This window comes from Dromiciops gliroides, chromosome 1 (assembly GCF_019393635.1).
Source record: "Dromiciops gliroides isolate mDroGli1 chromosome 1, mDroGli1.pri, whole genome shotgun sequence".
NCBI classification, from domain to species: Eukaryota; Metazoa; Chordata; class Mammalia; order Microbiotheria; family Microbiotheriidae; genus Dromiciops; species Dromiciops gliroides.
Genome location: NC_057861.1, coordinates 543,881,216 through 544,025,394, shown reverse-complemented (window position 1 = coordinate 544,025,394; position 144,179 = coordinate 543,881,216). Strand labels below are relative to the sequence as shown.

The window sequence follows — 144,179 nt, the reverse complement described above, 5'->3', positions numbered from 1 at the left end:
AGCCTTGGTAAAATAATACCTTAGTCCAAAATTTGGTTCTTTATCATTTTTTAAAATCTTTCATTTCATTTTTCAATTAACAAGCATTTATTCTCCTTTCCCCAGTTTAAAATAAAAAAACCAAAACTCTTGGGGCAGCTAGATGGCGCAGTGGATAGAGCACCGGCCCTGGAGTCAGGAGTACCTGAGTTCAAATGTGGCCTCAGACACTTAACACTTACTAGCTGTGTGACCCTGGGCAAGTCACTTAACCTCAATTGCCTCACTAAAAAACAACAACAAAAAATCCCTCTTACAAATCAAACCAAATTCCCACATTGTCTGTGTCCAAATATGTGTTTCTCATTCTATATCTGGAATCTATTACCTCTCTAACAGGAGGTGGAAGCCCTCTGGAATCATGGTTGATCATTGCATTTGTCAGAGTCCTTAATTATATCAAAATTATTTTTATAGTGTTGTCATTTTATTAATTGTTCTCCTTGCTTTGTTCACTGACTGTACTAGTTCATACATGTCGTCCCAAGTTTCTCTGAAACCATCCTTTTATTATTTCTTGCAGCACAGTAGAATTCCATTATATTCATATGCCATAATTTGTTCTAAACATCCCCCAATTGATGGACATCCCTTTAGTTTCCAGTTCTTTGCCACTACAAAAAAGAACTTCTATAAATATTTTTGTATTTATGTGTCCTTTTCCTCTTTTTTTTGGTCAGTCACTTTTTATTCTTGATTTTGCCTTTGTCCTGATAATAATAGGGAAAAGGTTAGGGTATCCATAAGAAGGAAGAAAAGGTGACAGTGCTCAAAGGAATGTGGATTAAAAAGGCCAGGAGGGCTCACTGAGCAGACTGTGGGAGGACAAAAAAAGAACCTGCTAGGAGAGCTGAAAAGGGCTGATTTGGGTGACTTGGAAAATATCCCTATTCTTTAGGGTGTTAATGAAATAGTTTTGGATTGATATCCCTCAATATTAGTAGAATAAATGAAATTATCTTTTAATGGAGAAACATGGCTCAGAAGCCATAAGACCAATAATAGGGAATTAGATTTTGTTGAAGTGCCAAGTATCAGGGTAGAGTTTTAACAGCCTACCATGTATATATATTTTTTAATTTCTTCTTTTAGCTTTGCATTCATTTTGATCTTTGCTATAACAAGTTTGTGGTATATACACAGGGCAGCTAATTTAGAAATAATCCCCATATCAGTAACAGGTTATTTTTTGCCTGTTAAAAACTTGTTCGAGTCATTTCAGTTGTGTCCAACTCTCTGTGACACCCCCCCCCATTTCCTTGTCCAGCTTATTTTACAAATGAGGAAACTGAGGCAGAGTTAAGTGACTTGCCCAGGGTCACACATCTAGTAAGTATCTGAGGCCAAATTTGAACTCAGGAAGATGAGAAAATGTCTAGAGGCAAGAGATGGAATGGCTTGTTTCTAGAACAACCAGGAGTCTATTATCACTGAATCAAAGACCATATATGTCAAGGGAGTTAGGTGGAAGAAGACTGAAAAAAGGTAGAAAAGGGACAATACAATTCTATGAAGAAAGTATTGTCTTGTTAGCTGGGATAGTTGCAGTTTGTTTTGAAGCTCTTTATTGCTGCAGGTCAGCAATAGTACTATGAATGGCTGTCTTCTTAGAGTGCCAATTATCCTCAGATGAAATGTTAAATTCCACACCTGTCAATTAATAGGAATACTTGAAACCTTCCCTTCAGCAGCCTCTTAACCCTCTTCTCAAGGAATAATGTGCACAATTCACTTCGTTTCATGTTTTCAAGAAAACGTAGGGTTTTCTTAGCTCCAGATTAACAGCAGGCCAGTTTCCTATGGCACTGACGTTGTGTCATCTATGATATTTCATAATGGCAGAAGTATTAATGTGAACATTTTCTGCCTCCATAAGGCAGGGCTTTTTTGGTCATTACTTCACAGTCAGAACACATACCCAGAGCTTGCTGGTTGATATTCCTATGGAATATGTGCTTAAAGACTAGGCAGCTCTTCAGAACTCTGTTCAGAAGCTTTATAACACTTGGAGAAGCAATTGGAAGTAGATGCAATCTATGTATTATACTCTCTTTTATAAGAATAGTTTAGCTTCTCCCACTCCCTTCAAACCTCCACTAAGAGATACCTGGATATGATAACTTATTCTGTTTCCAGAAATTTCCCATTACATGTGTCTTAGATGTAGTGTGTATCCACATGTTCCAAATCACTGAAAAGAATCAATTATAGCAAGCATTTCCTTTTTTTTTTTAATTTTTTTTTAATGTATGAGGTATTTTATTTTTTCCATTACATGTAAAGATAGTTCTCAACTTTTGTTTATACATGCTTTACAATTTCAGATTTTTTCTCCCTCCCACCCCTCCCTCCCCCCTCCCCTAGACAGCAGGTAATCTGATATAGGTTATATCTATATATCTCTATACATATACATATATATATATATATATACACACACATACACATATATATACACATAATAACATTAATCCTATTTCTGCATTAATCCTGTTACAAGAGAAAGAATCAGAGCAGTGATGCAAAACCTCAAAATAGAAAGAAAAAAAAAACCAACAGCACCCAAAACAAAAGAAATAATATGGTTCAATCAGCATCTATACTCCACAGTTCTTTCTTTCTTTTTTTTTTCTTGGATTTGGAGATCCTCTTCTATCATGAGTTCCCTGGAACTCTTCTGTACCATTGCATTGGTGAGAAGAATATAGTCCATCACAGTAGGTCAACACTCAATGTTGATGATACTGTGTACAATGTTCTTCTGGTTCTGCTCATCTCACTCATCATCAGCTCACGTAAGACCCTCCAGGTTTCTCTGAACTCTTCCTGCTCATCATTTCTTTTTTTTTTTTTATGAGATATTTTATTTTTTCCGTTACATGTAAAGATAGTTCTCAACTTTTGTTTATACATGCTTTACAATTTCAGATTTTTCTCCCTCCCTCCCCCCCCTCCCCCCTCCCCTAGACAGCAGGTAATCTGATATAGGTTATATCTATATATCTCTATACATATACATATAGATATATATATACACACACATATATATACACATAATAACATTAATCCTATTTCTGCATTAATCCTGTTACAAGAGAAAGAATCAGAGCAGTGATGCAAAACCTCAAAATAGAAAAAAAAAACCAACAGCACCCAAAACAAAAGAAATAATATGGTTCAATAAGCATCTATACTCCACAGTTTTTTCTTTCTTTTTTTTTCTTGGATTTGGAGATCCTCTTCTATCATGAGTTCCCTGGAACTCTTCTGTACCATTGCATTGGTGAGAAGAATATAGTCCATCACAGTAGGTCAACACTCAATGTTGATGATACTGTGTACAATGTTCTTCTGGTTCTGCTCATCTCACTCATCATCAGCTCACTCAAGACCCTCCAGGTTTCTCTGAACTCTTCCTGCTCATCATTTCTTACAGCACAATAGTATTCCATTGTATTCATATACCACAACTTGTCCAGCCATTCCTCAATTGATGGGCACCCCCTCAACTTCCAATTCCTTGCTACCACGTAAAGAGCAGCTATAAATATTTTTGTCCATGTGGGTCCCTTTCCCCCTTCCATGATTTCTTTGGGCAAAAGACCTAAAAGTGGGATTGCTGGGTCAGAGGGTAAAGCATTTCCTTTTATAGTTAATTATTTGTGCTTTTCAATAATAAAAATTGTGCCCCCTCCCCCCCAAATAGAGTAGTGACAATGACAGAGAACAGAAAGGGCCATGCTCAAGAGATGTTGCAAAGGTGAAATTGACAGGCTTTGGCAATAATTTGGCTCTGGGGAGGGTGAGAGATAGTCAAGAATCCAGGATGACTCCTAGGTTGAAAGCCTGAGAGGCTTCAAGGATCGTATTGTTCTCTATAGTAGGAGGGAGGAGGATAATGAGTTCTGTTTTGGACATGTTGATCTACTGGACATCCAGTTCTAGATGTTTGAAAGGCATTTGAATGTGCCAGATTGGAGTCAGCGAGTTTGGGAAAGAATAGACAAATTTGAGAATTTGGAGATGGTCATTAAAACCATGGAGCTTATGAGATCACTACATGGAGTAGTATTACGAAGGAGAAGAGAAGAGGGCCCAGGACAGACCCTTGAGGGATAACTGCAGTTACAAGGTATGATTTGGATGAGGATTCAGCAAAGGAGAGAGAAGTAGTCAACACAAGAACCAGAAGAGACTGATGTCCTGAAAACCTAGAGAGAAGAGCATATCAAGAAAGAGGAGAGTGATCAATAGTGTCAGAGGCTTGCGGAGAGGTCAAGAAGAATTAAAATTGAGAAATGGCCATTAGATTTGGCAAGTTAGGAATCATTAATAAGTTAGGAGAGAGGCGTTTCTTTGGAACAATAATGTCAGAAGCTAGATTGTAAGGAGTTAAGAAAAGAGTGAGAGGAAAGGAAGTTGGAGGCACCTTTTTGTAGATCCTTTTTTGAGGAGTTTATCTACAAAGATCAAAAAAGATATAGGACAATAGTTATCAGATATATAAGGATCAAGTGGTTGTTTGTTGGTTTTTTTTCAAAATAGGGAAGATCTGGGCATGTTTGTAGATAGTAGGAAAAGAACCAGTAAAAAGGGAGAGATAGGGGGTGGCTGGGTGGCGCAGTGGATAAAGCACTGCCCCTGGATTCAGGAGTACCTGAGTTCAAATCCAGCCTCAGACACTTGACACTTACCAGTTGTGTGACCCTGGGGAAGTCACTTAATCCCCATTGCCCTGCAATAAATGAATAAAAAGGGGGAGAGATAAATGAAAGTGGAAATGACAGAGGGGGCAATTTCTTGGTAGAGATGAGATGGAATTGAAGAGGGGTTAGCCTTAAGACCATCCATTGTAGAATGGTGCTTATCTTTATTAGGAGAGGTAGTTTTTCTTGATAAACTCTATACAGATGAAATCAGAAGTCTAATAAAAAAACCACATCAAAGTTCAAATGAATTAATTATAAACCATGGTTATCCTCTTTCCTCATTATCCTTCCTCTCTAGGCATTAAATATTTGCCACCTCTCACCATTATGAGAGACTTAGAAGTTCATGAAAGAAATTAGGCAGCTTAGGCTATCATTGATACAAACTTTAATTTGTAGGTTACTGTTTTGGATTTAGCCCAAGTGTTGGTAGTAGCTCATTAGAGTTTATATTTATTGGTTTTTCCTGTCCTTAATGAAGGATAGAATCTGGCCCTTTGAAGTCATTATAGGAAGAGGAAATTCTACCAGTGTAATTTGGTACCTTCCCTACAGTGAATTGCCAAAGGTTACATAGCCAGTATATGTCAGAGGCCGAACTTGAATCAAGGTCTTTCTGCCTTCAAGGCCAGTTCTCTATCTCCTACACCATGCTACAATCTTGTCAAACGAATCTCAATGGCTTACACCCTATTGGTCAGGCAGCTTGTAATTTAGCACATGAATGGACACGGAAGCTGTTAATGACTCTTTTGCCTCTAAATATGATTCTCCTTATTTTTGATTAAGGCATTTTAACAAGGCTTTGGCAAGGAAAAACACCATCTATTCATTAGAAGAGAGCAAAGGAGAGATTGAAAAATAATGTTGAGTGCATTTGAGGTGTAAAATTCCAATAAGAGCAAAGTTCTTTTTTTTTTTTTTTAAGGAGAAGAGGGAGCTCAAGACTAATAAGCTGTTTTTTTTGGTAAAGTTTGAAGTGAGGTTGTCTGTAAAGGATGGGAAGGTTCTAGGAGATTTGAGAAGAGAAGAGGTTCTGGACAGATGCTGTGGGAAGTGTTAAGAAGAGTGAATGAATTGCTAGCATTGCAAGCCAAGTTGAATTTAGATAATATAGTTAGTGAACCCAGCCAGCACAGTTCTGTGTTAGATCATGCATGTCTTTAAAAAAAAAAAATGTCCACCAAAGGTCTTAGTTTGTAATTAAAAAAAAAATACAAAAGGAAATAGTTATTATGCCTGAGAAACAACATTTTTAGTTAAATTGAATGTCACTATTTTAGTTCATGTACAGTTGCCTTTTAGAGAAACAAACAAATATTGATGGAGGAGCTATCCTCAGAGAAATCCATGAACTTGCTAATAATCTAGGTGAGCATCCTATAGGAAAAATCCATAGCCAAAACACTTGCTTTCACAGTGCAGTCTCTTCTAAAGTGATTATTGTTAAATTTAGCTTAATATATACATCAGAACAAGAAAGGAGAATTATCCATTCTTCACTTATGAAAGACAACTGGGAAGATTCCCATATCACTTTTAATGTATTGGTCATCTGGTAGCATTGCAAGTTTTCCAAACCACATAAGAACAGAAAGCACTAATGCCTCTTTCTTTGTTAGTCAGATAGTTTAAGTAGCATCAGATTTTCTGAGAAGGCTGAACTCCCATTGACTAACAAGCTGCACTCAGTGACAAATGATACGTTCCTGGGTCTTTTCAAGCCCACCTCTTTTGGTTCATACATTGAATGCTTTTATTATTTTTCATAGATTCTCATTTTAACACCCTTAGTACTTTTTTTGCCCAACTCATAGCAGGTAGCATTTTCACTTCACATCCATCCACCCTGGAAATCTTGGAACATGCTATCATCTGCCCTGCTGCTGCCCTCCCCTCCCCATCTGGAACAGCATCATTTTCCGGACCAGAGACCATGACTCCTTCCCTGGGTGAGTTAATCCACTCATCTTTGGAACTCCACTCTGAGTCTGAGCTTGTTTGGCCAGTGAATGCTAACCCACCCAAACAACTGTATCCAGCTGACCCCAGACCATGTTTCACATCCATCTACTCTGGACATGTTGGGATACCTTGCCCTCTGTCCTACTGTCACTTGTATAACCTTATCCTTTCCCCTTCCCCTCTTGCTTGGAGAGCAGTAATCAAGTCAATACTATCATTGCTTTTGGAAAAAGAATGAAAATTACCCTATGGTTCCATTCACCCTTCCTGTGACTTCCCAAACAGAATCTCTCTTCCCTGGCCATCACTACCCTGTATGTGTTCTCTCCCTCTTTTAGAATGTAAGCTCCTTAAGGGCAGAAACTGTCACACTTTTGTATATGTATCCTAGAACCTAGCCCAGTTTGTGGCATACAGTAGATGCTTAATAAATGCTTTTCCATTTATTCACTTGTTCATTCATTCATTTACTTATATCAGACAAGAATTATGAATTTGAATATTCATTTCACTTAAAGTGTTTTTGCAGACCTTAAGTATGCAATAGGCCACTTTTTGTATCCCTGCGTTTGATCATGTAGAAGGAAAACTTAGATTCCACTTATTGAACACATTCTGTTTATTCCTAAGACTATTCACATATCTTTTTTTCTGCTTTGCTTTTTAAAAAAAATAATCATTTTTATTTAAAGTTTTGACTTCCAAATTCTATCTCTCTTTCCCTTCCTGCCCTTCCTCTCCCTGAGGCAGCAAGCATTCACATATAGGTTATACATGTACAGTTATTTAAAACCTTACCATATTAGTCATTTTGTGTAAGAAAACTAAAAAAAAATGAAAGAAAGAAAATGAAAAATAGCATGCTTCAGTCCATGTCCAATCAATATCAGTTCTTTCTCTGACGGTGTATAGTATTCTTCATCATGAGTTCTCTGGGATTCTCTTGGATCATTGTATTGCTGAGAACAGAGAAGTCATTTACAGTTCTTCATCAAACAATATTGCTGTCTCTGTGCACAAGGTTCTCTTGGTTCTGCTCACTTCACTATACATCAGTTCATATATGTCTTTCCAGGCCTTTCTGAAATAATTCTGCTTGTCATTTCTTATAGCACAATAATATTCCATCACAATCATATACCACTTCTTGTTTAGCCATTTACCAGTTGATGGGCATTCCTTTGATTTCCAATTCTTAGCCATCACAAAAAGAACTTCTATAAATATTTTTGTACAAATAGATCTTTTCCCCTTTTTTGGGATGTCTTTGGGATATAAACTTAGCAGTGGTATTGCTGGATCAAAGGGTATGAACAGTTTTTTATATCTCTTTGGACATGGTTCCAAATTGCTCTCCAGAATGGTTGGATCAGTTCACAACTCCACCAATAGTGGATTAGCATCCCAGTTTTCCCATATCTCTTCCAGCATCCAATACTTTCCTTTTTTGTTGTATTTGCCACTCTGATAGGTTTGAGGTGGTATCTCAGAGTTGTTTTAATTTGCAATTCTCTGATCAATAGTGATTTAGAGCATTTTTTCACATGACTATGATTTCTTTGTTGGAAAACTGTCTGTAAAAGAAAAAGAAAACTCTGTTAGTATCCTTTGACCATTTATCAACTGGAGATGACTTGTATTTTTGTAAATTTGATTCTGTTTTTATATATTTCAGAAATGAGGCTCTTTGCTTTTTAAGAGAATAATTAGAAGCCTTTTATTATTTAATTTAATTTAATTTAAAATCTTCAAGCTTGTCAAAAGCATTTGTCTTAAGTGAGAAGTAAATCCATTCCCTTTTGTAAAGAAAATTTTGCTTATTTCAAGCATTTTACAGAAGTCAGTCTTCTGTTACTAGTGATTAAACTATAAAGGGCAAAGAAGAAACAAACATTCGAAGGGTAGAAAATAGCCCTATGACTTGATGCTTTCAAAAGAAGCTTCTAAAAATCTTTAAATTTTATTCTGCCATATCTGAGAAGCAGTGAATGAGAAATAAATTCTTACGGAGCAGGATAATCCTTTGCTCAATGACCAGTATCTATACATCTGACCATCCAGAAAAATCCCTTCATTTTCTGTTAGTTTGTTAACATTTTTCTTTAAGTTTTCAGTCTTAGAAAAACGATGGATTGTTTGTTAGTCTTCTGGAATGCTGAGTTTCAAATTTGGTAGCTTTGATAATTTAGTTTTTCTGTTTGTTTCAAAGCAGATTCCTATTTTCCAACAGTAGAAGAAAGGTTTTTTATCTTATTTGCCATTTCATGCCATCCTAACTTTGAATAGTTGACAGGATTTGTTTTAGACTTTGTTTTATTATAACATGGAATTTGGAAAATAATTCTTCCTTACTGTGGGTGAGTGATTGAAAAGGGTTTGGTTGTGGTAGGGGAATTTTATATTATTAAAAAAGATTGATGCTACTGGATACTAATATTGTTCTTATAACATTGAATTTATTAAAATATTTACTTTTTCTTTGTCATTAGGGTTGACTTGGGCACACCAATTTGATGCTAATGGTTTCACATATTCTTTTCTATTTCTGTTTGTGTTAACTCCTTTTTAAAACCTCTTTCCCTAAAAAGATCAGAAGAATTTATTGGTGCTCCTTGTGCTTTCTCTCAGCTATATAAAATACAAGCAGTTTGACTTGCCCTTTCAGCTGTATAAAATACAAGCAGTGAGACTTCTGAGTACATAGGGTTACTGATGAATATTTTTTGCACCCTTTACTTCTGAATTGGTTATTACCCTGATTTTAAGATTGAATTGTTTTCTTGGAGCTACAGTGAGAGAGAACACAGAAATGGGAATTGAAATTCTTAAATTATACATTTATTTCAATGATAATAATGGCTAATATTAACATAGTGTTTTTAGGCTTGCAAACCGTTCCCTATATCATATGTATGTGTGTGTGTGTGTGTGTGTGTGTGTGTATATAACATATCCATAATTTCACAATAACCCTGGGAGATAGGTGCTGTTAATAGTCCCATTTTACAAATCAGAAAACTGGGGCAGATGGAGGTTAACTGACTTATTCAGGGTCTCACAGCTAGAAAGTGTCTGAAACAGGATTTAAATTCAGAATTTCTTTATTCTAAGTCCAGTGCTCTCACTCTTATATATCACCTAGCTTCCTCTAAGACAAAAGAAAAAAATTACAAAGACAAACCTAAAATTTTTATACTTGGATGTAAAATATTGGGATTTTTTTAAAAATAGAGAAATAGCATGAATATAAAATATTTTTGAGAGGGCAAATTTGTCCTCTTACATATGGTATCTAGTGTAATATGTGATTTGAATGATATTATTAGATTGTATTACCATTGTACATATCTTGATTCTGTAGGATTTCACCAAAATTATTGTTGCTGTTTTTCAGTGACATCCAGTTCTTTGGGACCCCATTTGGGGTTTTCTTGGCAAAGATGCTGGAGTGATTTGCCATTTCCTTCCCCAACTCATGTTCCAGATGAGGAAACTGAGGCAAGCAGGGTTAAGTGATTTGCCCAGGGTAACACAGCTACTAAATGTCTGAAGTCAGATTTAAACTCAGGAAAATGAGTCTTCCGGACTCCAAGCCCTATACTCTGCCACCACCTAGTTGCACCAGAATTACTTTGCTCTAACGTCTAAAGTTTTTGTTACCTCAGTTGTTTTGAAGCTTTCATTATTGTCATAAAGCAGTTCTTTCTCTTACCTTTGATGTATGAGCCATGTGTGGAATTTATTGTCATTGGATAATTTGCAAGTATGTTGTATTTTTAACTGATAGCAAGAGGATTTTTCTGAGGATAATACAAACTTAAATGGGTTGAGAAATTGATCTAGATGGTGAATGTGGTCTAGGTACAGAATAAAGGACTTATTTGCTGTCTTTTTTGGTTTAAATACAGTTATGCCATGTGAGGATCATTTGAAGGAACAGGAGATATTTAGCCTGGAAAAAAAGAAAATTTAACAGTATCAAGTAATTGTTATTTGAAGGGCTCTGACACAGAAGAAGGAGTAGATTTATTCTACTTGGCCCCAGAGGACAGAATTAGGGGTTATGGGTGGAAGTTAGAAAGATTCGGTTTGGGCTTGATCCTAGGAAGAACTTTCTAACAGAGCTCTAAACAAGTGGAATGGTAATGGTTTATCCCTTACTAGAGATCTTCATGGAGGGACAGAATGATCACTTGTTGGGTATGATGTAGGAGGGTATTCTTAATGTTTGACTTGTAGATTGCCTTCTTACTCATCTCTTAAATTTTGTGATTGTGTAAAATGGTTGTGGAGTTGTTTGTAGTGGTTCTATCCAAATAGAACCAAGAAAACTGATGAAGTCTTAGCAGGTTTTGTTTTTGTTTTGGGGGGGTTTTTTACCATGAACATTGAGGAACACCTCAAAGGTAAAGTTATAGAAAAATAAATGGAAGAATAGAGAACTCACTTGGAATGACTTCAGTTTTCTCAGTAAAGCAAGAAGCAAGGTCCTCAGATTAAGGGTGAGAGGAGTGGAGAAGGGAGGGAAGGGAATTTATGACAGAAAATAAGATGGTTTGGAAAAGCTGCTTTGAGAAGTTAGCTGAAAGTTTGGCTCTGATCTGCGATAATACAGCAGAGCTTTTGTTATCCTGAGCAGTTATTTATATATTGTGATTTGGCTGGGGATTGCTTTCTAAGTTAATGATAGTTTCATGTTTTCTAAAAAATATGCAAATCAGAGACCCTCAGGATTGGAAGGTGCCTTAGAAGCAGTCTAACCCACACTCAACTAAGAATCCTCAGTACAACATCCCCAGCAAGTAGTCATCCAGAGTTTGCTTGAAGAACTCTAGTGAGAGATAACCCACTACCTCCCAAAGCATTCCATACTATCAGTCAGTTAGTATATATTTTATATATACATAATATATATACATATGTATTTTTCAATTTAATTTTGTTTTCATGTCCACATTCTCTCCCTCCCACCCCCATTTCCCCATTGAGAAAACAAGAGAAACAAAATCCATTACAAATATGTATTAGTCAAGCAAAACAACTTCTCCAAATTGGCCAAAGCATATATTTATTAAGTGCCTTGCACTGGAAATGCAAAGACAAAAACAAAGCAGTCCTTGGCAGAAAGAATTTATATTCTATCTGGAGAAATCCCATGTCTTTATAAAGGTGAATACAAAATATTCACATACACAATAAGAACAAAGTAATAAGCGGGCAGGGTGGTGGGGATGGTGGAATAAGACACTAACAGTCTTAAGAGGGCAGGAAAGGCCTTATGCAGGAAATGGTGCAATGTGGTACAGTGCATAGAGTTCAGGGCTTGGGGTAGGGAAGTCTTGAGTTCAAATGGGACCTCAGACACTTACTAGCTATGTAATATTAATGTCTGTTTGCCTCAATTTCCTCTACTATAAAAATGAGGATAATAATAACATCTACCTTCCAGAACTGATGGGAGGATCAAATGAGATCATATTTGAAAAGCACTTAGCACAGTTTCTGGCACATAGTAGGTGCTACATAAATGCAAGTTATCATGGTTCTTATTTTTATGGTGTTGGAGTTGAGTTTTAAAGGGAGATTCCAAAGGGCAGAAGTGAAGAGGGAGTTCACTCTAGGCATGTGAGACAGACGGCCTGTGTAAAGGTACAGATGTAGGAGGTGAGATGGAATGCTATGTATACTATAGTTAAAAGCAAGGGTGCCAGTTTGGCTGGAAGGGAGAGTGTGTATAGAGGAGCAGTGTGTAATAACCTGGAGAGGTCAGAAATGGTTTTAAATGCCAAACTGAAGAGTTTGTATCTTATCCAAGAGGAAGTAGAGAGTCACTGGAGCTTTTTGAACAAGAGTATGACAAGGTTAGACCTGCACTTTAGGGATATGGATTTGTGGAGGATGGATTAGAAAGGGGAGAGACTTGAGGCAGAGGGGCTATTTGGACTATTACAACAGTCCCAGAAAGAAGTGATGAAGGGTCTATGAGAGAAGAACACTGATACAAGATTAGAATCATTTATCCCAGAAATGCACCATGATACAAAACTACCATTTCTCCTCAATTTCCTTCTCTTCCCAATCAGAATTCCCAGTCAGCTGATGTCAGATAGGCATTAAGAGAATAAGATGAGCATGGAATTGAGTAAAAGGGATTGGGGCTGAATTGTATTTGTAGTGCTTTCAATTTAAAGTACTCTAAATTGCTTGGTACTGCAAGAGACCTTCTCCTGGTTATACTACATGTCTGTGCTGAATGGAACATCCCAGAGGAATCATGAGCAATGGAAAAGACTCTTCTTGGTAGGCTTAAGTAGGCTACAGCACATTACTGACAATAATATATAAAAGAAATGGCATAAAAGGCATGAATGATGTATATAACAGGTTAAGGAGGTATACAAGTCATTTATTAAGGGTAAAAGCTTGTGAGGGTGAGTGTTGATTTGATATGCCCCTGTGATATTCAGGGAACCAAAGGGAGACCCCCACAGTGACTGAATTCTCTATGGGAAATATATGGAAAGACACACTTAAAGATGAAAAAACAGTGTGGGGGATTTCACCAGCCATTCCATTCAATGAATATCTGCCCTGTAGTGAGTGGGAAATGTTAATCTTCTCTTCCCTCAGTGGGTCCCAATTTCTGCATACCCCTTATAGTGTGAGCATCTGTTTTCATTGAATGTGAATGTAGAATATCTACCTCATGATCCCCACAGATGGTCTATTAAGTCTGCTTAATCTAGTAGAGTTAACATGGGAAATAGTCTTAATTGGTCTTTCTAGTATTTCTATTCAGCTTTTTCCTGCTGTGTTCCCTTTGACTTTGTTATGCCCCTCTCATGGTGAAACAGGAAAAAGGAATAGTTATGTGATGGTATAATTGTCCTCTTATGAAAAGTTTTTTCCTTAACCATCCATTTTCCTACATGCTAAATCTTTCCCTGTTTTTGTTTTCTATTTGACTAGAAGTCCTGGTTCCTGCCTCTTTGCTGATCAATAGCTTAGTTGGGTATAGTGAAAAATTAACTTTACATTTAATTATTTCCATAGAAACCATCTCATATCCCTTACTTTTCAAAGAGACACTTCCCTGCTACTCCTTAAGGATATTAATTCAAAGATTGTTTTTATTCAACATTATTTTTTGCTTTGTTTGCTTAACTTTAGAACCATCAGGAAACTTCACTATAAGTCGATGGTAAAAAACTAATTATTTGATTGAAGTAATTTTCACTAAACTTTTTATCCTTTTTGGGGATAGCATATTTCAGGGAGTTTACAAAAAGGATAGATAGGCTCTTGGGACCTAAAATTCAAAAGGGGAAGTGAAGCCAAGAGAAATGGAAGGTCTAAAGAATGACATTCAACTGATACGTCTTATATAGAAGATATAGGAAGAAAGATATAGAAATAATGTAAAGAACATCTGGTCATCTGTTTAGAGCCAAAAGGGACCTTTGAAGATATGTAGTCCAACCCCTTTGTTCTACATACAAGCAAACTGAAGCTCAAAGAAATTAAATGACTTGCCCAAGGTCACACAGGTAGCTAGTAGGAGAACTCAAGTCATCTGATTCCATTGCTTATGTGCTGCCTCTACTTGTCAATCAATTTGTGGTGCTTTGTTTTGTTTTGTTTTTTAAGACAGAAGCAAAGGCAGATAATGGAGAATAACTACAAGAGTGGCAAAGAACACTCAGATACTTAAAAGTGCTAAATTTCAATGAATGGGGTCTTAAAATGAATGCTAAAGATATTAAAAAAGAAGTTATTAAGCTTTTTTTAGAGGCAAGAGGAACAAAACCAACTGCTGCATGGGGTGGATAAGATGGTAATAATGAACAGCAGAAAGGAGGCAACTTTATTTTGCCTTTCTTCTCTATCAATGATAATAACCTTTAGCCTGGGAAGAATGTCAGGAATAATTAATGGAAAATTGAGACCAAGAATAAGTGAGGAGATAGTAAAAGAGCATTTGGTGCCGTAATGAGTTCAACTCACCAGGCCCAAATGAATTTTATCCCAGGGTACTGAAAAAATTAACATATGTGACTGCTGAGCCACTCTCAGTAACTTTTGAAAAAGTGAATAAGATGCCATAGGACTAAAATAAAGGAAACATTGCCTTGAGTTTCAAAAGAAGGAATAGGAGAATCTCCAAACTGCAGACATGAGCTTGACTTCAATTCATTACAGAATTCTGTGTCTGTTGGGGGAGCAGGGCAGTGAGGGTTAAGTGACTTGCCCAGGGTCACACAGCTAGTCTGCAGGCCAGTGTCAAAGCACCAGTTCATGAGGGACTGCCCCTCTGGACAAAATTTCCTCTTTCTCTTTTTTTCCTATATTGTTATTTACATAGTTTGTTAGCATAGGGTGTGTTTCATCAAGGAACACCCTGTTCCTAGAAACAAAGCGGGGGTGGAATGTGTCAAGATAATGGAATGTGATAGATGAGATTTAGCAGATACTCAGGGGCCCACATGGAGACTGGTTTAAACTGATTGAATTGGATAAGGTGACTGACTGCTGACTGGATTATTGGTTTACTTCCAGTTTACTGGATTGTAAGCACATCTGGCTGGTACTTAAGGGTACTTAGGAAGGTGATTGTTCTCAGAAGCTAAGAACTTTGAACTTTATATCAAGACCACCTTCGGGTCCAGTGAACCAATGAATTTGAATGACACTAGTCAATCAGCTTGAAGAACCTCCCATTTCCGGGAGGGGAACAGGAAGGAGGGAGCGGATGATGGCGAGAGAGCTCCGTCTCTTTTTGGTGTGAGATCATCGTGGTGGCAAAGGACTTCAGAAGTGGGAGCTTAGGAAGTTTAGGATTGCCAAGTTATAGGAAATCTGTTCTCAATCTTTCTCTTTCTTTTACTATCTTTCAATAAACCCTTAAAAAACCTAAACTCGTTTATCAGTGATTTTAGTCAGTTTCCCCCCAAAACTGGGGGGACAGATTAGAACCCACATTTATAATTTTAAATTATACACTAGTAAGTGTCAAGTGTCTGAGGCTGTATTTGAACTCAGGTCCTCCTGAATCCAGGGCCAGTGCTTTATCCACTGCACCACCTAGCTGCCCCTGGAATATATTATAAAAGGAATAGTTTGTGAGTAATTAGAAAGGGAAGTAGCTATCATTAATAATAATAATAATAATAATAATAATAATAATAGCTAACATTAATACAGCACTTCCTATGCGCCAGACACTGCACTAAACACATTGCAATTACGTTGTCAAGTAATATGATACAGCAACCCCAGGAGGTAGCTGTTCTTACTATCCCTATTTTACAGATAAAGAAACTGAGGCAAACAGGTTAAATGACTTGTTCAAAGTCACACTACTAGTAAAGTATCTGCAGCTGAATTTCTACTCAGGTTTTCCTAATTCCAAGTTTGGGGTTGTATCCATTGCACCATCTCATGGCTTAAGAGATAGCATGGTGTCAAAAACATGTCATACCAGACTAACCTCGTTTTTCTTTTTGACTAATTTCTTAGCCTATTAGATCAAGGAAAATGCTGTCTGTAGACAGAGTATACCTCAAAGTATTTGACAAAGTCTTTCAGTATTCTTCTCTGAAGAATTCATCTTCTGAAGAAGTTTCGGAAGGTAGCTTTGGAACTAATGGAGTGACTGGACCCAAAGAAAAGTCATAAATAGCTTGATGTCAAGGAAAGTTTCTAATGTAGTATCCTAGAAAGCTATCAATCACTGGCCTTGTGCTATTTAATATTTTTTATCACTCACTTAGATGAAGAAATAAGTGATACGTTTATCAACATTTTTGATAACAGAAGTTGAGCAGGCTAGTTCATAAGAACATAAATGTAAAGCTGGAAGGGACCTTGGAGGTTAACATAATGGATGACAGATTCATGATCCAGAAATTCTTCACAACTCGAATGATGGGCCTCATCTACTAAGATGAAATTGAATGTGGTTAAACTTAAAGTTCTATACTTTAGTTTCTTAAAAGTCACCTTTTCAAGTATGTGATGGGGGATTTGTGAATAATATCCAGAAATTTTAATGAATTGCAAGCTCAATATGAATGAGCAGTTTGGCACTAAACCCAACTCAATAGACATTTACTGAACAGCTAACATGAAGACTCCTTGAAAAATAACAGAATAAAGGTTTCTAGCCAAACTTGACTTTCTTTCCTACCACAACCAAAACAATAAGAAATGAGCCAGATGAAATAAAAGAACAATAATGAGAAAAGGAGAAAGAAAAAAAAATCCCTGTAAGGTAATCAATCACCACAGAAAAACAGAAACAGCAAAGGGCTGCACAATCTTCCACCTGCCTTCATTCTCCAATCCACGCACCATACTTCCTTCAGGTTTTGTGCTTTGGGGTTCCAACAGCTACTGTCAGAGTTTTAAACTAACTACAAGAAAACCAGAAAAGAAACAGCTGCCCATCAATTGGGAGATCATTGGACAAAAATGGGGGGGGGGCGGGGCGTACACACATATAGGAATATTACTTGATTAAAGAAAAATGAATATAAGAAATTTCAGACAAACATGCTAAGACTTATATGAATTGATACAAAGCAAAGTAAACAGAGCCAGGAGATCAGTTTGTGCAATGTCTATAACATTTTAAACAAGAATGCCAAAAGTCAATAAATCTTTGATTCAGTTTTGAACCTAAAGAACTAATGATCAAGCATATCTTTTTCCTCTCAGAAGGTATGAGGATCTATATATGAAAAATATATATACTGTTAGACAGGCCCTCTTGGTAATGATGAAATGTTATTGGGATGTTTGTTTTGTTTTAAGGGTGGCTTTAATGGGGTAAGAAGGGATAAAGACTGTTATAAAATCAAAGACAACAATAAAACTTGAAACCAGAGGCCATTGCCAACCACTCATGAATCTGTCATACTTTTTGTCTTGCCCTAACCTGAGGCCACCCAGTGAGCACTTTTGGCAATGATTTAAAGATTTAAGTTTGTTTGTTTTTAAACTGGAACTAATAGTATGTAAAGTAAAAAAAACAACCACAGTTTTTGTGATTCTTTTTTAATCCAGACCCAGCACATTTCCCAGTTGATGGGCACCCTTTTCTAATTTTCCTGCAGTTAGAGTGTTAGGAAATGAGCAAAAAACAAACAAACAAAAACCTAATACAATGAAGAAAAACTTCACTGGGAGTCATAGAATCCCAGGACAGAATTCTAGAAGATAATTCTACAGTAGCTATAGCTAAAAAGAATTCCAGGGGGAAAAAGATGGAATGGCTATAAAGACTGTGTGAGTTTTAAAATTGGATACTAGAGCATTGACCTCCCCTTTAACCTTTCCCTTATTTATCTCCCAGACTAGTAAGTTAAAGAAGCCTCTGGTCTCTAGTTAGAGCTTTTATTGTTTGGAAATTACAAGGTGATGTTGATTAGAAAGATAGGAAAGTAGAAATACAAACAGTCTTAAATCTAAGCTTAGTCTGTATTCCATATAGAACTCACCAAAAACCCAAGGCCACCTCTGAAGCTGAGAGCCGCGTCAAGCATGTGCTGTTATGGAGAACCAGGCCGAGTAGAACCTCAGTCAGAGTCTGTGTGTGCAGAGAGCGGAACAAAAACCTCACTTCTGTTCTCTTCTTGCCTTTTAAGCTCACACCCCAGAAGTGGAGTGCCTAACAGACGGAGGTGGAGTGCACAGCCGTGTGTCATGGTCTCCTCCCCAAAGGGTAGTCCTTTAAAAACTGGCGTACTTTTTACCACAACTGTTTGGAAGTCAAAGAACTAAAGAAGAGATAAGGAGTGGAATATACCTTATAACATTAATTTGGGAACCATAACTTATCAGTAGACACTTTGGGGGAAAAAAGAATGGCAGAAGCAGCACTAAAAAATGCAATGATTCTATCAGAAATATTAGGAAAAAATTAAGTGAGAAAAATTGGAACACCATGCAAGATATTTTAATATCAAAACCAACCCTGGAAAATAGGCTATAGAGAAAGAATCTAAGAATCATCAGTCTCCCTCCCAGAAGAGGAATGAAGAAATCTAAATACTGTATTAAGAAACTAAAAGAAAATTGTTTTGAAATATTGGAACAACATGAAAGTACAAATTGAAAGGATCTATAAATCACCTGAGAGAAACTTCCATATTTAACATAGCCAGAAATGTGATTTCCAAAACATAGAACTTCTAGGAAAAATGTTACCACTGGCTAGGATCAGACAGCCTGCCATAGTGGATACAAAGTTGACCTCAGTGGTAGGAAGACTTGGATTCAACTCCTGTCCCCAACACAAACTTTGTGATCCTGGGCAAGTCATTTAACCCCTCAGTGTTCTCATTAGCTCTCTAAGGCTTTAAGTTGAAGAAAAGGTACCAACCTGCATTGGTAGAAGGAGTTTCCTCACCAGGGAATTCTATATATACACACAAATGAATTCTCATTTCCAGTCCCTAGTTTCTCCTATCCCAGGAAGCAACAAATCACAAACTGAGTCTACCAACCCAGCCAGAATCACTCAGAACTGCACAACAAAGAGGAAGGGAGGCGGGGGGGAAGAGTTGAAAATTATATTGGAATGCAAAGGAAAATTACTTGCACCAGTAAAAATAACATCCTATGGAGATGGGAATGGGGATGCTGGGGTGGGAATGGACTTATGGACTTCTTAATCAAAAGATTTACTTCCCACTATTGCTGTTGAGAAAACTAGAGTTATGCAGAATCTTCCAAGGGCTAACCCAGTAGATAGAATACAGTTCTACTATAATGCAGTGTCTGCATTCCTAAAAATAACTGCACAGTACCAAATCCCTCAATAAAAACAAACCACAGAGCTTATGGGAAATGGTGTTAGGAGTACACCACTCAAAAACTTTGTTGTTGACACACACAAAAATATAGGAACCTAATAACAATGGAAATGCCACTGTCCATATGTTAAATGTTTAACATATATAAATACTACAATAAATAGCGGCAACATTCCTTGCCTTGGGCTGTTGCTTGGCCTGCACTCTAGTTCCCACAGGGAATTTACTTTTTGTTGAAATTGTGCCTTAATATATCAGTTGTGTTAGAACAAATTTGTGTTTTCAAAATTTTCAAAACAAGCATTATAGTGGAACTGATTATACTTAAAAGATAAGCAGGTTTGAATAACTTGAAAGGGATTAAAGTTGTAATCAAGTACTTAACATCCTAAAAGGAAAAGAATACTATTATTCTGTCAAGAGTTCCACTCTCTCTCTCTCTCTCTAAGGGTTACAGAGGGAATAAAGAATGATAAGCCTTGGGAAAAGAAGTTCAAAAACCAAAAAAAGTAGTGAGGAAAAAAATACCTTGAGAATGGAAACAGAAAGAGGAATTTATTGCTTCTTGTCATTGAGATGGCACAGGAGAAAATTATTCAAACATTGAAGCAGTGGTGGGGAGTGGGGTGTTAATGAATCTTACTTACCTGGATATAGCCAGAGAAGGTTTTAAAATGTATATTTTAGGATGAGAAATACAGTGAAGTAAGCAGTGGACAAAACTGGCACAGGGAGGGACTTTTGAGGGGAGGACATACCCCCCAAACAAAAACTCTAGCTACAGAAGTCTGATTATGAAAGCAAAATTAAAAAGGGATAGACCCTATGATTTGGGTCTGAGTGACTAAATTAGAAGCAGATTATTCTGAGTGTTATAAATAATAAGTGGTAGTTACATTCTCCCCTTTTTTTTCCCCCCTAAAGATAGGTGTGGGAGATGGAAAAAAAAAATGTTACTCTAGTATGAGATGAAAGGAAAATCAAAAAGAGTAATAATTGTAAATGGGATAGAAAATGGAGAACAATGGCAGAATGGATTAAAAAGCAAAACACCAATTTGTAATATGTATGTATATTCAAAATAAAAGAAGTCATACGGAATTAAAGTGTAAAAGTAGAGTAGAATGTATTATGCCTCAGAAAAATCCAAAGAAGCAAGATTAGCAATCAGTATATCAGACAAGGATGAAGATAGAATTAGGGAAACTACATCATATTTAAAGACATCAAGGGGCAGCTAGGTGGCCCAGTGGATAGAGTACTGGCTCTCGAGTCAGGAGGACCTGAGTTCGAATCCAGCCTCAGATCCATGACACTACCTGTATGACCCTGGGCAAGTCACTTACCCCCGATTGCCTCAAAAAAAAGGCATCAAAGATAAGTAAATACTATCAATATTAAATACACATATATATCTATATATTCACTGAATGGCATAGCATTTAAATACTTATAGAACTAATTAATTATAGGAAGACTTGATTTTTTAAATTATGGGGTACTTCATGTTTTTCAGGCTTGCTCATATCTAACAAAATGATAAATAGCTGCACACATGATTTTTAGAAAAATTATATGTGATGGACTTTTGGTGACATATTACATACCTGTTTTTCAGCATTTTATGTCCATTTGTTTATACATACATATAAATAAATGCTCAGTTATCCTACATAGACTATCATATAATAAAAATTGTAATCAATAAAGGAAATATGAAAAAGGATTCAGATGTAACTGAAGGTTCAGAAGTATAATTCTATATGATGACCAGGTCAGAACAGATAATAAAAAGGAATGTAAAGAAAATAATAATATCTGTGGACCTATGGAATGTAACTAATCAGTGCTGTGGGGGAAGTTTCTCTAAGTGCTTGTATCAAAAAGAAAGCAATGAATTAAGCATATGAACTTTAAAATTTCAAATTATTTCCAAGAAAAGCAAAAAGGTAGAAAATCATAAAAGAAGGGGAAAACAAAAACAATTGACAACAAAATGAAGAGCTACTTTTTAAAATATCAATAAAATAAACTACTAGCTAACTTGATCTTTTAGAAATTATTAAAGTCAAAATGAGAAGGGGAAATTTATAACATGAAGAATTATCAGAAGTCGTCATAATCTATTATATACCAACAGAACTTAATGTAAATGAAATAGGAGAACATTTACAAAGAGATCAAATTCCAACATTAACTAGATAAAAAATAGATCATGTCAACTAATCTCAAAAAGAGAAATTGAGCAAGCCATAAGTAAATTCCCAAAGGAAAAAATTATTTTCCAGGTTTATAAGTGAATTATCAAGCATTTAAAGAATTAAATTCTATCCAATTAATAATAGCTAAAACTTATATAGTGCTTTAAGATTTGCAGAGTGCTTGATATTATCTCATTCTGTCTTCACAATAACCCCATAGGTGCTATTATTAGCTATAGTTTACAGGTGAGGAAACTGAGGCTCAGAAAGGATAAATGATTTACCCTAGATCACACAGGTAGTATTTTGAGATAGTATTAGAACAAAAGGTCTTCCTGACTACCAATCTATAGTTGTCTACTATGCCAAACTAACTCCCATATTACATATTTGCTACATAAATGAATCACAAAAATGCAGAAGGAAGGCACTGGCACATAGGAGGAACCTCACAAATGCTTGTTAACTGTACCACTCTACTATGAGACAAAACTGGGGGATCTGGATCTGTAATTTCATTGGTGTGAGGCACTCCTTGTGAGAAAATTCCCCCATCTAAGGCAATAGTTTCATGACTTACAATCTTAGAATAGAAGTTCTAGCCTCTGTGTGTGTATGAATGAGAGAGATGGACTCCTTTGGCAATCTGGTGAAGGCCATAGACCCCTTCTAGAATAGTATTTTTGAAATCATAAATACAAAGGAAATGTAATTATCAAACTTTTTCCCATGTAGTTTCACAGACCTCCAGAAATCCATGGATTTCTAGGGTCTGTGGACCCTAGTTAAGAACCCCTGCCTTATAGAGTTACCTGGGGTACTGACAAAATAAAAGAACTTTTCCATTCCACTGCTACTTGTATCAGTCAGAAATCTGAATACTGTTTTTTGTGCTTCTAAGTCCAGCTTTCCATCTAAATGTGACCCACTGCCTAATGAACAAATGGCCCTGATACTCAAACTAAGGAGAAAACAGAAAGCTGTAGACCAATATCACTAATGGGTATAGATGCAAAAACCATGTTAGCAAAGAAGCTACTGACATATATTAAAAAATTATTCATTACAACCAGTTTGGATTTATATCTAGAATCCTTGGATAGTTAACATTAGAAAGCATAAATAGAGTAATACTAATTGTGAAAAATTTAAATTGCATTTCCATAAATAAAAACAAAAGACCTTCAGCAAGATATAGCACTAATAATTAGAACCCTAAAAAGAATAGAAAGAAAATTGCCTTTCCTGAAAAATGATCAAAGAATATGTTAAAAACCAATTATTTTGTAATGGAGAACTAATAGAACCTTTCCCGTGAGATCAGAGGGTAAAAGATGCCTATGGAGGCCCAGTTACTACTCTGACTTAATGTAGCTTACAAATGCTAATGATAGCAGTAAGACAGAAAAAAGAAATTGAGAGAACAAGCATAGGCAAAAAAGAAGACAAAATTATCTCTTTGTAGACAATATAATGCTTTTGCTTAGAGAAACTCAGTCCATAAAAAAAAGAATACTAGTAAACTTGAACAGTAAACAATTGAGACTTCAGTAGAGTAGTAGGTTACAATTAAATCCACAGAAAGCGCCCTTTCTTTATACTGCTAAGAAACCAGGAGGAAGAGGCAAAGAATAATTCCTTTTAAAGTAACTACAAAAATAGCTGGAAGTTTAATTGACTAATATACACCCAGGGACTTACATAAATAACAAAATATTCTTTTCAGAATAAAGGAAGACTTAAGAGCTGTTGCTCATGGCTGGGCACACCAATATGGATGATAGAAATAATATACTATATCATTTTATTTACAGATTTGATGTTACATCAGTCAGACCATTAAGAGGTTACTTTGTAATATTAAACAAAATAGCAACATTAAATTTGAAGGAATGGAAGTCCAAAAATGCCATGGGAAATGATGAAAAATTTTAAGGATGGATATTACAAAAAAGAATCACCAAACTAGGTACTAATTAAAACATCAAAAAAGTAGGTCAATAAAACAGAACAGACAAGCAAGTATGTTCTGATCAGACCACTTGTAGTAATGTGTTCAAGTCTGAAGACCAAATTTTAGGGAAGGGACATTGACAATCTAGAGAGCAGATTTTAAGAGGACAACAAGCTGGTGAAAGGGGCTGAGAGACCATGTCTTATAAGAGTCAAAGAAAGTGATGACGTTAGTTTGGAGAAGAAAAGACTTAAGAGACTACTGTGATAAGTGTCTTCAGGTATGTGAAGGCCTATCTTATAGAAGAGGGATTAATTTGTTATTTTGGTCCAAAAGTGCAAAAACTAAGAGCAATAAGTGGGTATTGTAGAAAGATTTGTTGTATGTAAGGTAAATAGAGCATTTATTAGAGCACCTTAACTATGTGTAAAGTACTATGCTAAGAGCTGGGGCTACAAATGCAAGAAAAGATGACAATCTCTGACTTCAGGGAGCCTGTGTTATAATGCTGGAAGACAATACCTAAAGGATCTAGGGACAGGGAAAATAGCATGGGGTGAAAATGTCCAGAAAATAATATGTACTATACCAGTCAAAATAAAATGAAAAGCTCACTATCAGAGCTTGGAATCCAAGGGTGGAAAATTAGAATGGACAGAGGGGGAGGCAGGGATATCAGACTGATGCTGTAGTAGAAGCAGCATGATGTAGAGTTGGGTAGGAAGTAAGAAACAATTCCCTAACAATTATTATTTTCTAAAAGTAGAAGGGGCTTGCCTTAGGACAAAGAGCATTTCTTCACTAAAGGTCTACAAGCAAGGCTGCATGGCTTTTTTTGTTATAGATGTGAAGGACATCTTATTTTGGTATGTTTTGAATTCAAGTATTTCCTTCCAAAATTGAGATTATCTGATTCTTATCTGTGTCCTCTACTGATGCAGGTTATAGCCATGTTTTGTTATAAGCAGTTCTTGTCCATGATCTTCCATAGAATCCATAGATCTTCTACAGAGCATCTAACCAAAACCTTGGAAAACTTAGTTTAGTTGTTTTTTGGTTTTTGTGAGGGTTTTTAAAAAACATTTTGGGGGGGGGTACCAGTGGAGAACTTGAGCTTGTACATATCCCTTGCTTTCAGTATATGACTGGCCTACCTCCCTTTTTCTGTCATTCATTTCCTCAGTGATGCCTTTTTTTATATCAGTCAACAAGAACTTATTGAGCATTTTATTGTACCACTATGCTAAGCATTGAGGATACCAAAAAAGTAGAAACAATCCCTGCCCTCAAGAGCTCATATTGTAATGGGTTGAGAAGTATGCAAATAACTGGTATACATACAACGTGTAGCTGAAGGTAATGTTACAGTACAGGGTACTGGCATCCAGTTGATGGGATGCCTCCTGCAGAAGAGGTGGGATAAGAGGGAATAGGAAGCAGATCATTGTATCTAGATTGTAGAGCACCTGGAGGAGAGTAAAATAGAAGAATAGAAAGGAAGAGGCCAAGGTTGTGAATGGCTTTAAATGCCAAATAATTTTACATCGGATCCTGAGGTAATAGGGAACTATTGAATTTTATTGAATAGGTAGTAACATGGTTAGCCTTGTACTTTAAGAAAACCATTTAGGCAACTAACTGGAGGGTTGATAGGAACGAAAGAGAATAGAAGGCAGTTGCAATAGTCCAGGTGATGAAACTTAAACTAGGTTAGGTGAAATGAATGAAGAGAAGGGGGATAAATGTACCAGAGATGTTATGAAGATAGAAATGACAGGACTTAGCAATAGATTAGATGCATAGGCTGAAAGGGAGTGGAGGGAGGGATTATGGAAGACACCAAGGTTGTAACCCTGGGTAATCAGAAGGAGGGTGGTGCCCTTGACAATGAGAAGATTGGAAGAGGGAAGAGTGTGGGGGCAAAGATAATAAGTCGTTTTGTTGGGTGAGTAACTTACTAAGATAACTCCTTAAGGGAAAATCACTTTGATAGCAGTGTAGTATGGACTGAAATGGCAAGAAACTTGAGCAGGAGATCAAGGAGGAGATTGTTAAAATAATTCAGGTGAGAATAATGGTCTGGACTAAGGTGCTATGGGTAGAGAAAAAAGATCTGATGCAAGAGATGAATTAGAAATAAGATTTGTCAATTGATTGGTTGTGGCAAGGTGAGGGAGAACAGTCAAAGATGATACTAAGATTATGAATCCAGAAAAATGATGGTACGTTCAACAGAAATAGGAAAGTTAGAAGACAGGGAAGCTTTGGGGGAAAGATAATGAATTTAATTTTGGACATGTTGAGTTTGATATGTCTCTAGAACATGCAGTTTGAAATTTCTAATAGGAAGTTGGTAATGAAAAATTGAAGTTCAGTGGAGAGAATGGGGTTGTATGTATAGATCTATATAAGTGATAATAATTAAACTCCTGGGAATTGATAAGGTTACCAACAGAACATGTAAGGGGAAGAGAAGAAACCTCAGGAGGTGGTCTTAAAGAATACCCATAATTAGAGGGCATAATACAGATGATAAGATCACAAAGGAAACAGAAAATGAGCTATCAGACAGGCAGGAAAAACAAGAGATGAGGATATATACAGGGGAATAAATTGTCAGGTGAAAGGTCAAGAAGTGAGGACTATAGTGTCTGATTCCAAAATGCAGCAGTTTGTCACTCTTGATGAAAATGGATCATTATAGACATCTTTTAAGATTTGTTGCATTACGTGTTGACCTCCTGTTTTGTTTATAAATGCCCTTTAGATAATGTGACCCAATTGGATCTCACACCAAGTTTTTTGTAGAATTGTTTTTGTTTAGAGGGGCAGAGGCAAGACAGAGGAAAAACTCCGGAATATCCTGGAGCTCTCCCCAAAACCCTTCCCAAAAACTTTAATGCCTTAAAACAAATTCTGGAGCAGTAGAACCCACAAAAAGGATGGGGTGAAGAAAATTTTCAGCTCAAGACAACTTAGAAGGTTGACAAGAAAGGTCTGTTACGCCAGGGTGAAAGTGGAACATAGTCCAGTGCAGGCCAAACCTCAACAAACCAGCAATAGAGCTTGGGGGTGACTGAATCAGTGGCAACAGTGGCAGTTTCAGATCTCTATGGCAACAGATGGCAAGGGAGTCAGACAACTGATCAAGAGAGTATGGGGGCCCCTTTTCTGGCACCAGGGTTAAAACTCTGTTGCTTTGCCCATACTTGGATCCGGGTTGCAGTCCTAGATCTCAGTCCCAGGGTGAGAGTAATACTAGCACACTAGAGCTTGCAGCCACAGGGAAGCTGGGACCCTGATCACAATTTCAGGGTGGAAAAGAATGCTTGTGGTCACAGACCAGAATACAAGCCAAAACAACAACAACAACCAGGAAAGTAGAGTACAAGCCAGGAGAGTAGTAGACATACCTCTCCTAGATCATACCATCCTGGAAGAACCAAAAACATATAGGCCCCCAGAATCACCTCCAAAAATAGCTGCACAAAAAACCTGAAGCTTGGGTCAGTGCCTCTTCGACTGCATAAGCAGACCCCTACTTTAGCAGAGTTAAAAGTCAAGAACTAGGGGCAGCTAGGTGGAACAGTGGATAAAGCACCAGCCCTAGATTCAGAAGGACCTAAGTTCAAATTTGGCCTCAGACATTTGACACTCACTAGTTGTGTGACCCTGGGCAAGTCACTTAACCCTCATTGCCCTGCCCAAAAAAAGTCAAGAAATAGGCTAGAAAAATGAGCAAACAGCAGAAAAAGATCCTGACCATAGAAAGTTACTGTGAAGACAGGGAAGATCAAAACACAAACTCAAAATACATCAAAGTCAAAACTGCTACATCCAAAACCTCAAAGAAAAATATGGATTGGTCTCAGGCCATGGAAGAGCTCAAAAAGAATTTTAAAAATTAAGTAAGAGAGGTAGAGGAAAAATTGGGAAGAGAAATGAAAGTGATGTAAGAAAAAATGAAAAAAGTTAATAGCTTGGTAAAGGAGACACAAAAAAATACTGAAGAAAATAAGACCTTAAAAAACGGAATAGACCAAATGATAAAAGAGGCACACAAATCCGATGAAGAGAAGAATGCTTTGAAAAGCAGAATTGGCCATATGGGAAAAGATATAAAAAAATTCATTGAAGAGAACAACTCCTTAAAAAGTAGAATTGGCCAAATAGAAGAGGTACAAAAGATCACTGAAGGAAATAATTCCTTAAAAATTAGAATTGGGCAAGTGGAAACTAATGACTTCGTGAGGCATCAAGAAGCAATAAAATAAAATCAAAAGAATGAAAAAATAGAAGAAAATGTAAAATATTTCATTGGAAAAAACAAATGACCTGGAAAATAGATTGAGGAGAGATAATTTAAGAATTATTGGACTACCTGAAAGTTATGATAAAAAAAAAGAGGCTAGACATCATCTTTCAAGAAATTATCAAGGAAAACTGCCCTGATATCCTAGAATCAGAGGATAAAATAGAAACTGAAAGAATCGCAACTCAGTACCTGAAAGAGATCCCAAAATAAAAACTCCCAAGAATATTGTAGCCAAATTTTAGAGCTCCCAATTCAAGGAAAAAATACTGCAAGCAGCCAAAAAGAAACACTCAAATATTGTAGGACTTCAGTCAGGATAACACAAGATTGGCAGTTTTCTACATTAAAGAACTGGAAGGATTGAATATGATATCTGGAGGGCAAAAGAGCTAGGATTACAACCAAGACAATCACCCAATAAAACTTGGTGTAATCCTTCAGCGTGAAAATGGATATTCACTATGGGAGGGGGGGGAGGGACTTTCAAGCATTCCTTCTGACTGCCCCCTCCCCCGTCTGTCCTCCCTTCTTTCTCCCCCCCCCCCCCCGGGGCAGTGAGGGTTAAGTGACTTGCCCAAGGTCATACAGCTAGGTAAGTGTCAAGTGTCCTGAGATCAGATTTGAACTTGGGTCCTCCTGAATCCAGGGCTGGTGCTTTATCCACTGCACCACCTAGCTGCCCCTCAAGCATTCCTGATGGAAAGACCAGAGGCAAATAGAAAATTTTACTTTCAATACAAAACTCAAGTGAAGCATAAAAAGGTAAATAGGAGAAAAAATCATAAAGGATTCAATAAGGTTAAACCATTTACATTCCTACATGGGAAAGAGTATACATAGACAGAGGGCATATCTTTGAGCAAGGGAACGTTCTTTAGAGAGAGATCTCTGAATCATAGAACCTTGGCAGCCAACCAACTCCTCTCATTTGAAAGGCCCTCTCTGTTTATTTAGGTGTGTGTATGGGATGTAGACAAGGGATTATGATGACAGGAATAGAATGGAAAAGATGAATACACTGATAGTTTAGAAACTTCATTTATAGACATTAGATTTTAGAAAATTCACCAGCATTGCTAGTACAGGGAAACTAACTAGGTATGTTTTATCTTTTACAACCTTAAGTGACTTGCCCAGGGTCACACAGCTAGTAAGTGTCAAGTGTCTGAGGCCGGATTTGAACTCAGGTCCTCCTGACTCCAGGGCCAGTGCTCTATCCACTGCGCCACCTAGCTGCCCCCCCTTATGTGCCTTTCTTTAAAGATAAATATTTTTTTCTTTCTGAATCTCCATTATTCTGTTGCTCACTTTTGGTATGGCCTGACATGGCTACTAATTATTTTAAGTATGGAATATATATATGTTTCATGTATGACAGTTTAAGCTGTCTCAAGACCTCTGCATAGTCTGTATCATAATGCTTCTCTAATGAAGAGGCAATAGGTAGGAATCCATGCCTAGAATCACTACTTGGTTTTTTTTTTTTCTTTTGCATATTGTTTCATACAGGTGAGATTCCAAGAGAAGGAAGAAAGGGGTGGTGCTCTAGGGTTTGGTTTCCAATACTACATACAGCTCTTTTCTTTGGCAGGGTTGGTTACCTAGGAAACAACTGCAGGATACAGACAGATTGGGTTTAAGGGGATTTGGAATTGTAGGCCACTTCAAGTGGCTCATAAAGCTTGTTGGATGTAACATTAATGAATGACTAAGTTTGTGTTTAATTAGTATGCTGCAGGGAACCATGCAGAATAAGGGATGTTCTACAGGAGAGCCCATTTAATGCAGGATGATTTTAAATTTAGCTTGTTTCAATTCACTTTGGTTCACTAAGAATTTAAGTGCTTCCCATGGGTCCATTGCTGTGGTAAATTATTAGAGGTTGGGGTTTACAAAAGAAGTAGAAGATGGATGATTCATTCCATTCAGGTGTTTACAATCTAGTTAAGGTGTTAAAAAAGCCTCATAAGCATGGAATAACTAGAGAAGATTATATAAAACAAAACAGAGTGTATCCAGTACAAGATTGTGTGACGCAGGCTATATGCAGCAAATTCAGAGAAAGAGAAAGTCATGGTTAATTGTTCTGAGTAAGATGGAGTTAAGTCTGCAGACAGATAAAAATTCCTTGAGCTAACAGTATGAGAAAAATGACAGGATACTCAAATATTCCATTCAATTCAGCAAGTTTTATTGAATACCTACTGTTTATAATATGCATTAAAAAAACCTGGTGTGTTTCATGTACTTTATGGAACAATTATATGACTGTAATTATTAGGTCCCAAGGAGGTAATAGCGTGTAGTAATAAAAAGCACACTGTAATACAAGTTTAACACTTCCCAGCTCTGCACTCACATCTTTGGCCTTTAATTTCCTAACCTGTAAAATGAGGGACTTGGATTTAGTTATCTCTAAGATCTCATCCAGCTCTATGATTCCAAGTTACAAATTGAGTTACTCCAGGACAACACCCATGAAATAAATAATAATGTTCACAAACATCTGCTTTCACCAGACATACAGTGTGTCTTAATAGGTTCTTTTTTATTGAAATTGGTAGATTTTTACTAAATATGTCATTCTGATTTGTGGAACAGTACATAATAACAATGAGTAAATACTCAGAGATTCATTTTTACTAGATACTTTACATTTCTTATTACTAATTAACATTATAGGTCCCTTTCCTTCAAAATGCTGGTGTTGAATGTTTTATCTTGACCATTGGTAACCAGTTTCAGTACACACAGAGGCACTGTTGTTCCATTAAAGACAAACACTTGTTAAGATTATATCACTTAGGGGCAGCTAGGTGGCACAGTGAATAAAGCACCAGCCCTGGATTCAGGATGACCTGAGTTCAAATGCTGCCTCAGACACTTGACATTTACTAGCTGTGTGACCCTGGGCAAGTCACTTAACCCTCATTGCCCCCCCCAAAAAAAAAACCTCTGTAATTGAGAAATATTCTATCACTTAGTTTGCCTATAATTTTTATTAATAGCTTTTTTTCTAAGTGTATAAGTAGTGCTTTATACTAGTTTGAGTTCTAGCCAGAAAAGATAGTTGAAGTAAATCAGTCTTCAGAGGCTTTAACTCTACACACAGAAGGATGAATTTAGTAGACTAGAGCAATAAATATGCATTGGGGAAAAGGAACAATGTTATGTAATACTATATACATTCAGAAATGTTTTAGAAATGTTATAGAGTGTATATTTGAATTCTGACGTATAGAATGAGTTACTTTATGGAAAAATCTTCAAAATGAAATCTAGGAAAGTTTTCTATCTGTAGGCAACTACAAGTGAACCTTTTTTTCCTGTCAGGTTAAATTCTCCAGACTAAGCATGTATCGTTCCTTCAAGCAGTATTCCTCACATGGATTCAAGGCCCTCATGATCCTCATTGCCCCTCTTGTGGACACTCCCTAGCTTATCAATTCTTTAAACTATGGCACCCATAACTGAATACAGTAGTCTAGATGATGTCTGACAAGGGCAGAATACAGCAAAACTAGCACCTCTGTGTTCTGGAAGCTATGTCTCTCTTCATACAACACAAGCTTCTTTTTTTTGGTTGTCATATCACATTTTGTGGCCAGATTAAGCTTGGAACCCACTAAAATTTCCACATTTATTCAAAATCAGCTACTTGCTATGCCTTCTCCATCTTTGTGAATTTTCTTTTAATCCATGCGAGACTTTGCATTTATCCTTATTGAATTTTAGTCCAAAGCTCTAGCCTAGCCTCTTTTTTTTGTTGTTGTTTTTGTTTTTTTGTTGTTTTGCAGGGCAATGGGTGGATAAGTGACTTGCCCAGGGTCACACAGCTAGTAAGTGTCAAGTGTCTGAGGCCGGATTTGAACTCAGGTCCTCCTGAATCCAGGCCTGGTGCTTTATCCACTGCGCCACCTAGCTGCCCCTCTAGCCTCTTTTTTTAAAAAATAAATATTTTGGGGGCGGCTAGGTGGCGCAGTGGATAAAGCACCAGCCCTGGATTCAGGAGTTCCTGAGTTCAAATCCGGCCTCAGACACTTGACACTTACTGGCTGTGTGACCGTGGGCAAGTCACTTAACCCCCATTGCCCCGCAAAAAAAAAAAAATAAATAAATAAATAAATAAATATTTTTATTTAAAGTTTTGAGATGCAGATTCTATCCCTCCTTTTCTCTCCCCCTACCCCCATCTCCTGGGGCAGTAAGCTATCTTTTGATCCTGTCATCCAGCTAACTTCCAGCTTTGTGTCATCTATAAATTGATAAGAATACATCTTTGCCTTTATCTAAGTTTTGATAAAAAAATGTTAAACAGACAGGGCCAAGCACAGATCCCTGGGGTACTCCACTGGAAACCTGCCACATTAACATTGAATCATTAACAACTGCTCTTTGGGTCCTGACATCCAGCCAGTCCTGAATCCATCCCATTGTATTATTCTCCATATCTCTCCATCTTCTTCACAAGAATTAGATGAGAGACTGAACAAAAGCTTTGCTGACATCTTGATTATCTACTAGCACAGTAATTATAATTTTCTACTAGTACAGTAATCTTGTCCAAAAAAAGAAATGAGATTAGTTTAACATGACCTATTCTTTTTCTTTCTTTCTTTCTTTTTTTTTTTTTGTTTTTTTGTTTTTGTGGGGCCGTGAGGGTTAAGTGACTTGCCCAGGGTCACACAGCTAGTAAGTGTCAAGGGTCTGAGGCTGGATTTGAACTCAGGTCCTTCTGAATCCAGGGCCATTGCTTTATCCACTGCGCCACCTAGCTGCCCCAACATGACCTATTCTTGAAGAAGCCATGCTGACCCTTGGTAATCACTTCTCTATCTAGATGTTCCCTGACCATCTCTTTAAAAATCCATTACATAATTTTCCCAGGAATCAACCTCACTAGCCTGTAGCTTTCAGACCGTTCACTTTTCTTTTCTGATAATCAAGACACTCTTGTGGTACCTCTTCTGTTTTCTACAACTTTGTAAATATCACTGATATTAGCTCAGCAGTCACATCTTCCAGTTCTCTCAAGGGTCAAGAATATAGTTCATCTGGGCCTCACAACTTAAATTCATCAAGGGGAGCTAGGTGTTTTCTTATTATCTTCTTACTTTGGTATCAACTTCTGTTAGTCATTTCTGTTCCATAATTTCCTTTTTTTGTTTGTTTGGGGTTTTTTTCCCCCTGGGGAAATGAGGGTTAAGTGACTTGCCCGGGGTCACACAGCTAGTAAGTGTCAAGTGTCTGAGACCACATATGAACTCAGGTCCTCCTGAATCCAGGGCTGGTGGTTTATCCACTGCATCACCTAGCTGACCCCACTGTTCCATAATTTCCAATGTAAAAGTCATTCCTTGCAGAGAATACAGAAACAAAATAAATACTGAACAATTCTGCCTTCTTCTCTGTCTTATCAGTTATCATTGTTTACATCTACCTCAAAGTTCTTGTTCCTTCTTTGATCCTCCTTTTTCTCCTTTTTCTCCCAATATCACTTTTTCTTAAAAGCCCTTTTTTTTGCCCTCACTTTCTCTTACCATCCTTATTTAACATATTTAATACTATTTTTAAAAGACCAGGCCACACTCTTTCCATTCATTCGTTCTGTTACCTGGCCTCGCTTCTTTTTAAAATTTGAATTGGTTGGTGTCTCTTTAGACAAATCCCATTTTTCCTCCCCAGTGAAATTGTTTCTCTTTGTATCTTTAGAATGTCATTCTTGAGCATCTCTCATCCCTCTTCATAGAATGTTACCTGTTTTTCCTCTGAACCCTTTAAAGTTGATTTTCTCAGAATCCCAAATGAATGTCAGATTATGCCAAGATTTTCCTGCCTTCTCTATTGCAAATTCTAGAATGGAGCGATCACTTCCCCAGAATTCTCATCATTTCCACTCCACAAGCCAGTTCTTCCTTGTTAATAAGAAATAGACCCAAAATAGATTTTCTCTTTGTTGATTCCTCTACCTTCTGAAGGACAAAATTATTACTAAGGTAAATCAAGAAGCTATTAGCAACTGTGCTTTTGGCACAGAGAAAGTTCCAGAACATTTATGAATAATTGAAGACCCCTGTCACTCCTGTATCACACCTCTAAGCCAGGCTTGTGATCCGTTTCCCAAATTCCTCTCCTATTTCAAAATGCTTTCTGCCCAGGTGGTAGATAATATATTCCAATAACAAAATCACTTCTGTTTCACCTTCAAGTACTCTGTCATCCTTAGCCTCCCTGGCTCCTGAATTTCTTTACATAAATATACTTTTTTTTTTTTTTGTGGGGAGGTGGGGGCAATAAGTGACTTGCCCAGAGTCACACAGCTAGTAAGTGTCAAGTGTCTGAGGCCAGATCTGAACTCAGGTCCTCCTGAATCCAGGGCCAGTGCTTTATCCACTGCACCACCTAGCTGCCCCAATATACTGTATCTCCCACTCCCCTTTTACCTAGCCTATTTCTTTATTTTACTTTTTTTTTTAGTGAGGCAATTGGGGTTAAGTGACTTGCCCAGGGTCACACAGCTAGTAAGAGTTAAGTGTCTGAGGTCAGATTTGAACTCAGGTACTCACTGACTCCAGGGCCGGTGCTTCTATCCACTGCAACCACCTACCTGCCCCCTCCTAGCCTATTTCTTTTGAATAAGATATACCCATCCAGAACCATGGCCTAGTCATGGGTTTCATCGCACCAAGGCTCAGTGAAAACTGTTAGGTCAAATTTGCCTCCTTGTGTTAGAACCTCTAGTTCCTGTTATTTTTACCTAAACTCTGAGCATTCGTGTATAAACTTTTGAGGCCATGGACTTTGCTGCCAACTTTTCTTAGATTGTTTTTTTTCCTCCTGAGAATTTCTGATGTTTCAGTTGTATTCTTTCTTCTTTGTGGCTGCTTTCTATAGTATCTAACTTGGGAGTTATACATAAGCAGTCTTTTATAGCATAAAGCCCTTTTGACTAAGTAATCAAAAGGGCTATAATCAGAATTCATCAGACTAGACTTTAGTGTTATGTTTTGGGGTTGGGTTAAGGGGGACAATTATGCTTTTTTTTAAGATTATACTTTGTAAGGATCCTTTCTCAGGCCTTTTTTCACAGCCTTTCATAGAACAATCTGCTTTCATATATGGAACAGTAACTACAGAGCTTAACTTGTTGTTTGAGGCCTTCCTTTACTCAATGGTCAGGAGTAGTTTCCTGTTCTGAGCTCTTGGGTACTGCTGTGAATTCCTTCTTTATTTTCAAAAAGTACAAGAAAATGGTTCATCATAAGTTAACAGTTTTGTAGGAGGCCCTGCCCTTCATGGCAAGAAAATGTTTGGGGGGCAGTGGCAGGGGAATAATTTAAGAACAGCTTCATTGGTGTGGGTTTTTTTTAATTCACTGTTACCTTTTTTTCCTCTGATTTTCCAGTTTGTTTCAAACAGTTATCACAAGACTTTAAAGTTTGGTATTAAAGGTCCAAGAAAATTTAACTTAGTATTTCAATTTGCCATGTACAAGCCATGGCTAGAGGTAGGCATAATGTTACTGTTGTTATGGGGGAAATGGGGTAAGGGGTAGGGGTTTGGGATCCTTAGGAATTAATTAGAATTACACCCTCTTGCACACAAAAGCAATTAGAATAAGATAGTAGTTTATTTCGGGGCTGAGGAAGGGAAGGGAAACCATGAAAGAAGTCCTTGGACTTCTCATGGGGAGAAAGGCATGGCACAGAGAGAGTGGCTCTGAGATACCAATCTCCTAGAGCAGGAGACTGGCAGGTACTTTTATGGAGGACTGATGGGGTTGACCATCTGACTGGAAAGTTCCTTTAGTGAGGGAGGACCATCCCCCACTGGTGGTGGCTGCAGATCTCTCAAGCCATCTCAGGACACAAAGGAAGCAGCCACACCTAATTTTATCGCCCCAGGGTTGAGGGAGACTAGAATTAAGGGTTAGGGTCTCGGACCTAGCTCAGTCTGACCTGGTTATCTCTCTAGGTGTGTCTGTCCTCTGGTTTAGTTTCTCAAGGAGAAGGTTCTTTGATGTGCCCCCAGAGAACTTCTGGGGTGCCCTGGGCCCATAACACTGTGGAAGTCTGCTTACATTTTGTCCCTCTAGTGTGTACCTTAGTCCTAGCTCAAAAAAAAAAAATCCTACATTTACCTTATCTTCTGTGCAAAGATCTTCATTTAGACCCATGAGTGGGATTATTTTAGTGCTGTAACAGAGGATAAAAACACAGCTTGTCTGAATTTAATTTCCCTCTACCTTCTCTGATAACTGTAATTAAAGAGCTAGGGTCATATGTAGTTAGCACTTTAAAAACAACTCCAAGATTCTGGCACCATTTGAGAGTATAACCTACTTCTTACTTCATTTACTCTCAATTTCATTCTTGTTTCTAAAAATACTTCACTAGCACAACCAAGGTGCTAAAACACCCAGACTACTGTCACAACCTCCTCCTTCACAGCCAACCCATCACATATCAGGAGCACTGAATACACACATTTTGTTCTTAAAGAAGTCACTTGTTAGTGGCAGGTGTCTCTATCCTATTGAGTAAAAATATAAATAGGACAAACAAAAATCGTGGTCTTAAGTCAGGGGTTCTTTTCTAGAAAGAAAACTTTCTGGTGAAAATATAACCAAGGGCAAAAAGTACAGGAATCTATTGTTTTGAGATATGTCCTCAGGCATTTCTTTTCTTCTAGTTAACTTTTGTTGCAGCTGTTCTTTGTATAGGAGTAAAGCTTTCTCCCACAGTACTTATTGGTGAATGAAGGGTTTGTTGTTGTTGTCTTTAATGAATGCAGAACCTCTAGCCTGAGTCTGAGATTCTGTGAGTGAATTCTCTCTCAAATTCTTAAACTGTACTCATCTTTTCTTCAAACCTGATCTTTGTAGTTTCTCTTTTTATCAATGGCATTGCCACTCTCCCAGTCACTTGAAGCTCAAAGTGAGTCATCTTTGACTCATCTTCCCCATTCCTTAACCAATTCCTTTTGGTTCTGCTTCCATGAACTCTAGTATAGAGAATCTCTTTTTTCATTCCCACTGCTACCAGTCTAGCCAAGGCTCTCATTAAATCTCACCTTAACTATTGAAATATTCTTCTAATCAAACTTTTTAATAGTATTTTTTCCAATTACATGTAAAGATAGTTTTCAACATTCATTTTTGTAAGATTTTGAGTTCCAAAATGTTTTCCCTCACTCTCTTCTTTCCCCCCTCCAAGGCCAGCAAGCAGTCTGATAAAGATTATACATTCCACTCATATTAAACATATTTCCACATTAGTCATGTTGTAAGAAAAAAAAAAAACAGAACAAAAGGCAAAAACCACAAGAAAGAAGAAACAACAAAAAACAACAAAAGTGAAAATAGTATGCTTCAATGTTTATTCAGACTCCATAGTTCTTTTTCTGGACATGGACAACATTTTCCATCATGAGTCTTGGCATTATCTTGGATCATTGTATTGCTGAGAAGAGCTAAGTTTATCACAATTTCAGTCTTTTTTTCTAACTCATTCTTCTCCACTCCTCCTTCACACTTTTGCTGTATTAACCTTCAGTAATGCATAGATCTAATCACAATTTATCAGAAATCCTTGATGATTCTTTAATAATATAGTCCAAACATTATTCTTGTAATCAAGACCCTCTACTCTTTTGGCTGTAGCCTGCCTTGCCTTACCTCTTTATGTTTTCTTTCCTATGCATTCCGTGATCTAGCCCAGGGCTTCTTAAACTTTTTACACTCGCGACCCCTTTTCATCAGAGAAATTTTTACATGGTCCTCGGTATATAGGCATATAAATAGGTATTCAAATCAAACATTTACTGCCAAATGTTTTGCAACCCCCACATTCAGTTATGAATCCCCATATGGGATTGCAACCCACAGTTTAAGAAGCTTTGGTCTAGCCAAATTGAACTACTTACATTCCATGAACAATTCCAAAGTTTTCCCTCTTTTGTGGGTATAGAATGGAATTTTTTGTCTATCTGCACTTAAAAACCCAATTCAAATGCTACCTCCTCCATGAAACTCTTCCTTGATGCTGTTTACTGCTGAGAGCACCTTGTGCCTCTCATATACTTATATTTTGTTTTGTATTGTAGTGATGGCCTTAGTTTATTCATATCCTCTTTACCTACTAGAGTTTAAAAACTATTTTATATTAAAATTCTCTTATTTTTTATCACCTTCAGCATCTTACATATTGTAGACACTTAATAAATCTTTGTTGAATCCATAGCGTTGGTGTGTGAAGCTATTTTAATGCTAAAAAGGAAACAACCACTAATTGATATATTTTCTCCATATATCTTTGGTTGCTTGTGCTATAGTGATTTTCTGACAAGTCATGCTAGTAACTGTTTCAAATTGTGTATATAGTATTTTTATTATTGTTATGGGGGACTGTACCCCATGACATTATGTTCTAAAATTGCTGAACTTACTGAGTGGGAAACAGTCTTTTCTAGTGTATTTTCAAGGGCTTAGTGGGGAAGTTTATGTAGTGTCTTAGTCTATTTAACTTTGACAAGGTAATTTTTCAATGCTTAGTCCTTTGTAGAACTTGCACTATATGATGATTAGGAAAGTTCAAAGATATTCGATTTTGTCCATAGAGTTTTCCTAGAAAATGTTATTTCCAGTGACCCAAAAAGGCAGTACACAGTGGGGTTTTTAAGAACACAATGGTTCCTGCTGCCTCTGTGTGTGTGTGTGTGTGTTTGTGTATCTTTAATATTGTATGTGTTAAACAGACTTCTCCTGTAGCTTTCCAGGGCCTCGATGGAATTAAATGCTCTAGATTGACCTCATTCCCAGTGTTTCTCAAATTTAGAGTTTACTACGTGGAGCAGAGTTGCTTTAACCCAGTGACTTAACAGTTCAGTTTGTTTTAGAGGGGGGAGGAGGAAGAAAGAATCTCAACATTCACATAAACATTTTCCCACATTTCGCATTTCTCTAGGAGCACTCACTGTGGGCCTTGTACGGCAGTGTCAAACGATCCATGGACGTGACAGGACATGTATCCCTCCCCGGCTTCCCCCTGAATGGGTTACCACGTTATTTTTCATCATCATGGGAATCATTTCATTGACTGTCACATGTGGCTTGCTGGTGGCTTCCCATTGGCGAAGAGAAGCTACAAAATATGCTCGTTGGATAGCATTCACTGGAAGTAAGTAATCTATGTTTGCCAAACTTGTCAGGAAAGCAGACGTGTTTTTAATGAAGAAAAACAGAGGAGGGACAGCTAGATGGCGCAGTGGGTAAAGCACCAGCCCTTAATTCAGGAGGACCTGAGTTCAAACCTGGCCTCAGACACTTGATACTTACTAGCTGTGTGACCCTGGGCAAGTCACTTAACCCTCATTGCCCCATGCAAAAAAGAAGAAAAAAAGAAAAACAGAGGAACGTAGTCAGTTCTTCCTGAACATCAGTGAACATCATAGTACTTAAATGTATTTGGCATAGGCATTAAGTGCCCGATTGTACATGCCAGACGCTATTGTTGTGGCATAGTTGGTCCAGTTTTTTGACTCAGAGTGGCCATTGGTCCTACAGGTAATTGTGTCTTCACATCAAGAATAAATCAAAGAAAAAGTTTCAGAAATACAAAATTACATTTTTGTTTGTTTTGCTAACATTGGTTTTGCATGTCTGCTATGAGCTATTGCACATGGAAAAATCTCTGAGTTTGATTTTGTAATAAATGTGAATCAACTGTTCTACACATTGTTCTTAAACATTGTTCAAGAATGTAATGAATGTATGTGCTGCATGTCCTCTTGTGACTTAGAAAATTGAGCCTAATTATAAAATAAATCATAGGAAGGCTTAACTCAGAGCTAAACCAAAAGAGATCAAAATGCAGAAACAAAGTCAATTCTGTAATTCTGCTACTTCTTACTTTTTAGGGAAATATGAAAGCAGTACAAAATGTATAATGACTTGTAGGAATAACTAATAATAATGCTAGAGGTAATTTCTACTTCATGGATGTGCTATGGGGAACTTCTGTTTCACTGACCTAACCCAAATCTCAAGCAAATAAAAGTCACTTAATATTATAAAATGGGAATAGAGACACTCTAGCCAATGGGCTGGGTTTGCTGTCAGTTTCATATTATCTGGCCTGTCATAAAGAAATCAACATGCAAAAAACCCAAAAAGTAGAGTCGCTTTTCCATAAATAGCTATCGGTCCCTCTTTGTGGGGATCTGAATGTCTTTTAGTATTAGTCTGCACCCTTTTCCTGTCATTTTTTTACTTTTCTTTTTCCCCGCTATGAACAGAGAAAAAAGTTGTCCATTCCTATCATAAACTGTTTAAAAAACAAACCGATAGCTTCTTTCACTTTCAGTATGGGAATAGCTAGATTACTTAGATCTAAGCCTTGAGGTAGTTTAAAGAAAGAAAAAAAAATGCCTGAATTAGGGAATTTTGAAGAGAGGTTTAAAAGGGGACTTGAACCTTTATGAATTGCTGCAAAAAGCAATCACATTTGCTATTTGAAGTTCATTCTTTATGAACAAAAATGGAAGTGTAGATGGAAGAATTTGTCCCTAGATTTTGTTGAAATATTGCCACACGATCTGGCCTCTGCATGTATATGTCAGTAATTGATATAAATAGAGTAAACAATTAAACTAATGCATAAGAATTTAGTTCAGGTGATCAAAACTACGAACAATGATTAACTTGACTTCTTTCTTGTACTTTCCTTACAGTAGAGAAGGTTTGAAGTTTGGTAGAGTAAGCCTCAAGCTTAATGTTCTAGCCAGCTGAGATCATCTACTGTAGGGTGGCAGTAATAGGAAGGAATGGGTTCCCTCTGGTGTTTCTATCCCAACTTTGAAGATTACCTTGATCTTCTTATAGATTACTTAGGCACCAATATTTCTTAAACATTAGTCATATTGGTTCATGGATCAAACAGGTCATTGTTTGAAGGATTCCTCTGTGGAGAAACTTGGAAGAGACTTCATGATGAAACCACTCTGCACATAGAAGGGAAAGCAAAGGGATGTCTTTGATCATATTTATTGAAAGACTTTATAAATAAAAATAACAGCTCATACTTACATAATGCCTTACCATTTTCTTTTTTTTCCTTTTTTTTTTTTGCAGGTCAGCGAGGGCCAAGTGACTTTCCCAGGGTCACACAGCTAGTTAAGTGTCAAGTATCTGAGTGTCTGAGGCTGGACTTGAACTCAGGTCCTCCTGAATCCAAGGCCAGTGCTTTATCCACTGCGCCACCTAGCTGCCCCCATGCCTTACCATTTTCAAAGCAATTTCCTCTTAGTAGGGAGTAATGGTATTGTCATGCACATTTTTAAATAGAGGAAGACTGTTAGATTTTTGGGAGTTAAAGTGATTCCAAGTCTCCAAGCTAATAAGTTATAGAACCACAAAGTTGGGACTTGAACAAAGGTCTTGGCTCTGAGACCAGTGTTCTTTCCATTATGCCATGCTGCTGGTCCTGTCTAACTTCTCCCTCTTCATCAACCAGCACATCTAAGTTGATTGTTTCTTTTTTTGTTGTTCTGATTCTTCAGAAAGTAATAGATTTATTATCATCACAATATTATTTTTAAATCTCAAGAAATTTAAATGGTTCCTTGTAATTAGTAAAAATACATACATACATGCATACATACATACATACAAAATTTATCTTAAGCCCAAGCAAGAATTGTAGTGATTATATAAGTCTTTGGATGTCAACCAAGATCAGATTGAGTTAGAAACTGCTTCCTTTAAAAATGATTAATCTTTTTCCTGCCAGTTTGGAAAACATTCAACTCACATAAAATATTAAAGATTATTTTAATGTGACTATATTCACTGATCACTATGAAGTGTGAATATTCATTTTACACTGGGGATAGGAGGTAGGAGTGTCATTTCCATGTCAGTTGCCAGAACTAGCAGCTTTAAAAGCTACAGTTCCTCGAAGTAGTTTTCCATTAACTTGATTTTAAATACAATACTAAGATAATTAGCAACAAGTTTTTTCAGCACTAAGAAAGTGACATTTTGAAAAGAACTGGTTTTGTCTTGTGTTATTGAAGACTTAGATTATGGCTCCAGATCTCCTATCAAATCATATTAAGTCACAAGATCCATCAGCAAATTGTCCCAAATAGTCTGGGAAGTGGCCATTAGCAGCTCTATATAAAATTATTTACTGTTGACTAGATAATGAAATGGCATAGAATATTAAAACTTACTATAATAAATCTTTGCCCCTAGTGGGTATTTGAAATAATCTATCTCCAGTTACATACCAATGAGTATGATAATTTTCCAGAATTAAATATTTGTCTTTCTATAAGACAAAATAATATAAAATCATGCCACTGAAACAACCTAAAGTGCTATAATGTTTATTATTTAGAATTTCATCCTTAAGAGGATAACTTTTTTTTTTTTTAGGCAATGGGGGTTAAGTGACTTGCCCATGGTCACACAGCTAGTAAGTGACAAGTGTCTGAGGCCGGATTTGAACTCAGGTACTCCTGAATCCAGGGCCGGTGCTTTAACCACTGTGCCATCTAGCTGCCCCAAGAGGATACCATTTTAACATCCAGAAAAAGATCATTTTTGTCTGTCAAGGCTTATAAATCATTAGAGCTGGAAAGCTCTATTAGAGATTGAAATCAACCCTTTCTTTTTACAGATAAGGAAACTGAGGCCCAAAGAGTTTAATGACTTGGCCCAAATCACATAGGTGGCATCATATCAGACCTGGTATTCAAATCCAGATCTCTGACACCAAGCCCAGATGTCTTTCCACTATGCCATACTTTTTCTCTTGACAAGCAGTGATTATAGCTATCTGTGTCTTGTTTGACACTATACTGCAGACAGCATGTTTTCTAGATCCCAAACTAGTTAAACTACAAAGGATGGAATTAATATTTGACCACGAGTAAATTTGACCAGGGGTAAAGTTCCTTTCAAAACAATCAGATTAAGAGCTGTTGACCCAGAAATAGGAATTTTTTATGCCTGTCCAGTAGAGTTTGGACCAGCATTTTTCATCACAACATATGTACTTGTGTTTGTACAGTCAAAGCAAAAGAAAGTCTAATTAAATCTGCCTTTCCCTATAAACCTGTGCTCAGGAACTTGAGAGGGATTTTATTTTCTTTAGAACAGTGTTTAGAGTGAAAAGCAACTATTTAGACAATGCAGATAGATATCTTCTAGATAATTGCTAACTTTCATGTGGTATGTAGGCAGTAGTGAATCTCTGCCCTTCCCACTTTCTGTGTCAGTGTAGTGAAATATCTTCAGGTATTTTCATCTGTGTGAACACAGCAGGGTTTTGTCTTTAAGTGATCTGGCTTAAATCAGAATAAAAGAAATATACAGTAACACAAGTGGATCTGAAATCTTATCCAAATGGGTATCCCCTCCAATGATGCATTTGCAACCTAGCTGTGTTTGCCCAACCCATGCATCTCTCACCTGATATTTTTGCCACAGAGCTTCCACACAAACATGCTGGGGACCTTCCCTGTCTGCTGTGAACCAGTGAAGTACACAAGCTGTCCTTCACCACTCAGCCAGCCTTTATTCTTTCTCCTCCTCCTCCTCCTCCTCCCCCTCTCCCTCTCCCTCCACCTTTGTTCTGCTTCTTCATCCTTCCTGGTTTATACTATGTTGAAGCCGATTCATATTGACCATATGCCTCTTTGACCTTTGGGGGTGATTCTTACTTTCACTTCTTCAGAGACTGCAGTGTTCCATGTCCTGCAACCATACAAAACCCTGGCAGAATGTTGATATTTAAATGGTGGTGTTAAAAGATCCTGATAGGGGCAGCTAGATGGCACAGTGGATAGAGTACTGGCCCTGGAGTCAGGAGTACCTGAGTTCAAATCCGGCCTCAGACAGTTAATACTTAACTAGCTGTGTGTCCCTGGGCAAGTCACTTAACCCCAGTTGCCTCACTAAAAAAGAAAAAAAAAGATCCTGATAGTCTTTTTAAGGTGTAATAAATTAAATAACACCAAATTTTTACATTGTACTTTGTCTTCAGGTCCATGCTCCATAAGTGAGCATCCAGTGAGAGGAACAAAAAGTTGGTATCTTAACCAGTTAATTAGTCAGGAATAGAAAGAGCAAAGGAATATTTAGCAAATATACTAAAAAAAAAATAACAAAAAAAATTTTTACAATTTAGACATTGGAGACAGGAATTACACTGTGTTAAAGGTCAGTTACCGGGGCAGCTAGGTGGTGCAGTGGATAAAGCACAGGCCCTGGAGTCAGGAGTACCTGAGTTCAAATCCGGCCTCAGACACTTAACACTTACTAGCTGTGTGACCCTGGGCAAGTCACTTAACCCCAATTGCCTCACTTTAAAAAAAAAAAAAAAAGGTCAGTTACCAGGGGCAGCTAGGTGGTACAGTGGATAGAGCACTGGCCTGGGAGTCAGGAGGACCTGAGTTCAAAGCCTGCCTCAGACACTTAACACTTACTGGCTGTGTGACCTTGAGCAAGTCTCTTAACCCCAATTGCCTCACCAAAACCAAAAAAAACCCAAAGGTCAATTACCATGTTATATAAACTTTTTACTCCTTATAGTTATGTTTAGGGGACTGGTAATGTAATGATAAGCTGTCTTTTCTTTCTTTTTTTTTTTTTTTAAGGGCAATGGGGGTTAAGTGACTTGTCCAGGGTCACACAGCTAGTAAGTGCCAAATGTCTGAGGCAAGATTTGAACTCAGGTATTCCTGAATCCAGGGCTGGTGCTCTATCTACTGGGCCACCTAGCTGCCCCCAATAAGCTGTCTTTTAACAAGATGTTTATTTATTTATTATTGATGATGTTAATGATACCCCTGGCTCATTTCCTCACCTCTCTAACAAACTTAACAAATTTCATACATGTCTTTTTGCCAGATTGTCATTGTTTTTTAAAGTACCAAACCACGTCACTAATTTCTGTTTTTTTGGTTTGTTTTACAGTGATCCTTTTTTGTATGGCTGCCCTAATATTTCCAATAGGATTTTACATCAATGAAGTCGGAGGTCAACCTTATAAACTGCCCAACAATACAGTAGTTGGGTCTTCATATGTACTATTTGTCTTATCAATTTTCTTTACAATAGTGGGACTTCTATTTGCTGGCAAAGTTTGTTTACCTGGCTGATGAATGTCTAAACTGCTTGACTTCTTTTGTGGGAAAGATGGCGGGTGGGGAGGACGAAGGAGCAGTCCTGTTCTCAGGAGGATGCTTAGATGAAGCTATCTGTTACTGAAAAGAGAAATGTGTTGACTCATTCTCACTATGCACTTTGGATTAAAATGGAGAGCCTTTTCCATAACCAAATACAGACAACATTGACTAAATCTCCTGAGCATACTCAGGCAGTCAGGTCTGCACTGTGATAGCAACCTAGTGAAGAAGAATGCTTTATACTGAAAAGCATCTGGCCCTAAGTGACTGTACCGTTCCGGTTTTGTCTGATTCATTTTTTTTTAAGTATTTATGAACTAATGGTGGACCAGATGGTTGCAAGAAAAGTTCAAGTGGGGCTGGCCTCACTTCCTAAGATATTAGTGTACAAAACTCCCTTGTGATAAGATAAGCCTTTGGCCCCCAAATGAATTGCTGTTGCATTACTGCACCAAGAAGCCAATAGATCAAAATGTGTTTGCTAAAATATGTGTTGGAAAAAAAACAAATCTTAAATTCCCCATTCTCTGTGTTTAAAAAAAAAAATTCAACAAGAAAACATACTAAGACTATGTTATTTTGGGGATGGGGGGAATCTTCCTTATATTTATATAAATATATATAATATATATATATATTTTGCTGATGCAGTATACAGTGTGTGTATGTGTGTGTGTGTATATATATATATATATGTATGTATGTATATATGTCTATATACATATATATACCTACACAGTTCCTGGAAGAGAACTTGGAATGCTTTGCTAGCAAAACACTGTGGTGTGCAAACCTAGAACTCAATAGAAAAAAGCCATTTCTCTGAAGGCTGCAGTGTGGAGAGAGTCTTCAGTTTACCTCATTCTTTGTAGCAGCCCTTGATTTTAACAGGTTTTTGTAATAGGTACAAATAATCCCATACTTTTCTAGGTGCAATTTTAAGTTAAGCTAAAGATTCTTTGTATGGTTAATTTATTTGTATATGAGGGTAGAAGGCAAGGTCATGTCATACTTCAAACCCAAATTTGGGAAATCTGACACTATTTAAATTATTATCAACTGTTGTCTGTTGTACAGAGAGTCTCTTTTCTACTTGCTTTATCTGTTACATTAATAATGCATTGATCTAGGTTTAAGCACAGCGACTCTACATAAAAACAAAGCTCACTAGTGAATATAGACAGCAGCATTTTGGTCATTTACAAATACTAACTTCATACTTCCATTTAAAAGAATGAATTTATATTTGTTCCACCACCTCTAAGCATTATTAATTCATCTCCATCAAAAACCTGAGCAATACCTTTTTATTTTATATGCCTTGTTTGCTAAAAGCTAACATTTTTAAATGTGCATTTACTTTAAGGGCTGTCTAAACCCACAACTTCAGTTTCTTCCTAAAAGAGACACTTCATCTAAACCTTAAAACACAAATAGTTGTCTCTCTCTTTCCCCTAATTCCTTTCCTTTCTCACTTCCCTCAGTTCATCTCCCCCCTCCAAATTAACACACTATAGATATTTTCCCCTTTTTGTAGTTGTATCGGGGCATTTTTTGGCAGTAGAGTCAAGTCTTTGTTCTTTACAGTGAACTGGCAAACCAAATATACTTGTCAGAAAAGTTACATGCCTAAGTAATTGTTGCAGAGGGCAATTTTCCAGGAAGCCACATTATATTTTGAAGTATACATGGAATTCTGTGGTGGAAATGGGGGCTGCAAGATAGAGGGGTGGCTCCCTTGCCAGGTAAGAAAAGAAAAACTCTAACATTGTTCACATATACCTATCCACCATTCGTATACCTCCACTGTTAATTAAGAAACATTTTAGTGTTAAAATAAACCCCAGTATATCAGCTCACTTTTGTTTTGGGAGTTCTTGAATTATTATATCTGTGGAGTATTCCCCAAATGTTATACAGTAATTTTTTTTCACATCCAAGGTGACATTACCTTAGCAAAAGTTCTAAGAAAAAAATATATTTCTAAAGTATTATGATGTCTGTCCAATTATAAGAATACTACTGGACATTTGATCACTGGGTTGCTATGCCAATTGAGATTTGGTTGGTCCTCAAATAAAATGGGTCACTTTGAAGTGAAGCTTTGGATATAACCGTTATACCACTGAATAAAGTGTTAGCAAAGTATGGTTCAAATTAATTTATGATATGACTAAGAGCTTTTCTTCTTCCAAAAGATCAATCTTATTGTAAATAGTTTCACAGAATATTTTAACTGGATCATGGGCATGGGGAGAGAGAGTTTCTCAGCTGCTAAGAATTTCCCCACTTGTTTACTTCCTTCACTTACAATGGTGTCATGTATAAGATGACAAGTCTTAGGATTTTGTTTAGCATCTGTTATCAAAACCATTAAAATGTCTCTAATTTCATCATCATCTTGGAAAATACCCAGTGTGTGAATGACCAATGAGTTGGAAACATCCACTGGCCAGACCCACTGGCTATTAAACCCAGGAGCAAAGCAACCCCAACTTCATCTAGTAGTATGTGAAGTCAAATCTTTGGACTCTGGTCCAAACATGGAAATGAAACCATTTACATAAAGAAATCTATAAATCCTGTAAGTGAAAAAATAGACAACTATTGGCAGTTGCCTTTAATAAGGTCACTATATTAAGTACTATATAGTACAGTATTAATTTATAGCAGAAAATCATATCTTGTAAACTGTATATAAAACACTGTTTATGGTGCAATCATTTGTCAAACTTTTGTCTGTTACTTTGTTTTTAAAGTCGTGTACATTTTTTCATACCTAAGAGCGTCACTGTAAAATCTGCTGAAAACTATTTATAGGTTTTATTTGCACAAGGTTTAATTAGTTTTAAACTCTAGGATGTTCCTATTGAACACGCCTAAATATCTGTAAACATTTAAACTCTTTAATTCATTAAAAACAATTGTTTCAGTATGGTTCTTTCCAAAGGTAATCCATGTTCTATGTTTTTAATGTGTTTATGTAATTTTCTTTGACTCCACCTACTTTCTGTTTTGTTTTGTTTTGTTTTTGAAGGACAGCTCTTATCTTACATTCTAGATGACCAAAACACCTAATTGATTTTTACCCTTTTACCCAAAGGTTTGATATCCCTATTTGACATTCTGTGAATAAATTCTTTAGTATGTTATGTTAAATGGAAGTCTTGGTATCAAGCATTACAACCTACTGATTTGAAAGAAAGGCCCTGGAAAAAAGTGGTGAATGTGCTTTAGCTTTCAGGAAGCTTTATCTCAGTTTTATCTTGAGGTATGGGCTTCCTCTGAAGAACACATGTAGCATTTGTTTTTCTTTGTTAAAAAGACTCTTTGGTCCTAAGTTTTTATGACTATCATAACTGTTTTTCCAGAACATAGGTTTTCCCCTCCCCCGTTAATATATAAATATACAATGTACACACACATACGTGTATATGTGTATATAGAGAGAAAAGAAAAAAATACCTTAACAATTTAAAACAGGAAGCTGTCCTTCTGGAAAGTGTTGAAGAATAAAAAATATATGAAGGAAAAAAATGTCTGCATGGATAGTATTTCCAACAAAAGAGTTCAATGGTTGTTATCACCTCAAGAGATTTTAAAGTTTGTGCTCAAAGTCTGTATATTATCCCAAACTTTATTAAGGATTGTTTTTTTAATTGGTTATAACATTTTTCAATTAATAATTTCAAAACAAATTGTATAAAACAAGCTGTATAAAATGAACATAATTTTCTTCACTTGTATTTTTGTTATCGAGCAAGTTTATCAAAATAAATTGTCTACTAAACAAACTAAAACTGATTCAATTGATTTAAATTCACCGAAAGCATAATGAATTATTTTCCAGCTCTTCATTTTAACTGGCCAAATCTTCACATTTCAAATGTGCTGCTTTTAAACAACATATTTTAGCATTCTGCATTCTAATCCATTCTGCTCCATTTTGTGAGCTTATTTTATTCGTGTTCACTGTTATGTTTAACTGTGTATTTCTATCGTGACTTACACTTTTTCCTCTTTCTCCCCACCTTCCTTTACAAAGAGAAAAGGGGAGAAAGAGACTCTAATCAACACTAGTAATCTATAATATCCCCTATTTCTTCCCTAAGCCCAGATCCTAATCTGTTTCTTTCATTTTCTCACTTTTTAATCCTTTTTATGAGCAACCCTTTGACAGTGAAGTTTATTTTGCTTGTCACTGCCTCCTTCCTGACTCTACTCTCCCTTCAATACTCCTCTAACTTCTTTGCCTATTCCTGTCTATTTTCTTGTTGTTTAATGTATTCCTACACCAAACTCTATGTGATGTTCAACTATTCCTTGCTCAGTTCCTATAAGAATGAAGCTCATGAAATTTTTTTCGTGTCTATATATTCTCATATACCCCATTTATTTGAGATAGCAAATTCTTCTGCCTGCTTCTTTTTCCCCTCTCTTTTCTTCCTTCCTTAAAACCAATCAAACAGAACAAAACTACACCTAGGCCCAGTGATTATGTCTTACCCTCCCCATTCTATGACCCTTAACAGTAGTAGAGGGCACTTGTCTCTTCTCTCATTAAAATGTAATTACTTAGGTGTTTTAGGGCAGCTAGTTATCGTAGTAGATAGAGCATGGACCTGAAGTCGGGAAGACCTTAGATCAAATTCATCCTCAGACCCTTAGTAGCTGTGAGTCCCTGGACAAGTCACTTAACCCCTTTTGCCTCAGTTTCCCCATCTGTAAAATGAGCTGGAGAAGGAAATGGCAAACCACTCCAGTATCTTTGCCAGGGTCACAAAGAGTTGGACACGAATGAAACAACCAAACAACACTTCATTGTTTAGCCTTTTCTAATTGTATGTGTGTATACACATATATATGCACGTACATACATACATACATGCATTTGTATAGACACACACTTTTCAAGGTTTCTCTTGACTCCTAAGTTTCTATTCAACTGTGATCATTTATTTCATCAGGAATATTTGAAAGTATCCTATTAAAGTTTATTTCTTTCTCTGAAGAATTATGCTTTTTACAGATTAAATTATGCTTGGTTGGAAGCCTTTTACTTTTGCCTTTTAGGAGGTTGTATTTTGAGATTTTTCTTCTCTTTTACATTGTAATATGGTCTTGTGTAATCCTGGCTGTGACTTCTTGGTACTTAAATTCCAACCTGTGCTTGCAATTTTTTTTCTTTGACTTGAAGCTTCTGGATTTTGGCTATGACATTCCTAGGTGTTTTCAATTTGGAGTTTCCTTCAGGAGATGATTAGCAGATTCTTTGTGTTTTCACTGTCTTTTGAGTCTTCCAGATGTGGGCAGTTTTCTTTTATTGATTTCTTGAAATATGATGGCCTGGTTTTCTGTTTAGTCTTGGTTTTCAGGGATCAGATGAGTCTTAAATTATTCCTCAGTCCAGAACTTTTCCAGGTTAGTTGTTTTTGATACTTTACTTTTTCCCCAGCCTTTTGACTTAGCTTTCATATATTTTGTTGTCTCTGAGTTCATCTTAGAAAACATTTTTATATTCCATTCTGTTTTTCAAGGAGTTCATTACTTGGGTAAGGTTTTCTCTCTCTTATTCCATGCTATTTATTATTCTCCCTTCATTTTTTTTTCTCTCAAACTCTCACTTCATTTATAATGTATTTATCTCTTGCTTATCTCTTCCGGACATTCTTGTAATCCTTGTAGCCAAGTCATTTTTTTCTTTTTTCAAAGCTCTTCTTTTAGTTGTTGGGCCAGGTAGGCCTTGTTTGGTGCTGTTGCCTCTGCAATATGGATGCCGCAGCCAAACTGGATGGTGGATTGTATGAGGCCCCACACTGTGACCCCACACAACTCAGCCTGCTGGCAGTCCTCTGAAGGCTCTGGCCTGTGCTAGTTTCCTTTGCTGTGGCCCTCACAGATTCTAGTCACACATGGGGGGTCATGCCAGGCTTAGGTCTCCTGCACTGCAGCACTGTCATACAGGCACTGATTTAACTCTGGCTTCCTCCTATGACTGTGAGTACTATACAGAGGCTTCTTTCTCCCTGCTCAGTGACTCACAAGAGCTGATCACAGGTCTGTCCCTGTCTTCTGTTCTAACAGGTTGTGTCCTGAATCTAGCTTCTTCTGGTCATTATTAGAACTTGTGCTGCTTTTAAGCTCTCTATCCAAAGCACCAGCTTCCTTCAGGACTACTTGGGAGAGCTTGCTGGCATCCCTGATGTAGTCCTTTCCCCATCCTTCACTTTCTTCCTCTTTCACCAGATTTTTAGCCAGCTTCCTAGGTGCAACAACTCTCATTTGCTTTTACTGATTCTAGCTATCTTTTTGTATGGACTGGATAAAGGAGCTTCTATTGCTCTGGCTTTCTTTATCACTGGTCTTTCTGATGTCCTTTTCAGATATCAGCTGGGGCTTATGTGGGAAAGTTAGATTCCTCTGTGGTCTTTCATGTCCTCTTGACTGGAAGTCCCACTTCTACGGATTTCAAATGAGCTTTGGTTTTAGAATTTGTTTTCTTATATAAATGGTTCTCATAGGCATGCACAGCATCTCTTGGATTTAGCATGGAGGTAAAGATCATACAATATGACCTTAAAGGCAAACATGTTGATTATTCAAATCCTCTTACTTCTGGCTGTCTTCTAGCCAATGATTGTGAAGGTGATTGTGAGGAGGATGTGGGTTCCCTTCTTAATCTCAGAAATTGACTTGACAGTAAGATAAAGATAAAGCTTATAAAGAATATAAAACAGAGAAAGCATAATGTCTTATTGTCTATTCGAGTTATGGTTCTTTTCCCAGAAAGGAAAGTGCAAGGTGGCCATTTCAGGCACACAGAAGATTCCTTTAGAAAGACGGATGAGGGAGCATCTAGGTGGTGCTGCAGTGGATAAAGCACCTTTGCTGGATTCAGGAGGACCTGAGTTCAAATCTGACCTCAGACACTTGACACTAGCTGTGTGACCCTGGGCAAGTCACTTAACCCTCATTGCCCCGAAGAAAGAGAGAAAGAGAGAAAGACTGATGGCAAACTGTAATTGCTCCACCACAAATAAGAGGATACAGATAAACCACACATTTACACTAAAGAGGATTTTAAAGTTGGGAGGGGCCTAACCCTATCCCTTCACCTTCTACTAGATGAGGAAACTAGAAATTAATTTCTGCCCAGAGCAGAAATTACTTAAAGTCCCATACCCACAAGAAAAAAAAACATTTGGGGGCATCTGGATCTTCTATTTCATCAGTGTAGCATATCTTCTGTGTGGGAATGCCTTCTGCTGCCTCTCACTGATGCAGATTAGTCATTGTTGTGTATTTTATCATCTTAAAAAGATATATCAGTTTAAAGCTATAAACCCAGGTCTTCCTGACTCCAGGGCTATATCCACTATTCCATATTGCCACACACTTCCCTGTTCCTCAAATGGATCTGTGATCTCAACAATTCAGGAGATCTTTCCAGGGATACAGATCATAACTCCTCTATGTCTGTTCATCCCATGAAACTCTTTGACTATGTTCTCCCCAAAGTTCACCATGGGAAGTCTGCCCACAAATTCAAAGTTTGACTGTAAAGGAAAAATTGCTTTTCTGGAGATCTCCAGGATTCAGAAAGCCATCCATCTCTATGGGATGGTTCCTTTGTGGTCCTTCTTGGAGGCATGGGAATACCTTTATAAATGGTATTCTAAGAGCCAAAAATTTTTGACAGAGCTGGTACATATTAAGCTGAATGATAGGTCAGTTGCTCTGACATTTCTGTTAACATTACTGTTTAACTTATTAGTTATAACTTATGAATATTATATATAAGTATATAATTATATAGTGATATATGACATTCCATATATTATATTAATTTTACAAATTTCTGAATATTATTGTTTATAAAAAGAAAACTATGAAGATGGAGTCACTGCGTTTATCCTTATTAGATATCTGGAAATTCCTTCATGCTCTCCGATTCTCTGACATATGGAAACTGTTATGTCTGATGTGTTGTGTTTGGCAAAGGTTTGGAGCTTAGCCAAGATGTTTAATTGAACAGTTCCTGCCTAACAATAGGGAATTGTGGTCTTGATCCTTTTGAGACGCTATATCCCAAGTTGGGTATTTTTTACAGCATCTTAGATAAGTATTGCCAATTTTTGCTAACATCTAATCAATTCATTTGGCATCATCTTCAGGATCCGGGTGGAATCCAATAAGTGATCTGTTCAGTTTCTGTCATTCTGTCCTATCTAGTTAATATTTGATTTAATTGACTAAAATATAAAAACCAAGATCAGAAAAATAGAAACTCATTCTTTTCTGCAACTTTATTTTTATATTAAAATGCAAACACAACTAACAAAATTGTTGACTCTTTTTTATCCTTAGCAATTAGGTGGTGCAGTGGATAGAGTGCCAGACCTGGACTCAGGAATACCTGTGTTCAAATCCAATCCTCAGAACACTTCCTGGCTATGTAACACCAGGCAAGTTACAACTTCTTTCTTCCTCAGTTGCCTCAAACTATAAAATGGAGGTCAAAAAAGGACCTACCTCTTAGAGTTGTTGTGAAGACTGAATGGAATATTTGTAGTGCTTAGCACAGTATTGGCAAGCTTAATAAATATGTCTCTTTCTTCTTTTCTCCCATGTTACTTTGCCACAAAGAAAACAATGCCTAATCAAAATCTACCTATGATCCAAAACCTAATTTTAGACCATAGTTTAAATTTCTCCATTTACTTAACCTTTACAGCATAGGTATTACTTTAAAAAAAAAAAACAACAGGGGAGCAGCTAGATGGCGCAGTGGATAAAGCACTGGCCTTGGATTCAGGAGGACTTGAGTTCAAATCTAGCCTCAGACACTTGACACTAGCTGCGTGACCCTGGGCAAGTCACTTAACCTTCATTGCCCCACAAACAAAATGAACTGGCTAGTGTCACCCATACCTTTCTCTCTTCCTATCTATCTACCAAATTTACTGCTATCAGTCCCTGGGTCTAAATTTGCCCTTCTCTGAGATATATTATGAAATTGAAAGTAATTGTGTTCCTAAACTATGGGACTAAAGAAGGAGCCTTTAGGTAAAATAATACATTTTCAATGGCATCATGAGCTACCTTTATTATACTGAAGTAGCTCAAGTTCTTATAAGTAAAAGAAATTATAATACATATTCACACTACCTACTCAGTAGATTGTTTTTGAGAAAAATGCTCTATAAGTTGATATTTTAAAAGTGAGTTGGTGGCTATTATTTCTCTATGAGAAACAAAAATCCTTAAAGAATTCTGGTTTATAAACAGCAGTACTAAAAGTTTGGGTATGGGGGCCGCTAGGTGGCGCAGTGGATAAAGCACCGGCCCTTGATTCAGGAGTTCCCTGAGTTCAAATCCGGCCTCAGATCACTTGACACTTACTAGCTGTGTGACCATGGGCAAGTCACTTAACCCCATTCTTGCCCCGCCAAAAAAAAAAACAAAAAGTTTGGGTATGCCTTACTTTTGTCTTTGATGTTGTGGGGGGCTTCTGTGAATCCTACCTGGAGCCTTTAGAGACTTGAGTCCATGAGAATGTTTTCCCAATTTTGGGGGGGGCGTGGTTTGGGGTTGTTGTCATTGTTAGAGGAATAAGTTAGAGAAGACAATTGGAGGGAGAAAGGAAGGAAGGTGGGAAGAGACCATGGTCAGCCTTCCTGGACCTCCCTGAAACAGTTATTTTAGAAGTGGTTAGTTAATACAAGAAACAAACAATATTAATATAGGAACTGGCATTTGTTAACCACTTGTAAGATAGTGGACTGTTATAAAAATGTCAAAGGATTGCCCTTTTCTCATGACTCTATACTACCTGTTTTTCTGATATCTTTTTCCCTTCCATCATGTAGTAAATCACAATCCCTTGTCCCAACTAGTTGCTGTCACTGGGGTAAATCTTGCACAAGGATTATTTGACTACTTGGGTTTAAAGTTTTGGCTAACCTCCTTGACTCTCCATCAGAGCCAGTGTTGACAATGGTATCCTAAGGGAGGTATCATAGGACAATAGAGTACCTGGAAGGGGCAGCTAGGTGGCGCAGTGGATAGAGCACCGACCCTGGATTCAGGAGACCTGAGTTCAGATCTGACCTCAGACACTTTACACACTTAACTGGCTGTGTGACCCTGGGCAAGTCACTAACCCCAATTGCCTCCCCACCCCAAACTCAAAACAAAACAAATAGAGTACCTGGAAGAGACCTTAGAACTTATCTAAACCACCAGTTACTCAGAGTGTGATCTTGAGGACCCCTATGAGGTCCCCAGGACACTTTCAGGGGTCCATAAGACCCCAACTCTCTTCATAACAATACTAAGACATTTTTAAAAACACTCCTCCCTTTTCCATCTATGTAAAGATGAATTTTCTCCATATGCTTCAACTAAAACAACAATATGGCAACTGATCGAATGCAGAAGTAGATATGAGAATCCAGCTGTCTTCTATTAAGCCAAACATTAAGAAGATTTACAAAAACATGTAAAACAATGCCTCTCTTCTCACTCAGTTTTTTTGTTTGTTTGTTTAGGAAAATGCTTATTTTTCATTTAAAAAAAGTTACCTTCACTAATGATTATGGGGAAAACCATAGGAGAAAGCACGTGGGTCCTTAGGATTCCTCTGTAAAGAATTACACTCTCGCACAAGACCTAATTAGGAATAAGAGAACAGGTTTATTGGGGTACAAGAGAAACCGGCTGGGAGGAAGGTTTTGCCAGAACAAAACGCTTTCTTCCCCGGCTAACTTGTGTGGTGCCATTTTATAGGGTTTAGATGGGGGTGGGTAAAAGTCGCTTATTGCGTGAGGGGCTGGTGGTCTTCCGAGTTGCGCTGGGGTTGAAGAATCCCTCGTGAGAGATTGGTGGTGGGTGTCAACTTTGTCCTGATGGGTCTAAGCAGTCTGCTGATGGGCGGTTCCAGGTGGTCTTCTCCTGGATTACCTAATCCAGATGCTTAGAATGACTGGAATGTAGGGTGATGGTCCTGGAGCATGCTCAGTTCGATCTGTGCCGCTTATCTCCATTAGGTGAGTGTGTGTCCTTGATTTTCAAGGGAAAACCCCTGAGGTTTCAAGGAAAAGTTCCTTGAACCCCCCAGAGATTGTTGGGTGACCGGGGCCCATAATCCTCCCATGACACTAACATGTGATGAGTTTTATTGTTAGTTTTAGATGAATTCATGAACATTTTTAATATATCAGTTTTCATGTCTACTGTAGTAAATATTGATAGATATAACCCACATAAACAAACAAAAGCTCTTTAGGACTCTCAATAATTTTTAAGAGTGCAGAGGGTCTTTATTGTAAGCAATAAAGTGGAGAACTGCTCATCTGCACCAACCCTATCATTTTACAGATGAGGAAATGGAGGACTTAGTAGGTCAAGTACCTTGCCCAGGATCACCCAGGGTAATAAGTAGAATATCCAAGCATTGAACTCAGATCCTCTGATCCCAAATTTATTGCTCTTTTCATTCAACCACACTGTTCCCCATGAATAGCTGCTTGTTTTCAAATATTATTTTTTGGTTTTGTTTTTCTTTTTTGTTTTTTGTTTTTCTTTTTTAGTGAGGCAATTGGGTTAAGTGACTTGCCCAGGGTCACCAGCTAGTAGGTATTAAGTGTCTGAGGCCGGATTTGAACTCAGGTACTCCTGACTCCAGGGCCAGTGCTCTATCCACTGCGCCATCTAGCTGCCCCTCAAATATTATTTTTAAAAGTCAGAAATTGAGGTCAGGAATAAATGCAAAAAGTGATGTTTTCTTTGTAGAAGAAGGTACTGAACTAAAAGTTACTAGACCAAAGTTCTAGTAGTAATTTTTTTATTTTGTTGTTGTTCAGTTGTGTCTGACGTTTTGTGACTCCATTTAGGGTTTTCTTGGCAAAGAAACTGAAGTGGTTTGTCATTTCCTTCTGCAGCTCATTGTCCAGCTCTTGTTTACTGAGGCAAACAGGGTTTAGTGACTTGCCCGGGGTCACACAGCTAGTGAGTATCTGAGGCCAGATTTGAACTCAGGTCTTCCAAACTCCAGGCCCAGTACTCTATGCTGTCCCTCACCTCAACATTACCTTGTACTTATTTTGCATATATTTATTTTGCATTCCCTTTTGGAATGAGAGGGCAAAGACTGTTTGATTTTTGTCTAAAGTCCTAACACACTAGCTAGCTCATAGCAGTTAAAAAAAAAAAAGCATGTTTGTTATTGATTTCCCAAAGTTACACAGATAATAGTAAATAGTATAGCCAAGTTTGAAGCCAGAACCTGCAAGTCTAAATGTGATTGTTCTTCCTATTCTGTGTCACAGTCTTCAAACTGTGTATAGGGGAAGCGGGGAGAGAAGGGGAAAGAGATACAAAGACATGATCCTTTAGGTAGCAGGAGGTGTAAGTCTGGAATTTAAAGAGGTCAAGACTGAATATTTAAATTTGGAAGTTGTCTGAAGTACTGCAGTAGTTGCAATTGTGGGAATGATTAAGATTACCTAGGAAGAGAGTAGAGGTTAAAAAAAAAAAAAGACACTTGAAAGTTCTCCTTCACATTAAAGGCTTGAACTGACCTTCAGTTAAGGTGAAAGCACTAAGAATAGTGATGTAGGAGGCAAAAGGGGGTTAATAGAAAAACCTAAGACTCAAGCTCTAATTCAGATATGAACTCTAAAAGGGATTCAGATCCCAGTTAATGAATAACTTACAAGTCAAAATGCTAGGTTCTCTTACCCACAGAAATCAGTACCCATGGGACCGTAAAAGGTCAGGTCAAATAACAATAAAGGAAATGACAGCCTATAGAAATTTAGACCAGAAATAAAAGAAAAATTATTATGTTTTGAAACTAGCCATGGAAAACAGAAAGAGACATGCACAGAAAAGGCCAAATTTGTCGCCAGATTCACCTTATGACGTGTAAACCCCAAAAACACACCTCCACAGAAAAAGGTACCCGCCTCGGGGGTTGGCTTAGGACCCCAGGAACTCCAAATTAGGATAGGTCCTCCCCTGTACCTCCCTAAGGTGGAGATTATTATAATGAGACTGATAATCAATTTATCTATACTATAAATATAACTGTCTTTTCTTTCACTATTCGAGAGATACCTTTCCACTATTCTGGTTCTCTCCCTGTGATCACTCACAGTATTGCAATAAAACTTGGGAAACTGAGTCACTGAGTCTTGTAATTCTTTTGGGACAACTCACGATCAATTTGACCCTAAATTCCATCCCACATCATTAGGAGTTTGGGGAGGAAGGAGGAAAGAATGACCTTGGAGCATGTCAAGAGAAGACAGTACTGAAAACAAACCCACCATTTCATGATTTCACCTGGCAAAGGTGCTAACTACCCACTGTATTTGTACAGGAAGCAATGGTACTAGGGAGTCACTGCACTAAGAAATGGAATATTTAGTATGAACCCCTATTCCAGCTTCCCATTTATCCTCAGAACAACCACCATTCCTGACCCAGTATGAGCAAATACAGATTCAAGCCAGGCCACCACACATAAAGAACCTTTTTCTACATGGACTAAACCATTCTTTTCTGCCTAGCACAAAAACACTTGGGGTAGAAAAAAAATACAATAGTAAGACATTAAGCAAAATAATGTTTCGTAACTATTACTCAAGTGAGGGAAAAGTAGAGAGACATTAAAATTTCAGGGAATTATATCAAAATTTGATGTCCTTTTCTGTCACTCTAAGAGCCCTCCTCTTGTCCTGCCACTGCCCCCTTGCCTGCACCTGGGCTTATTGTGGTACAGTCTGTTGCCTAGGGGATGGAATAACATCCCCATAGACCTCCCCACCGGACTACAAAGAGAGTAAGGGAGAAAATAGAAAGTGTGACCAAATGCCCAAGTCCTTTGGGTTAAACATTTTTTCCTAAAGATGGAGGACTGAGGTTCAAGGATAGGAGGAAGTGGTAGGTGAGTATGAATATCAACTTTGTGGGTCCTCCTTGCCAGAAGACTATAGAAAGAGGAGAAGGGTAGGAGGTACTAGAAGGCCAGCTGTGCAGGCTGGTATTATCCTAACTCAGCCGCCAACACTGGATCCCAAAGATGCTGGCAGAAAAAGCATCAGCGCCTGCCTGGAAAATGGTCAGCCACACTCGGACTAGTGGACAGTGCCCCAATTCACCCATTCGGAATATTTTTGTCCAGAAGATCATCACCACTGGGGAGATTTTGGGGGGCAGGGGTAATTTATTCATTTACTTCCTAACTGGGTCAAAGAACTTTTCTTGTCCCAGTTGATGGAAGTTTCTTCTAGAAGAGGACAGGGAAGAGGAAGAAGAAATTCATCACTAACCTTCCCCTACTGAAGCCTGAACTACTCACCTAGCCCTTCAGAGTCTCTCTACAGCTAAAGCAACTTCATAGTATCCCAAAATCACAGACCACCAGAAACTGAAAAGTCCTTAAATCTCATCTAGTTTAACCCCTGCTAATTTTATAGAGGAGGAAACTGAAAATGAGTGGATTGAATGTGAATGAAGTGGGATGAAGTACCAAGGCCACATGGGTACTGAGTAACAGTGCTGAGATTCAAACCCATGTCTTCTGACTCCAAGTCAAGAGTTCTTTTTACTATGCCAAGCTGTTCTCAGTGGCCTGTTAAATAACTCTTTCTAAGGTCTTAGCCGATAATAGTTTAAGGAATTACCCTTCCCAGAAATAACAGAATTTCAAGAGGAAGTCCTTGAAGACAAAAAAAATCTCTAATAGTGAAATTTTAGGCATTAATAACAAGCCAGTAGGATAAAAATAGGCAACCACCTGCTTAAGAAGCCAACCCTTTTTGATACTATTAGCTCTTACTATGAGCAGACTGCAACACATAACCAATGATGGAGAACTGGAATAAAGGAAATATATGCTAGAAATAGAAGATAGGCTGATCAGAAGTCCAGCAGTAACTAAAAGGTAGCCAGCTTAAGTGCTTCATTGGTATTCTTGCAGTTGTCAGGAGAAATAGAGGGAGGCCCTTAGCCTTTTTGGGGGACCCCTATGGCAAAGTTATGGGAGATGTCATACAGGAATAGAAGGCAGCTAGGTGGCACAGTGGATAAATCATTTAACCTGGAATCAGGAAGACAGAAATTCAATTAAATGTGGCCTCAGATACTTAGGAGGATATCACCTAACCTCTGTCTACCTCAGTTTCCTCAACTACAAAATGGGGATAATAATAGTCTTTCCCTCCCAGGGTTCTTGTGAGGATTAAAAGAAGTAACTTTGTAAAGGACATTGCAAACCTTAAAATGCTATATAGATGTTAGCTATTGTTATTATTGTAATCTACATCAAAGATGTCAAACAGGTATCCTGCCCCCCCCAATACTCCTGAGTCTAACCTTAAGCAGATTAAAATGTAATTAGAAAACATTTAACAAAATAAGTAAAAATACAAAAGAACATAGATAATGGTAAGCCGTTTTTAAAGTCAATATGCACCCTGTAGAGGGATTCTTATGTATGGTTTAGTGATTGGACACCACTGATCTACATCATTGGAGGGAACATCTAAATCCATGAGATCACAGATCCATTCAAGTTTCTGAGTACCTCTTCTCAAACCCACTCTCATTTCCTAGAGCCCAGTGCTGTGAGCTTGGTCCTCATTTTCAAGCCTTTTGTGGCCCCTAACCTCCAGAAGAGTCCTCAACAAGACTTCAAAGTGACCAAAGTTAGTTTAAAATGACTCATCATTTTCCTTTTGAATAGTCCTTTCCTCCCTTTCACCAAACTCCTGTCCCTTGGCTTTCTAAGACCCCTCCTCAAGTGTAGTTTTCCACCTTGCCTTGCTCTACTCAAAAATTATTCCATGCTCTAGACCTTTCTGTCCTAATTTCTGATGCATGCCCTCACAAGATCTTCCCTTTCTTATTATATAGTGGTCCTTCAGAGTCCTGCTCTTCAGCTAGCTAATCCTTTTTTTTTTTTCTTTTTTTCTTTGTTGGTGAGGCAATTGGGGTTGTGACTTGCCCAGGGTCACACAGCTAGTAAGTGTCAAGTGTCTGAGGTCGGATTTGAACTCAGGGCCTCCTGAATCCAGAGCTAATCTAATAAAGGAATTAAAGCTAAAGGCTAAGGTGTTAATGACCACTAATGGCTTAATGTTTCACCCTCCCAGGTAATATTTGAATTGTATCCAAGGCTGTCAATGCCTTAAGGCAGAGGAGTAATTAATGGTCAAATTTTCAGACTCACTGAAGAACAGTGGGAGTGATATTTTTGGACAAAGGGACTTTTTGGTACCCTTGAAATCATATCATTTAAGCATCTCCCACCTTCCCCTATGCTTAGAGCCAATCCTACATCCTTACCCTTTCTAGCTCCTGCCATAAGTGGACTTTGAGACTGAAGATCTCACTTTCAAAGCTACGGTTCGTTGTCAACGATGTCCTCCTGCCTGTACCTCCTCCCCTGTCACTTTCTGGACTTTGAAATGACAGAATTTCACTGCTTATATTTCACATGATAACCTGTGATTTTTAGCTCTTTCGAAGCAGGACCCACATCTTTCATTACTAAAAATAGGGATGTGCTAGAGCCAGCTTGAAAGGTGTGACAGAGTCTATTGTTAAATTTTCAGCCTCAGCATTTATAACTCAAATCCGCAAATGCTAAAAATCAGTGTTTGGTTTATTATTTCTTTGATTATCTAGAATTAAGAAAGTAATGGAGGGGCAGCTAGATGGCGCAGTGGATAGAGAGCACTGGCCCTGGAGTCAGGGGTACCTGAGTTCAAATCCAGCCTCAGACACTTAACACCTACTAGCTGTGTGACCCTGGGCAAGTTACTTAACCCCAATTGCCTCACTAAAAAAAAAAAAAAAAAAAAAAAAAAAAAGAAAGTAATGGAGAAAATATTAAAAACTGAGATAAAGAGAGGTAAAGTATTTGTCCAAGGTCTCATAGCAGATCAGCCACAAAGTTAGGGCTAGAACCCAGATCTCCTACTTCCTGGTCCAGTACTCTTGCCATCATATGACTCTGTCTTTTATTTGATCTGTAACTCAGTTCCTCTTGCCATTTCACCAAATGAGGAGGTGATATGGGACTTTACATACAGTATGTGCTTCTTAATCAGCTCCTATGAAAGGGAAGCCCTGAGACTTCACTTGGACTTGCCAAGATTCTAATGGAATTTCCATTTTAGTGGTCCCAGTTTTCTGGAATCCCACTTCCCTAGTCTTATCTGGTGAGGTGTTACTGAGTCATCCTGTGTTTAATTAAATTATCGGGGAACTAGGATAGGTTTACCTAAAATATTGGGGGCCAGACTAGGTTTTTCTAAAATATTCTGATACTTAGAAATTAATGGCCATTGCAGCAGTTTGGGGCATTAAGCATTTATTATTAAATTGTATTAAATGTTAGGAAAGAGTTGACCTTGTGGCATTTAACCCAAGCCGAAAACCCCCCAGTGCCATATTGACTCTACATTACCTATTCTGTCCTAAGAGGAGAGCCTTCACCAACCAGACAGCCTTCCAAGTCTAGAGTGCAAGCCAAAAATGTCATTCACCTTGTGGTCTCAGTCTTTTTTCTCTTCCAATAGAGGTGGTTCTTACACACTGAACACCTTTGGACTGGCTCTGAAAGAGATTAGCTAAAGTTCCTGAACTAAACTTTTAAGTAGGGGGGTGGGGGGTGGGGAGAAAGCCAACCAAAGACTGGGTTCCTCCTGCCCCCCCAATCCATTATTAATAATTATTTTCTCATACTTCCCTGAAAATTCGAAATATCACAGGCACAAACAGAGATCAAAAATAAAATGCTCGTGTCATTGGATTTAGTGTGTTTTCTCCTTCCATGATACTCTTAAAAGAAAGCAAAGAACACCCAAGGAAATTCCATGCCACATGCCTTGTTTCAGAATGTTTGCCATCAGTTATATTCACCATGTGCTGATTTTCCTTCATAGGAAACTATTATCTTTGAGTATTCTAAAATGGCCACACAAACCAGAATTGGAGTCCAGATTCAAGATAATGAAAAGTTTCTGCAAGACCTTAGGTAAGGACCTATCTTACCTGGGTTCCCAAATGAAAATAAAATATTTACTCATAAGAAGGAATTGATATAGTTTTCATTTTTGTTAAGTACCCTGGACTTTTTCTACAATACTATCCTTTATGGAACAAAATTTAATATAAGACTACTGTGTCTTGAATTCTATATGGGAGAGAGGCTAGTTAATGATATACCAAGATATCACATGAGTTAACAGATAAACTAAGATCAATAGTAGCCAGAAGGGTTAATAGAGAAACTAAGGTTTGAGTTCTAATCAACAGTATAGCAACCAGAGGGTTCAAGTCCCTAACAACAAATACTATCAACAGAAGCTTAAACAGTAGCCAGGGATTAATAATCCTGGATGACAGGAAACAGAAACTGTACCTAGAAGCCAGTAAAGAGATAGCCTAAACAGAGAGACCCTCAGGGTCTGACAAGTCTAAACATGTTTTAGGAACATGTGCAAAAGGACCAAATGTGTCCTTAAGTTCACCTTATGATGTTTAAACCCAAAAAACACCTCTAGTAAGAAAAGTATCCACTTTAGGGAATGGCGTAGGACCCCAAGAATTCCAAAATATGACGTGAACCTCCCACAAATTGGCGATTAAGATAATGAGGAAATAACCTACATTTTCCACTTTAAATATAGCCATTTCCATCTCCCTAATCAAGACACTTTTCTTCTGTGGTCACCACAGTCTTTTTTTTGTTTGTTTTTTGTTTTTTTAGTGAAGCAATTGGGGTTAAGTGACTTGCCCAGGGTCACACAGGTAGTAAGTGTTAAGTGTCCGAGGCCGGATTTGAACTCAGGTACTCCTGACTCCAGGAGTGCTTTATCCACTGCGCCACCTAGCTACCCCGCCCACCACAGTCTTTTAATAAAACTTAGAAACTGGGTCACTGAGTCATGTAATTCTTTGGGACACCTCACTATCAATTCGATCAATTATATCTATCCTTACATCAACATTATGAAAAGCCTCCCCTATAAACTGGCCTTGAGCCATAAACCCTAGGGACTGATTGCTGCATAGTAGGATTTCATGAGGATAACTGGAAGAAAAGCAAAGCAAATGAGAAAACTGCAGGATTTTTCAAAAGAAATTAAAATCCCCCCAAGGTTATTGTATGAGGCCTGTGTGGAGTGGTAGAGCATAGATAAGTTAAATGAAGAAAACAGGGAATTGGAATTATGAGCAATGACCAAATGGAATTTGTGTTTTATAGTGTGAAAGGAAACACTGATGAAGACTTTATGAGGCAAATAAGTTTGCAGTTTATCGAAGAAAGCCCTGAGAAAACAGATAATGGATTATTGGTTTCAACCGTCAAACAGACCCAGGACTTGGTAAAACCAACCAAACAAACAAAAAAACCAAAGTTTATATAGCTAAGAGGAAATAGTTACAAATCATATCATAGGGGGTTAGGGGTGAGTGGAGGATGGTTTTGCTCCAAGGACCTTCCCAACTGATATACCTCAACCTATAACAGCTGGAAAGTTGGACACATCAGGATAGGTGGGAGAAGGGTACAACTGAATCTGGGGAAATTTCTATGTTCAAAATTCTTTGAATTGCACCCAAAGGAGGGAGAAGCATTCATTCCTCCCAAATGTATACAGACCAAAGGACTAGAGATATCTGTCTTTTACATAAATATGCACCTAATAAATGTTTGCTGCTGACTGACATGAAATTTGCAGAGTATTGTTAGAAAAGATGGAACATACAAAGTGAAATTAAAAAAAACTTTCCCCATTTTTTGTTTTCTTTTTCAAAGGGAGAGAGGAAGGCAAATTGTATTTGCATACTGAACATGAATAAAAATGAATTTTCTAGTTACTTTCTCATCTTTTCCTAAAAACCTATGTAAAATTTTTTTTTAGAAAAAGCCAACCCTCTTAATAGAGTTAGATATATCTAGTTTGCTTAAATTACTTCATATATGGAAAAAGAGAAAGAAATTAGATCATTCACTTTGATTAGAGAAGTATTCCCATCTATCATGTGTACTTCAGATACCCAATGGGAAAGTTAAGAAGGCTAAAAGCTGGAAATGAGCTGAAGCTCACATCACACGAGAAACAGTTGAATGAGCTATATTGTTTAAATTATATCAGGCAGGACATAAGAGAGACAAGGCATATGTCTCCAAATATGTAAAGAGCCATCACATGGAAAAAGGGGCTAACCTAGTCTGTGCTGCTTGCTACAAGGGAAAGTAGTACTAGGATTGTTGGGTAGGAGTTGAAGAGAGGCTGTCCTCCTTTCTCCTTGAAAAATAAAATAGTTTTTTATGTTCAGAGCTATCCAACATTGTAATGGGCAACACTTTAGGACAAACTGAGCTCTTGATCAAGGAGGTGATTAAGCCGAGACTGTCACTATTAAGGCTTATTATCCCCCCACCCCCATTAGATTGCAGGTTCCTTGAGGGCAGAGTATTATTTTCCTTTTGTCTTTGTACTTAGCGCAGTGCCTTGTCCATAGGAACAGTGACTGAACCTTTGATTTCATTGATATAGAGAATTCCTCCTCCCAATGCAGGTAATTCAGTACCTTCTCTGCAACTTATAATGTGATTAGGGCACTGAGAGGTTAATTAATTTGCTTATGTGACATAGGTGTTGGAGGCAAGATTTGAACCCAGATCTTCCTGAATCTGAGGCCAACTTGCTATCTACTACACCACACTGCCTTTCAGCCCAGAGTAGGAATTTAACAAATGCTTGCTAATTGAGAGGTTGGACTAAATAAACCATAAGATCTCTTCCAACTTTAAAAAAAATGGTTCTGTAATTCTGCAAATGATGTGTTATGTCTTGTGTCCTTTTTTCTACATGCATAAGGGAGAAGTAGAAAGAAGGGTCATCTATTCACTTTATATCATAGCTGTCATATTAAAGTGTTTTTCTATCTGTGTAGGGCTCAGACTCTGGGATATAATCCGTGGGCAATAGAGTTAAAAAATATGTATTCAATAGTGCTTCTTCAGATGTTAATGATGCATCCATGCTCAAAAATTTTATTGATGATTTCTTATATGGGAAAGAGGAAGGAAATATGAATAAGCGCTCTACTACACTCAGTATGTCAACCTCAATATATCACCCAAAAGAAAGTGAGAATAGTGAAATGTAGTGTTGATACAGGCAATCCTTGCCTAACCGTCTAAGTACACAAGCAGACACAGTCTATTGATGGTAGAATGGAAGATCCATCAACGTGTGCTATTTTTGTAACTATGATTATCACTACTTTTAAATCTGTGACTGCTGTGCACATCGGTCTTCTGGCTGAGATGTAAATATAACTTCTATGTGGCACAGTAGACAGAGAAAGACCTAAATCCTAATTTCCAGCCCTGCTACTAACTGTGTGACTTAGGAAAGTCAATTTAGCCATGAAGTGACAGGCTATGGGATCACCAAGGCACCTTTTAGCATTGTTATTCTGTGACTTTTTAATAAACTTCCATTTTTCCAATGTCAGGTTGGATCTCCTAGTGATTTCAAGTTACCCTCTCACCAGGCTCTGAAACCTCATTTTCCCAAAACATCTAGTATGTCCTTTTGGAAAGGCAGGACTAGGGTGTGCTGGAGCTGGCTCCTAGGTTCCCAAGAGCCCATTGTTAATTTTTTTTTTTTTTGCAGGGCAATGAGGGTTAAGTGACTTGCCCAGGGTCACACAGCTAGTTAAGTGTCAAGTGTCTGAGGCTGGATTTGAACTCAGGTCCTCCTAAATCCAAGACCAGTGCTTTATCCACTGCGCCACCTAGCTGCCCCCCATTGTTAATTTTTCAATCTGATCATTTATGCCTTCCTACAAATGATTTATTGTTTTGTTTATTAGCTAGACTTAGGAAAATATTAATAATGAAGGTTAAACTTAAAAGTGAGGATGTGTGCATACATTCTTTATTTTTCCAGGAGAGCCCAGTTGTTAAACATTTCCCAGCCCACCTCTGTATTGCTCTATAAACACTGCTATAGTTCAGCAAGAGTAGAAGGCTCAGAATCAGGTCACCACCAGCCTAGAGGTCTGGTACACGTAGGCTAACAAACACACACACACACACACACACACACACACATTAAATTAAACTAAAATTTAAAATTTTAATTAAACATTTTTTTAATTAAAAAAAATTAAACAAAATTTAAAAACACAACAAAACAAACAAACAAAAAACATGTAGGCTAACAATAGCAATAGCAATGATAACAACCACTGGCATTTATATAGCACTTTAAGGTTTGCAAAGTGCTTTACATCTGTTACCTCATTTGAGCTGCACAAAACCACTGGATAGTAATCACCTTGTCCTTGAACTCTTGACAATTCAACCCAACCCACCAGCAAAATGTCAATTCTTTTCAGTAGCAGGCAGCCAAAGTTGTAGTTGAAGCTGCTATTCTTGCTGTACTTATTACATGGGAAGTCATTCTCCCTTCAACCAGTTTGGGTAAAGTTGCATATGACTGGAGGCAGAAAAGACTGAAAGTTCCCAAGAGTAAGGAGATCTTGGTTATATTCTTGGTTCTGCAACTAAATAAGCTGGGTATCCATAGGCAAGTAATTTATTGCCTTTTCTGTGCCTCAGTTTCCTTGTCAAATAGAAATTATATTTCCTCTAACCTACCTTACAGATTTGGACTTTGAATGGTTAAGGGACATGTAGGGGCAGTTAGGTGGCACAGTGGATAAAGCACTGACCCTGGATTCAGGAGGACCTGAGTTCAAATCCAGCCTCAGACACTTGACACTTACTAGCTGAGTGACTCTGGGAAAGTCACTTAACCCCCATTGCCCCACAAAAACAAACAAACAAACAAAAAACATTGGGATTAAAATGGAGATGTTTGACTATGCATTTAAACCGAAATCACTCTGGCTCTCAATCAGCCAATAATAGGTCCCAGTCCAAGTCTTACTTGCTCATTGTTTGGGTTCCGATGGCTCAGAGTGATTGTAAAAAACAATTGTTTTGGGGCGGCTAGGTGGCGCAGTGGATAAAGCACCGGCCTTGGATTCAGGAGGACCTGAGTTCAAATCCGGCCTCAGACACTTGACTTACTAGCTGTGTGACCCTGGGCAAGTCACTTAACCCCCATTGCCCAGCAAAAAAAAAAAAAAAAAAAAAGCAATTGTTTCTGTTCTGGTCAGAAACTCTGAGGGTCTTCCCCTCCCAGACTGATTCTTTAGTGAAGACAAGCTAGGTCATCTTTTGCCTCAATTCTTACCTAGCCTTTAACTGCTGAATGGGTGTTGCCTCAGACAAACTGAAACCTGGGAAAGACCTTAGCTTAAAAAGGCCAAGGTCTCCCTTCGCATCCAGGGCCATCAACAGTCATCCTGACCTATATGATGACTTTGGAGGAAAGAATGAGACTGATGGTTTTGCACAGCTCTGCCTCACTTAAATGCAATTCACTTGCAAGTCAAGACATCACCTTCCTGATGTTATTGTTCCTCTTTGAGGACAAGGATGAACAACATTCAGGACAAAGGGAAAGCAATACTGTCTCTTTAAAGCATAATAGTGGGGGCAGCTAGGTGCACAGAGTGCTGGGCCTGGAGTCAGGAAGATTCATCTTCTTGAGTTCAAATCTTGCCTCGGGCACTTACTGACTATGTGACTGGCCAAGACCCTTCACCTGTTTGTCTCAGTTTCCTCATGTTGTGGGCCTGGGGTACCTCAGAAGTTTTCTGAGGGAAATCAAGGAACCTTCTCCTTGAGAAGCTAAACCAAAGGACAGACATACCTAAAGAGATAAGCAGCACCTGGTTGGGATTGAGTTAGCTCCATGACCACCACCCTTCATTCCAGTCCCCCCCCCCACACTCCTCAGGGAGATAAAATTAGGTGTGGCTGCTGCCTTTGTGGCTTGAGGGGGACAGAGATGGCTTGAGAGATTGGAGCCCAGTCACCACCAGTGGGGGATAGTCCTTCCCCAATAAAAGAACTTTCCACAGTCAGATGATCACCCTCATGGGACCACCATTGGTCCTCTATAAAATTATTTGCCTGTCTCCTGCTTGAGGAGATAGGTATCTCAAAGAACCACGCCTCTGTGCCATGCCTTCTCCCCATGAGAAGTCCAAGGACTTCTCTCTTGATTTCCTTTCCCTAGCACCTAAATAAAATATTATTTTATTCTAATTGGATTTGTGTTCAAGAGGGTGTAATTCTTCAAAGAGAAATTCCTAAAAACCCCTACCCCAAACCCCCACCAATTTCTCCCATAACACCTTGATTCCTCTATATGTGTTATCTGGTCATCTTTGGTTTTGCTTCTCACAGGAGAAACTTCTTCTGATTTATCCTAAGCTCCATGTCACTGGGAAAAGACAGTGAGGGGGTGTAGGCTTCCTTCTAAGGAATCAAGTCTTTATGTGTCTGATTGGCATCTCTATGTCAAGTAAAAGTGAGTAGCCCAAATGTATGAAATGATCACCTCTTCATTATGGGCACCACACAAGAAATCCATACTTAATCAAAAAGATATCATTAATTTCTTGTACAAAATGACAAATATGGTAATATTTTACATAATCATATGTGTATAACCCATATCTGATTGCTTGCCATCTCAGAGAGGGGGGAGGGGATCAAGGGAAGGAGGGATAAAAAATTGGAACCCAAAACTATAAAAATGTTGATTACATTTTTTTTTTTAAAAGATATAATTAACTCCTAAACAAGTCCTCACTGGTGGCTGTAATGAGGATCCCACACAATGCCCATGTGAGAAAGAATTCATTTGGACTCCTCCTCTATTCCAATCAGTATTAATCAGTTTACTATGATTCCATAGGGGTAGTCTCTTTTATTGTAGATTGGACAATTTTAATCCCCATACCTAGTCATAGCCTCTATGCATCTTCAAAATTTCATTCTTGAGAGTTTCTCATTCTTCCCATGTTGCCTTCCCCTAAAGAAATTTTGTCCATAAGAGTCTACTTAGCTTTTCTCTGGACGTTTTTCAAATCCACTCTTTAAAAACAAAGGGTAAATGTCAAACAATGTCCAGGTTTCTTCTGTTCTCTTTACCATTAATGTTAAGACATAATGGTTGGCATCTAGGTGGCGCAGTGGATAGAGCACCAGCCCTGGATTCAGGAGTACCTGAGTTCAAATCCGGCCTCGGACACTTAACACTTACTACCTGTGTGACCCTGGGCAAGTCACTTAACCCCAATTGCCTCACTAAAAAAACAAAAAACAACAAAAAAAAAGACTGTGGTGACCACAGAAGAAAAGTGTCTTGATTAGGGAGATGGAAATGGCTATATTTAAAGTGGAAAATGTAGGTTATTTCCTCATTATCTTAATCGCCAATTTGTGGGAGGTTCACGTCATATTTTGGAATTCTTGGGGTCCTACGCCATTCCCTAAAGTGGATACTTTTCTTACTAGAGGTGTTTTTTGGGTTTAAACGTCATAAGGTGAACTTAAGGACACATTTGGTCCTTTTGCACATGAGTTCAAATCCGGTCTCAGACACTTAACACTTACTAGCTGTGTGACCCTGGGCAAGTCACTTAACCCCAATTGCCCAGCAAAAAAAAAAGACATAATGGTCATTTCCACCTTTGCCTCTAGGTTTCCATCATTTCTATTTCAACAACTGCAACCAGAAAAGCAATTCCTCTTAATGTTTTCCCCACTTTTTAAAGGATAAATTGTCATTAAGGCAAGCCAAGAATTTATTAGCTGCTCTGCTTTTGGTAGAGTTGCAGGAGATGTCTGGATCATTGAAGTTCCCAATTACAACATCATGTCGTTATGGCTGGCTTGTGATAGATTTCCCAAATTCCTCATCTGTTTCCTTCCTCTGTCCAGATGATCTTTGCTTCTGTTTCTCTTTATGCTGATCTTTGCCCAAATGCCTTCCTCGGGGCTTCCCCATTCTGGTTTTTGGATTGCCTCACATGAATAAATGCTATTATCTTTTTTGTTAACATACAGAAGAGAACAAAAAGGAAGACCAGAAAGAATCACAGACAGTAGGAGAGCTTTAAAAGTAACATGTTGAATAATACCTAAAAAGGAACTGCAGTTTTTCTGATCTACTATCTATGTGGAAATACTCACTGGCCACACCTATTTGATTTCCTGAGACTGAGAAGGCAACTTATGCCTAAGCTAAGGCTAACTTTGGGGCAGCTAGGAGGTGCAGATTAGAATGCCAGGTCTGGAGTCAGAAAGACCTTAGATCAAATCCATCTTCTCACCCTTAGTAGTTGTGAGACCCTGGGCAAGTCACTTAACCCTGTTTGCCTTAATTTCCTCATCTGAAAATGAGCCAGAGAAAGAAATGGCAAACCACTCCAGTATCTTTGCCAAGAAAACCCCAAACGGGGTCACAAAGAGTCAGACACAACTGAAATGACTAAACAACAACAACAATCTACCTCAAGGGGCTATATGGATAAAATGAGAGCCAAATGGGGTCCCAAAGAATTGGACACAACTGAACAACAAAGCTATGTTCAGCTGTGCACTGGGTCTATATACTAGGCAAGGAGCAGTAGTAACAGAAGGGAGAAGGAGCTGTGTGACTGAGTGAGTTTGGTGACCCAGTTCCCAGCCTGGTCTGAGACCTGCAACTGAGTAATGAAGGTAGCAGGCTCAGACCAAGAGGAAGCCTATAGTTGTGTTATCCCTAGCGCTCTCAGACTGTCTGTCTCCCTATACTGACCAGTTATTGAAAAATGACTGCTTTCCCAATCAAGACTCTGTCTGGTGCTCTTTCCAGGTGTAGCTGGGGGCGGGGGAGAACTGGACCATACTACTTCCTCCTACTCCACCATCTTTACAGGTCTCTCTCCAATGCCAACTCTTCCTTTGGTGCCAGCCCACTCTTAGCAATGCTTGGGAGATTTCTCAAAAATCCTGCTGCTCAGATGCCAAGGAAGGTGAAGACACCAGCTGCCAAATCTGTAATCTCTTCTGAGTTTTCATTGCTCATAAGGTCAATGCTAAAAGAAGGAAACACAGAGAAACAAAGGTAGCCAGAGGTCCCAGAAAAAGTTTGGCTACTTGAGTCTTACATTCCACTTAGGGAACAGCAGCCTCCATTACCATCACTAAGGTTAAAGAAGGGCCATCTTTGACCCTCAATAAATTTATATCTTGGGGCAGCTAGGTGGCGCAGTAGATAGAGCACAGGCCCTGGAGTCAGGAGTACTTGAGTTCAAATCCAGCCTCAGACACTTGACACTTACTAGCTGTGTGACCCTGGGCAAGTCATTTGACCCCAATTGCCTCACCAAAAAAAAAAATATATATATACATATATATATATATATATATATATACACATATATCTTGTCACCCAGATGGCTGCATCCAATAGGATGGCTGGCCAGTGGAAAGTTGACTTTCCCTACCAGTCTTGGTACTCTGTGTTATCAGCTTATCAGTCATTTAGAAGACTCTCAGGAAATTAGTCCATACATGTCCTAAACCTGCCCCTACCCCAGCTCCAACATAGTCCTTTGGAGATGGACAGATAATTCTGGGGAGTTGGAAGAATGAGGGAAGGGGCAGCCCCCATTACATGTAAAAAGGCAGGAGTTGGACCAAAAAATCTCTAAAGTACTTCAGAGCTCTGAATCTATGCTATCTACATGTGCCATTTCTTGAAGGGCCTCAAATACAGAACAATGACATCTCTGGCATGTATGAAGCTGCTGACGGCCGAACTGTCCTAGTTTTAATTAGACATTCCCTGGTGATATTTAAAGCTCATCTATATTGCATGGAAATAATATTTGGAATGGGAATATTCCAGAATAATAATTCTGGAAGCTCTGACCTCAGTTTATGCCAGGTGAGTTTTCCCTTCACTCCTGCTAGGAAAGGAAAGGGAAGGCAGGATTACAACCATAGAATTCAATTCCATTTAATTTGACAAACATGAGAGAGGTAGGATTGGGTCTAACACGAATTCTTTGGATGAGTAACTTTTGGACGTAGGCTTTGATGGACACAAGGATACAGAGACATCCTCATCTTGGGTCCTCATTGCCATCATGACCCTCACTCCCATCTCATCACCTGAGGAATACAAGGCAAATTCCTTAACCAAGCTCTCGGGCTTTCTACAATATGGCCCCAGCTTACCTTTCCAACCTATTTCTACAGTTCTTTGTACACAATATGTTCCAATCAAATTGGACTACTCACTTTTTCCTGACCTGATGCTGCCATCTTCCTTCTCCAGGCTTTTTTGCACACACCTGGAGCCAATATCTCCCTCACCTATGCTTATTGACCTCTTCCCCCTCATTCAAGGCCTGCCTCAGGCGTCACAGCCTCTTTGAAGCCTTCTCTGATCCCCCTCAGTTAGAAGTGATTATTTCTCTCAGGCCAATCCATTTGACTTCTCTTATGCACTTGATTATTTTATAATATAGTTATTTGTGTTTCTCAAATCCCTCCCCTTTGCGAGACTAAGCTCTTTGAAGACTCTGATTATGCCTTTTTTTTTTCTCTTTGGTCAAATGAAAGAGATTTTGTAAAAGCTTCTAGGGCAGTGCCTGGCACTTAGTAAGCTCATGTAAATGCTTATTCCCTTCTCCTTCCCTTTCTGTGTGCCCCCAATGACTGAAAGAGATTATAAGATCCCACTGTGCTCATTGCTTGTTGAATATGAAAAAGCACTTGATTTAATAGAGCAAAATGCTACCTTTGGGCTTTTTAAAAACAAGGTGTGTCCTAACCAGATATATCAAATTCATCAAAAGGTTCCTTGAAAAATGTAATAACAGAAATGTTATTGTTGTTGTTCAGTCATTTCAGTCTCTTCCTGACCCTATTTGGGGTTTTATTGGCAGAGATACTAGTGCAGTTTGCCATTTCCTTCTCCAGCTCATTTTATAGAAGAGGAAACTGAGGCAAATAGGGTTAAGTGACTTGCCCTTACATAGCTCATAAGTTTCTGAGGCCACATTTGAACTCAGGAGATGAGTCTTCTAGATTCTAGGCCCAGCACCACCTAGCTACCCAAACAACAGAAATAGCACTGTTAAATGAAACTTAGATCATAGATATCTGGTGAGTTGTAAGAAAAAAATGTATCCTTACCCACAAGTGCTTTCCACCATGATAGGGGAAATCTAAAAGAGTCCAAGTTGGAGAAGACTTCCCTGATGATGATGAGGTCCTCCAGGTACTGATGTTTGTGAATAACATTGTGTTTATTGCATCAGGTCCTGGAACTGCAGACCTCCTGAATCAGAGTGGTCAGTAATCAGTCAAAGGAGCTAAGCTTGACCAATCTAACATGAAAGACCAAGTGGATGACAAACATCCATTGCCTAGATCATGACATACATTTGGATTGACAATTTAATAGAGTTTGTCCATCATTATGTGTAAACTGTAAATACAGTTTAGATGGATAACAAGTTGGGATTGCCTTTGGGAAATTTAAGAGCTCTTTTAATGACCCAAGCTTCCCATGAAAAAAAAGGCCCATTTTTTTAACATAAGCATCTTACATATGTTGCTAAATGGTGGTGAGACATGGAATACAACCATCTCCAAAGAAAATCGATATTGAACAAAAGACAATGGAAAAGTACGTGGTGAGTATGGCAGGATGTGACATATAACCCATGAGGAATTCCAACGAAGAATGTAAGTAATAGATAACATTAAGAGGTTAAATGAAATGGGAAAAAAAAAGACAACCAGAAGACACCCCTGGAACTGTTGTAATGTAGGAGAAAGCAAGGAAGGGCTCCAGCATGGGGAACAAACCCCCTGTGGCGAACATAGAGACAGACTTAAACAAGAAGAGCCTAGCTAGACTGTGATTTTCATTGTTGGGGGAAACTTCCAAATTGAGGATATCAAAGATCTGAGCATCTCCAATTCCCAGCACAAGTCTTAATAAGTGTTTATTGAATTGCAATGGGTTAGTATGTGTAAAGATTGCTTCAAATTCCTTGAGCATGGCAATATTGTCTATTTTTTCTTACATATCCTCCCATAGAGTCCCTCACATTCTGGACACTCAAAAATGTTGACTGATTAATATTTGGGGTTCTTTATCTCATTAGTTTTGGGCATTATCAGAGAAGGAGCGTTGTTTTCAAAGAACCAGCAAACATTTATTAGATACCTACTATGTGCAAAAAGTTGTGCTAGATGCTTTGTGGACATGAAGAAAAATAAGAAATGTCCCTTACCCTCAAGGACCTTATAGTCTTAACTGAAAAGATAAGACATAGACACAAGAAAAGGTAACTGACAACATAGGGAGCACGTGGTAAGTACAGATTAATTTAGAAATGATAATGGCTCTCTGTTTATTGAGGCAGGGGACTGAAGCAAGGGATACTGCTCATGAAATTCACCCAAGACACGAGCATTTTTTGAGTAATAACCTGTCTCCCTGTGAGGTGACTGAATATTTTTACTGGACTTGGATCCAGACAGGGTAGGCAACACCTGGGAATTAGTGCAAAGGAAACCTGAGGAACCTCTCCATCCTGACCCTCCGCCTTAACTGCTATTTGCCTCTGGCTTCCATATTTCAGAATGGACAGGAAAAAGAGCCCCAGACCTCACCTAAGAAAGGCTGGGAAGAATGGTTTGACACCCATAGTTTAACATACCAGAAGCTTACATTGGTGGATCTGATCAGCCAGGGCACTGCTGTTCTGTAAGTCTGAAATAAAAATAGATAAATAAATAACCTTCCCTTCAGCCATCTCTAATCCCCATTTCTGTCCCTGCTTCCATCCCTCCACCTTCCCCAGGAAAGCATGGCAGCTTATGATGACATCTTCTTCCTTTAGGAACAAGAACAACAGTGTGATGCAAAAAATACACTTTCCAATCAAGGCTGTCAGCCTCTTTGAATCAAGACTTTCTGAGTAAGTACAGCCTCAGCAGTTAAGAAGCATGTGTAATGGGGCAGCTAGATGGCGTAGTGGATAGAGCACCAGCCCTGGAGTCGGGAGTACCTGAGTTCAAATCTGACCTCAGATACTTGACACTTACTAGTTGTGTGACCCTGGGCAAGTCACTTAACCCCAATTGCCTTACTAAAAAAAAAAAAGAAGCATGTATAATGTTTCAAGAGATGATATTTTAAATGCTGCACCTTTCCATGAGGCATTGTGCTAGGCTCTCTTTATTTGTGGGATTCTTTCCCACTTTGCCCAAGCAGAATTTTTGCTTGTTTTGTCACTCAATTTTGATCGTTGGCTAATTGAAAGGATTTGTAGTATTCAATTCATTCAATCAACATTAATGAAACACTCTATGTCAGGTACTGTGCTAAGCACTGGGGATACAAAAATAGGCAAAAGACAGTCTCTGCCCTGAAGGAGCTTCCAGTCTAAACTTACTAGATTCCTACTACATTCCAAACCACTTTAGGTACTACAGATATAAGAGAATGACAGACAAGGCTCCTGTCCATGAGGGGTTTGAAGATAGAGCAGGAAGGGGAGGAAGGAGAGAGATATGAGATGAAGGGGTTAATTAGCAAGGCTAGACAAGGCACAATGAAAAGACCCAGAGGTGGTGGTTGTTGTGTAAAATGATGGGGTTGAACTAGGTGGCCTCTAAAGTCCCTTCTAGCTCTAAGTCTGAGATCCTGACTAAGCCCCAGTAAGTTGCAGGAGCCCTAAAAGATGGAGAAGAGGGAGAGCATTCTGACAAGGAGAATAGGCAAAGGCTTAGCACTGAGAAGAGAAGAATGGCCTGTTCCATAAATGGTGAAACAGTCAGATCCAGAAGCAGGATTCTTTTTTTTTTTTTTTTTGCAGGGCAATGGGGGTTAAGTGACTTGCCCAGGGTCACACAGCTAGTAAGTGTTAAGTGTCTGAGGCCGGATTTGAACTCAGGTACTCCTGAATCCAGGGCCGGCGCTTTATCCACTGCGCCACCTAGCTTCCCCTAGAAGCAGGATTCTTTATGTGGAAAACTGGTAGAAGGTAAAATAGTGAAGACAGAGCCAAACTGTGGGGTCCTTGAATGCCAAGCTATGAAACTGGGACTTTGTCCTATAGGTAAATGGGAATACCACTGAAAATTTTTCAATGAATTACACAGTGAGAGCAGTGCTTTAGAAAAAATACCCTTTCAACCACGTACAACATGGCAGAAGAGACTAGACCATTCAACTAGAACAATAATATAGGCATGAAGTGATGATGAAGGTCCAGGCTGATGTTGGAATAGCAGGAATAGAGAGGAAATGATAGGCTCAAAACATTTTGAAGGAGAACCTAAACAAACCTGGTGATTGGTTGTAAGGAGGCGAGAGAAGAGTCAAAGATGATTTCAAGGAGCTTTCATCAAACTCTCATGTGGAAAAGGCATTTTGAATCATTAACTGAAATAGTGTGTCCCATTTTGAAGGTAATGAGGACAAATACATCAGAGCTGGGAGCATCTCCCACTAAAGCAAACTAAATATGAGGAATAGAGTCAGAGAGACAGTAAAAAGCACTAAAGGAGAGATTAGAAGGCACAAGTGCAAGTTCTGGTTCTTCCACAGACCTGGGGCAAGTCACCTGAGCATTTCAGACTGTAAAAAGGGAATATTATGCCTTGTGCCCACCATACAGAGTTAGTCTTAAGAACAAATGTGACATAGATGTGGGGAAAAAAGCTTTGAAAAAGTTCAAAGTGTGACATGTAAGTAAAAATCAATGGCAAGATTATCCACAGCTTTGTTTGTATCTTTTAAATTTTTTTTACTTGTATAATGCTTTTTTTGTAAATAGTATTTTATTTTTTCCAATTACTTGTAACGATAGTTTTCAACATTCTTTTTAATTAATTTATTTATTTATTCTTTTTTAATTGATTTTCTTTATTATTTTTAATCATAAAAGTATTTTATTATTTTCCAGTTACATGTGAAGATAGTTTTTAACATTTGTTTTAATAAGATTTGGAGTTCCAAATTTTTCTCCCTCCCTCTCTTACCTCCCCCCTCATCAAGACCAAAAGCAATCTAATATAGGTTATATATCAACATTCATTTGTTATAAGATTTGGAGTTCCAAATTTTTCTCCCTCCCCTTCCTCCTCCCCAAGAAAGCAAGAAATCTGATATAGGTCATACATGTGCAATCATATTAAATATATTCCCACATTAGTCATGTTGTGAAAGAAGAAGTGGAACAAAAGGAAAAAACCACCAAAAAAAAAAAAAAGGTGAAAACACTGTGCTTTGCTCTGCATTTAGACTCCATAGATCTTTTTCTGGATGTAGAGAATATTTTCTATCATGAATCTTTTGGAATTGTCTTGGATCAATTTCTGAGATTTGCTTGTGTCTTGACAGAGCTATTGAAACCTATCAGCAAAGAATTCAGTGGCTCATGGAAGGCAGCAGGAAGGTAACAAAAAACAAAAGTTTTGTTCTTTGCCCCATTTATTATTTTCTCTTCCTTCCTTCCTTCTTCTTCTTCTTTTTTTTTTTTTGGTGAGGCAATTGGGGTTAAGTGACTTGTCCAGGGTCACACAGCCAGTAAGTATTAAGTGTCTGAGGCCGAATTTGAACTCAGGTACTCCTGACTCCAGGGCCAGTGCTCTATCCACTGCACCATCTAGCTGCCCCTTCTTTCTTTTTTTGGAAGCAATCAGGGTTAGGTATTGCCCAGGGTCACACAGCTAAGTGCCTGAGACAGATTTGAACTTAGGTCTTCCTGACTCCAGGGCTGGTACTCTATCTACTGAGCTACCTAACTGTCCCTTATTTCCCTATTTTCACCTCAAGGTCATATTCAAAATGAACTTGAAATTAGATGTCCTGAGTTGAAATCTGGCACTTATTGGCAATGTAATGAATAAATAAGTCATTTAACTTCTCTAAGCTTTAGTTTCATTATCTGTATAATGTGCATATATAATATTTCTGATCAGCAATATTTCTGATTCAGCAAAGGGACTGCTGTGAGGATCCAACCAGATAATGGTTATAAACTATTCTGCAACTATAAAGTACTTTATGTTGTGTTACTATTTATTATATTATCAAATATAATATTCATGATATGATTGTAACAATAGCATATCATAATCCTTGAAAATTCAGCAACTTCTTCCTTGAGCCCTTAACTTCTAGGCATTTTATAAATTTTAAAATAATGTACATTATATTTAAAGCATATTAACTATATATAATATATATATATAATACTTTATATATTATACTTTAAACAATAACAAAACAATTAGAAGTATATGTCATATATACTTGATATATTACCAACTATTTATACTTTTAGGCTAATTTATACATTAACTAAGAACAGCAAGAACAGCTTATTACCCCTCAGTATCTTTGTTTTCCATTTCTATATATATTTCCCTGTTAGGTCATCTTAGACAGGGTGTATATTCTTATGGTTCTGTTTTCACCGCTTTGCACTACTTTGTTTTTTTGTTTGTTTGTTTTTTGCACTTTGCACTACTTTGTGCACTAATTCTCAAGCTGACACCAAAACCTGTGAGATTAAGGTGCTGGCTACCTATTAAAAATGAAGTCCAGTTTCTTGCTGGGTACAACCTATCATATAGTTTGAAGGAAGTTCCCTTTCCTTAATGATATAATAATTTATTATCATCACAACTAACATCTATGTAGTGCTTTAAGGTTTGCAAAGCATTTTATAAATATTATCTCATTTGATCCTCACAACAACCCTATGAGGTAGGTGCTATTGTTATTCTCATTTTACAAACAAGGAGACTGAGGTTAGAAAAGGTTAAATGACTTGCCCAGGGTCACACAGTTTAGAAAGTGTTTGAGGTTGGATTTGAACTCAGGTCTTCCTGACTCCATGTCCAGTGGTCCACCCACTGTGCCATCAAACTACCTTAATCAAATGCATCACTGGCTGTATCACAGACACTTTGGATTTCCATGGTAATAGAGGCAAAGAAAGCACAGAAGGATGAAACAAATGGATGGTCCAGACACACAGATTTAGCCAGTAGTAGTAACAGTATCAAAATCTCTATTGAAACTATTGTCAGAGAGCAGACAATTCCTGCTTCTGGACCCTAATAGTTTAGGTGCTAACAAGCTTAGAAATAACCACCATATGAGGGGCAGCTAGGTGACACTGTAGTGGATAAAGCACCAGCCCTGGATTCAGGAGGACCTGAGTTCAAATCCGACCTCAGACACTTGACACTTACTAGCTGTGTGACCCTGGGCAAGTCACTTAACCCTCATTGCCCTGCAAAAAAAAATTTTTTTTTAAATAACCACAGTATGAACAGAAGAGGCTAGAGAAGTAGAGGGACCTGGATAGTCAACAATTCTTATCATCAAGCTCTCTGGATAAATGAGTGTTTCCTGGGAGTCAGGAAAATATCTAAATCAGAGTCCCAGGTTAGCCACTGAATAGTTGCATGATCTTGGATAAGTCACTTAAAATTCTATAGGCCTCAGTTTCCTCCACTACAAAATGAGGGTTGGGTTATGTTTGTTTTAAGTATATATTACAAAAAGAGCACTGGACTTGAAGTCAAAAGACCTGGGTTCATGTCCCAGTTCTGTCAGTCACCAAGTCATAACCTTAGGTAAGTCCCTTAATGTCATGAAACCTCAGTTTCCTAATCTGTAAAATGGAGATAATAACATTTATAGTACCATACCTCACAGAGCTGTTCTGAGGACAGTGCTTTCCAAACTGTAAATTACCATTAGAAGTATAAGATATAATGCTTAATTAATCTTATTGTACAAAGTTTTATCTAAGCAAAAGGATAATGACTACATAACGTGATCTGGGCACTACAGACAGCCCTAACCAGTGGGCCCAGAGTGAAGTCCAACAAGACTGGGACATTTGTCTTCAGCAGAGCCTTGACACTGAGAATGACATAGAGCCAACAAAAGTCCCCCTGGGGTTCCACAGTTTTTGTTTTTCTCTAGGAATAGTTCCAGAATCTTTCGCCATATGCTAGCACTTCTGCTCTGAGTGTGCTAGGGCCAGGACAAGAGAGAGGGAGTCCACAGGAGCAGAATATGACTTATGGGAAATTAACCCAGTCTCTGATTTGTGGCTTTGGAAGAGGAGAGGGGTTTTTGTTTGTTTGTTTTTATGTTTTAATGTCATGACCTGCTGTGATCTGTCTCTATGGTTTTCCAAGGGAGAGGCTTCCAGAGCTGTTCTGATTGAGTTCTTCAACAATATTTTTATATCTCAATGGCGTTTGATAGACCCTGAGAATGAGCCAGACTTGGACATCCTCACAGATTTTTTTTAAAGGGGTCAGTCAAGCCAAGAGCTTTTCTTCAGCCAGTCAACTAGTATTTATGAAACACCTTCTATGTGCGCCAGGCACTGTGAAAGGCCACACACACACACACACACACCCTGCTCTTAAGGAGCTAATCTCCTATGGGATATCAACATCAGCATTAATTCTGGGGGAAAAAATAATCCCTGGACTGGAGGAATGGGTAGTTAGACAGATGTGGTACAAAGTTTTAGCCTCTCCTTAGCATCATCTTCTGCCAAGAGACAGAACAAGTGTCAACTGAGCCGGGGGCAAAATGTGATGTTTTCAGGGCCTCTCTGGGGCTCCTCCTCTCCTGGCTCAGTAGCAAGTACCTTAATAGAGCTAGGGCACTTTGGGCCTAATGATTCCATGAAAAAAACTGTTAAATCTCTAGAACTTCTCAGAGCTTGATAATTAGAGAAGTACAGGGTGTCCCAGAAGTGTTGGGGGCAGTTTTAGCTTTAATAGTTTTAGTCTTGGTGCCTTCCCAAAAGTCTTGGTGCTGGTTTGAATTTTAATAGCTTAAAACTTCACAAAGACTTTTGGGACACCCTGTGTAAGGTGCCACTGATTCAATGATTCAATAAATGTCTTTGCCCTTAGATGTTTGGCCTCCTAAAGGGGACTAAAGTCGGAATCCTGGTGGATGTTTCAAACATCAGCTGTAACCTGCAAAAGCAGGAGTTCCAACGTGATTTGTTGGTAAGTAGCTTTTGTAGATGAGAAAAATAAAAGCAACTCTGCCTTCCTCAATTTAATAACAAATATTCATTGGGGGCAGCTAGATGGCACAGTGGTTAAAGCACCGGCCCTGGATTCAGGAGTACCTGAGTTCAAATCCGGCCTCAGACACCTAACACTTACTAGCTGTGTGACCCTGGGCAAGTCACTTAACCCCCATTGCCCCGCCAAAAAAAAAAAAAAAACCAAAAACAACAACAACAAATATTCATGAAGTACCTACTATGTTCAAGGGACTTTGCTAGGCCAGGGAGACACAAAAATTAAAAAAAACAACACTCCTTGCTTTCAAAAAGCTTACAATCTAATAGGAGTTGAGAAATCTGCACAAATAACCACCACAGGGATTAGAATGTGTTGAGTATATAGAAGAAACTAGACAAGATGGAGTCACTTTTAGCTGGATGGAGAGGGAAGGCTTAATGGAAAAGGCTACACCTGAACTGTGAGAGAATGGAAAGATTTTTTTTTTTTTTAGTGAGGCAATTGGGGTTAAGTGACTTGCCCAGGGTCACACAGCTAGTTAAGTGTTAAGTGTCTGAGGCCGGATTTGAACTCAGGTACTCCTGACTCCAGGGCCGGTGCTCTATCCACTGCGCCATCTAGCTGCCCCTGAATGCAAAGATTTTAATAGTGGGAGATAAATGAAGAAACAGTTCAGGCATTAGAGGAAGAAGCTGTTGACTAGGAAAAGTGTAAAGCAAACTAGGATCTCAAGGGGGTAATGAGAAATCAGGAACAAGATGGTGTCTCCTCCTAAAGTTAGGCAGCATGAGAAAAGGAATAAACAATGGGGAAGGTAATAAAAGATGAAGAGATGTATGGGGTGGGGGAAATCAAGGATGAAGGGAAATTTCTTAATAATTTACCAAAGGCAGAGGTTCAGGCATAGAAGGATAGAGACTGGACATCATAGATTTAGGAAAAAACCTTTTTAAAGGCCATCTAGTCCAGGAGTTTTAAAATGTTTGTGTCTCAGATCCCTTGAGCAATCTAGTGAAGCGTTATGGACCGCTTCTCCTAATAATAATTTTAAAAACATAAAGTAAAATACATTACCAGGGAAACCAAAGGTTAGTGAAAATAAAAATGCAATTTTCTCATCCCTCCAAGTTCCCCTACTTCTAAGGGGTCTGTGTACCCTAGGTTTTGAATCCCTGATCTAGTTAAATACCATTTAACAGACAAGGAATTGAAGACAAGAAAGGTTAAACAATTTGTCCAAGGTCAGCCAGGTAATACATGACAGAGGTGGGTTTAGAACACAGGGCCTCTTGACTCCGAATTAGGGCTCCATCCAATACACTCTCCACTGTACCATGCTACTAAACTAGAGAGAGATGAGAATATAGGAGGAGACACCCAGGAAAGAGGTTTGTGTCCAGGACAGAATGACGTGTTCTGTGTCTGTGTCTTGCTCTGAATGACAAGAATTAGGAGAGTAGAAGGTTAACCGCTAATCTATAAAATAGGCTCAACTGTAAAAATCCACAAAAGGAGATTTCTGATGTTGGTATTTTGTTGTTTGTTTTTCAACAAGAATGGTTCATTAGCACTAAGATATCAGAGACAAAAATATATCGTGTTTGTGAAAGTAATTGCAGTCAGATTTTTCTAATGTTCTCACCTCACTTGCACTTGCATAGTATAATGGCACCTCTATTTCAATTCATTTCAAGTGGTTTCCTCCAAGAATTGTGAGCCCATTAACTGACCGAGCCTTCAGTTGGAATGGATCCTATTAGCTATTAATTCCTGTCACCCCACCCACCATCCTCCTGCTGGTGAAATTTATTGATAGGCCATGTGATGTAGACAGTGGATAGGAGACTGGACTTGGAGTCAAAAAGGGCTGGGTTCAAATTCTGATCAGACACTAATCACTAATATAGTTTCTTCATCTGTAAAATCAGGGGATAAGATTGAAAAGCCTCCAAGGTCCCTTTGAATTCTAAATCTCTGATTCTACAGAATATGGCATGCTACAACTTCTCCTTAAGGGGGTGATACTTTTGACTTCCTGAAAATCAGATCATCCCTAATGGAGAAGGATTGTTGATAGTATAAATCAATAACTAGAGTTGAGATGGAAGAATGATTTCCCTGTTGAGAGGTCTTTGAGCCAGGAGAGGAGTATATAGCACTGTCAAGTGGCCTGGACACTGGCTCTGCTCTGCAACCACGGTGATAGAATGGGTTATGCTTGACCATGCTAAGAGGTAGCAAAAGAGGAGAAAATTTTCACTGCAGTTATCTTCTCCTAGCCTTGAAAGAGCCCCTGTACTTCACCATAATGGTCTTCCAAGACTTTCTCAGGGATGCCTCACCGGAGCCCTCCAGGTGCTCATAATTCTCCAGGTGTGAAGGGGGGGGGCGGTCTGCCAGCTGGCCTATGGGCTGATCCAGAATGTCAGAGCTGGATGTTCTCATTTCTGCATGAAGGTCCCAGCCAGCATAGGGAGGGTAGTTTTCTCTGAGTGACTGACTGTGTTTCTGGAATCTTGTCATCCCAAAGTTTGAAATTCATTTCTCCAAAGTATCCAGCTCATTTAGTGTCGATGTTATGGCATACCATCTTTCTTTAAACCAGGAATATTCACAAAGAAAAAAAATCAGGATAACAATTTATTTAACTCTAATATCTAAAGGATTTCATTTAAATAAGATCCAATGACATCAGCCTGTGGACCTACATAAATCTCAGGCTTCCCTTCCCTCAGGTTCCCCTTCATTTCTTTTAAGTTAGCAGGAGATAACTATGTTCCATGATATGGATAAGTATCATTTTTCTTTAAAAAATGAGGACAATAGTTTACCTACTGAAATACTAAAGGATCTCATCATAAGAGCCTCCCAAGTTTTCACTAGTGAGCTAGCTACATGATCATATATAAGTGTGCAGACCATATTTATTTGATTATGTAATAATAACAATAGCTAACATTTATATAGACCTTTAAGGTTTGTGAAGTACTTTACATATGTTATCTCATCTGATCCTTTACCACAACCCTATGAGGTAGGTACAGTTTTAATCCCCATTTTATAGATGAGGAAATTTAGGTTCAGGAAAGTTAAGTGACTTGCCCAGGGTCACACAGCTACTAAGTGTCAGAATTAGGATTCAAACTCAGGTCTCCCTGGCTCCAAGTCTAGTGCTATCAATTTCTATTATTAATTGATACATGACCGCTAGTATGTAACAAAGTATTGAGTAACAATGGTTACTCAATGATAGTAGTGAGGAAGTAATCAGCTTTACTGTTATGTATGCTAATTGGATTTTTTTAATGTTTCCTAAAAAGCCTAAACAGGCCATACCTTGGGGTCAGACAGGCCACATTTGGCCCATTAGGCTGCTTATCATATGCTTGGGTTCTTGGAAGATCCCAGCCAGCCTCTCTCTAATATATCATGGGCCCCACCTGTAAGGATCCCAACCCTTCTGCCTTTCATCTTCACCTTTCATCTGAAAGCAGTCCTAACAGATCATATTCAAAGAGTAACAGGTAAAGTACATTGGAAGAAGCTGGTGCCTCCTTTTCACAATGATAAGCAGGAGTGAATAGAGATATAGTCCATGGAGTTGATGGCATGAGCAATCTGCTTGCCAAAAAAGCAAAACGAAACAAAACAAAAACCTCTGGTGGCCCACTACCCCCCAGATAGCCAGAGAATAAGACTGAAAATTAATCCCTGGCAGCTATTGAAATAGCACCCCATTGGGGCAGCTAGGTGGCAAAGTGGATAAAGCACTGCCCCTGGATTCAGCAGGATCTGAGTTCAAATCCAGCCTCAGACATTTGACACTAGCTGTGTGGCCTTGGGCAAGTGACTTAACCCTCATTGCCCTGCAAAAATAAAATTTAAAAAAAGAAAGAAATAGTACTCAGTCAACTGTCCATCTTCCATCATATAAACATGATAGGAATGAAATGAATGGATTTGCTCTTCTGTTTTTCTCATATTTAAGTATCTCTTACCTAGATTATGGTCATTGGCTCACAACTTAAATAAAATAAAAGGAACCCCACAGAAGACCCACATGGGTCCATCCAGAGGGCTGATGTCATTAAACAAGCTGATTTTTTTTTCTTTGTGAATCTTCCCAGTTTAAAAGAAGATGATGTTCTTTCTCTGACAGTGACTAATCTGGATGCCTTGGAGCAATGAATTTTCAGTGTTTCAGTTTCACACATTGCAAAAAAGATACAGGTCCCAGATGGATTTAGATTGAACCAGATCCGTTCCATCACAAGCAGGCTTGTTCCATTTGGCTCCAAAGGGCAAAACTAGGGCCAGTTGGTGGAAGTTAGAGAGAAACAGATTTCAGCTCAAGAGAAAGATTTTCCTGACAAATCTATGTAAAAATGGAATGGGTTGCTTTGTGAAGTAATGAATTTACCATCCTGCAGGTATTCAGACAAAGGCAGGATAAATCTGAGTTAGGGATTTTGTAGATGAGATTCTAACATGCAGAGGGACTTTGGGTAGGATAGGATGACTTCTGCGACGTCTTCTAACTCCAATACTCTACGAGTAAGTCAGTTAGTCAATAAACATTTATTAAGTACCTACTATGTTCCAGGTACTGTATTAAGCACAGGGGATACAAAGAAAGGCAAAAGATGATCCCTGCTCACAAAGCACTAATAGTATGAAAGGGGTGAGTAACTGCAGTACTGTGTGAATAGCTTCTTCTTTTTTTTTTTTTTTGCAGGGCAATGAGGGTTAAGTGACTCGCCCAGGGTCACACAGCTAGTGTCAAGTGTCTGAGGCCAGATCTGAACTCAGGTCCTTCTGAATCCAGGGTCAGTGCTTTATCCACTGTACCACCTAGCTGCCCCTGAATAGCTTTTTTTTTTTTTTTTTGATGAATAGCTTCTTTAAGGCAGGCTTTTTTTTAAACCACATGCCAAGCTGGAAGGGCATTTTTTTATTCCTTTGTCTGTGGGTGGAAGATTGGACTAGACAATTTCTAAGGTCCTTCCAACTCTAATATTTTATTTTCTTTTGTCTTGCAGAGTCTTCTAAATGAGCAGCTGAGCAAAAAAGAACAATTATACTTCCTCTCCTTCGGCACACATCCCTCAGCCCTCTGGCCAAATCCAGTGAAGGTCAATAAGTCCATGTGAGTGCTGCCTCCAGCAGTGGTGACATTTAAAAACAATCAGAACAAGATGGAGCAGGAAAGGCAAGATGGTGGGAGTGCTTCCATACTTCCGTGGATCTGGTTTGAGTCAAAGTGGGGAGGCCCTAAAACCAGTGAGGGTTGAAATCCATCCATGTGGACTCATGGGGAAATGGGGAGCAAGAAGCACACTAGATTGAAAGTGAGGAGCCAAGACCCCACAATGACCAAATGACCCCAGAACAAGAAATCTTTGTTTAAAATATATATATATTTTAAAAAAATATTTCCTGATTACATGTAAAAAAAAATGAGCATTCTTTTTTTTTTTCAGGGCAATGAGGGTTAAGTGACTTGCCCAGGGTCACACAGCTAGTAAGTGTCAAGTGTCTGAGGCTGGATTTGAACTCAGATCCTCCTGAATCCAGGGCAGATGCTTTATCCACTGTGCCACCTAGCTGCCCCAAGCATTCATTTTTAAAAATTTTGAGTTCCAATTTTTCTTCCTCTCTCCCCTCTCCTATCTCTTGAGAATTCAAGCAATATGATCGATTATACATGTGAAGTTGTGTAAAAATAACAAGAAATCTTAAACTTTTATTTTTTCAGGGTACTCTTTAGCAGTCTGATGAACCTATGGACTCCTCAGAAGAAAGTTTTTAAATGTATAAAATAAAACACATAGGATTACAAAGGAAAACAGTGATATTGAAACGCAGTTTTCAAAGTATTTGGGGGTGGGCAATAAGGGTTGAGTGAGTTGCCCAGGGTCACACAGGTAGTAAGTGTCAAGTGTCTGAGGTCAGATTTGAACTCAGGTTCTCCTGAATCCAGGGCAGATGCTTTATCCACTGTGCCACCTAGCTGCCCCCCAAAGTATTTTTAAAAATAAGTTCACAGTCTCCAAATTAAGAACCTCTGCCCTAAGGAGGAGTTCAGAGAAACCTGGAGGGTCTTGAGTGGGCTGATGATGAGTGAGATGAACAGAACCAGAAGAAGGTTGTACACAGTATCATCAACATTGTGTGTTGATCTACTGTGATGGACTATATTCTTCTCACCAATGCAATGGTACAGAAGAGTTCCAGGGAACTCATGATAGAAGAGGTTCTCCGAATCCAGGAAAAAAAAAAGAACTGTGGAGTATAGATGCTGAATGAACCATACTATTTCTTTTGTTTTTGGTGCTGTTGTTTTTCTATTTTGAGGTTTTTCCTCATTGCTCTGATTTTTCTCTTATAACATGACTAATGCAGAAATATGTTTAATGTTATATATACACACATATATAACCTATATCAGATTACCTGCTGCCTAGGGGAGGGGGGAGGGAATCTGAAATTGGAAAGCTTGTATGAACAAAAGTTGAGAACTATCTTTACATGTAACCGGAAAAAATAAATAAAAAAAAAAGAACCTCTCCCCTAGATAGATGAAGGTTTTCTCCATATGAAGACACACTTCTGATCTGCAGAGCACAAAGTCCTGGTACCTCTGAGCCCCAGCCCCTGGGTTGTGTGCAGTGCAACCATCCACACCACCCTAGCTAAAGTTTGAATGCCAAGCATTCAAATTCTACTATAGAGAGCACAACTTTGATGGGCTGGCTGTTCAAATGCCAAACGTGTTTGCCTAAAAAACATTTTGTGGAGACCTCATAAAAGGTAAGCACTCACATGATGATCAGAAAAAGTGATACAGGGACATTCTCAAGGTCTCTCTGAACTTTGGAATTGATTGCATGGCATGGGAGACATTGGCATGGCATTACCACATCAAAGAAAGCACTGTGCTCTATGAGTGAAGCATAATTACAGTAGCTCAAAAGAAAAATGAGACGTGAAAATTTAGAGACATCTCCACTCTAAATGCTCATATGGACTATTTGTGTCTGACCTGTGGTAAAGCCTTTTGAGCTCATATTAGTCTGGTCAGCCATGGTCAGACACATTGTACTTTGACTCCAACATAATGATGTCATTTTTGTCCTCTTTGAGAATGAAGGACAACCAACCAGCCCAGTGCTGATGTCTGCCTTATTGTCAAAAACTTCTAGAGTCCATGGGACTTTAGATCAGACATTTTGAAGGGGTCCATAAATAAATTTCACGGGGTCTGTGTGCATGTTTTAAAAAATATTTTGATAACTATATTGCAATATAATTGTTTTCCTTTGTAATACTATTTTTTTATCTTATGAATTTAAAAAAGTTCTCCTTGCCCAATCAAATTGGCAATCAACCTGTGCATACTCTTTGTTTCAGCAATACCACTACTAGGTCTGTATCCCAGAAAGATAAAAAAGGGGGGGGGGAAGGACCTATTTGTACAAAAATATAGCAGTTATTTTTGTGGTAGAAAAAAAATGGAAATAAAGAAGATGCCCATCAATTGAGGAATGGCTGAACGAGCTGTGCTATATGATTGTAATGGAATACGATTGTGCTTTAAGAAATGATGAGCAGGCTGATTTTAGAAAAACCTGGAAAGACTTACATGAATTGATGCTGAGTGAAGTGAGCAGAACCAGGAGAATATTATACACAGTAACAACAATATTATATGATGATCACCTGTGCATGACTTAGTTATTCCATGTGATACAATGATCCAAGACCATTCCAAAGAGCTTGTGATGACAAATACGATTCATATTCCAGAGAATATGATCTGTATTCCATCTGAATGCAGATCAAAGCATACTATTTTTCACTTTAGTTTTTTATGTTGTTTTTTTTTTCCTTTTGGTCTGTTTCTTTTTTTCTATTTTTTGTGAGGCAATTGGGGTTAAGTGACTTGCCCAGGGTCACACAGCTAGTAAGTATGTAAAGTGTCTGAGGCTGGATTTGAACTCAGGTCCTCCTGTATCCAGGGCCGGTGTTCTATCCACTGCGCTACCTAGCTGCCCAGTCTGTTTCTTTTCTGACAACACAACTATTGCGGAAATATGTTTTACATGATTGCACATATATAACCTATATCAAATTGTTTACTGTCTTGGGGTGGAGGTAAGGGAAGGAGGGAGAAAATTTGAAACTCAAAATGTTTAAAAATGAACGTTAAAATTGTCCTTACGTGTAATTGGGAAAAATATTATTATAAAATTTAAAAATAAATAAAAGGCCTCACCAGACAGCCCAAGGGATCCAGGACACAAAAAAGGTTAAGAATTCTTGCCATACATCATGCATCCAGCACGGCATTGTGAATTATTAAGAGCTTAATACATTTTTTGTGCTGCTGCTGAGGACATTTTGCATAACTTTTTTCCTCAATCCTATCTTAAAGGAAAGCAGATTTGGTATCCCCTGAGGTTCCGCATCAACCAAGCTGTAGTGACAATCTAATACTAATCAAGTCACAAGTACCTGAATAAAGTTCATTTTTGTCATCTATTTCTTCATCTTTCTCTTCATCTGTGATGAGAGCTCATGGGTCTGAGCTTATCCAAAGCTAGTCCACATCACACACCCTAAGAGAGCTCCTAGTCTGAGATAAGTCAGTAGCAAAGGCTGTTGGAAATATTTTAAGTGAAAAAAGATAGCTGAGGGGCAGCTAGATGGCGCAGTGGATAGAGCACCGGCCCTGGAGTCAGGAGTACCTAAGTTCAAATCCAGCCTCAGACACTTAACACTTACTAGCTGTGTGACCCTGGGCAAGTCACTTAACCCCAATTGCCTCATTAAAAAAAAATAAATAAATAAAGGTGAAAAAAGATAGCTGAATACTTCGGGCCAAAGTGCGGACAAGTCCCAGGACATTAAGTAGGAATTTGGGTCTTGGTCTCAGTTTTGTCTTCTGTTTAGCCTTCAGGAAGCCAAGGAGTGGGTACAGATGCTACAACCCCGTGGAGGAAGCAATTTGCTCCAAGCCCTGAGAAAAGTCCTCATGAAGAAGGAGCTGAATTCCTTGGTAGTCATCATAGGAAGCTGGTAGGTCCCTTTTCAGTGGGGGAAAAAACCCCAGTTGGCTATGCATGTGAGACTATGCATGTGAGACTATGCATGTGAGAATGCATCCTTAGTTTGACCTAAATTAAAAGGACTTTTGGTCCTGCTACTAGAAAATTATGCCATCTTTAAGATATGAAATTTTGGGTTTCTAATCAAAAGAATGGGTCCCACTGAACAAACCATACTCTCTCCTTGGGATTAATAGCATGCATTAGGGTTAGGTAAAGCAAGAAGTACTGTGTCCAGAAATGGAATTATTAACTATGCAAAGTTAACTCATCTATATGAGGATTGGCCTATAAATGAATTAAAGCCACACCTATGACCTTATCAACTGGTCTATTCCATGTTTGAATTAACTTATATCATACCCACTTTTGATTCTCCTTCCTATTGTAATTTTTTTTTCCTTCTTGGAAGCACCAACTCCTTTTCTTGAGATGATATGAAAACCTTTGGGGTTTCCTTTGGCCCTTGCTATGGCCTCTACAACTCTGCTTTGTCTTTGATGCTGATTTTCCCATGACATTGATTAGAGGGAGTTTGTCTAAAGTGTGGGGAGTTCTTGGGGGCCAAGCTACATGGATCCTCGAGCTAAGAACATAATGTTTTGGAACAAGATAGAAAGAATTAAATATTTTGTGGGAATCTCCTTAGAGAAGATACTTTGAAGGGTGCTCTGTGAAATTATTCTACACACTCTTTTTATAACATAACTATTTTAATGGCAGGAATGTTGGGCCCACCAGCCTATATATTTTAAGATATCTACATATAGCACTGTTTAAATGCCTATAAAAGGAGAAAAAGTGGGCAGAGGAGGAGAAAGTTGATGTAAAAAGGATATTCTTAAATCTTAGTGCTCAAATGAATAACTAGGATTGTCAGGGATCACACCTGGGATTAGTGTTTTCAAATGCACATGCTTCTGGCAGCTTCCCATGGAAAAGTGGTGAGGAAAAGATCACTTAGACATTCTAATCCAAAGATCTTGAGAGGTAGGAGAAAATGCTGAGGATTAGAGAACTGAGTATAGACAGGGTATAAGCCTAGGAAGCTCAGGTATCTTTCTCAGAAGGAAACTAGGGGGCACAGAGCATCCATAATCTAACGTACCATTTTGTAGTAGCTCCTTTACTTTGTTGTTGGGTTTTTTTTTTTGTTGTTTTTTTGTTTGTTTTCGGGACAATGAGAGTTAAGTGACTTGCCCAGAGTCACACAGCTAGCAAGTGTCAAGTGTCTGAGCCTGGATTTGAACTCAGGCCCTCCTGAATCCAGGGCCGGTGCTTTATCCACTTTGCCATCCAGCTGCCCCGTAGCTCCTTTGCTTTGGAATTGTCCTGCTATGACCTGTCTTGTTTGAACCGGGGTTCCTTCTCCCTAGCCCAGATCAATCGCCAGAAATTCTATCAGACTACATTCTGCAGTGCACCCTGGGAAGGAATCTGGTCCTCCAGACTGTTACTTATAAATGCAGCAATCACATGCCCCTGGTAAGTGCCTGCAAGCTTCTCATTTGGTGGCTTCCCACTGAACCAGATAATGCCATTCATTGCGGCATAGAGATCTGGACTTACTCTCCAGTTTAGAGGAGCAGTCAAGAGGCTTTGATTCTTATGCCAATTTGATTATAAACTCTTCCTCTCTGTACCTCAGTTTTCACTCCTGTAAAATAGGAAGCAATGAATTTATGGAAATGGGGGTAATGGGGGAGGGAAGTGTTTGGACTCCAGGAGATAAGTAGTAGTAGTAGTGGTGGTGGTGGTGGTGGTGGTGATAGTAGTAGTAGTAGTAGTAGTAGTAATAGCAGCAGCAGTAGCAGTAGCAGTAGCATTGACATAGCACTTTAAGATTTGCCAAATACATTATAAATAATGTATAAATATTATAAATTATAAATATTTCATTTGATCCTCACAACAACCTAGAAAGGAGGGACCATTATTATCTCTAATCTACAGAAAAGGAAACTGAGGCAGACAGAGGTTAAATGACTTGCCCAGAGTCCCAAAGGTGATAAGTGTCTGAGATTGGATTTGAACTCAGATCTTCCTGACTCCAGGTTCAGAGATCTATGCAGGAGTTGTAAATCCCATCATATTATTATTACTCTCTTCAGGACTCATGATAGTTTTCTTCTGTTACCATTACTGTAGGCTGTTGTGAGGAACTTTGCAGAAGGTATTGGAGGCCATTATCACTGCTACACACTAGTACCGGAGGTAAGCCTGCCTCTTTCCTTGCTACCAAGACCATCCCTAGGGGGCACGGCCCTGGGCCAATCACTGTATGTGATTTCTTCTTGGGGTGGTGGTAGTGATGGTGATAGTGATGGATATGAGCCATAATGACCTTTGACCCTTCCTGAGCACCAACAGATCAAACAACTCTCATCTCTCACTTATTGCTGTTCTGAGTCACTATCTAACCACTACTTGACCTCCTCTACCCCAAACTTCTTCATTCTGATGACAATGTTCTCTCCTTCCACTCTTTCAATGCCCTTACTCTTACTATAACAGTTGCTCTCCCTCTCTCAACCCTTTTCTGGTCTCACACTCTTCCTTATACTTCCTTATTGCTGTTGTTCAGTCATGTCCAACTCTTAATGACCCCATTTGGGGTTTTCTTAGCAAAGACAATGGAGTGGTTTGCCGTTTCCTTCTCCAGTTCATTTTACAGATGAGGAAACTGAGGCAAACAGGATTAAGTGACTTGCCCAGGTCACACAGCTAGTAAGTGTCTGAAACTGGATTTGAATGCAGGAAGATGAATCTTTCTGACACCAGCTCCAGCACTCAATCCACTGCACCACTTAGCTGCCTGCATTGCACTGTGGTTAGATAATAATGCCTTTTCCTCCATCATTGAATTGCTGGCCCTGTTGATTTTTTGTCATCCCTGTCTTGTTAACATTCAACCCAGGCAATTCTACTGCCTCCATCCTACCCCTGAGGTGCTTACTGTGTGCTAAGAGAGAAAATCATGAAATGGAACTGATCAGGTCAGTAAATTTCTGCTTCACCGTAGCACTAACTGATGCACATTCCATCAGCCTACTTTCTACAGTGCACCCTGGGAAGGAACCTGCTACACAGATTCTTCATGTCTTATTGATTGTCCTTCAGATTCCCTCCATTAGCTATTTAAAATCTTCTCTTTGCTCAGACCTCTAACTCAATTCACTTCCTGCAAATGATTTCCTCATTACCTTACTGAGAAAAATTAAGCCATCCTTTGTAAATTCCATCTTTCTCTTACTCCAAATTCCTCAGTGTCCTTTCCTGTCCTCCTTCCCTCTAGTCTCAAAGGAAGAGATGACTCTCCTTGACAATTCAATTCAACAAATATTTACTTCCAAAGCTAACCCTTCCACCTGTGCCCTCAGTCCTTTCCCTTCCTATTTCCTCCATGACCTCATTCCATTAATCATCACTCTCTCTCATGAATTTTCAATCTCTTTCTCTGCTGGATCCTTATGCTATGCCAAAAAAAAAAAAAACCCTTCATCCCAAAAAATGCTTTCCATTAACCCTTTTCACCCCCTCAAGTTATCATCCAATATCTTTCCCTTTACTGACAAACTTCTGGAAAGAAAAAATTCAAAGTAGGGATTGGGGGAGGTTGCTTTGCTGCTCTATGCATATTTGTTACCGTAGTTTTATATTTTCTTTTTTGTTTATTTAATTGGCAGTGAAGAAAAGAGAGAAATAGCTACTTGTTCCTTTATTTATTTATTTGTTTGTTTGTTTGTTTGTTTATTTTTGAATAGTAAGAGCAGTTTATACTCAATGCTCTGTTTCCTCACTTCTGCCACTCATGCCTCTCAGCTCTACAATCAGGTTTCTATGATCACCATCCTACAGAAACACTTCTCTCTCTCTTTTTTTTTTTGGTGAGGCAATTGGGGTTAAGTGACTTGCGCAGGGTCACACAGCTAGTTAAGTGTCAAGTATCTGAGGTTGGATTTGAACTCAGGTCCTCCTGAATCCAGGGCAAGTGTTCTATCCACTGCGCTACCTAGCTGCCCCAACACTTCTCTCTTAATGACCTTATTACTAAATCCAGGTTGCCATTTGTTTTCCTGTCCACTTTGTCATCAACTCCTCTGTGGCATTTGACACTGTTGACCAGTCACCCTATATTCGTTAATATTCACACGGAGCTTAGTTTCTGTGACACTGCACTCTCCAGGATCTGCATCTTCCCTATCTCCTATACTGGCTCATCATCCTCTTCACATTCCTTAAATGTTGATATATCTCAGTTACTATCCACAACCTTCTTCTTCCTCTACAATTTTTCCCCTGGTGATCCCAATGGTTTCAATGATCATTTCTATGAGCGAATGGATGTGTAAAGAAGGGGAATATAATTCCTCCCCCTACCCACACCCACCCCAACTCAGGTGATTTAGCCACAGGATTTAGCTAGTCATGGATAATGAAGTTTTAATGTAGTAGCAAGGTGTTAAACTAGCTGTTAAATGTTGGCCATACCCAGCAATCCCTTTATCAAGTAAGACCATTTGATTGAGAATGGGGGGAACAACACAGTTGGCTGAACTAACAAATCAGCCATACTCCCTTGGAGGCTTTAAAATAGCTAAGCCCTGGGGAGTCTAGGGAAGTCCATGCCACTGAGTGCTTTGTGGAGAAAAGGCCTTCAGGAGGGGAGGGATTTTCCCCCCTTCCTCCCTTTTGGTCATGGTGTCTAGTGGTGGCTTGCCCAGAGGGAGATGTGCTACCACACAGTTTGTGAGTCTGCAATTCAAGAGCTCTTCAGACACAGTTGATAGAGCAGACAGACTCCAGAGAGACGAGGATACACAAAGGTATCAATGAAGAAAGATATTCAAAGAGTGTGATCTCTGGCAGCAGAAAAAAAGAGCCTACTATGGACTCAAAAGAAAGCCAATCCTGGCATTTGCAAGTTGAGCTGTGGAAAGAATCAGCCCCTGGAATTCCAGATGAAGAACCTCTTTAGCAGATACAATGAATCCAAGAGTTGCTGGGTGTATGTAGACTCTACAAAGAAAGAAAGGATCTCCTGGCCTGGCAGTACCCAGAATAGTGAGTTGCCCTTGCTACACATGGATCCTACACATACATTCTATTTGAATGCACTCTTCCCATGAACTCTGTGTGTATTTGTTGGAGAGTATACTCCAGGGAACTGCAAAACATTACTCCTATAAGCCTGGGGAGTGCTCTACCACAATTACACAGTCTATGGGAAGGGTGGTATAGAAAATCTCAGGAATGATGAGTGGGACCATTATAGGGGAATGAGCTGACCCACTTTTATAGGAGGAATGGCAATATTGATTTGATTATGGTTCTAGAATTGGAGAGAGGGATTGGGATAAAAGCATGGCAACAAAGCATATGGCAAGAAAGATATATGGGTATAAAGTGGAGTATGACTGGGGCTGGCTAGATATAGTAGGCCATATGAAACATTCACTCATCAGGATATTGAAGACCCTAAAAGGAGTTGGAGTGAAAAAGGTTGAGTCCCCCAGGGCCTGGCTTCTATTAAGGAAGGTCCAATATATAGGGAGAGCAAGAAGATGGTATAGAATGAAGATAACTATCTATGTAGATGGGTCCCCAGTTTATATCTTTACTCTTAGCTCCTCCCTGATCTCCAGAGGTGTATTTCTAGCTACCTGCTGAATACCTCCACCTAAATGTTTCAATAGCACCTGAAACTCAGAACATTCAAAGCTAAACTCCTTATAGTTGTCTCAAAATCTGTCCCTTCCCCATAACTTCTGTGGATGGAATCATTGTATTCTCAGTCACCTATACTCTTAACTTTAGTCATCTTTGATTCTTCCCTCACCTCCAAACAGCTAATCAATTGCCAAGTAATAGAAAACCTACCTCTAAAATAGCTCTTCCATTCATCCTCAACTTCTATTCCCCTGCTCCTGCCCTAATTTAGGCCCCCATATCTTCTCGTCTAGACTAGTTTAATAGCCTCCTATTTTGTTTCCCTTTTGCCTGTGCTTATTGCCTCAATTTCATTTTCTTGTCATTGTTTTAGCCAGCATTTCTGAAACTATATCAAATATTAGACATGACAGTGAACAACCTCCTCAAATTGAAAAGACCTCTACTCTTTCTGATGATGTTGTTTTCCAGTCATATCTGACTCTTTGTGACCCCATTTGGGGTTTTCTTGGCAAAGATACTGGAGTGGTTTGCCATTGCCTCCTTCAGCTCATTTTACAGATGAAGAAATTGAGACAAACAGCATTAAGTGACTTGCCTGGGGTCACACAGCTAGTAATTGTCTGAGACTGGATTTGAACTCAGGAAGATGAATCTTTCTGAATCCAGCCCCAGCACTCTACCCACTGCACCACTTAGCCACTGTTTCTACATTTCCTCAGATAATACTACCTCTTTGAATTAGATAGACACTATTTGACACACTAAGAAACCATTCCATTTATTCCTTTGCTTATTTATTTACTTATTCATTCATTCATTCATCTATCTATTTATTTTGCAGGGCAATGAGGGTTAAGTGACTTGCCCAGGGTCACACAGCTAGTAAGTGTCAGGTATCTGAGGCCAAATTTGAACTCAGGTCCTCCTGACTCCAGGGCCGGTGCTTTATCCACTGCGCCATCTAGCTGCCCCTATTCCTTTGCTTTTTTAATGTTTTTAACGTAAAAGAGTGCTATATTTTTGCCAAAACTTTTTTCTTCATCTATAAATAAGCCATATCCTTTCAAAAGTCTTCCACAGGGGGTGGCTAGGTGGCGCAGTGGATAGAGCACAGGCCCTGGAGTCAGGAGTACCTGAGTTCAAATCCGGCCTCAGACACTTAACACTTACTAGCTGTGTGACCCTGGGCAAGTCACTTAATCCCAACTGCCTCACTAAAAAAAAAAAAAAAAAAAAAGTCTTCCACAGAGGAATAAGAGAAGTGGTCGAAGTCCTCAAATTGGTCCTCTGGGAAATCACTTTAAGAATCCAGAAAACTGGGGGGGGGGGGAATCAAAGGTCTTAGTGGACTGTGAGTTCTATATAAGTCAATAGTATTATGTAATAGCAAAAAAAAAAAGAAGAAAAGAAAAAATATAATGCACACTTAAGTTGCATTTTAAGAGAAATGTAGTAGCTAAGACTAGGGATGTGATAGTATTACTGTACTCTGTCCCAGCCAGACCATATCTGACCATGTTTTCAGTTCTGGACATCATATTTTAGGAAGGATATTGATAAACTAGAGACCACTGAGAGCAACCAAGCTATCAGAAGGTCTCAGGTTCATGTCATATGAAAATCAATCGAAGGATGATTAATAGACCAATATCTTATACCATATACCAAGATAAGTTCAAAATGGGTATGTGATTTAGACATAAAGTGATACCATAAGCAAACTAGGAGAACAAGGAACAGTTTATCTGTCAGATCTATGAAGAAGGGAAGGAGTTTTAACCAAAGAAGAGACAGAATGCATTACAGGAAGTAAAATGGATAATTTTGATTATATTAAATTTAAAAGGGTTTGCAAAAACAAAACTAAGGCAAACAAAATTAGAAGGAAAACAGAAAGCTAGGAAACAATTTTGATAGCAAGAGTCTATGATGGGGGCAGCTAGGTGGAGCAGTGGATAGAACACTGGCCCTGGATTCAGGAGGGCCTGAGTTCAAATCTGAACTTAGACATTTGACACTTACTAGCTGTGACCCTGGGCAAGTCACTTAACCCCAATTGCCTCATCAAAAAAAAAAAGAGTCTATGATAAAGGCCTCATTTTTCAAATATAATGAGAAGTGAATCAAATTTCTAAGCATCCAAGTCATTCCCCAGATGATAAATGGTTAAAAGATATGAACAGGCAGTTTTCAGAGGAAGAAATCAAAGCTATCTATTGCCATATGAAAGAATGCTCTATACTACTATTGATTAAAGAAATGCAAATTAAAACAACTCTGAGGTACCACTTCAAACCTATCAGATGGGCTAATACGATAGAAAAGGAAAATTATAAATGTTGGAGATATAGGAAAATTGGGACACTAAGGTGGAGTAGTGAACTGATCCAACCATTCTGTTTGTGGTTTTTTTTGTTTTTGCAGGGCAATGGGGGTTAAGTGACTTGCCCAGGGTCAGTCACACAGCTAGTAAGTGTTAAGTGTCTGAGGCCGGATTTGAACTCAGGTACTCCTGAATCCAGAGCCAGCTCTTTAACCACTGCGCCATCTAGCTGCCCCCCTGATCCAAACATTCTGGAGAGTAATTTGGAATTATGCCCAAAGGGCAATCAAACTATGTATACCCTTTGAGCCAGGAATACCACTATTAGGTCAGTAACCCAAAGAGATCATAAAAAGGGGAAAAGGACCCACATGTACAAAAATATTTATAGCAGCTCTCTTTGTGGTGGCAAAGAATTGGAAATTGAGGGAATGCCAATCAATTGGGGAATGGCTGAATAAGTTGTGGTATATGAATATAATGCAATAGTATTGTACTATAAGAAATAATGATCAGGATGATTTCAGAAAAACCAGTAAAAACTTACATGAACTAATGCTAAGTGAAGTGATCAGAACCAGGAGAACATGTACATAGTAATAGCAACATTGTGTAAGGATCAACTATGATAGACTTAGCTCTTCTCATCAATACAATGATCCAAGACAATTCCAAAGGACTCATGATGGAAAATGCTATTCACACCCAGAGAAAGGACTTATGTAATCTGAGTTCAGATCCACACATACTGTTTTCACTTTCTTTATTTAATTTTTTTTCCTTTTGATCTGCTTCTTCTCTCACAACATGACTAATATGGAAATATGTTTCACGTGATTGCACATATATAGCCTATATCAAATTGCTTACTGTTTTAGGAAGGGGTAAGAAGAGGGAAGGAGAAAATTTGGAACTCAAAAAAATTTTTTAATGAATGTTAATAATTTTCTTTACATATAATTGGAAAAAATGTTTAAAACTGTTTGTTTTTAACATTGCCTCACTAAAAAAAAACAAACAAAAAACCACTGAGGTCTCTTCCGCCCCTGAGATTCTGTGTAATTCTGTGACTCTATGACAATATATTTCACTATAGTAAGTATACCTTCTAAGACATTATGAACTTAAAATTTTTTTTAATTAAAAAAATGTTTAAATTTTAAAAAGACATTATGAACTTCCTAGAATTAACACATATGAAACCAACAGACAAAAGGAAAACAATGTTGAACTAATTAAGGATATTTACATAATAAAGATCAAATGCTATCAATTCCAACACCAAAGAACAACAATGAACAAATTTATGTATTATCCTCTATTCAAATTTTTTTTTAATTTTTTGCAGGCAATGGGGGTTAAGTGACTTGCCCAGGGTCACACAGCTAGTAAGTGTCAAGTATCTGAGGCTGGATTTGAACTCAGGTCCTCCTGAATCCAGGGCCAGTGCTTTAACCACTGCGCCATCTAGCTGCCCCCCTCTATTCAAATTTAAGTAACTAATCGTCTGTTTAGTAAAATAGTTAATTGCTTAGATTACAGGTTTACAATTTAGTAACAAGTTATTGGTGTCCATCAATAAATGTGTTTGGATTTTACAAGTGTGCTTGAATGTCATAAATTTTATATTTCACACCAGGTAACCAAGTTCAATCATCACTTTCCTGTAGTAATACCCTGTGTAAGGCATTACTTTAACAGAGCTTCAGGAACAGAATAAACGCATAAGGAGCATGAGTCACACTTCATCATTTGCTAATTGTTCATTCCTTCAGTGAACATTGGCCAGTCATCACATTTACCTTTAATCCAAATTTTTGGTTTATTTCTGCTTAGGATCAGAATTCTGCCAACAGTGATGTAGCCAAGCTCCTTAAAGAGATTCAGAAGGCTAAGAATATTCTCAGCACCATCAAAGAGATGTACCAGAGCAAAACTTGTGAAGCATTCACCAACATGGCACGGGAAGTAAGCACTGAACCTTCCTGGCCTAGGTTCATACACCCTTTTGCCAGCACACATGTTGAACATTGGCCAAGGGAGCTTTTGGCATGTCATAGGACATTTCAACCTGCCACCCAGAAGGAATCTGTAGAGAGGCTCTGAAAAATTATTTTGCTTTTTGAGTCTTATTTAAGTGTCTACAGGAAGATCAGACTAACAGGATTGCTCCCAATGGGTGGTTTGTATATCCAAAGTTGAACAATCTAAAGTCCTTACCATTTGATGTGGACTCAAAGCTTTCTGAATCTGGTTCCCATAGAAACAAAATCAGCCCTCCTCCACCAAAACAATCAAGCCTGATTCTTTTACTTTCTTCATTTTCCCTCTTCTGTGTTGCCCCAGGGAAGCCAAAAATGGTTTTCACTACTTTTGGTCATTTTCACTTCCCTAAGGAGAGAACTGCAGGTATTCTCTGTTCCCCTCATCACTTCCATGGAAGGAGGCTCATCAAGTGACTGTGACATGCCTTGAAGATAATTCTTCTATTCTCCTGACTCATTTAGAATAACTCTACTGCCTTGTGGGTATAATTAATGGGAACTTGAAAAAAACTTAGTTGTTTCTAGAGCCTAATGTTAGGTAAAACTTCAAAAGCCCTCTTTCTTTTTCTTCATTTCATATTAATGGGAACAATAAATATTGAATGTCATTTTAGCTTAATAGAAAACATAGATAATGATAATGCAGGATTAAGAATGAATAAATACATTACTCACCCAGTATACTGATACATGTGGAGCAGCTAGGTGGCATAGGGATAGAGTACCAAGCCTAAAGTCAGGAAGACTCATATTCCTTAATTCAGTCTGGCTTTAGACACTGTGACCCTGGGCAAGTCATTTAACTCTATTTGCCTCAGTTTCCTCATCTGTAAAAATGAGTTGAAGAAGGAAATGGCAAACCATTCCAGTATCTTTGCCAAAAAAAAAGAACACACACAAAAAACCCAATGGGGTCACAGAGAGTAGGACAAACCTGAACAACAAAAATACTAGAACATAAGTAAACAAAGGCATTTTGGACATTGCATGGTAGAGGGTAAAATATCACTTGTGTGGAAACTTGGGTTTCAATCTTGACTTTGTACTATGTGTTCATAGTCAAGTCAGTTATCCTCTTTGATTTTCAGCTTCATTATTTTCAAATGAAGGAGCTGGATCAGGAGTTCTCCCCTTCCTTCTTTTCTGCTGATTCCAAGTTGGTTGGAGCCATGGTGGTACATGTTCTAACCTTAGAGGTAATTATGGGAGCAGCTAGGTAGCACAGTGGATAAAGCACTGGCCCTGGATTCAGGAGGAACTGAGTTTAAATCTGGCCTCAGACCCTTGACACTTACTAGCTGTGTGACCCTGGGCAAGTCACTTAACCCTTATTGCCGCCCCCCCCCCCCCCCCCCCCGGCAAAAAGAAGTGGTTATAACACATTCATCCACATTTCACCATGATACAAAGAGCATGGCAAAAGATGACCCCCCAGAAATGACAAATGCTGGAAGGGATGTGGGGAAATAGATATATTAATGCACTGTTGGTAGAGCTGCAAATTGGTTTAACCATTCTGGGAAACAATTTGGAACTAGGCCCAAAAAGCTATTAAATTGTACATACCCTTTGACCTAGCAATACCACTACTAGATCTATATACTCCAAAGAGATCAGAAAAAGAGGAAGAAAACCCATATGTACAAAAATATTTATAGTAGCTCTTTTTGTGATGGCAAAAAAATTGGAAACTGAAGAGACACCTATCAAATTGGGAAATGGCCAAATAAGTCATGGTATGTAAATATAATGAAATATTGTTGTGCTATCAGAAATTACAAATGGGGATGGTTTCAGAAAAACCTGGGAAGACTTGTATGAACTGAACTAAACAATTTGTATAGTAACAGTAATATTTTGTTGAATTTGGAGGTGGGGTGGGGCAATGAGGGTTAAGTGACTTGCCCAGGGTCACACAGTCAGTAAGTGTCATGTGTCTGAGGTCAGATTTGAACTCAGGTCCTCCTGAATCCAGGGCTAGTGCTTTATCCACTGAGCCACCTAGCTGCCCACATAACAGTAATATTTTAATGAGATTCAACTTTGAAAGATTTGGTAACTCTGACTGACACAATGACCCATCACAATTCCAAGGACTCATGATGAAACATGCTTTCCATCTCCAGATAGACAGCTGATGGACTCAGAATGCACATTGAAGCATATTTTTTCTTTCTTTTTTTTTTGGGGGGGGGAAACATAGCTAATGCAGAAATTTGTCTCACCTGACTATACATATTTGTAATAAATTTGACTTTTCTTGCCTTTTCAATGGGTAAAGGAGAAGGGAGGAAGAGAATTTGGAACCAAAAATTGAATAATAATAAACAAATTGAATTTTAAATAAATCTTAATTTTAATAAAATTGAAAAATTTTTAATTAAATGTTTTTATTTATAAGATTGAGTTTTGAAATTGATTTTTTAAAAGAGCATAGTAAACGAACATGACTTTCTCTAGCTTTCCCAAACACGTACATTTTCCAACATAAATATCAATAATGGTGGGAAAGGGAGTAAAGAAGGTACTGATAATAAAGTTATTGTGTAGGCTAGGGCAATGGGGGATGATGACTGTGCCTGACTTCTTGTGAGGGATTCTAGCAGACTCTGGGGAAGGTGAGGTAGAGAGGGATGGGATAGAAGTAGTTAGCGTAGAGATTTACCAATAAGGTTTCTAGATCTACTGGTAGATGCTGTTCTAATGGTTGAAGACTTCTGGATGGTTTGGGTTTTTTGTTTTGTTTTGTTTTGTTTTGTTTTGTTTTGTTTTGTTTTGTTTTGTGAGGCAATTGGGGTTAAGTGACTTGCCTAGGGTCACACAGCTAGTAAGTGTTAAGTGTCTGAGGCCAGATTTGAACTTGGGTCCTCCTGACTCCAGGGCCAGTGCTCTATCTACTGTGCCACCTAGTTGCCCCTCCTGAATGTTTTAAAGTCCCTCCTAGCTCTAAAATTCTTTGATTTTATGATATATTTTTACGTTCAATTTAGATTTCTGCAGAGTTTACAAAATTGCCCATATCCAGCTTCTTACCCAAGCCTCCAAAGCATGAGAGCCCCCTAAAAATTAAAATCCCAAACTTCTTGACCAGAACCTCTGCAGAGTGGCTGAAGACAAATGGATTGAAAGGTATTTTCCTTATGGAGTGGATACAAATAAGACCCATTAGGTCTTGGTAAAATACATGTGTATGTATGTGTGTGCATTTATGTATGCGTGTGTGTATGTGTGTATGTGTATATGTATATATGTAGGTGCATATGTATACCCTGAACGTTACTGTCTTTCCAGCCAAGAAGTTAAGCCTTTACCAAGTTTTGGCTCCTAATGCATTCTCTCCTTTGGAAGAATTTGTACCCATTCTCCAGAAAACAGTATCTTCAACTCTCCATGAGGTAATTCAAGACAGCCAGGACGTATTAATGGAAATAATACTGCATCTCATAGAGGGCAGGAGTTCAAATCTTGACTCTGCTTCTCACTATATGTGTGATCTTATATGTCATTTAACTCTGTGCCTCAGTTTCCTCATCTGTAAAAGATGATGATTGGATTATGACCTCTAATTTCCCTTCCAAATCTAAATCGGATGGGGAGCTCCATCTCACTGTTTGTTACTTCAACATGTAGAAAGCATGCAAAAAGAGCACCCTTTTTGATGGCTAGATGCTATACATTTTATCCACTTGTCTTCCAAGTACCCCTTTGCTGCTGATCCCAAGGAAGATAAGGAAATGGTAGTGGTTGCTATAACCTTAAATGTGGTTGCAATTCATTTTCCCATTTCTCGTCATGATACCAAGAGGCCAGTGCACAAGTAAGATGACCCCATTTTCCTGTACTATTCCTCTGAGTGCAGAAAGCAATGATGCAGTTTGAATGGCATGATGGTACTGTGAAGAATATACATGTGGACCCACCCCTTCTGTATGACTATCAGGTCAGTGATTGGCTTTTGGCCTGATCTTCACACACACACACACACACACACACACACACACACACAGTGGAAACAGTGGGAGAAGGCAGATATGGGTGGAATAGAAAGCACTGGTAGAAATTCCCTATGTAAATAACCTCTCTGCCTCAAAGATAGAGCCCTCCAAACTGTTTTCACCGACTGCATGTAGGCACCAGGACTTTCCCAGAAAATGCCTTTTGGCCCTACAACCTGTGTTGCCATCTTTCTAGTTGTTGAAATAGAAAAGTTTCCCCATTGCCTTTATGTCTTTTTTTAACTCAAGGCCAACTTTCCATGTAGGTGGCACAGTGCATAGAGCATTGGGCCTAGAGTCAGGAATACTTTAGTTAAAACCAGCTTCATACATTTACTGGTGATATAACCAAAGACAAATGATTTATCTTCTGTATCAGTTTCCTCAGCTGTAAAATTGAGATAATAATAGCACTTACCTTCCAGGGTTGTTGTGAGGATAATATTTGTAAAACACTTAACCCAGTACCTGGCATGTAATAGGTGCTATGTAGTAGTAGTAGTAGTAGTAGTAGCAGCAGCAGCAGCAGTAGTAGCAGCAGCAGCAGCAGCAGCAACAGCAGCAGCAGCAGCAGCAGCAACAGCAGCAGCAGCAGCAGCAGCATTGGTATTGGTAGTGGTGGTAGTGGTGGTGGTGGTAGTGGTGGTGGTGGTGGGAAGAGGAGGAGGAGGTGGTGGTGGTGACTACTGGGAGTAGTAGTAGAACCCTGGGAGGTAGGCACTATTATTATTATTCCCATTTTAAAGATGAGGAAACTGAGGCAAGTAGAAATTAAATAACTTGTCCAAGGTCATTAAACTAGTAAGTGTCTGAGGTCTGATTTTAATTCAGGTCTTCCTGACCCCAGAGCCAGAACTCTTAACCACTGCACCACATAATGCCTATTCCCTTCCCCTCCCCTTCCCTGATGGGACAATGATGGTGGTGGTGGTGGTGGTGTTGATGATGAAGAAGAAACCCTTAGCACAATCCCTGGAACCTCTACCACAATACTTATTCTTCATCTCACATTCTTTAGTTTGCCTTCCTTGGGGAACAAGTTGCTCATTGAGTCTGTTTGACCTGTGGGTTTGTAGAAGCAGCTCAGCAGTACCATACGGATGTATGAGAGGCGGATTGAATGGCTTTCCATCTCTAGCAGGAGAATCTGGGGCATAGTCTGTGAAAAAAGGTATTTTCTCCTATGCGGTTCCCTATCTCCATTGTATTTTCTGTTACACTGCATTTCATACATGGTGAGTTCTCATGAAATTCTTCATTAGTGATGGTATTAATGGCAGTCAACACTTTTCACCATAGAGCAGCTGGGTGGTTCAGTGGCTAGAGCATCAGAGCTGGATTCATCCAGCCTTAGATACTTAGCAGCTGTGTGACCCTGGGCAAGTCACTTAACCCTGTTTGCTTTAGTTTTCTCATCTGTAAAATGGAAATAATAGCACCTACCTCCCATGACTGTTGTGAAGATCAGATAAGACTTGCAAAGTGCCTTTGTAAACCTTAACACATCTTATAAACGCTAGCTATTATTATTTGTATCACTATTGCTTACCCTACAATGATTTTTAGTTGCATGATCATTAACTCCTAAGGCTTTGAACCAAGGAAATGAAGGCCATTTTACCCATTTCCATGCCTCGGGATACGACCGTGCTCTAACTATCCCAGTCAAAATGTTCCATGCTTTGAGACTTCTGGAGGAAGAGATGATATACCCTTCTCACACCACCTTCTCTAATATTCTAGTCATACCTTTATTGGTTTCAAATTGTACAGATTTTGGCCAGTGCTGAGCTCAGTTCATGAAATTCCCCCTGGAAAAAACTTTAAATAGTAAAATGGAACAAAATAAACATTAGCTGAGAGATTCAGTTCTCCTTTTAAAGGTTGTATTTCTTTTTAGGGTGGTTATACTGGTAGATGTCTCAGTGACCAATTCCATGTACATTATTCATATCCAACATTCCTTAAGACTTCTGCTTGAAGAACAATTGTCAAACAAGGATTGCTTCAACATCATAGCGTAAGCTTCTGATGACTGGGGGCGGGGGGAAGCCTTATATTCATTGGGAGAGAGTTTGTACAAAGGGAGGTTACTAGCAGCCAGATGAGGACAATGATCGATATAAAAGGGACTGAATGTCATATGATGGCTATCACTTTATCTGATTTGGATGATCTCGTTTTTAGCTTTGAATAATTAAGTGGTTGCAGGAGTCCATTGGGGCAATAGTGATAGGTGGCCCCAAAACACACTGCTTGATCAACCAGGATAAAATGTAATCAAATCCCACTGCCGGGTTCCTGATGACTCCTAGGCTGCAAAATACCCCACCCCCTCCAAAAAAAAAAAAAAAGACACAGATGGACCGTAAGGTTCACACTTGCCTTGCTTCATAGGATCATTTGTTCCAGACCATGAGTTCAAATAGAAAATATTCAGAGCTCATAATATTGCAAAGACACAGTTGTCCGAATTCCTGCATTACCCTAGTTCCAACCATTTAGTAAAATCTCAATTGAGCTAAAGAAGTGAATTCCGCTAAGACCTCCCCCCACAAAAAAAAAATCACAAAGAAACTATTTTACTATGTTTTACTTTAATAAGAATGAAACAAATAACAATAAAATAAGCTTGTGTCAGACATTTTTTTCCCAAAAAAAGCAGTTTCTGGCTATGTCCTGGGATCAGCATATATCTAGTCCAATCTCCTATACCTTCCATAGGTAGCATCCTGTAGAATGACTCCAAGACACCAAGTTATAAAAAAAAAATGTTCAAATATGTTCAATCGATTGTATTTATGAAGGCAAAAAAGTTGATTTTAGATTCTCAATAATAGTTAACTAGAGCCCCTTATTCCCTTGTTAACCAAGGTTTTATTCTGAGTGTAAATATGTGTCTATGCATGTGTGGTCATTTAAAGAGATGTTTTAACTGTGGTGGGAGTTGTTTTTCCTTTTTCTTTCTTTCTTTTTCTTTTATCTTCTTTTTTTTTTTTTTTTTTTTTTTGCTCTATACCAGTTAATGCAGCTAGGTGGCACAGTGGATAGAATTCTGGGCCTGGAATCAGGAAGACCTGAGTTCAAATCCATCTTCAGATACTCACTAACTGTATGACCTTGGGCAAATCACTTAACCTCTATGTTCCTCAGTTTCCTCAGCTGTAAAATGGGGATAATAGTTGGACCTACCTCCCAGGGTTGTTGTGAGGATGAAATGAGATATTTATAAAGGGCTTAGTACAGTGCCATCATTGCAGCAGGAGCTGCGGCTCCTGTATCAGACTGCACAGCCACACCGTGGCCTGTGGCTCTTCAAGGCGTTGATCCATGGTTGTTCGCGACTGGCGGAAGCCTATTACTATTAGTACAGTGCCCAGCACATAGTAGGTATTATATTAAAATGCTAGGTATTATTATTACTATTTCCCTGTTAACCTGATTTCATGTAAAACATGCTCCAAAATTATTTGGAGAGGAAGCCTGAGATAGTGGATATCAAGCCATCCTCCTAACCAGAAAGACCTGTATTCATATCTCTCCTCTGACACATATTGGCTGTGCGACCCAACCTCTCAGGGCTCTGGGAAACTACTACTACAAGTTGCAGTGGTGTCGACTTGAGTTGGGAAAAGGGGTTGCCTCACCCTGGAATTCCTTATTATGCCAACAAAATTACTGGTCTAATCCCTATCCCTTTGATTTGAAATAAATACCTACATAATACTTTCCCAGATGACCTCTGGTGTGCTCCCCAAGAACTTTAAGAGATGAATTGGAGATGATAATTGCTGTTCTGCCTGTCTCACAGGGTTTATTGTAAAGATTGTATGAGACTAGGGGCAGCTAGATGGCGCAATGGTTAAAGCACTGGCCCTGGATTCAGGAGTACCTGAGTTCAAATCCGGCCTCAGACACTTGACATTTACTAGCTGTGTGACCCTGGGCAAGTCACTTAACTCCCATTGCCTGAAAAACAAAACAAAACAAAAAAGATTATATGAGACTAAAAGATTGTACAAACAAAAGATTGTATGAGATGATATATAGGAAGGGATGAGGGACTGATTTCATTCTTAGAAAGAGATCCCAGGGAAAGAAACTCCCTCTACCACGGCAGTTAGGCACCTTCTCTGCAATGTACAGTCTTAGCACTAGAGTCCAGAGCCCTGGGAAGTCCAGTGGTTCCACGGTCATAGAGCCAGTATGTGGTAGCATTGGGACCAGAGTCTAGGCCTTCCTGGATCCAAGGGTGACTCTCTACTGACTATGCAACATGTCTCCTCCAATACATAGGAAAGCCCCTTATAACAATATAAATGGAGGGGGTGGTGATTATAAGGATGGTGATGATGATGGTAGGGACGACGACGATGATGATGATGCCATCCTTTTGAAGGTTTGGAAGTATAGTTGAAAGCTGGAGACCTGAGATGGTTCCCTTAACCCAAGAGAATTTGCAAAGTGCCTGGCGGTAAGTGTTAGGGGGAAGATACGTTACTCTTCATTTATCCTTGGGATGCCCAATGCCTGAGCCATTATTATTTGCAGTCCCAAACTTGGCCTAGAATCTCTCTCTTTGCCTAACAGCCAAAGAACAGAAAGCCACCTTCCCCAGACCCTCTTTTCAGTCCTCCTTCTACCCACAAGCATTTCTATTTTTACTCTCAGCTCATCATGAACAATCATACCCTCTCAGCATCCCCCTCTCAATCCTGACCTCTCCCCTCATCTCCACAGCTGGATCCTGTCCCTGAACTGCAAGGGCAGCAGAAATGTCCTCAGTGCTATGAGAAAGGCAGTAGAAGTGGACTTCAAGGAGAAAGACAAGTTCAGTTCCCAAGGCATCTACATCTTCACTGGTGGAGTCCCTGATCAGGAAATGGTATGTAGGATTGGTCTTTTAGACCCTCCAGGACTTGTCAATAATGACTGACCCATAGGCCAGTCTAGAGGTTACCACAAAATGGTGGCAAACCTATCCTGAAACGATCAGGGATGTGTATAAATGAATCTAACTTCCCAGAATGGTGCCATTTAAGACAGGGCAATCTCACACACAGTATAAAGCCTGGCTTTCAAAGATACCTCCGAAGCAATTTTCGATACCAAGTATCCAAACAGGTCTTTGAAAGGAAAATGTCCCACTGCACCTGAAACAGTAGAAATTCTGGTCTTCTGTATGAAAAGATGAAGCAGAAGGACCAGGGCAAATGAAAAAACTTTAGTTTCCTGGAGCTTCTGCAGGTTTCTGGGAGTAATTCAGAGGCCAGGTCAACATTGCTGGCTGCTTCCGGGGCTATACAGCTCCAGGTTTGGTTTAGTTATTGCTTTAAAAGTGGGCAAGACAACAGAACCTCTAGGCTATAAGTCAGCCTGGACCCATTGTCCAGAAAAGCAATAGAAATTAAATGGGAAGGAGGATATGGATAAATGAACCCAGCTGTTGGGTACACTTTCCAGATGCTTTCCAAAAGTGAAAGAGGAGAATGCATGTTCCTTCTATTTCTCCTCCCATCTTTTCAGCCAGGGCGATTTAGAATTTCTTCTCTAGGATATGACTTTCCTGATGCCCTCCTTGAGAAATCTCTGTTCAAGAGACCGTCTAATTTGAATCCTTGTAGATTCTTCTCCAAACATCCTTCTTCCCTTCCCAAGAAGAGAAAGGTCTTTGGGAAACCCCACTAGCATCTCTTCCACTTAGGAGTTGACTTCATATTATTCAGCTGGCAAGAGAAATTCTATCTCCCTTCCTACCCTGTAGTCAGATGGGGTCTGGATATTAAAGTACAAGTTTCAGGTACCCTGTAACCTGTGAACCCCCAGAGCTACCCATCTTTCTACAGCCTACAGTTAGTGCCTATGTCGCCGAGACCTGTGGGGGCTGTGATCTGAAGATTCATGTCTGCCTGTTCCACATCAACGAGCTAGACATGGATGGCACAGTCCCTGCCCGCTATGCCAACAGGACTGACACAGCCTCTGCTTACAAGGAGGTCACTCGTGCTTCTAATGGGAGATTCCACTGGTTTGGTGACACAGGTTAGTGATGGTCTTGGCTGCTTTCTCCTTTTGAGAGGTAGCAATTCCCTCCTTTTTATACTGATTCATAATTAGGCTATAACCTGTGCCTTGTTGTTGTAGTTGTTTGTCTTTAATTCTCAAAGAGAACCATGACATCAGGGTGATGTCATGATTTGCACTGACTTGGATTTAAGTGAGGGAGGGCTGTTCAGTGTCACCAACCTCACTCTCTCCTCCAGAGCCATCTGGGTCCAGGGGCAAAATATACATCAGGAAGACTGGAGATGGCCCTGGATGTTTTAAGACAATTGGGGTTAAGTGACTCGCCTATGGTCACATAGCTAGTAAGTGTCTGAGGTGAGATTTTATTTTATTTTTATTTTTTATTTTATTTTTTTGCAGGACAATGAGGGTTAAGTGACTTGCCCGGGGTCTCTCAGCTAGTAAGTGTCAAGTGTCTGAGGCCGGATTTGAACTCAGGTCCTTCTGAATCCAGGGCTGGTACTCTATTCACCGTGCCACCTAGCTGCCCTAAAAGAAGGGGTATTCTTTCTTTTTTGCGGGGCAATGGGGGTTAAGTGACTTGCCCAGGGTCACCCAGCTAGTAAGTATCAAGTGTCTGAGGCCAGATTTGAACTCAGGGCCTCCTAAATCCAGGGCCAGTGCTTTATCCACTATGCCACCAAGCTGCCCCATAACCTGTACCTTGCCAGAGTGGTGGCTTAGTTCCAGAATGATGATGCATCACAACTGTACCTGTGAGCAAGACACCTCTCTTTAAAAAATAAAAAACAAAAACTTAGCATCATTATCTACTAGAACTATTTGAAGTACTCCCATGGTCATGTGCTTCTTGCACACATGTCCCACAAGCCTTGTAAAGTTGGGATCTTTTAGCTTTGGCAATAATGCATCATGGCAGACAATCCAACAACTCATACTCTTGCAACTGAGACTGAAAACAGGAATGTAAGTTTCTTGGGCATACAAAATTATAACATACCCTGATTGTATTAAAGGAAGGTTTAACTCAAATATACAAATTGTCATTCATCATCAAAACAGGAATTGACTCAACCAGATAAACCACTTTGCAAGTACTTAATTTTAATTTTTAAATTTTTTTTTTTTAGTGAGGCAATTGGGGTTAAGTGACTTGCCCAGGGTCACACAGCTAGTAAGTGTTAAGTGTCTGAGGCTGGATTTGAACTCAGGTACTCCCGACTCCAAGGCCAGTGCTCTATCCACTGCGCCACCTAGCTGCCCCACAAGTACTTAATTTTAACAATTTATAAGAGTAACGCACATCTAGTAGAACAGATACATAGCACAGAAATGTAACACTCATTTCCATTCAGGCAAGGTAGCCCCTAGGCTGCATGCTGCATTTATGCCCAGCAACCTCTCGACCAATCAGGAGACATATCAACCTTCACTTTATGAAGTTTGCAGCTCAGAACTGCCACTCTTCAACCTTAACCAGCAGGAAGGTGTTACAGAAAAAAAGATGAACAGTGTTAAGGTTAATGAGAGGGAGATAACATATACATATAGCAGAGAGAAAACCGAGGAATAGAAATGGAGGCATCAATTTGCAAGGAAAATTCTACCAGGGAGCCCAGAAAAGACAGAGCAGAAAAGATAATTTTCCTAAGTTCCCTTTGGACCATTACTATTGGGGTGTGTCAAAACACCTCATTAAACAGAAAGAATGAGTCTCTGAAGCTCACAACCTTCAGAAGGAGAGACAGACCGACAGACACTCTCATAGATTACCTTCTGCCAAATTCCGACTGAACTTGCAGTTTTTCTGGGTCTAGTTTCTCTTCATCATATTCTGATCCTAGGTAGAATATGATTCCAGAATTGTCAGTTTATGCAAAATGCCCTCATGATGTGTCCAAGAGACAAAGTAGGCATCAGGTCTATGATCAGCCAGATAGGAGTGTTCCCTTTTAAAGGAGGAAAAAGAACAAACGAGCTTTTTAGAGAAGTCTTGCCATTGCTTTCGGAAATCCTCTTCTCTAATCCTTCCCCCCATCCTAAATCACCCATTTGGGTCCGGTTCAGTTCTTAGATCATTTTTTTATGGCTTCAGGATGTCTTTCACAAACACTCCTTTAAGAAACATACCAACAAGATGGCAGAGGAAAGGCAGTAAACGTTCAGACTTCCTGACACAATTACTCCAAAAAAAGAAACATACCAACACATCTAATATATCACAATAGATTTGTTCCTAAGACATTTTGTTTAAATAAAACTGGTGAATTCAGCACTGAAGGGGGAGTAATCTAATGGAAAGATCTTAGAACTGTGAGTCGGACTTTGCTACCATATAACCTTAAGCAAATTGATTAATCCGGCGTGTCTCAAATCTCTTCATGTACAAAATGGTCATTATCGTATCTACCCTACCCATATCAAAGGGGTTTGTTGGTATGAAATCACAGGTGTGAGGTGTAATTTGAAAAGGACATGCCCCATTTCAGATCTGGAAAAGACCTTGGAGATCATCTATGATCCTAAGGACCTAAATGTTTCATTTCATGAGTAAGGAAGCTGAGACTCTGAGAGCATAAGCAACTGGTCTAGGATCAGGACCTGCAGCTAGAATCTAGATCTGCTAATAATAATAGTTAGCAGGGGGTGCAGCTAGGTGGTACAGTGGATAAAGCACCGGCCCTGGATTTAGGAGTACCTGAGTTCAAATCTGGCCTCAGACACTTGACATTTACTAGCTGAGTGACCCTGGGCAAGTCACTTAACCCCAATTGCCTTGCCAAAAAACTCCCACAAAAAAAAAATAATAATAGTTAGCCTTTGTATAGCATCTACTATGTGCCAGGCACTGTGTTAAGCACTTTAAAAATATTACTTCATTTGATCAGCACAATAACCCTGCAAGCTAGGTGCTGTTATTATCCCCATTTTATAGCTGAGGAAACTGAGGTGGACAGACTTGCCCAAGGTCACACAATTAGGAAGTATCTGAGAGGGGATCTGAATTCAGGTCTTTCTGAGTTCTGGCCCAATGTTCTTTCCACTGAGCCACCCAGCTGTCTCCTATGCTCTTTCCATCCCTATACTGTAAGTCAATGGAAGACATTATTATTAATGTATTTTAATCATTATATCAATAATAATGTAAATATAATAGGATAGGGACTAGATTTGTGATTTTATTATTAGTATAGGTCAGCATCTTCTCTGCAAACTTATGACCTTTGTCATTCTTTTTACGTGTATTTCTGGGCCATCTAGTGCCTAGCACATAGTAGGCATTTAATAAATACTTACTGATGAATTAATAAACTTGCCTAAAGCAGAGAACAAAGTGACTTACCCACAGTCATGCTTCCATTATTTGTCACAGGTGAAACTTGAACTCAGGCATCCTTGCTTTGACACTGCCTTATAATCCTGATAATAATTAGAAAGGAAATTTGTCAAATAAAGGAATCTGAGGTGAATCATCTTAAAAAGCAGATAATTCGTCACACCTAACATTTTGTTTAAATCTGGATTGGCATATATTGGGTTCCCTTTAAGGCAGCGTCCAATTCACCAAGAGGACTCAAGGTTGGTTTTAGGATTTAGAAGTGGAATCAAGGCTTTGCTCTTAGTAAGGGTCACTAAGGTCTGGTGGGGAGAGCCTGAAATGGGGAGCCAGGACGTGTAGGTAATTTACCCCTTTCCTCCAAGCTACCAAAGAAAGCAGCTGTTAAGATGGTTCATCTAAGTTCCAATGGGTCCCTGCAGAACACCATCGTCTGTTGTTTTAATTAACTCCTCTGGCTTACAGTTCTTGATTAAAAACAATTTCCCCACAATCACTGTGTTTGGCTTCCAGGCATCTTTGAGAGTGATGATATCAGTACTATCGCCTTGGAGATGGAAAAGGCCATCAACTACTCCCAAAAGGTGCCTTCCTCGCAACAATTACCTAATTACCTTCCCTCAGGATAGAGATATTTCCTACTCTTTCCCCCTCTACTCTACCCCTACTCAAACACAGGGGCTCCCAGTGTGCCAAATCAATGAGAGTTTCTCTCTTTAAAACCCAGGTCTTGGGGCAGCTAGGTGGCGAAGTGGATAGAGCACTGGCCCTGGAGTCAGGAGTACCTGAGTTCAAATCCGACCTCGGAAACTTAACACTTACCAGCTGTGTGACCCTGGGCAAGTCACTTAACCCCAATTGCCTCACTAAAAAAAAAGGGGGGGCAGCTAGGTGGTGCAGTGGATACAGCACCAGTCCTGGATTTAGGAGGACCTGAGTTCAAATCCAACCTCAGACACTTGACACTAGCTGTGTGACTCTGGGCAAGTCATTTAACCCTCCATTGCCCCACCAAAAATAAATAAATAAAACCCAGGTCTTGGAATTATTTCAGAGTAAAGAGGGTAGGGATAAATTTATGACTGCCAGAACAAAATTAAAGGGGAACTTGGGCCTCCCTCCCTCCTTTCCTTCCTTCCTTCCTTCCTTCCTTCCTTCCTTCCTTCCTTCCTTCCTTCCTTCCTTCCTTCCTTCCTTCCTTCCTTCCTTCCTTCCTTCTTTCCCTGTCTCTATACCTATGCTGTTCCCCCATGCCTAGACTGTCTTACACCTTGCACTATTCCTCCTCTATCTAAAAGTATATTTATTCTTTGTGACAGGCTCACCAAAACTGTGACGGGTAAAACTAAATGTGTGTGGTTAGCCTATCTGTCCCCTTGTGGGGAAAGCTAACTAGGACAACAGTTTAACAGTTTAGGTATTAAACATTTGTTTAAATATATTAGAGGTTAACAAAGAGAGAACAAGTGTCTCTGAAAGAATAGGAAAAACCTAACTCCTCGAGGAGAAATCAGCTGCCAACCCCAGGAGGTTCCAACTGACAAAACCAACTGCCTCACACACACTGCTTCAAACTGATTGGTTGAGGGTGGTCACATGTTGATGTGAGGTAACTTTGTGCCATTGAACCTTAGAAAGGTCAACCCATGCTCTCACAGCAGGGGACCTCTGGTAATAATAATAGTCTCACACTTTTAAGGCCTAAATCTAATTCAGCCCCCTTTCATTAAGCTTTCCCTGAGTCCCCTCCCTACCCAATACCCCAACCATTCTGCCAGAAGTGTTCTCTTCTTCCTTCACACTCCTATAGTACTTATTATCTATACTATTCATTTGGCACATATGTTACTTTATATTGTAATTATTTATATATAGGGCCCAGAGACTGTCTAATTCATCTTTTTAATCCCCCTACAATATAAGCAAGCACAATGTTTCACACACAACTGAAGTGCCCAGTAAATTTTGAACAAATAAGTGACTCTCAGGGCCCTCTCCCAGGCACCCAGCTTCCTCAGTTTTCCCTGGCACCTCCTTTTCCAAGTGGTGCCCTCCCAGTAGCAGAACATTCTCTAAAGGCCTTTTCTATACCTCATTAAAACATACCCACCTCATCTATTTCTCTTTGTCTCACTATCTTCAGTTTGTTTGGGGCAAACTGCCTCAGTTTACCCAAATAACTCGAGGAGACCACCAAGTCAAGCAGAGACAGATTTATTATATTTCTGCAGGAATGGGCAAACTCAATGACTAAGTCGCAATAGCTAATACATGCCTTGACCTTTTATAGGAATGTTGGTCAGGGGGGAGGTCCCCACGCACACTAGGGTGAGCTCACAATCTAACATCCAATCCTGTCTCACTCAGGGTGCGTGTTTAGCTCGTGATCAATGTATGGAGACATGCATACATGTTCTAGGAACAAGGGGGAAAAAGGGAGGAGGAACAAGGTCAAACCAAAGGAAGAGGGAACAGGGGGAGTGACAGTCAGATGTTTCAGATCTCACAGTTCCCACTGACTCCCCTCTCCCAGTCCCTATCTCTAAAGATATTCAACTTGAATAACAGGAAGAGTCACTCAGGTGTTTCAGCATTGTTTTGTAGTCGTGTTAATTTTAGAAGGATGACAGGGTTAAAATTTATCTTCGGCTATGTTGGGAAATCAAAGAAATAGAATAAAGAATAAAAGAATAATCCATGTTGGGACCCTAGGGTCAAGGAGATTCTGCTCTGAGAAAAAGAGACATGTCACTTAACATCTGGTCTCAACTTAATTGCCGCATCCTGTGCTGAGCCTTGTCCTTTCTTCTTGAGTCCTGAGTATTGAATTGGTGGGCAAACTCCCCGACCCACTCAACAGGGACTGGGGTTCTGACACATGATGGATTCCAGATAAAACTAATATGTAGATGACAAGTGGGGAGACTGAGCAGAAGTAAAAATACCGTTAATTGGCAATAAAACTTAAAGGAGACAGTGAGAATTTGACAAGCAATAAACTTTTAAACTAACTATACTGGGACGGGGCTGGGTATCTTCCAGACCCCATCCTCAGAGTTTAATCTGACTCAAATCCATAATCATCTCATACAAGTTCCTTTGATTTAACTGGATCTGATAAATGAATTTATGTCATCACTCTTGGGTGACATTGACACCCTATCACATTAGTCAATCTAGGTCTCATACTTGTGTTTTAATGGGGTCCTTCAATATTTGACCTAGGAAGAATTTCAGGCCATTGGAGGAGGATGCTCTAGAGTAAATGAACCTTTGGGAAAAAAAAAAAAAAAACAACAAACAAACTTCCAATCTGACCACAAAGACAACTTACTTTGTCAATAGGTTTAGGGAAGTTATAGAAGCCAAGGTTGCTATCTATGCTCCACTTGGAAAAAACAATGCTGCTGTGATTAATACTAAGCAGTGACCACAAGGCAGTTCAAGATTTCTAAAGGGAGGGCCTAGGGGCCCCACTTTCAATAAGTTCCAAAAGGCCCCATTACTTTTGGGGGGGCAGGGTAATGAGGGTTAAGTGACTTGCCCAGGGTCACACAGCTAGTAAGTGTCAAGTGTCTGAGGCTGGATTTGAACTCAGGTCCTCCTGAATCCAGGGTCGGTGCTTTACCCACTGCACCACCTAGCTACCCACCCCATTGCTTTCAATAAGGCCTGTAGGGCCTGTCATTCTAAAGGTCCAATGCATGTAGTTCCAACCCAGCCTCCTCTCCCCATGAATTCAATATGTCCTTGATATTTAAGACTACTGGGTGGTACTAACACTACACTTCACCCTTTCAGTGTGCTTTGCTGGTAGCATCCCTCAAAAACCAATCTGGAAGCCTGGCTGAAAGTCCACCGGTCCCCAAAGAAGAGCCAAAGGTGTCCAAGGAAAAAATTAAGCCTCGGAAACTTTGCTGCCCTAAGCCCACCACACTCTCAATGGCCAGAATGGTTTGACTCCCCTTTATTAAGAACAATAATTTGTTGTTGTTAAATTGTTTTTCAGTCATGTCCAACTCTTCATGGTCCCATTTGGGGTTTTCTTGGCAAAGATACTAGATTGGTCTGCCATTTTCTTCTCCAGTTTATTTTACAGATGAGGAAACTGAGGCAAACAGGCTTAAGTGAATTGCCCAGGGTCACACTAGGAATTGTCTGAGGTCAGATTTGAACTCAGGAAGATGAGTCATACCTATTTATTTTACTTTGTCTATTGATCATCTGAGGATTTTGAAAAAGCTATGGCCAAGGACACAGTCCAGGGCCCCAGGATAAAGAATGGAAGTTTGGCAACCAGGAAATAAGACCCAATGCTTCCATTTGGCTAAGGGCTAGAACCCATAACAGCTCAAGTTAAGGAGAGGGGAATGAGTAGAAGCACCCTCCCTACTGCTCCCAGGGAAGTAGAATTTCTGAGGAGATTGCTTGTCAGCTCAGGCTATTTGGTGGGTAGATTGGGTCTGAAAAAGATACCAAAACTAATCTGAACCAGGTTCAGTTTGGTTGGCCTGGACTGGCTTTGGAGTACAAGTGCTAGGGGAATGGAGCTGGCACTTAGGATGGGCACCATTGTATTTAGTATAGTGGAGCAGTGGAAACTCGGTCTTAGAAATATCCAGGGACCAGAAGGAGCTGGGAGAGACTGGGAAACTATAGCTGAACTTGTTAGCACTAGAAAGAGAAGGAAGGGGAAGGGAGAAGAAGCAAATGGTTTATTCTTCATCTAAGCCAAATCCACATAAAGTCACTTTCTCATCTTGGCCATTAGAAGAGTAGCTTATTCATAGGTATCAAGTTTGTTTATGTGTATTTGTGTACTTTGTGTGACCAAACACATCTGAGTCCCCAAGGGGGGGGCCTGAACCTTCTAGAAATCCCTAGAGCTGACAGCCTGTAACAGAGCTTGTTGCCCCTCTTTGCTTAACAATGATATTAATGTTCTAACACGGCAGTTTTCCTTAACAAGGCATCTGTCCCTAAAAAAAAAATAGCTAACAGTCAGCACTCAACTCCATCTGCAAAGAAGTCATCATTCAGGAGTTTCATTTAGGCTTCCAGGGTGCTTCATCCTTTCCTGCCCTGCCCTCCAAACACTTGTCCATGGTTAAAAACAACAACAAACAAACAAAAAACTCACAATCCCAGGACCTTCCTTTTATCACCTGGTCCAATACTTACTAAGCCAAAGTCTTGGGGAGGCGGTCCTGTGGACTGTCAATGCCTGTAACCAACTTTTGTAGACTTAGGGCTTAAATGGGCTAGGCTCTCCCTTAAGAGTTACCTTTTTCATGTGGGTACACAGAGAAAGGAGCTGCTCACCTGGCATGTTGGAGAGGACTGAAAGTGTTGTTGTTTAGCTGAATGATTACTGCCTTCTCATAACATTTAGTAACAAAAGAACTTTCAGCTTGACAAAGGGTAGAGTTGAAAAAGTGTGTGTGTGTATTTTTATAGATGTATGTACATATGTATATACACACATATATGTATATATGTATGTATTCACGATACGCATATACATATATCTCTACTCTCTCTCTCTCTCTCTCTCTCTCTCTCTCTCTCTCTCTCTCTCTCTCTCTCTCTCCTTAGTCAAACTAATGGGAAACCCAGAAAATTCTACTCAGTAGGAAAGGTAGAAATAGGTGACTTCAGGTGACTATTTAGTAATTCTCCGTTAGGTCTTTTTACCAAACTCCCTGCCTTCATGAACCCATTGTTGTAGTGTGGTAAGGGCCTTGAAGTCCTACGAAATCTAACAAAGCTTCCTACAAGAGGTTTGTCCTCAGATCTCTCTTGCTACTTTTCCCACCCTTCTCCCTGGGCCCATCTCTCAAGATCTACCTTGCACAGGTTTTATATATACAGTAATAGGTTGAGGAAAAGGCTCTCAGGAGCTGAGATATTATTGGGATGAAGACAGCAGAAAGACCAAGACATCTTTTCCAGCTAGCCTGTTGGTTTGTTTGGGTTTTATTAGAACAATAAAAGTGATCCTGACAAAGATAAGATTGTCTCCACAAAGAATTTGACCTGGCACTCAAACACCAGCAAACCAGCCATCCCATCGGGTAAGAGAAGGCACAGGCTCTGGCATGTTTGGGGGGGGGTGGAGGAGGAATAAAGAAAAAGTATTTATATGGGGACCACTTCTGTCAGTCAACAACATGATCCAAAATCCAAATTAGTCACAATAAACAATCAATCAGAGCATATGACCCAGATCAGCTACTCATAGAAGAACCTAAATTTGCCAGAAAATCAGGGGACTCCCATGGCACACTTCAAAAAAATCAATGCAGATCTAATGAGTATGTCACAGTGAATAGAAGGGGACCTCTTACTTACCTGGGGATCTCAAAGTCATACTAGAGTTTCATGGCTTGTAGTGACCAAGAACCCAGTCTTCTAGTTTAGAATGTAGCCTGGGATTTAAGAAGTAGGAGTTAAGCTTGAAAACAACATGGCACCAATTATCGTGGCTTCCCCTTTCTGAAATGGCCAAACATTCTATTTTTCTAGGCCAGCCAGTGAAAGATTGTGGTCCAAACAAGGGAAAGAAGAAGATCAAACCAGCAAAGAAAGCACCGACCACATCTTTTTTACTTGTTATTGACCAAGGAAAAGATTCAGGTAAGCAAGTAGCCTAGACTCCAACTCTGGGCCCCTAAGTAAGACTATCTGAAAGGGCCTCTTCTGCTTGGTAGTTGTAAAAGAAATATCTCTCTAGCAGGGGTGGGGGTGAGGGGGGAGGGATGTCCTTTCTTTCCCAGGAGCCTGCATAGCAGTATTTCTAGAGTAAATATTTCCTTGGTTGGATATATACTAACTTACTCATGGGATGGGCTTTCAAAGACTATACTCTGAGGAGGAAAAGGCATCCAAAAGAGACAAAAACGTGTATTTGTATTAAGGGGGAAATAAAGAGAGGCATCTAGGTAGCAGAGGATAGAGCACCAATCCTGGAGTCGGGAATACCTGAGTTCAAATTTGTCCTTATATACTTACTATCTATGTGACCCTGGGCAAGTCACTTAACCCCTTTTGCCTCAGTTTCCTCATCTGTAAAATGAGCTGGAGAAGGAAATGGCAAACCACTCGAGTATCTTTGCCAAGAAAATCCCAGATTGGATCACGAAGAATCTGACAGGACTGAAGTGACTGAACAGCAATATCACCTTTATTCTGAAAAAAAATTAAAAAAGAAGAAACTCTCCAAAATTCAACTGCCTTAACTCTGATATGTCAGGAAAAGGTCCCCTTACCATATAACTAATTGGTGAGAGTAGAAACAGTTAATTCTGGGAACATGGTCTATGCTATTGTAAAATGGTGTCAATCAAGTTAAATGATTTACTTAACAGTAGAGCAGCAAAATCACAAACTGATTCATGTCCACATGATCTCCATTGCTTGGCTTGAATTTCTACTATTTGTGGGTGATGCCTAACCATCATATAAAGGATAGAACATGGGACTTGGAGTTGGGAAGACCTGAGTTTAAATCCTACCTCCAATACTTTTCTAGTTGTGTGACCTTGAGCAAATCACTTAAACTTTCTCAGCCTTAGTTTCCTCATCCATAAAATAGGGATAATAATAGCACCTATATCCCAGGATTATGGTAAAGATGAGATAACATATGGAAATCCTTTTGCAAACTTTAAAAAGCTGTATAAATGCTAAATTAATCCTTTTAAAAATAATAATAAACTTTGCATATTAAAACAAAATTGAGGGGCAGCTAGATGGTGCAATGGATAGAGCACTGGCCTTGGAGTCAGGAGTACCTGAGTTCAAATCCAGCCTCAGACACTTAACACTTACTAGCTGTGTGACCCTGGGCAAGTCACTTAACCCCAATTGCCTCACTTAAAAAAACAAAACAAAACAAAAACAAAATTGAGGCTAGGCATAGTAGGCATGCCCATAGTACTTGCTACTTGGGCAGGGCAAGGGCAGGGGGGTGTTGAAGTTGGTGCCTTGTTTGAGTTCAGGACTGCTGAGAGACAGTAGGGCTAAAAGCCTATAGTGTGTCACACTAATTTAGAAAGAAGAGTTAAGCTAGAGGAAGACAACATGGTACTAACCAGCATGGCTTTCCCAATCTAAAATAGCCAAATGTTCTCCTTTTCTAGCTCAGCCAATGAAATGTTAAGGTCCAAATAAGGGAAAGAAGATTAAACCACCAAAGAAAGGGGCAACCACAAATTTTCCTTATTTTTTGTTAACAAAGGGAAAGGTTAACCAGTTCTGTAAACCCCCAGGTGTGGAAGCCCACCGGGCTGCTTAAATAAGACTCGATCAACCAAGGTCAGAATATGGAGCAATTAAAGTTCACATGCTGATTAGTATTGGGATCAGCACATGAGGGGCAGCTAGGTGGCGCAGTGGATAGAGCACCAGCCCTGGAGTCAGGAGGACCTGAGTTCAAATACAGCCTCAGACACTTGACACTTACTAGCTGTGTGACCTTAGGCAAGTCACTTAACCCCAATTGCCTCACCAAAAACAAAAACTAAAAAAAAAAAAGGGGAAAGGGGATCAGCACATGAGTGGCTACTGCATTTCCAGCCTGGCATGAGATAAGAAGACTCAGTCTCCCTAAAACAAAAACAAAACAAATTGAGTGATATTGAGAATTGGTACCAAGGAGGGGTCATACTTAATGTAAATGTCTTTCTTCTAGATGCAGCACCACTCAAGAAAAATCCACCGATAAAGGCTGCAAAAAAACCTGTTCCTTCCCTTGAGTTTCCCAAAAAAGATGACATTTCCTCAACTGAAGAGGTATTTAAGTTGTCCATACAAATAAATGTGTCCTGAATAATGGTTCAGAACATGGCAGCTAGGTGGTACAGTGGATAGAGTGCTGGGCCTGGAGTAAAGAACACCTGAGTTCAAATCTGGCTTCATACATTTATTGCCCAGTGACCCTGAGGAAGTCACTTCACACTGTTTACCTTAGTTTCCTCATCTGTAAAATGAGCTGGAGAAGGAAATGGAAAATTACTCCATTATCTTTGCCCCCCCCCCAAAAAAAACAAAAACCCAAATAGTGTCATGAAGAGTTGGACATGACTGAACAACAACAAAGAATAATGGTTCCTCTCAATTAGATCAGTTCTCCTAATCTTTTTGAGCATAAGGAACCTTTTAAAAAAACATCTAATAAAATGTTGAGGACTTTCTTATGATACTGTGGTAATTATTCTATTAGTGTCCATTGATTGACAAAACATGTGACAGTACAGGATTCCTTTTTGTCTTTGTTGCAGGACAATGAGGGTTAAGTGACTTGCCCAGGGTCATATAGCTAGTAAGTGCCAAGTGTCTGAGGCTGGATTTGAATTCAGGTCCTCCTGAATCCAAGGCCAGTGCTTTATCCACTGTGCCACCTAGCTGCCCCTAGGATTCTTTTAAATGAATTTGCACTTCTTTTATTACAGCAACATCTACATACCTTTGGGAGGGGGGGGAAGCATATCATAAGTGCAAGACATTAGTCCACAGAAACTGTATTTGCTTATTGATTATACTGTGTTCTGCTAACTATTTTATTGTAGCTAAATAAAAATCAAAGTGGTAAAGCTTGATATGGACGAGGATTTATAGAGCTTTGTCAAAAAAGGTCCACCAGGGGCCCACAGGCCACAGGTTAAGAGCTCATAAGCTCTATGAATGGGTTGACTCCTTTAATTTTTCTTTCAAATAACAAAAATCTATTTTCCTTCCCTCCCACCTCTCCCTTCCAGTGGGGGGAAAAAGATAGAAAGAAAAAAACCTTTGCAATAAATAAGGATAGTCAAGCAAAACAAATTCCTGCATTGGTCATGTCCAAAAAACATCTTGTGACTAAGTTAGACTGAGTCTCTCTGTTAGGAGATGATTGGTTATTATGTTGATCAGAGTTCTGAAATTTTTCAGAGTTGTTTATCTTTATAGCATTCTTGCTATACATTGTTCTCCTGGTCCTGCTTGCTTTGGTCTGCATCAGTTCTTACAAATCTCAAGCTTCTCTGAAGGTATTCCTTTTGTTATTTCTTTCAGTATTTCATTAAAGCAATTCGGAACTATGTCCAGAAATTTACCAAATTGTCTAGCTATCCTACTACTAGACCTCTACCCTCAAAGAAATCAAAGAAAACAAAGAAAAGGGTCTTCAAGTATAAAAATATTGCAGCTCTCATGGTAGCCAAAAATCGAAAACTAAGGGGGTGTCTTCCTATTGGGGAATGGCTAAACAAATCGAGGCATATGAATCTGATGGAATATTATTGTGCCATAAGAAATGACGAAATGCAATTTCCAAGAAAACTAAGAAGACCTCTAAATATCAACACAGAATGAAGTAAGCAGAATCAGGAAAACAATGATACAATAACACCACTCTAAAGACAAACAGCGATAACAATACCATAGGGGGAAAACACTTTCAAAGACCTGAGGACTCTGATTAATGCAATGGTAAAGCTGAAGTCCAAAAAAGTAAAGTTGAAACATGATATTCGCCACTTGGCCAAAATGTAATGAACTAAACAGAAAGAGATATACATTTTCAGATATGGCTAATGTGGAGATTTGTTTTGCTGTACTATGCAGCTATAAATTCAAGTCTTTATTTTTCAGGGCTTCTAAAATTTGTTCATAGTGGGGTGTAGAGGGAGAAACATAAATTAAAAGGCTTGTTCATTGAAAATTTTAAACAAAAAAGTACCATATTACATTATTTGTTCAACTGATCTCTAATTGATGAGCATGATAGGAGTTCCTAGTTCTTTGCCACTGCAAAAAATAAAAATAAATAAATTGTTGTAGATACCTTTATACATATTGAAGTTTTTCTTCTATTGTTAATCTCTTTGGGGTCTAGATACACAGTTTATAAGCTCTTCAAAGATGGGAACCTCATTCACTATTTCTTGGGCTTCTTTCCAGAAGCTATTCTAAAGCACTCAACCCACATACTACATTACACACTGTTCCATTCGAATTCCTTTTGAGCTAGACAAATAATGGCCAGGATATTCAATTCAATCCCACAAACATTTATTAGGAGTTTGCTATTTTCCAAGCATTGGCAATATAGGAGTGCAAAATGACATAGTCTTCTGTCCTCATGGAACTAATAAGGTTGATAAGACATAAACACCAATAAATACAGACCAGGAGGGTTATAAACTTGCTGTAAATACTACATTTAAGGTTTTCGTGGGGGAGGGAGTTATGATTCAGCCAATCAATCAAATATGTGATTCCTCAAATAATGTTGTATTCCTTTATTTAAAAGTGGTTGACAAGTTGCAGCCTGAAAAAACTGAAGCTAGAACTGCCCAGACTCTTGTTTAGTGCAAACTCTATTCATCAAAAGAAAATGGAAGATTCCTTACAGAAGCAAATTTCATCCAAAACCATCACCTACTTCTCAGTCACAGAAGTCAAGGTCAGTCCCGATTTTGAACCTTACCAAATCCTGTATGTCGCACTTTAGGCCAGCCTAGTAGGTTGTGGCGAGCTGCAGCATATTGCATGGGTAAGTAGCTCATCATTGCCAATTTGCCTGCTGCTAAGCTAGGCACTAAAACTCAGGTTACTTTAGGCATCTTAAATTAGGCTGTTCTTCTGAGTGTAGAAACATCTGTGTTCTGGTGCATGGGAGAAGGGTTATGATCATCCTCAGAAGCACTGAGGGACACACTCAAGAAAAATGGTTTACCCAAATGTTAATAATTTGCTGAATAAGCAAAGGACTGCTTAAAAAAAAAAGTGATGGAGGACAACTACATTGAAGTTGAAGTGTATCTTAAAAAATAATTTCTCCCACCTTAGCCCTTACAAGCCAATTATCAGCATCTGAGAGAACTACAATTCCGACTAAAGGCAGCAGTGTCAAAAGTAATAATTTGTAGTGCCTTAAGAATTACAAAGTTCTTTACTTATCTCATTTCATTAACTCAGACTGCCTTAGGAGGGGGTGCCATTCTTAGCCCCATTTTACAGAGGAGGAAACAGAAGCAGATGAAGGTTGAATGACTTGCCCAGGATCACTAAGTATCCAAGGCAAGATTTGAACCCAGGTTTTCCAGATTACAACTCCAGCCCTCTATCCACTATACTGCCTAGTTGTTCCAAGAATTTTTGGTAAGCTCCTATCCAATTTTAATCATCGAAGCGGAAATCATGCCTCCCTAACTGCTTGTGACCTGGTTTCCCATCAAACTTTTTTGTTTTAGAATTGAGATTTGTCTGTTTTGTTGTCATTTTCATTACAGTGATAGCATTTGCCATAAATCCTCACAGTATTATTCAAGAGTGTAAATTCCAGAAATATATAGGACTTAGTTTCAGAGCAAAAATATGCTCAATAGATGGTTGCAAAAGCATTAAACTCAAATAAAATAAAAATGGTTTAGAGGGATTGGTCTAGGGCAGGGGCAAGGGGAGGGAAGAGGTGAAAAGGAGAAGGTAGATAGGGTTAGAGTTGCCAAAAGAAAAGAGGTTCAATAATTATGGATTAGAGAAATGCAAATTAAAAGAACTCTGAGATACAACCTCACACCTATCAGATTGGCTAATATGACAAAAAAAAAAGGAAAATAATAAATGCTGGAGAAGATGTGGAAAAATTGGAACAAGGTTGCAATTATTGGTGGAGTTGTGAACTGATCCAACCATTCTGGAGAGCAATTTGGAACTATTCCCAAAGGGCACTTAAACTGTGCATACCCTTTGACTCAGTAATATCACTACTAGGTGTGTATCCCAAAGAGATCATAGAAAAGGGAAAAGGAGCCACATGTACAAAAATATTCCTAGCAGCTCTCTTTGTGGTGGCAAAGAACTGGAAACTGGGGGGATGCCCATCAAATGGGGAATGGCTAAGTTGTGGTATATGAATGTAATGGAATATTATTGTGCTATAAGAAATGATGAGCAGGCAGATTTCAGAAAAATCTGGGAAGACTTAAATGGACTAATGATGAGTGAAGTGAGGAGAACCAGAACATTGTACATAATAACAGCAACACTGTGTGATAATCAGCTGTGATAGATTTTACTTTTTTTTTTCCAAAGGACTCATGATGGAAATGCTTTCCACATCCAGAAAAAGAACTGTAGAATCTGAATGCAGATTGAACCATACTATTTTTACTTTTTCTTTTGTTTTTTTTTCTTTAGGTTTTTCCCTTTTGTTTTGATTCTTCTTTCACAACATGACTAATACGGAAATATGTTTAATGTGTGGGGAGGGAGGAGAGAAAGAAGGGAGGGGGAGAAATTTGGAACTCAAAATCTTATAGAAATGAATGTTGAAAACTATCCTTAAATGTAACTGGGGGAAAAAATAAAATACTATTAAGGGGGAAAAAAGAGTTCATTGAAGTATTTCTAAATATTTTTAAATTTTTAATGTTTTTAAAAGGCTTTAATATTTAAAATATTTCATTTAAATTAATAAATAATTACAGATAATTATATTATGTGACCAATTAAATTATAATAAATTAACATATGTTTTAAATATTCTAATATTTAAAACTATTTTTAAGTAGAAGAGAACAAAAGGAACACCAACGGGAATCACACACAAGAAGAATAACCGTATATAAGGATTCCTGTTGGCTCCATATTGACTTGGTTTTAAAATACAATATTATCTATATTTTATTGCATTTTTATTTATCCTGATAAATATTTCCCAATTACTTTTTCATTTGATTTGGCTGAGTGTTGTCAGCCACACTTACATTTGACATCTCTTGATCTAAGCAACTCTCTAGGACTATAAGTTTGAAAGACCAAGAAGTTCTCTACACCATTGAAATCACAAGTCCACTTCCTCTCCCTTAAGGAGTTGATGGGAATCAGAAGAAATATTTCTCCATTCCTCTTATGTGTTGTTCCTATCCTAGAGCATGATAAAACATCTGCAGTGCCAGGAAAAGGACTTAGAAGAGTATGTGGAACAGACAGAGAAGGCAACAAAGTGTTATATCAGACGGATTCGGTGGTTGCTGACAGGTAAATTTCTCAACCATGAAGGGTATTCAGGAAGCAGGGAAAATAGTATAGAGGCAGTCTGGTGCTTTCAAAGGCCGAATTTTGGGTCCAAGATCTTTTACAGCCTTCCCTTTCCCTGACTCAGCTCTCAAGCAGGGAGAACCATTAAATCAATCAATAAACATTAAGTGCTTACTATGTGCCAAATATCCTGATACAGGCCAGGAAAACAAAGATAAAGGGGAAACAGTCCCTGCCCTCAGAGTGCTTACTTTCTTTTTTTTTTTTTTTTTGTGAGGCAATTGGGGTTAAGTGACTTGCCCAGGGTCACACAGCTAATAAGTGTGTAAAGTGTCTGAGGCCGGATTTGAACTCAGGTCCTCCTGAATCCAGGGCCGGTGCTCTATCCACTGTGCCACCTAGCTGCCCCCCAGAGTGCTTACTTTCTAACAGACGAGACAACACAAAATTCATAAATATATATAGAGTATATGCAAAAGGAACTAGCCACTGGCAGGGGGGTGGAGGGGAGAGGTAGGAAACAGAGAGCATTATGTTTTTTTGTTTGTTTAGTTTTTTTAGTAAGGCAGTTGGGGTTAAGTGACTTGCCCAGGGTCACACAGCTAGTAAGTGTCAAGTGTCTGAGGCCGGATTTGAACTCAGGTACTTCTGAATCCAGGGCCAGTGCTTTATCCACTGTGCCACCTAGCTGCCCCCCACATTATGTTCTTTTGTATTTTTATTTACTTTGCTGAATATTTCCCAGTTACATTTTATTTTGGTTTGGACTGCACTTTAGGAACATTTGGGCTATCCTTGTGTTTTTTGTTTTTTTAAGTGAGGCAATTGGGGTTAAGTGACTTGCCCAGGGTCACACAGCTAGTAAGTGTTAAGTGTCTGAGGCCGGATTTGAACTCAGGTCCTCCTGAATCCGGGGCCGGTGCTCTATCCACTTCGCCACCTAGCTGCCCCTGTCCTTGTGTTTTGATACCTCTGTTCTAAAGCATTCCTTCATAACCAGTACATCAACGCACTAGAGCGTTACCAGGACATTCTTTTCATATTATGATGTCTTGAGTTTCCTTACTTCACTCGGCCAGTTGTTTTTATGTGTGTGTATGTATGTATATGTGTATATGTATGTATATATGTATATATACACACACATATATATGAATAAGCACGAAGATGCAGAGAAGCAGGTGTATACATGTAGGATGGTGAAGGGAACTGAGGACATCTGCTCAGAAAGTCAGCAAACGGGGGCGGCTAGATAGCACAGTGGATAAAGCACCGGCCCTGGATTCAGGAGGACCTGAGTTCAAATCCGGCCTCAGACACTTGACACTTACTAGCTGTGTGACCCTGGGCAAGTCACTTAACCCCCATTGCCCCGCAAAAACAAACAAACAAACAGAAAGTCAGCAAACTCCATGCAAAGTGGCATCACCCATTTCTTCTGCCTCTTCTCTACTCTTCTGAGTATATTTTGGTGTGCTCTGCTCAGGTTCCCATGACCAAGAGAAACAGACATTGTGAAGGGTGCATGGTAAACATGTTAAGTCTTACACAGTGACATTCTTTAACCTTTAACTAAGAAGAAAAGGAAAATAAGGCAGAGGATTCCTCTGCAGATAGGCTTGCCACATACAACTGGGAGTCATAAAGTCACAGAATATTAGAACTAGAAGGTCTTGCCCAACCCGCTTGTTTTACAGATGTGGAAGCTGAGGCCTAAGGACATTACACAATTTGTTCAATATCACATAATTTGTGACTAGAACCCAGAATCCAGGACTCCAGACTCCCAGTACAGTACTCTCCTCACTGTACCATTCTGGTCTCCCAGAGGGACATCCCACCCTGAGCTTTAGCTACAAATAATATTTCCCAATAGGCTGTCATCTGAGAAATGTTCAATCAACAAAAATGTGCTGAAGACTTACTATGTTAGGCACTATGGTGTATGCTATGTGGGGAAGGAGAAATAGAAAAAAAAGCCTAAGTTACGCCTCACTCCTCTTCTGGCCCCCATATTCACCAGGAAGCCGTCGACTTTTTGGTACCATTTTGGAGAACAAGGTCTGCATCATGATAGACTTATCAGAATCCATGGGGTTGTATCTGCAGCAGTTGAAGAAAGAACTGAATTTATTGATTTGGGAACAGCTGAGAAAATGTGACAGGTAAGAACAAGGAGCCCTGGGAGAGGAGGAAATCTGTCTAGAGATGGACAGAACTCCCTGCCAAAAGATTATGTGATCCAGTAAACTACTACTCCATGGTCAATTCATGGCCTACTTAGCATACCTTCATCAATCCCCTTTTCGTTAATCAAGCAAGAAGATGAGTGTTTTTAAAATATCCTTTGAAATATCCCAGGGCTGAGGAACTCAAACTTTTTGGCATCAAGTAAAGATTATGATTTACTCTTAAAAAATGATTGAAGGGGGCAGCTAGGTGGCGCAGTGGATAAAGCACCGGCCCTGGATTCAGGAGTACCTGAGTTCAAATCTGGCCTCAGACACTTGACACTTACTAGCTGTGTGACCCTGGGCAAGTCACTTAACCCCCATTGCCCTGCAACAAAAACAAAAACAAAAACAAATACATAAGGAAACAAAAATGATTGAAAACAGGGCGGCTAGGTGGCACAGTGGATAAAGCACTGTCCCTTGATTCAGGAGTACCTGAGTTCAAATCTGGCCTCAGATACTTGACACTTACTAGCTGTGTGGCTCTGGCTGGGCAAGTCACTTAACCCCCATTGCCCAGCAAAAAAAAAAAATTAATTAAAAAATAAAAGATTGAAAACCCCAAAGAGCTTTTGTTACTTTAGCTATATTTGTTGATATTTACCCTATTAGAAATTAAAACTTATAAAATTTTAAAATATGTATTATCATTTTAAAATAACAATAAAACCATTATGTATTAACATGAATAACATTTTTATGGAAAATAACTATTTTTAAAACAGTGAGACATGCATGGCACTGTTTTACATATTCTGCAAATCTCTTTAATGTCTGCTTAAGTAAAAGAAGGCTGGATTCTCACATCTTCTTCGGCTTTCAATCCAATATGATATATTGTTTTGATTGAAGAACAGAATATTTTTAAAAAGTAGATCTAGTCTCACACATATGTAGTTGCAAAAGGGAAGAACATTTTAATAGATAGACAATGTCATCGGGGTTTTTTTGTTTGTTTTTTGGTGAGGCAATTGGGGTTAAGTGACTTGCCCAGGGTCACACAGCTAGTAAGTGTCAAGTGTCTGAGGCCAGATTTGAACTCAGGTCCTCCTGACTCCAGGGCCGGTGCTCTATCCACTGCACCACCTAGCTGCCTCCAACAATGTCTTAGTTTTATTGTGAAAAGTTTTGACCTCTTGAATGGACAAAAACGGTTTCAGAGACCATACTTTAAGAATCACTGGTCTAGGGGCAGCTAGGTGGCGCAGTGGATAAAGCATCGGCCCTGGATTCAGGAGGACCTGAGTTCAAATTCGGCCTCAGACACTTGACACTTACTAGCTGTGTGACCCTGGGCAAGTCACTTAACCCTCATTGCCCCACAAAAACAAACAAATAAAACAAACAAAAAAAAGAAACACCGGTCTAGATAAATTGAAAAGTGCTGCCACTGAACTCTGTTTGGGAAATGAAGCAATTTCCAAAAAAATCTTCTCAAATACTTTTCTATTTTTCCCTTTTAATCCACTCTAGGCAAAGGTAGGGAAAATTATTCTTATTTTCTCAAAAGCTAAAATTGACCTAGAAAACAATAAAAACTTATTTTAAAAAAAGAAAACACAGGTAGGAAAAAATAGAAAAGAAAATATAGATAAGCTTTGTTTTCCCCACACAGAATGAACAATGCGCAATCTCCCACTGTCATCTCATTTGTTATCCCCTCCCAATATTCACTATAGTGTCTAATGTTCTAACCAAAAGATCTCTCTCTCTCTCTCCCTCCCTCCCCTCTAATTTCTATCCTCAACTGCTCCACTCCCTTCACCCCCAGCTTTAACTTGCTCGGTTTTGCAGAAGACCTATATGCCTGGCAAGACAGACTGGTAGATTCCAATGATGAAGCATGCCATGATGCTGTGCAGTGGGTGACCAAACTGGAAGCCCATGAAAGTACCTCCATCCTGAGAGCTTTGTTGGTGAGTTCTACCACCTTCCATGCCCTCTCCCTCTCCCCCTTGCCCCTGCCCCGAAGGAATGGAAACAGAGGAAGAGGATCCAGAGGTGCGTTGGGATGACTGGGTAGTACCTTGGCACTACATGACAAATCTCTGGGATCAGATTGGAGAACACCATGGATTGCCTTTGAGCACTTGAGTTCTAACCTAGTTCTTAGTGATGACAATGGACCTTGTATCCTCTGGCTCTCTAAACCTCATTGTGCTTTTTTTTTTTTTTTCCAGAAAGCTTTCACTTTTCAAGATGTAAAAGGACTATATCTCCTGACTGATGGAAAGTCAGACTTGAACTGCAGTCTCATTCTAAATGAAGTTGAAAAGCTCAGGAAGAAAAAAAACATTAAAGTACATTCCATTTCTTTTAACTACTTATCTAAAAGAGATCGAGAGACAAGGTAAGAAAGCAGGAACCCTGTATTGAATACCCTTACACAACTTCACATCAGAAAGTAAAGGAATAAGCTTGTAATCATTTACAACATGAGTTAGTTTTGAACTCTGATGTATACCTTCCCTGGCATGTCCTACTTGTGGTACTTAGAGAGATTTATTGATTTTTCCAAATTTTCATTGATTTTTCCAACTATCACCTTAGGGAGCCTTTGGAAATATTTTTAACACACAGTAATTACATCTCTTTTAATACCTAACTTACCCAACTGGGGGTCCTTTGTATATGTAACCCAATCAATTAACATTTATTAAGTGACCCCCAAGTGCCAGGTACTGTGCTAGTGCTGGAGATAACAAACAAAAAAAGGTCAAAAGACAGTTATTGCCTTCAAGGAGCTTACAATCTAATGGGGAAGACAACATGCAAACAAATATATTCAAAACAAGCTATATTCGAGATAAATAGGAATTAACAAGACGTATGGCACTAGAATTAAGAGGGGTTGGGGAAGAGTTCCAGTATTCCAGTAAAAGACATTTTAATTAGGTCTTAACGGAAGCCAGAAAGATCAGGAATCAGAACAGGGGAAGGAGAACATTTCAGGCATGAGGGACAACCAGAGAAAATGCCTAAAGCCAAAGTACAGAGAGTCTTGTTCATGGAACAGCCTGAAGGCCAGCATCACTGACCAAGAGTATGTGGCAGAGAGCAAAGTATAAGAAGATTGGAAAGGTAAGAAGAGACTAGGTTGTGAGGGCTTTGAATGCAAAACAGAGCATTTTGCATTTGCTCCTAGAGGAAGCTAATGGGGTTTATAGTGTAGGGAGGTGACATAATCAGACTTGTGTTTTCAGAAAATCACTTTACTGGCTGAACAGAGGATGGATTGGAGTGGGAGAGGTTTGAGGTGGGCAGACCCACCAGCAGGCTATTGCAGTAATCAAAATGTGAGATGATGAGAGCCTGCTCTAACATGTAGCAGTGTTAAAGGAGAAAAGGGGGCATATACAGGAGTGACAGATTATGCCTCGTTCTATGTGGGGAAATCAAAGCTTACTAGTATTTTTTTCTTTTTTTTGAACCTACCTGTATTTTCCTTTTTAAAGAATAAGTTTCAGGGCAGCTAGGTGGCGCAGTGGATAGAGCCCTGGAGTCAGGAGGACCTGAGTTCAAATCTGGCCTCAGACACTTAACACTTACTAGCTGTGTGACCCTGGGCAAGTCACTTAACCCCAATTGCCTCACCAAAAAAAAAAAAGAATGTTTGTGGGTTTTTTTACTATACTATTGTCAAAATGACAATAAAAAAAAATCATTGGAGACAAGGCAATGGAAATATATTCTCAAGTGGAATGGAAGGGGGATGTCAAGAATAAGTTTTAATTGATTTTTTTACCTGTGTTTTCTAATGGGATATGGATGGCATTGTTTTACATATTTTGCAAATCTCTTTAATGTGGTGCATATGTGGGTGATCAAGATCAAGGGTATGACCAACTTTAAGTGTACCTGAAGACCAAAAAACACCAAAGAAAAGTGTAGCTGAATAATAGGTCATGAGAAGTGACTAGGTTGAGGAACTGAGTTGTTAGGCTGTTTGAGAGTCAATATGTATGTTGAAGTCCCCTGACATGAGGGCAGGAGTTGAGGAGGAGAAAAAATTGCGAGCCATGTATAAAACTCATTGAGGAAGGAAGGGGAGTTGCCTGGAAGTCTATAGACAATTGCTACTAGAATTTTGACTGGCATGAACCTCAAAGGAGGAAAGGTTACCAATTTATGGAGGTGGAGGGAGAAATTGGAGGTTGGCATTGGGAAGCAAGGAGTATTCCAACTCCCCCATCTTGATCAATTAGTCAAGAAGAATTAGTGAAGGAGTAGCCAGAACTAGAAAGGTAATCAGGGAGGCTGTGTCATGGAGGAAGCCAAGTTTCAGTAAGAACTAGTAGATGGAAGGTGTGGGAAAGATAAAGTTTTAAGTTTGTTACTTATGAAACAAGCATTCTAGAAGGCACAGTGGAATGTCTGGGGTGGAAGCTTTCAATAAACCAACCTCAAATCCTTTTTTAATGGAAATCTCCCCATTGGTGGAGATTGATTTCTCAAGACTCCACATCTGTGTGAGTTGGCAAATACATGGAAGAAGAGAGACCCTGGACTTCTGGCTTCTGGTTTAAAGGAAGAAGACACATGGCTCCAGATTCTCTTCAGGTCCCCAAAGGAAGAGAAAAACTTTCAAAAAAGGCTGACATGTCCAGGAGCCCCAAATCACTCATGTTCCTATCTCTAGTTTACTGTAAGGGGCTAAATTCTAGCTAGTCTGTCTAAAATATCCAATGAATGGTTGCCAATAAATTACAAGCTTTAGCAAGAGTTTAGACTTTTAAGCATTTATTAAGGAGAATAGGAATTTGGTGAAGAGAGAGAGAAAGGCCTAGATTCACCTATCTATCAAAGGGAGAGTGCATTTTAGCTCTACTCTCCATGAGAGTCCTCATGAAAGAGAGCGAGAGAGCCAGCCTCACCCCTTCTTCCTCCCACAAGCAAACCTCACTTTCTGACGCCAAAGAAAAGCCACATGGCTTGCCCTCAGACGCCTTCTCCTCATGGTGGAGCTTTCCTACAGTAGCTCTCCAGCAGGTGGCATCATTCCAATCGTTATATTACCATATTGGAGACTTTATGGAATTTCCCCCCTTGAAAGAGACCTGGGGGGCAGCTAGGTGGCGCAGTAGATAGAGCACCGGCCCTGGATCAGGAGGACCTGAGTTCAAATCTGGCCTCAGACACTTAACACTTACTAGCTGTGTGACCCTGGGCAAGTCACTTAACCCCAATTGCCCCCCCCCACACACACACACACAAAAGAAAGAAAGAAAGAAAGAAAGAAAGAAAGAAAGAGACCTGGGACTTTCTTATTTAAGCTGAGATATCCCACTCCCAATAGGCAAGTTCATTCAATTCTCTATATTGTATAGCATATGTTCTCATCTGTTTGTCTTCTCTTATTTCTGTTTGCTATCAGCTTAAATAAATAGATTAATAGGCAAACAGGTTTAATAGAATAAATAGATTCATTATTTGTGATGTGTATTCTGATATTTAGTGAGAAAGAAGTTGAGTCTTGGATATATAACTTGGGATAGTATCTTTCTGTTAAAGAATATTGATTGGGGCAGCTAGGTGGCACAGTGGATAAAGCACCGGCCCTGGATTCAGGAGTACCTGAGTTCAAATCCAGCCTCGGACACTTGACACTAGCTGTGTGACCCTGGGCAAGTCACTTAATCCCCACTGCCCTGCAAAAAAAAAGAATATTGATCAGGAACTCAGCTGGAACCTAAAAAATTATTTCCCTTACATTTATTTTTTGTTTGTTTGTTTATTTGGTGGGACAATGAGGATTAAGTGACTTGCCTAGGGTCACACAGCTGGTAAGTGTCAAGTGTCTGAGGGTGGATTTGAACTCAGGTCCTCCTGAATCCAGGGTCGGTGCTTTATCCACTACGCCACCTCGCTGCCCCCTTCCTTACATTTATAATATTTAGGGGGCAGATACCTGCAGTAGGAAGAAACTGACATTATGGAGGTGCTAGCTTTTCTACACATTTGCTTCTTCCCAGAGTCTTTCTTTTCCCTTAGGAACCTCAAGAGAATCTAGAATTATACATCTTCTTTCTTAAAGCTAGATGCCAGGGGCAGCTAGGTGGCGCAGTGGATAGAGCACCGGCCCTGGATTCAGGAGGACCTGAGTTCAAATCTTGATTCAGACACTTAACACTTACTAGCTGTGTGACTCTGGGCAAGTCACTTAACCCCAATTGACACACACACACACACACACACACACACACACACACACACACAGAGTTAGATGCCAGAAAATCTGGATCTCTCTTCTCTCAAGCTCTTGCCAACTCTGTCTCTTACTTTATGAAGTTCTGAATATAATCAATCTCCATCAATGAAGAGAGTCTCATACAAATGGACTTTGAAGCCCAGGTTACACACACACACACAAATGGCATGGTTATTGATCATCTACTGATCATACTATGAGCAGACTTTGAATTTTGAATCTAATTCTTCCCCAGGAGACTAAATAGATTCATTCTGTTCCATCCACATTTTTTTCTCCCTCTTAATCTCCACCCACCCACTTCCAATCTGTGATCAATGGCACATGTGTTCAAGAAAAAGAAGTTTGGCTCTGGAGAGAGAGGACATGGGCTTTACATCCCAGACCTGCTACTTAGTACCTTTGTGACATTGGACAAATTACCTACTTTCTCTGGAGTTCAGTTGCCTACTTTGTGAAAAAAAAAGGGTTGGACTACATGAATTTTAGTATCCCTTCCAATTCTAAATCCTGTGATGCATAAGAGCTATCTGGAAATTAGAGTCACAAACTCTATGGTCATGGAATCTGACAGAGCTGATTAAAGAGCCTGGCTTATTCATTGAATGGTGCCTTCACCTTGCAGACTAGTGTGCACATACGCATGTTTGCGGATGCACACACACACATTTGGGATGCTATTGTATCAGATAGTAGTAAGCTTCAGGAGTATAATAAAGTTCAGGATCATGCCTATACATCAGATTAGTAACTTCCTTTTTAATTAAACTTCATACAACCTAAAAAGCAGCATGGGAGAGAGAAAATAACACTGGAATCAGAGGTGGTTGTTCTTCAGTCGTTTCGGTTGTAATGATTGGAATGACGCCACCTGCTGGAGACTTACTATAGGAAAGCTCCACCAAGAGGAGAATGCCTCTGAGGGCAAGGCCATGTGGCTTTTCCTTGGCATCAGAAAGTGACATTTGCTCATGGGTACTGTCTATCAAGGCTACCAGCCAATCAACTTGAGGAGCCTCCCATTTCTGGGAGGAACACACGAAGTAGGAAGCAGATGCTGGGGGAGGAGCTCTGTCTCTTTTGGTTCCTGACTTCACCATGGTGGAGGAGAGAGAGACTCCAGAAGACTTCACAGGGAATTGAGGAAAGATAGGATTGCCAGGCTGTAGGAATTCTGTTCTCAATCTTTCTCTTTCTATCTTTCAATAAACCCTTAAAAACCTAAAATTGTTTTATCAGTGATTTTAGTCAGTTTCCCCCAAAACTGGGGGAACAGATTAGAGCCCACATTTAGAATTTTAAATTACACACGGTCATGTACAACCCTTCATGACCCATTTGGGCTTTCTTGGCAAAGATACTGGAGTGGTTTGCCATTTCCTTCTCCAGCTCATTTTACAGATGAGGAAACTGATGCAAACGGAGTTGAGTTATATGCCCAGGGTCACACAGCCAGTAAATGTTTGAGGGCAGATTTTAACTCAGGTCTTCTGGACTCCAGGTATTCTATCCACTGTGCCACCTAATCAGAGAACCTGGGTCCAAATCTTACCTCCCACCCTACCTAAGTGACCATGGACAGGTCAGTTACTTAACCTATCTGGGCCATGGTTTCTTCATCTGTAAAATGAGAGGGTTGTACAAACCTGAGATGGACTCCAGATACATCCAGAGGGATGTGTCTTTGGACATGGACAATGTGGAAATTTGTTTTTTGCTTGGTTGTGAGTATCTGTTATAGGGGTTTTGATTTTCTTTTTTTTTTCTTCTTTTTTTATGAGAGGGCAGTAGGAGGGAGAAAGAGGATAGAATTAGGGGTCCTCCCTCCTCTCCTACAAAAAATTAGGAGTCAGTGAATCAACAAGTATTTATTTATTTTTTAATTTTTTTAGTGTGGCAATTAGGGTTAAGTGACTTGTCCAGGGTCACACAGCTAGTAAGTGTTAAGTGTCTGAGACCGGATTTGAACTCAGGTACTCCTGACTCCAGGGCTGGTACTCTATCCACTGCGCCACCTAGCTGCCCCCTCAGCAAGTATTTACTCATACTATGTGTCAGGTAATGTACTATGGTCCCTTCCTTCAAAATGTTCATATTAATGAGGAAGACAAGATGCAAATAACTATGTAGAAACAAGATATATACAGTTTAAATGAAAGATGATCCCAGGGGCCTGAAGGCACTAGAAGAAAACAGAAGGAAAAGCAGAAAGATTCACAGACAAGGAGAACAGCTTTGGAAGTTACATGTTGAATTTATTATATGCTTGAAAAGGAAAGCAAACCCCATATAATAGAGATTCATAGGCTCCTGTACAATCCTCTCCTTTTCCACAATGTATTTGGAAATGGCTATTTAATGTTAAATTCAGAATAAAAACTAAAATGGAAAAAAGAGAAAATTTTGAAAACAATAAAAGGAGATGGTTGGACTGCATGGCTCTGAGGTCCCTTTCAGCCCTGCGTCTATGATGGTTGTAGCCCTTATATAGTTTATCTGTATCCTGAGGTAGGGCTAATGTGCAGTAATTAGCAAATTGTAATATCTGCCAATAGCCCAGCAACCTCAGCCTTGACTTCCTCCTCTCTAGGTCGGCGATTACATTTCTGAAAAAGCTGTCTAGTAATACTGGGGGGCGCTACCATCACTGCCAAATGGATTTGGAAGACTGCAGGGAGATCCATAGTGTGCTGACCGACGACATCACCGAAAAAAATGTATGTTCCTACTGATTGTAGACTTCGGTCCTGGGATTTAATTCTTCATCAATGCTTACTTTATTTTCCTCAACTTTTTTTTTTAACCTAAACAATACAAGGGACAATGAGGCAGAGGCTCTTAGGTTTCCCTGGCCTCTCTCCCTTTGACCTCCAGGCAAAGGAAGGTGGGAGGATATGGAATAGTAAAGATGTAATTTCCAATGTTTTCTGAAAATCCTAATCTGGCTACAGTGAGATTTGACTAAAGTTTAAAATTATCTCACTTAAAGGCAGCTAGGTGGCGCAGTGATAAAGCACAGGCCCTGGATTCAGGCGGACCTGAGTTCAAATCTAACCTCAGACACTTGACACTTACTGTGTGACCCTGGGCAAGTCACTTAACCCTCACTGTCCCACCCCCAAAAAACATTATCTCACTTTACTTACATTTGCAGCCTGACCTATGTTAGAAAATAATCATGTGAATTGAAGGATTTCATGGTGTGATGTAGCTCCTTACTTGGAGTCAGGAAGATTTGGGTTTGAAGCCTGCCTCTGATAATTACTAGCTATGTGACCTTGGGCAAGTCACTTAACTCCTCTGGGTCTATTTCCTCATCTAGAAAATGAGGGGGTTGGACTCTGTAACCTCTAAGGTTCCTTCCAGCTTTGATTCTCTGAACAATGGAAAAGAAATGCTTTGGGAAGCATTGAGCCTTCCAAACATGTTCATCCTCAAGAAGAGGATGTGATGTAGCTAGAGAGGGTATAGTCAACAAGCATTTTTTAAAGCAACTACTATGTGCTGGGCATTGTGCTAAAGTCAGGGTTATAATAGAATTCTTGCATTGGGTGGGAGATTATACTAAAAAAGAATATCTAAAACTTTATGATTCAATTGATTATTTAAATAAGATGTGAAGGAAAGTAATTTGTGGACTTATTGTTTCCCCTGCAAAGGATTCCTTTTTGCAATTATTTGAAGGAGATGACCTAAAGAAACTTGCTCAAGAGATACTCAAAGCCAAGCATTTCCTAAAGCAGGCCCAGTCTTTCAGGTACAGATGCTCTGGGAATATTTTGCTGGAAGAATGTTCATATCAGAAATGCTAAAAAGGAAAAAAAAAAAAGAAATAGGTGGTATGGGAAACAGCAGGTAGCATCAGAATGAACAGGACAGGGACTGAACGTGTAGGGTGCAGCAAATTCACCACGGAGAAAAAGAAGGGTGTAATAGAAAGGACACTGGACTTGGAAGCCCTGAGTTCAAATCCTGACTTTGCCAGTTTACTAGCCATGCAACCTTGAATAATTCACTTTTGCACCTTGGTGCATTTGGTTCTTTGGGGGAAAATAATGCACGACATTGTACACAGGTATTTTCTAAGAAAAAGTCTTGATAAATAGAAAGTGCTTTATGAGAATGATTTATCACCTAGGTAACTTTGAAGTGTCAGAGGCAGTGTGGAATAGTGGAAAAAACACTGGATTTGGACCTGGGTTCAGATCCTATCTCAAACACTTGCTATCTGTGTGATATCAGACAAGTCCCTTAACCTCAAAGCCTCAGTTTCTTCATCTGTTAAATGGAGATGATAATAATGAAGGGTTTATAGCATGATTTATAATTACAACTTATATTGTAAATACTAATTATAATTTTAAAATAATTTATAATTATATAGTATAATTTACAAGGGGTGACAAGAAGCATCCCTCCAAATGCTACAATGTCTAAAATTGCACTCCTAGATTCATCATCACTTTGTGTTAAGTCTCTTTGGATCCTCTTAAAATAAAATTGATCTTTGGGAGAGATAATATTATATTATTAGTGACATTCTTCACTAACACGTTAATATGAATGAGTTTCTCAAACCCTCTACTCCCTGGGTGGGAATAAGTGGAAGTTGAGGGCTGCCCATGTACCGACCATGTAGGAGGAAGGTTTTATAGAAAGAGAAGAAAAGGTTCATGACAAACTGTACTGACCTCATACCCTTTCTGCGGCCTAATCCTCAAGAAAAGGATGTGATGTAGCTAGAGAGGGTATAGTCAGAAGGAGGTCCCTAGCCATTGCATCTCCTCCCTTTGTCACAGGTGCTGCCTCCTAAACTTTCCTCTTCAGGCAGAGTTGGGGTGAGAGTAAGAATTTGCTCTAGTTCATCCTACAATTTGGCTTCCCACCAAGGTGGACCATATTACCATCAGGGTACTATTTCCCTAAAAGCTAGTGATCAGAAGAACTAGGTCAGGTTCAGAAATGTAGGTATCCTGCATATGCCTTCTGGAATGAATAGATACAATAACACCCCCACAGACACACCACCTCCTTCCTTTCTCCTTTCCTTTCTTCCTTTTTTCCCTTCCTTCTAAACTGAACCCTCTTTCTTTCTAATAGAACAATACTACAGAAGAAGAACAATATTGAAGAAGTAGAAGTTCCTGTTTAGAAAAGAGCTTTCAGGTAAACTGTGGGGATTTATCAAGTATTAGCAAAACTGGGGCAGTTTGCTATAGTGAAAAGAACACTGCATTTGAATTCTAAAGACTTGTGTGTGAATACTTCCTCTTTTACTTACTACCAGTAAGATTTTTCAACTGCAAGATTCTATGATCCCTTAATAAGGGTTTCTTTTCTATAAGAAAAAAATAAAACTGTGCTGCCAAATTCAGGTTACCTGAGATGGTGGAGGACAAGGATGGTCTGAATATCTGTAATTAATAATCCAAAATGCCAGTTGACCAGAAACACTAGGCTAGTTAACAGGAAACCAGAGGGAGTTGAAGAGTTAAAGGATTTGCAATTTGTGTTTTGGGAGAGTTTCTGGATCCTGGTCCCAATAAATAGGCTCCATGAAAATTCATTTATGAAAGTTGGGCTAAGTTGTTTTTGTTTTTGATTTGCTTGTCTAATAACAGCCTGTTGTTTTTTCCTTTTGTTTTTTTCTCTCCATGCTTTCCCCTGTCCCCTTTTCAGATGACCCTTTGGAGTGTGTCTATCCATCAGTGTGTCTTGAAAGGAGTGAAAAACATCAGGACCAATCCATCCATCCATCCATCCATCCATCCATCCATCCATCCATCCATCCATCAAAATGAGCTGAATTACTACTCTTTGCATCTTGTCTAGCAAATTTCTTGCTAAGAGGACATGAACACAAGGATGTACACTGTACATGTAATAATATATTTAAAACTGCATATTATATATAGTATGTATTTTATATAGTCATCTATGAAACAAAGCTACTTAACTGCTAGAATTTTTAGAATGTTAGAAGTCATCACTGTTCAAACTTCATAAATCTTTGATGAAAGAAAAACCTATTTGCTAAGCTTGGAACAAGCCCTTTTGTTTTGCTTGGAATTTTCTTGAATTTGTTTTGTTTTGTTTTTTCAATCTGGAAAAAAATGAAAATGTGTAGATAGCTGCCTTTTCTTTGGGTCTCTGCCAAGATGAAGGAGATAGCATGTGGTTGTAAGAGAAACTTCTCTTTTGAAGAAAATACCTTTAGACTGGTCTTTTAAAGAGCTCTTGGACCCAATGGGTGGGAGAGGAAGGTCCTGGTCTTTTTTTTAATGTAATTAATTTATTTTTACAAGCATTTATTATCTCTCCCTTCTCTTCCTCCCCTCCCCCTCCTGAACCATTAAAAAAACAAAACCCTAACAACAAAAAATAAGACCTTCATCACAAATATGCAAAGTCCAGTAAAATAAATTTCCATATAGGCCATGGTTACAAATGTATGTCTCATTTTGCAATCCAAGTCCATCACCTTTTTGGCAGAGTGACCTGTTTCATCTTTAGGCCTCCAGATTTCTGGATCAGAGTTCTAAAGGCTTTAAAAGGCATTTTATCTTTATAACTGTCCTCCTTGTATACATTATTCTAGCTCTACTCACTGTCACTCTGTATCATTTCAGAGAGTTCTTCCCACTTTCCTTTGAACTGCCCGTTTCATCGTTTTCTTCCTGATCTTTATGAAGGATAAGAAATAAAGGCACCAAATCTCTTTTCCCCAATGCCCATTCACAAAGCATAGTAGTTCCATTTTAAAAACAAAACAAGGGGCAGCTAGGTGGCGCAGTGGATAGAGCACCGGCCCTGGAGTCAGGAGTACTTGAGTTCAAATCCGGCCTCAGACACTTAACACTTATTAGCTGTGTGACCCTGGGCAAGTCACTTAACCCCAATTGCCTCACTAAAAAGCAAAACAAAGCAAAAAAGCCTAGCCAGAGACATCTTTTA

General features: G+C 39.0%; 2 protein-coding genes across 2 annotated transcripts in view; both read left to right on the top strand.

Annotated features, from left to right (window-relative positions):
* Nucleotides 1–48,998, top strand: part of MOSMO (modulator of smoothened) — a 77,367-nt gene extending 28,369 nt beyond the window's left edge. The window contains exons 2-3 of the mRNA XM_043972708.1: nt 38,963–39,175; nt 44,980–48,998. Coding sequence (XP_043828643.1) covers nt 38,963–39,175; nt 44,980–45,164 — 398 coding nt within the window. The 3' untranslated portion in view covers nt 45,165–48,998. The remainder of the gene's footprint in view (nt 1–38,962; nt 39,176–44,979) is intronic.
* Nucleotides 48,999–63,175: 14,177 nt separating this feature from the next.
* Nucleotides 63,176–142,377, top strand: VWA3A (von Willebrand factor A domain containing 3A). The gene is given in 33 exon segments (XM_043979249.1): nt 63,176–63,240; nt 64,474–64,594; nt 75,804–75,928; nt 76,065–76,142; nt 78,572–78,626; nt 82,129–82,227; nt 87,291–87,397; nt 91,204–91,329; nt 92,735–92,843; nt 93,507–93,572; nt 101,191–101,322; nt 104,390–104,528; nt 104,691–104,794; nt 105,259–105,339; nt 106,471–106,589; nt 106,591–106,629; nt 107,295–107,414; nt 109,794–109,868; nt 110,135–110,279; nt 111,241–111,436; nt 115,272–115,342; nt 118,560–118,712; nt 120,742–120,832; nt 121,284–121,394; nt 123,451–123,551; nt 126,052–126,204; nt 128,675–128,783; nt 130,807–130,948; nt 132,789–132,933; nt 133,198–133,367; nt 139,816–139,942; nt 140,885–140,982; nt 142,326–142,377. Coding segments are annotated over 33 exon segments (3,624 nt in total).
* The last annotated feature ends 1,802 nt before the right edge of the window (nt 142,378–144,179 follow it).